The sequence below is a fragment of the Salmo trutta genome, chromosome 9 (genome assembly GCF_901001165.1).
Source record: "Salmo trutta chromosome 9, fSalTru1.1, whole genome shotgun sequence".
Taxonomy (NCBI): Eukaryota; Metazoa; Chordata; class Actinopteri; order Salmoniformes; family Salmonidae; genus Salmo; species Salmo trutta.
In genome coordinates, this window is record NC_042965.1 from 17,364,575 (window position 1) to 17,508,753 (window position 144,179).

Genomic DNA, 144,179 nt, shown 5'->3' on the forward strand with positions numbered 1-144,179 from the left:
AGGTGAAGGTTGAAAGCTTCCTCCGAAACACAACCCTGCCAAGATGCACATGTTCTTGACACACTGTTCGCTTAACCTAGAAGCCAGCCACACCAATGTGTCGGAGGAAACACCGTACTGGCTCGGCACAGGGACTTGCTAGAGCTTGATGGGACACCCTCACCTAACCTGGACGACACTGGGCCAATTGTGCTTGTGCGCCACCTCATGGGTCTCCCGGTCGCAGCTGGCTGCGACACAGTCTGGGATCGAACCTGGGTCTGTAGTGACGCCTCTAGCACTGTGATGCAATGCCTTAGACCGCTACGCCACTCGGGAGGCCCCTTAAGTTAACAAATAAAACAAGTTTAAACACTTCACTTCGAAGAATCAACACTTTCATATCATGTCAAAGTAAGCTAACTCATATATAAAGGTTACACATCTTAGCAACAAGTATGCTATTATTACTAAAGTATAATTTCAGGTGAACCAAAAAAAAGTAATTACCAGAGGTGGCCAACCTCACTCCACTGATCCCTAAACTACTGGTTGAGCAGACTTCTGTTCCAGCCCAGCAATAGGACACTTGATTATTAACTAATTAGGTTTGATATATTCAATCAGGTGTGTTAGTTATGGGCTGAAACAGAAGCCTGTACATCCAGCAAGGTAGGCCTGCTCTAGTTGTAATAGGCTTATACATTGTTGACTTTGAACATTGTTGACATTGTTTACAAAATTTGCTAACAATATAATCACATATAACCCATGGTATACTAGGATTTAGCCTTATTCTCTTGGAACATTCATTGGGACCTGTTCATCTGCAGACAGGGTTTCTCTTCATCTGCAGACAGGGTTTCTCTTCATCTGCAGACAGGGTTTCTCTTCATCTGCAGACAGGGTTTCTCTTCATCTGCAGACAGGGTTTCTCTTCATCTGCAGACAGGGTTTCTCTTCATCTACAGACAGGGTTTCTCTTCAGCTGCAGACAGGGTTTCTCTTCATCTGCAGACAGGGTTTCTCTTCAGCTGCAGACAGGGTTTCTCTTCATCTGCAGACAGGGTTTCACGGCTCTCTGTATCTGATGACAGAAAACATTAAAAAGAAACAGGCTGCATTATGCTCCAATTAGACAGCACTTAATATTATGTTGCTATATCTCTCTGTCCTCATAGTTTCTCGCTAGGGATTGGAATTGGAGAATATTTTCATAATGTCCTACCACAAAGCTCCCTGCCCTATCCAGAGTAGTCTACTATCCTTTCTGACAGCTGGAACTGCTAGCTTTCACCCTCTGTTAGTTAGCTAGCTACCTAGCTACAAATACGTTTTGAGTTACAAAAATAAATACATCAAGATAGGTAGCTAATTAGCTAATATTAAGTTAGCAAGTTGGTGATATTTAATTAACTTGGCTACTGTAGCTATACAGTATGTAAATTTAGCTAGCTAGCAAACACATTACATTAGCAGATCATTTGAGTTAGCTTGCACACAAAGTTCCTGTAGCTATCATTTTCAGAATATATTTATTTACTTGAATAGGTTCTGCCAATGCCTCCGTTTTCTGGGTCCTTAGAAAAACACAAGTATGGGCAATCTCCCAAAGTTTCCGGTGATAGCAAAACACAGCCAGCCATTTGGACGATTGGAGGACTTCCAACAGACTGACTGGTCTTCCAACATGACTCCTGGTGTGGTTGCTAGGTGGTTTGTGACGCAACTGCAAGCCCTCTATTGTGTGCAATTACAAACTGGGTAGTTCAAGCCCTGAATCCTGATTGGCTGACAGCCGTGATATGTCAGACCGTATACCACGGGTATGACAAAACGTTTATTTTAACTGCTGTAATTATGTTGGCAACCAGTTTATAATAGCAATAAGGCACTTCGGGGGTTTGTGGTATATGGCCAATATACCACGGCTAAGGGCTGTATCCAGGCACTCCTTGTGGCGTCGTGCATAAGAACAGCCCTTAGCTGTGGTATATTGGCCATATAACACCCCCCCCCCCCCGGGCCTTATTGCTTAAATATACTCCTCAGCTATGATGAATATCTCTCACCAGGAGTACAGTAGTATATAACAATATCTTGCAGAACATCCATAGTCTGTCTTTTCTGGGATTCTGAATAGTGCTTGTGACATGAGCTGTCTTCTGTGTTGGCAGTGAGGCTAAGCAGCTACCACATCACACCACAGCAGAAATAAAGTGTGGAACATGGTGGTGGGGTGAGGAAAACTGTCTGTAATATATTCATGTTTGTTAAGATCAGACTCAAGGTTAAAACAACAGCTATTTTTCTCCATGTCACTTCTCTTCGGCAGAGTGTGGAGTTGCAATGTGCCAAACTTGACGCCTATGCTCACTAATGGAGGAAAAATAAAAGATGAATGATAAATAAGTAAATATTTTCACAACCTTTCACTGTCCAACCCCCTCGCTCTTCTCTCTTCCAGACAGAAATGCAAATAGCCCCATTGGGTTTCATCCCCCTTATGCTCTAACATGCATTGACAGAGTCTTTATATTCCCACTTCCCCAGAAAGAAAAATATAGGCAACACTTTCGTTTAATATGAAAAGATATTAATGTTTCAGTATGTATAGGTAGGGATCAAATCTGTGCTTTAGGATGTCATAGACAGCGGTTGAGTGGAATGCTAAATGCCATACACCCTCAAGGTTATCTCTGCAGACAGGGGCCTTTTGCAATCCGTCTCTGCTTTATTTTCTCCAATGCATGCATCAAGTCAGCCGAGATTGTTGTACAGAGAAGATGAAGGTGACTTTTAAAAGAAGCCAAATCCTCCCTCTCGACACGTATTCTGTCAGTGATTTTAAATTAGGTTCACACCTTGCTGTGACCACAATGAATGGTAGTAATTTGGAGGGTCCAGTTGTGCTCTCCCAAAGCAGTGTGTGGGGTTGGTTTTGCTTGGGGGTGAGATTAGGCAGAGGTACAGTAACCCAGGGGCTATCACAAAGCACTGACACATGAAAGTGTCATTTCCCCCAACGAGTGCCAACCGAATATTAAAATTAGGTCATCAGTATAGCACACGCCAATTTTTGCCCTCATAGATCACTGCTGCCCTTCCATCCAGGATCTCATTATGCCATAATTGGTCAATAAGCAGTTAACATACAGTAGACAATGTGTAATTTTAACATGGATGAAGAAAATGTGCGTAGAATTTAGTTTGTGTTGGTTTGAAGGCAGTCAGGCCCCTATCAAACAGTAATTTTGTATTTGTATTTATTAAGGATCCCCATTAGCTGCCAAGGCAGCAGCTACTCTTCCTGGGTTCCAGCAACATTAAGGCAGTTATATACAATTAAAAATATTACAAGACATTACATTTCATAACACTTTACCCAATACATTTAGTGTGTTCCCTCAGGCCACTACTCCACTATCACATATTTACAATACAACATCCATGTGTACGTGTGTCACCGCTGTTACATAACGTGTATTTTTATCTGTTTTTTAAATCTGATTCTACTGATGGCATCAGTTACCTGATGTGGAATAGAGTTCCATGTAGTTATGGTTTTATTTTGTACTGTGAGACTCCCATAGTCTGTTCTTGACTTGGAAATTGTAAAGAGACCTTTGTTGGCATGTCTTGTGTGGCATGCATGGGTGTCCGACCTGTGTACTAGTACAGTAGTTTAAACAGACACCTTGGTGCATTCAGCATGTCAACACAACACAAGTAGTGATGAAGTCAATCTCTTCTCCATTTTGAGGCATGAGAGAGTTACATGCATATTATCAGTGGTGTAAAGTACTTAAGTAAAAATACTCTAAAGTACTACTTACAGTGCATTCAGAAAATATTCAGACCCCTTCAGTTTTCCATATTTTGTTACGTTACAGCCTTATTCCAAAATGTATTAAAAAAAATTTCCCTCATCAATCTACTACACACAGTACCCCATAATGACAAAGTGAAAACATGATGAACGGCGCAAAGGACAGAGAGATCCTTGGAGACAACCGGCTCCAAAGCGCTCAGGATCTCAGACTGGGGCGAAGGTTCACCTTCCAACAGGACAACGACCCTAAGTACACAGCCAAGACAATGCAGGAGTGGCTTCGTGACAAGTCTCTGAATGTCCTTGAGTGGGCCAGACAGAGCCTGGACTTGAACCGGATCGAACATCTCTGGAGAGACCTGAAAATATCTGCACAGCGACGCTCCCTATCCAACCTGAGAGAGCTTGAGAGGATCTGCAGAGAAGAATGGGAGAAACTCCCCAAATACAGGTGTGTCAAGCTTGTAGCGGCATACCAAATCAAATCAAATCAAATGCATTTATATAGCCCTTCTTACATCAGCTGATATCTCAAAGTGCTGTACAGAAACCCAGCCTAAAACCCCAAACAGCAAGCAATGCAGGTGTAGAAGCATGGTGGCTAGGAAAAACTCCCTAGAAAGGCCAAAACCTAGGAAGAAACCTAGAGAGGAACCAGGCTATGAGGGGTGGCCAGTCCTCTTCTGGCCGTGCCGGGTGGAGATTATAACAGCACATGGCCTAGATGTTCCCAAGAAGACTCGAGGCTGTAATCGCTGCCAAAGGTGCTTCAACAAAGTATTGAGTAAAGGGTCTGAATACTTAGGTAAATGTAATATTTCCGTTTCTTGAAACCTGATTTTGCTTTGTCATTATGGGGTATTGTGTGTAGATTGATGAGGGGGGGAAATAATTTAATCAATTTTAGAATAAGGCTGTAATGTAACAAAATGTGGAAAAGGTCAAGGGGTCTGAATACTGTAAGTCGTTTTTTGGGATATCTGTACTTTAATTTACTATTTATATTTTTGACAACTTTTACTTTTACTCCACTACATTCCTAAAGAAAATAATGTACTTTTTACTCCATACATTTTCCCTGACACCCAAAAGTACTCGTTACATTTTGAATGCTTAACGAGACAGGAAAATGGTCCAATTCACACACTTATCAGGAGAACATCCCTGGTCGTCCCTACTGCCTCAGATCTGGCAAACTCACAAAACATAAAATGCTTTATTTGTAAATTATGTCTGAATGTTGAACTGTGCCCTTTACTATCTGTAAAAAAGTATTGCCTAATAGAAGTAATTTGACATGATTTATACTTTTACTTTTGATACAACCTCTACGGGCCACGGGGGCAGTATTGAGAATTTTGAAAAAAATATGTGCCCATTTTTAACTGCCTCCTACACCAACTCAGAAGCTAGGATATGCATATTATTAACACATTCGGATAGAAAACACTCTGAATTTTCTAAAACAGTTTGAATGGTGTCTGTAAGTATAACAAAACTCATATTGCAGGCAAAAACCTGTGAAAAATAGATAAAAACAAATGAGAATTTTGTGACTGTACTATTTAGTGTCATTGTTTTAAAGATACCACAGTGAGAAAGGATTCAGTTCGCAACTCCTAAGGCTTCCACTAGATGTCAACGATCTTTAGAAAGTTGTTGGAAGCATCTGTGATGAATACAGACCGAATTAGAAAGCTTACAAGTTGACACGTCATCACTTCATTTTTTGCGCCTGCGCATGAATCTGAGAAGAGTGTCTTTGTCATAATCGTTTATTCTAGACACTTGATAGGTTGTGTGAAAATATTACTGATGTTTACTGATGTTTCACGTTAAAAATGGACCAAAAGATTAATGCTAAACAACGTTTGACATGTTTGAACAAACATAAATAGATTATTTACTAGGTTTTTTTTAGCTTTTCGGCGTGACTTTACACTGCCCACCTCATTTTGTGGGAGCCTACTGAACGCTAACTATTTGGACATAAATTATGAACTTTGTCAAAAGAAACCACATTTGTTCTGGACCTGGGATCGCTGGCAGCGCCTTCTGATGGAGATAATCAAAGGTAAGGGGATATTTAGAATGTTATTATCGATATTAGATGATGCTAATGCTAACGGTTTAGCTTAGCTTAGCTTATAGCTTAGCTTATGTTGTTAGCATAGTACCCAGTTTATAGCAAAATGTGATTTCCCAGTAAAGTTATTTTGAGATCTGGCCATTCGGTAGCAATTACGAGATGATAATATATTATTCTTTGAATGACAATATTATAATTTACCAATGTTTTCGAATAGTAATTCCGTGATTTGTAATGCTGGATTCACTGGGAGCATTCGAGCCGAAAAAAATTCTGAATTTCACCGTGACTGTAAATGCTGTTTTTGGATATAAATATGAACTTGATGGAACTAAAAATGCATGTATTGTCTAACATAATGTCCTATGAGTGTCATCTGATGCAGATTGTCAAAGGTAAGTGCATAATTCTAGCTAGTTTTCTGTCTGTTGATGCCCTTCTTTGAATTGGCTAAACATTACACGCAGCTATTGTCAATGTACTCTCCTCACATAACCTAACTTTATGCATTCTCCGTAAAGCCTCTGAAAATCGGACAGCGTGGTTAGATTTAGGAGATATATCTTTCAAATGGAGGAAAATAGTTGATTATTTGATTATTTGAAATGATTACTCTTGCAGTTTTGAATTCCCCGCCATGGTCACATGACAATGAATCCCAATACCGGGATAAGATCCTGCCCCCTGGCCTCAACAGGTTTTAAGTATATTTTTGCAATTACATTTACTTTTGATACTTAGTATATTAAAAACGAATACTTTTAGACTTTTACTCAAGTAGTATTTTACTGGGTGCCATTCACTTTTACTTGAGTAATTTTCTATTAATGTATCTTTACTTTTACTCAAGTTTGACAATTCTGTACTTTTTCCACCACTGCATATTATTAATGTTAGCTTTCCGTGTACATTTAAGGGCCAGCTAGCTGACCTGTTCTGAGCCAATTGTAATTTTCCGAGGTCCCTCTTTGTGGCACCTGACCACACCAGTAGTCCAAGTGCGACAAAACTAGATCCTGTAGGACTTGCCTGTTGATAGTGTTGTTAAAAAGGCAGATTATTACTTTATAATGGACAAACTTCTCCCCATCTTAGCTACTGTTGTATCAACATGTTTTGATCATGACAGTTTACAATCCAGGGTTATTCCAAGCAGTTTAGTCACCTCAACTTGGTACATTTCCACATTATTTATTACAAGATTTAGTTGAGGTTTAGGGTTTAGTGAATGATTTGTCCCAAAAACAATGCTTTAAGTTATTGAAATATTTAGGACTAACTTATTCCTTGCCACCCATTGTGAAACTAACTGCAGCTCTTTGTTAAGTGTTGCAGTGATTTCACTTGCAGTAGTAGCTGACGTGTATAGTGTTGAGTCATCCGCATACAGTACATAGACACACTGGCTTTACTCAAGGTCAGTGGTAATGTCATTAGTAACCTAGACAGCTGCCCTGGGGAATTCCTGATTCTACCTGGATTATGTTGGGGAGGCTTCCATTAAAGAACACACTCTGTGTTCTGTTAGATAGGTAACTCTTTATCCACAATATAGCAGGGGGTGTAAAGCCATAATACATGTTTTTCTAGCAGCAGACTATGCTCGATAATGTCAAAAGCCGCATAGGAAGTCTAACAAAACAGCTCCCACAATATGTGTATCATAAATTTCACTCAGCCTGTCACACCCTGACCATAGAGAGCCCTTGGTTCTCTATGGTGTAGTAGGTCAGGGCGTGACTAGGGGGTGATCTAGTACGTCTATTTCTATGTTGGTACTAATATGGTTCCCAATTAGAGGCAGCTGTTTATCATTGCCTCTGATTGGGGATCATATTTAGGTAGCTATTTCCCCACCTGTGTTTTGTGGGATATTGATTGTTAGTGTGTTTGGGCACTACGTCCTCACGGTCTTTGTAAGTTTTGTTATTTTGTTAGTTTCACTTAAATAAATATGTGGAACTATACTCACGCTGCGCCTTGGTCTGATCATTTTCAAGAACGTGACACAGCCAATCATAATTTTTGTAAGTGCGGTACTTGTTGAATGTCCCTCCCTATAAGCATGCTGATAGTCGGCTGTCAATTTGTTTAGAATAAAATAGCATTGTATCTGGTCAAATCTTTTTTTCCCAAAAAGTTTAAGGGTTGGTAAGTGGCTGATTGGTCGGCTATTTGAGCCAGTGAAGGGGGCTTTACTATTCTTGGGTAGCGGAATTACTTTTGCTTCCCTCCAGTCCTGAGGGCGCACACTTTCTAGTAGGCAAATACAGTAGAAGTGGCAATATCGTCCGCTCAGTAATTTTCCATCCAAGTTGTCAGACCCCGGTGGCTTGTCATTGTTGATAGGCAACAATAATATTTCCAGTTCTTCCACACTCACTTTACGGAATTCAATATAGCAACGCTTGTCTTTCATAATTTGATCAGTTATACTTGAATGTGTAGTGTTTGTTGCTGGCATGTATACATTTGGTAATCTTGCCAATGAAAGAATAATTAAAGTAATTTGGCTACATCAGTGGGTTTTGTGTTGAATGAGCCATCTGATTCAATCAATGAGTTCAGTTTGCCTTTTTGCACAAAATTTCATTTTAGGTGCTCCAAAGCTGTTTACTATCATTCTATGTCTTTGTTTCATACTATAGTTTCTTCTTCTTTTAATGAAGTTTAGTCACATGATTTCTCAATTTGCAGTACGTTTGCCAGTTGGTTGTGCAGCCAGACTTACAGTTGAAGTCGGAAGTTTACATACACTTAGGTTGGAGTCATTAAAACTTGTTTTTCAACCACTCCACAAATTTCTTGTTAACAAACTATAGTTTTGGCAAGTCGGTTAGGACATCTACTGTATGCATGACACAAGTAATTTTTTCAACAATTGTTAACAGACAGATTATTTCACTTATAATTCACTGTATCACAATTCCAGTGGGTCATAAGTTTACATATACTAAGTTGACTGTGCCTTTAAACAGTTTGCAAAATTCCAGAAAATGATGTCATGGTTTTAAAAGCTTCTGATAGGCTAATTGACATCATTTGAGTCAATTGCCATTCCTTTTGCTCATTCCTCTCAACCATACAATTGTACAATTCCTCATCAATCCACAGGCTTTAACTTTTTTACAATCATTTTCTTAACAGGTGCATGCTTATTAGTAACTGGAATAAGCAATTTCATAAATGTGTCAAGTTCAGTGTCTGGTTGCTCCTCATTACACACCACAGACCAACAAATATTATTTACATCAACAACATAGGAATCACAACAAAACTTATTGTATGACCTCTTATACACTACTTTAAGCCCAGCCTTTGGAACTTTGGTTTTTCTAGATATGGCTACTACATTGTGATCACTACATCTGATCGATTTGGATACTGCTTTACAGTAAATTTCTGCAGCATTAGTAAAGATGTGATCAATACATGTTGATGATTTCATTCCTGTGCTGTTTGTAACTACCCTGGTAGGTTGACTGATAACCTGAACCAGGTTGTAGGCACTAGTTACAGTTTGAAGCTTTTTCTTGAGTGGGCAGCTTGATTTAAGCAAGTCAATATTTAAATCACCCCAAAAATATACCTCTCTGTTAATATCACATACATTATCAAGCATTTCACACATGTTATCCAGATACTGACTGTTATCACTTGGTGGTCTATAGCAGCTTCCCACTAGAATGGGTTTTAGGTGAGGTAGATTAATCTGTTACCATATTACTTCAACAGTATTTAACATGAGATCCTCTAAGCTTCACAGGAATGTGGTTCTGAATATAAACAGCAACACCTCCACCTTTGGCATTTCTGTGTTTTCTGTAGATGTTATAGTCATGTATTGCTACCACTCTATCATCAAAGGTATTATCTTAGTGAGTTTCAGAGATTGTCAGAATATGAATGTCATCTGTTACTAGCAAATTATTGATTTCATGACCCTTGTTTCTTAAGCTACATATGTTAACATGGGCTATTTTTTAGCACTTTTCTGGGAGGCTTGATTGTTTTCATTGCTTTACTGGGAATCTTAGCAGAAGTAGACACACTGGACTTCCAACTAGGGCACATCGCCTCACAGCTAACAGTAAAACTATGGTTCATAGGCATATGATTACTGCATACAATAGCTGTATGATCAGCAGAGGCATTCAGGTCTGTTAGAGATACATCAATTAGGTTACTTATTTTGTGTCTTCCAATGCCCCTGGAATAATGTACATTTGCTGAAGCATTATGACAACTCAGCGACACAATGGTAGGGATTAACTGTGCTGGGCTTGCGTCATTGATAAGTCATTGTCTCAACGCAGCCTTATATTGTGTCACGTCCTGACCATAGTAAGATGTCATTTTCTATGGTAGAGTAAGTCAGGGGGTGTTTTGTGTTTTTCTATATCTATGTTTAGTTCTAGTTTTCTATTTCTGTTTTTTTTGGGATGATCTTCAATTAGAGGCAGCTGGTCCTTGTCTCTAATTGGAGATCATACTTAAGTAGGGTTTTTTTCCACCTGTGTTTGTGGGTAGTTGTATTTCTGTTTAGTCTATGTACCTGACAGAACTGTGCACTGTCATTTTTCTCTTTGTTATTTTGTCTTTAGTGTTTTTGAGTTATAATAAATTTCATCATGAGCACTCAACACACTGCACTTTGGTCCCCTCTCTACGACAGCCGTTACATATTGCTATGAAAGGATCCATGAACCCAAATTATTTGGGTGGATCCAATCCTCCTTATAAAATGTGCTTTGTTTCCAGAAGGTATCAAAATTGTCAATAAATGTTACACCCACAGAGCTGCAAGTTATGGAGGGCTAAAAGTCTGCTGAAACGTTCAATGCCACGATTTAGGGAGGGCACAGGGCCAGATATTATGGGGCATTTGTTGGTGTCACAGACGAATCAGTTCTTTCAAATTTATCTTCAGCTGTTCTGAGCTGCCCTTCATAATTTCATTGAATCCCACATGAACTATGACTCAATTTCCTGATGCAGGTTAAAAATGTTTGGGAAAAGCTTATTGATGTCCTGTACTTGTGCTCTTATATAGCACAACGTTTTGCTCCAGGGAATGAAATATTTCTCACCATTGAACTGCCCAATACAACGGCCAGAGAAGGGGATGGAGAAATCTGCCCATTTCTACCCCTCACATAATTCGTTGAACCTTTCACGAGCCCACTAGAAGCAGGATAGCATATGCCCGCTGCTCCCGGTAATAGGTCCAGACCTCCCACAGCAGGCAGTGCCCCGTCAGATTTCAGAGAGCGGGAAAGGAGCCGAACTAGACAAAGCCGCTGCTGGAGTCAGCATAGTTGAGTCAGCACAGCCGTTGCAGACACAGGAAATCCCAGCGATGAAGGTGCAGGTAGAATCAGGCACCAGTGCGGCGAAGCTATTCCTTATGTCAATCTGCTCCAAACCTCTCGCAGACACTCCAGTCCTCTTAGCAGCATGCCGCTGCCTTCGGTTTCCACGACTTGTGACATGGGACCAGCAGTGATTGGAACAATCCTCTTGCTGTTCTCCGTCTACTCCACTACAAGATGGAGGAGAAACAGATGGAGACGACTTCCTTGGCAGGCAGGTTCGAGGTAGCACAGGCCATTCGGATAGGGACAGACGATGAGGCGGGGAAACATCCATCAGACCCTAGTGGCATCCAGCCACAGGAGCTGAGAACAAGAAAGTTCAAATTTGTATTTTCCACATAAATTTGCACATAATTGAAATTTGCTTCCTCCTTCCTGTCATCCTCCGCAAGTAAACAATTTCCGCTTTGGAACTCCGGATTGTCAATATTGTCCCGGACAAGATCGTAATAAACAGCTTCTACAGCGCTGGAAACATCTGTTAGCTATTCCAGGCAAAGCGGGCTCAATTGCAACCTAGCTAGCTAGCTAGCTGGCTAGTCGGTAGCAGGTGTTGACACAAACACTTTTGAACTAAATTTTTTTTTAAATCGAACAAAATTAAACTTCCAAAAACAGGCCGAAACAACAGTTCGAGGCTCAGGAGGGATCCGAGTTCGTGACAGGAGTCATGCAGAGCAGAGGAAGCAAAAAATGACCTGAAAACAGACTTCAATGACAAAGCAGCTTGAAAATCCATTGAGTATCTTTGGAATTCATATCGGAAATCTATTCAGGCATAACGAGTAAATGTTTCACATACTGGCCTGAAATAAACCTTGGGTTCTGGGCATCTTTTGGACTACTATAGTCCCTTAATATGTGCTGCAGAACTTTGTTTCTAGAGGAAATTTTTTTGCATCAGTTTTGTTGTATGATTCTCATTTGACGGAAGCTGTGCTGCATAAACAAACAGTGCCCTAGGCACTGGCTGGTTAAACAAACACAGGCAATTTTCTTTTTCCCTGCCGTATTACATAGTACATTCTGTGATGAACAACAGACTCATAAGAATGTTTATTTTTTTAGCAGATGCTCTGATGTTTATTTGTTTATTTATTTAGCAGATGCTCTCATCCAGAGCGACTTACAAGAGCAGTTAGGGTTAAGGGCCTTGCTCAATGGGAACATTGATAGATTCTTCACCTAGTTAGCTCAGGGAGTCAAACTGGGGATTTCGGTTACAGGTCCAACCGCTAGGCTACCTGCTGCCCTGTCAGTACAGATGTTATGTAGCGATGTGTCGTTTTATATTCCCACAGTAAAACTGGTGCTTGATATAAGTAGTGATATACAGTGCCTTCAAACTATTCACACCCCTGGACTTTTTCCTTATTTTGTCTGTGTTACAACCTGGATTTAAAATGGATTAAACTGAGATTTTTTGTCACTGGCCTACACACAATATGTCGTAATGTCAAAGCAGAATTATGTTTAAAAAAAAATATATATATATATATATATATATGTATTAGAAATTCATTACAAATGAAAAGCTGAAATTTAGTGAATAAGTATTCAACCCGTTTGTTATGGAAAGCCTAAATAAGTTCAGTAGTAAAAAGTTTAAGCCCTAAGCCCCTTTGGGGGAGGGGGTTCTACTAAGCTAACAGAATTGTTTTAAGATTGACGGCCGTTACAGATATGACAAAGGGAGTAGACCAAGGCGCAGCGGGTTGAGTGCTCATTTTAACGTTTTATTTAAATAAACTTGAACACTTAACAAAACAAGAAAACGAATGACAGCTAAACAGTTTTGCATGGTAACCCTAGCAGTGCAAAAACAACTTCCCACAAAAGACAGGTGAAAACAGGGCTACCAAAGTATGACTCCCAATCAGCAACAACAATGTACAGCTGTTCCTGATTGAGAGCCATACCAGGCCAACACAAAAAAATAAACAAACTTGGATAGAGCATAGAAATACAAAACATTGAACATAAGCAAAAACCCCGGAATACTCTAAACAAACACCCCTCTACATAAACACATACCAACAAACCCCGAACCACATAAAACAAACACCCCCCTGCCACGTCCTGACCAAACTACAATAACAAATAACCCCTTTACTGGTCAGGACGTGACAGTACCCCCCCCCCCCCCAAAAAAGGTGCAGACCCCGGATGCACCTCACACAAAAAATAAACACAAAAATAAACCCCCCCAAACTGAAGGGAGGGTGGCTACCGTCACCGATGGTTTCCTTGCTACACCCCCCCCCCCTCCCCAATCCTCCTACTGTGGAGGTGGCTCAGGCTCTGGCCTTAGTCCCCCACCTAACCTGTCCACCCCCGCTGAATACCTCGGGCTGAAGCGCGTCGCTGTAGACCTCGGGCTGAAGGGCGACTCTGGGAGCTCCGGACTGTAAGGCGACTCTGGGAGCTCCGGACTGTAGGGCGACTCTCTCGGTCCCGGACTGTAGGCCGTCTCTCTCGGTTCCGGACTGTGGGCCGTCTCTCTCGGTTCCGGACTGTGGGCCGTCTCTCTCGGTTCCGGACTGTGGGCACTGTCGCCGGACACTCTGGACGGGGCACTGTCGCCGGACACTCTGGACGGGGCACTGTCGCCGGAAGCTCTGGATGAGGCACTGTCGCCGGAAGCTCTGGATGGGGTACTGTTGTCGGAAGCTCTGGACGGGGACTGCGCACTGAAAGCCTGATGCGTGGGGCTGGTAGTGGAGGTACCAGACTGGAGACACGCACCCCAAGGCTAGTGCGAGGAGCAGGAACAGGATGAGTTGGACTGGGCTGACGCACTGGAAGCCTGATGCGTGGGGCTGGTAGTGGAGGTACCAGACTGGAGACACGCACCCCAAGGCTAGTGCGAGGAGCAGGAACAGAACGAGTTGGACCAGACTGGAGACACGCACCCCAACCAAGGCCAGTGTGAGGAGCGGGAACAGGATACACTGGGCCGTGAAGGCGCACTGGCGGTCTCGAGCGCAGTACTGGCACCACCCTTACTGGCTGGATGCCTGCTTCCCCCTGGCAAATGCGGGACGCTGGCACCGCGCACACCGGCGTGTGAATGCTCGGCCTTGACGCCGTGCTCATCACCCCATAGCACGGGGCCTGACCAGTAACATGCTGCCTCCGGTAAGCACGGGGAGTTGGCTTGGGGCTTAACCCTGGCCCAGCCAAACTACCCGTGTGGCCCCCCAAAAAAGATTATTGGGGCTGCCTCTCAGGCTTCCATGCCAGCCGTGTTCCGATATAACAGTCCTGGTGCATTCCAGCCTTGCTCCATGGTCCAGCCCCAGCTAAAATCTCCTCCCAGGTCCACGACTCCCGATAGCTTTTCTCCAGCTCCTTACCCCGCTGCTTGGTCCATTGTTGGTGGGAAGTTCTGTAACGGCCGTCAAAGGGAGTAGACCAAGGCGCAGCGGGTTGAGTGCTCATTTTAACATTTTATTTAAATAAACTTGAACACTTAACAAAACAAGAAAATGAATGACAGCTAAACAGTTTTGCAGGCTAACCCTAGCAGTGCAAAAAACAACTTCCCACAAAGGACAGGTGAAAACAGGGCTACCTAAGTATGACTCCCAATCAGCAACAACGATGTACAGCTGTTCCTGATTGAGAGCCATACCAGGCCAACACAAAGAAATACACAACATAGATAGAGCATAGAAATACAAAACATAGAACATAACCAAAAACCTCGGAATACTCTAAACAAACACCCCTCTACATAAACACATATACCAACAAACCCCGAACCACATAAAACAAACACCCCCCTGCCACGTCCTGACCAAACTACAACAACAAATAACCCCTTTACTGGTCAGGACGTGACAATATCAAGGCTTATTTAGCTATTTGATTTGGAATTTTAGGACCCATTTAGGTATCCACATAATTTTCTTTTCAAATACTTTGATAAAATATTGAATTTGGCCTTTACTACAATAGCCCATAGAAACACATTAAATAACACATTCATAAATGGCAAAAAAAGACAGTACAAAAAATACATGATAAGGAATAAAGTTTTGAAGTGTCTGTCCTATATCTAGCAGATATAAGAAAGCTCAGTAAATATATATTTTTACACATATTTAATCACTTACTTTTGCTGGCTTAAAACTACCTCCATACTTCCATTCATTTGAGTTACCTTCAGACGAGTCCCATGATACTTGTGGGGTCATATAGCTTTTTTTTTTTAAACGGTTTGGATGCTACAGACAGAAGTTGGCACATCAGCATTACTGACTTCAGACTTGTCCTGTGGGGCTTGTGGGGGTCGCAGAGAAAAACGGAGAACACCAATCCATAGAGTGGTCATATTAGTCCAAACCGTTTGGACACAACAGATGTTTTCGTGAGAAGACCGATGTTCGGGATGTCTCATGGTCTGACAAACATCGCTGTCGCTCGGCAACCTTCCAGTCCATCCAAAGATATTATATATCTAGCTTAGACTGACAGATTTTGATGTTTTTTTAAATTATGTTACTTAGATTGACATGCTTCAATAGACTCTGAAGGATTAATAGCTCTGAACATAGTTACCTGCATTTGATTGGTTCTCTTTGATTTTAAAACGTCACAGTTGCCTTCAGATGAGCAGGAGGTATCAACATTCTCTATAACAAACCAAAGCAGGGCTCTGAGCCCTCAGCTGTAATAAATGGGGGAAACCGTTGTCACAGCCCATGTTTCTCTCTTCTTTAACGTAGTTACATGACTGTACTAGGACATTTATGGACTTCTTGATCCAGTGGTGGTGGATTAAAACAAAATCAAGCCAAACTGGTTTGAACACCTTTTGTGAAGGAGTCTCACAGCATTCTGTGCAACAAAAAACATATTATGAACACTGAAGCATTGTTTTATTTTATTTTCCTTTTTTGATTCAATCTATTTTCCTCCATTTTTTTGTTGAGTACCTTCTTCCTGCTTGTGAAAATGGGGTTTGTATTGATGAGCTGGGCCCAATATTGATTTCCCATCATTCCAAGTGTGGACATTTTCTGGTCTATTATACTACAGTCGCAGCATATTCCCCTAGCAGCTGTAAAGTGGATATATGGACAACCTGACCTTGGCAATACGGAGATAATGAAATATCCTTAATGACCCTCCCTGAAAGATTTTACAGGCCCGACTATAGACTGCCAACCCATGTACAATAATAGTTAGTGGAGGGGGATTTTAAAGGCCTACCTAAATCTATAGCTTCCAGTACATATTGGTGAAACGGTTAACTCTTCTGTTCCATAAAAGTACTGCAACCATTAAGGGTACATAGGTACATAATAGGCTCAAAAACATGAAACACAACCGGTGAGTGAAGTTTATTTTGAAGGGTACTGTTAGATATGGAATATGTGGGGAGAGTATTGTATAAGAGTATAAGAGTTATCTCTTTGGCTTGCACTGGTTAGCAGTGGTAACCACTGTAACTTTTGTTTGGAGGCGCTTTCCTGTCACTTTCATTCAATGGATAACTAATAATAACTTTTTTTTACTAAGAGGGGAAATATGAATACTGATGGTAATGACCTAATCCACCAATCTTAAAAAAAAAATATATATATATATATATTATACTAGTTTCGGCTTAGACCTCAGCTGAGCGTATGCAGGTGAATACTGTAGATCATTATTCGCTCTACTATCTGACAGGCATTTCAGCGATAGGTACAGTAGCGAAAGACGATAATAACAGATTTTGAACATGAAAAGAGCGTCTGTGTTGTATGATTGCCATCCAGAGGCAATCGTACAAATACTGTACATCACTTCTAATAGGATAATATAAGCCTAACTATCATTATAGTGGAGAGCCATCACACTTAATAGGAGTTTGTGAAAGGGCTATTGTAAATATTCCTAATGTGACGCAAGTTGTTTTACAGATTTGTAAAATAACAGTTACACTTGTACTTATTGTGTGGGAAGTCCTTTGAGTGTAGGTTTCTGATTTAAATAAGGTCCTGGCCATCAGTCTGTGTGGCTTTTCTGGGCCTAAATTGAGGAGGGCTGGTTGCAGAGGCAGCTGGCTGAGCATGTCTGGTTCAGACACGGCTGGTACATAATGACTATAATCACAGCAGATAAGCAACTGGTGCATTGGAAAGGGGGAGGGACTGAGGGGGTGAGGGAGATAGAAAGAGTAATTTAATCTTTTGGACCCACATTTGTATGAAAGCTGTGGGATTTGTGGGAGATGCCTTTCAGTGAATGACATTTAGATTACAGAGGCACCCCTGCTGACACCACGGTCAATACCACCCTCTCCACAACGGAGGTCCTAAGACTCAGCAACACCATTCTCAGAATAAAGCAAACATATTTTACAAGCAATCATTTTTTAAGCCTGTAATCATTTAAATATGGACATGCTCAGGACTTAGAATGAATCAGACGAACATTCATTTCAGTGGAATCTATGATTGCTTTGTTATCTATATCCAATCTAGTGCACTCACTTTCATTGTAGTTTAGCAAAACATGTTGTATTTGATCATTTAAATATTAATTGGTCATGTACTGTACAATTTTGTATTGCATCAGCTTTAGGGTGAGTTTATGGGATATTTGAACCACACTTGCGTTAGGTAGAGAATGCCATCTTCTTCATCATCATCATCCTCATTATCATCTTATTTGTTGTTATCACTGTCATCATATTGCATCTCATGAGTAGTCGTAAATCCACATATTTGGTGACCTCCTATACATTGTTAAGTTTGGCCCCTGATCTACGTATGTGGACACTATAACAACAAAATAACTACCCTCATCAGTGTAAGACACAGTAACGTAGTCCTTTGCTCCTTCCCTGTTTCCTAATATTAAAGATCACATATTTCCCTGTTGACATACTTCAAATGTATCTCAGATTAATGATATATCACGGCAAGGGATCTACAAAAACCGTTAGAAAGCCTGACACCTTGATGTCAATTTTTTTTAAATCTGCAAGTAATCTTTTTGATTTATGAAAGTGTCCAGGTTCATCGAGAGTGATTTCAGATTTATCACATCCTGGTTAGAATTATTAATGATTTTCAATTTGTAAATCTGATGCTGCCATGTTCTGAAGTGCTCCGCAGAATCACCAAAGGCTGATATCGGGGTCTAAAGCTTGTTCCTGGAAACATGATTACTTTATCAAAATATCGCTACCTATGAGTTACATTTCACTTATTTTCCTCTCTTGCAGAGTCTCTCCACTCCCCTTCATTTATTTCTCCTCACGTACAAGTGCTAAACACATTTTTCAGAAATGTCTCAAAACAACACAGCCACAACTTACTGTATTTCATTGCCCGGCTAATCTTTTCAGGTAAATAAAGAAGGATTTTTATATTACTGTTGACTAAATAAAGTTATGTGACCTTCATTGCCTCAAAAAGTTTTCATACCACAAATTTTCAGTGGGGTAGAGAAAGCCACAAAGCTTGCATAAAAGTAAGAATGGCTGTTCAACTATTAGACAATTATGAGTTATGCCTTACATGTACTGTTATTACAATATACATTTAAGATAAACAAACAAGCCAAGTTAAGTTCCTGACACATGCACTTTTCCACACATACCAAACCTTGAAGTGCAACATGCAGACAGCTATATTGCGCAACCTTTGTGACACTGCTGATTAGCAGAAAAACTAGACCATCACTTTTGAGATGGTGGACAATGTCTTACTGTTGAGGTTTACTAGATTTTGATGGCTATGACATGTCAACACATTCACAGATCCCCTTCACTCTCCCACTATCATGACAGCAACTCAGAGCTGTACTCACTCGTTATGAAGGCTATGTGGGCATTCTGATTGCAATATACCCATGACAGACATGAATAAGGATGGCAATTTGCAAGTTGGCAGTATTACCCAACAAATATGCATTGTTTGGACACCTCTGCTGAAATGTGCAGTTTCAAAAGAGTAATTTGTAACTAACAAAGGCCAAGTTTGCTCTTACCTGTCGAAATGTACATATAAAATGTATTTTGGTTTGCTTTATTCCAAAGTAATAATTGCTGCATGTTATTTATATACTGGCATACCTATCAGGCTACAATCAGATACTATAACCTTGAAGTAAATAGTGAATCTTATGTGAGAATAACCCCCTACATAAATGGTGCCCCATGTGAGGAGAATCCACTACTTCACTGTCCAATCTGTTACAGCAACAATTGTACTCTCTGTTTAATTGGTTGACTTTTTCATGTTCCTCTCTTGCAGTAATTTGCCAGTTGGTAAGTCAGTGTGATACAGTGTTTATTGCTTTTTGGTAAAGAGCCCAGGGGAGTTGGTGTGTCCTAGTGGGGGTAATTAAGAGACATGAAGGAGTGGCAGGAAACAACTGTGGGAGTTCACACTAAATGATGGCCTATCTCCCTCTCTAAGTGATAACCCCATCCAAGATGCAACATTTATTTCTGTATAAGATACTATTGCTGGAAACACTCACAGAGATGCCCTTGCCTTTAGCATAAAGTGTCAACTGATCAGAGGACCAATTTGTGCTTAAAAGTTTAACAGTTCAGCCTTATGAAAACGTACTAATAGTCAAATCAAATCGAATTTGTCACATGCGCCGCATACAACAGGTGTAGACCTTACCGTGAAATGCTTACTTACGAGCCCTTAACCAACAATGCAGTTCAAGAAATAGAGTTAAGAAAATATTTACTAAATAAACAAAAGTAAAAAATAAAATGAAAAGTAACACAATAAAATAACAATAATGAGGCTATATACAAGGGGTAATGGTACCAAGTCAGTGTGCAGGGGTACATTAAACAATGCAGGATATTACCTTCACTCCAATACCCTGTAGAAATAGTGTGCATCTTTCAGCTGCAATGCATTAAATGTGACATTCTTTTTGAAAGAGCCCACCATATTTAAATTGTGAATGTTTTCTCAGGTTGGATGAATAGCTCTAGTGTCGCTTTATCCTTGTACCAACTCCCTCTGTGGTGAGGATGGAGAACGGCTCATATTCCCCACCCTCTCATCCCATTTCCATTCATTGTGCTTGCCTGGGGACATAAGGCCATTAACCCTCCAGAGCAGTTGCCTCTTTTCCATTAATGAGGGTCTGGTGCTACGACAAATGCTGTCATCCATATTGCTCAGCTTCTATATGTTCGATTTGAAGAGATATTATGGGGTCTTTGATCATTACCTTTATTGCGACAGGTATTTTCAGCTAATCCACTGAAAATCCGCAAACATTCCTTTGTGTGTGTTTTTTTACAGTCCGTTGCACACTAAATACAGCAAACCTGAACAATGCCATTCTGAAACATCATCCTGACTCACTTTCATTCAGACATGCAGGTTATTTTCTCATAAGGAATCGATAGGAGGATGGAGAGTGAACAGGGATGCGTAGATGTGTAAAGCAGATGCTCTGAGAGGACACAGAGACAGTCTGATTTCTCTAGGGGGAGCGAGAGGAAAAAGGGAAAATGTGTTCCATACCTCTAGCTAGACACAATTGGAAATGGAGTTTGAATGCAAAACCCTCCATTGCCCCAACTCCTCTCTGAGCTGGGAATTCTCATTGGACGAAAACCTGTTTGTGCTAATTTGGTTTGATGTGCCTCAGTCTGTATGCCTATCTCTCAATGTGGTCAGGTGTCCCAGAGGGACTGCAAAGGTGAAGGGTGACAGTACTTCTAGTAGGATTGTACATTTAATTCATAGCTGTAGGGGCTAATGAGAGAACTGTAATGGAGGCATTTGGGGTTGAAAAAGTCAAGCAAAGGATCACTTCCAACCAGCCCCTACTGCCATGACATACTGTGACAAACGGAGCTGTAAACAAACAGGCTGCCACCCTCTACAGACTTCACTACAGTAGTCTGACAACCAAACAAATTAAGGATGGCTTATGATGAAGTATTGTGGTCTAAGAGGGTAGACTGCAAGTGCCAGGACTTCATTTGTGTCAGACTAGCAATGATGGTAAGTCATTCCTGTGGTGGGCTGGACACTGTGCCAGGTTTTGATATCCATGCCATGAAGACACGAGACACAGATTCTGGACAGGCCATGACGTCATTTCTAGTTGCATCACTTCCTGCATGTATTCTCCTCATATCCATACATGTGGATGAGACCAATTTTTGCACAAAACAAGCAATATCTTTTGAACCACGGCTTAAAACCTCAAAGTGCAAATTCATGTGATTCTCCATGTAGTAACAGAGTCTCAGAGGTCTATAAAGCTTTGGGCCAGAGTATTTTATCCATCCTGTAAATAACCATTTTATTGAGAATGTCAATGAGGAGATCTGGTTACCTATGCTGGATCGGAGGAAGAGGGAGACTTAATTGCTCCCAGTGAGTGCAGTCTGAGGACTTGATTAGACCTCCAACCACTTCTCATGTTCTTCATTTGTATGGCGACAACCTTCCTCCTGACTGAAATCAGGCTGAGGTCGTTCCATGTCTACCGGTCTCCTGAGAGTCATACCCCAATGACTCTCCAACCTACTGACTACATTCCCTCCATTTTTCTTCACATTGTTACCCAGTGAAAAAATATATACCGTATAACTTGAATTAATAGCCTGGTCATTTATTTGCTTTAATCACTCTAGGCAACCGGTGCTTATTAGAGATGGGCTTCTACTAGAACCAAGCGTCCATTTCCTTAATGCACGCAGCTTTTTCTCAGTAAAATGTTGCTAACACTACACTGTTTATTGTGACCAGTATGACCAGTATAAACATTACAATGGGTAGCAGATAGCCTAGCGGTTAAGAGCATTGTGCCAATAACTGAAAGGTTGCTGGTTTGAATCCCTGAGCCGACTAGGTGAACAATCTGTAGATGTGCCTTTCAACAAGGCACTCAATGAAAGAGTCTGCTACATGTAATAATAACAAATCCATCTCGATCAGACGTGCAAAGGCTGCCTGTAATACACACCTGATTTCGTGCTTCAGCGCCATGAATTTGATGTTGTGTTTTCTTTTTGGTGGTGCCATGGCTAGCAACGGTGACAGAACATTTATTAAATAATTTTTATGCACTTGACCATGGGAATATCAGAGCTGTGTACATGGTAACATTGTAAACCATTCATTTAGACCTGCCATTTATTTGAAACAGGTGTTAATTTGTTGATTTGTTATTCAAATCAAGACAATTAGTCAAATAAATATGTGTTGTTTTTTGAAAGTACAAATCATATTAATATAAAAAAAATATTAGATGCCTTTTACTTGAGTAATTGTCTTATTCTGTGACTGAATAATAGTATCTTCCCTCCTGTATTTCAATTATTTATTTTGTACTTTTGTACAAAATTAATTCCAATAAACTGTGTTGAGGGAACTGAGGACAGACAGAGCTGTTATCTCTTAAGTGTACTTTTGCTAATTGTATTATCTCAAGGAAAAAAGAGGAACTGCAGCCAGCACCATAAAATGAAAAGAGAAAATCACAATAATAGCGCTCAACTGAGCCGCCTGCCATTAGCAAGATGAATTAGTTGGGTCCATGCTAGTGACAACAGCTACAGAGGGAAACTGATCCTGGTGCCTTGAAGACCTGAGCTCCCAGACACCACCAGGAAGCAGACACAAGGCCGGGCAGACCTCCAACACCCAGTGGACACACACACACACACACACAAACACACACACATACACACACACAGAGAGAAACATAGTTGGCACAGAAAAGCATACCTGCATTCAATGAATAATCTGAGATCTAAGATACACATTTTTGCAATTATACTTGAGGGAAATTCCTGTATTACTTTTCATACAACATATAAAAAGCACTGACTCTAGTACTTCGGTACTTTGACAAGTGAAACAACGGACACAAAAATAAAAGCATACTAATTGCGAAAATTACTTTGCCCCTTTGCTTTATTTGACTTTTAGCTTATGTATTTAAAATAATCCTTTATTTTGCATGGTCATTGCCTGGAGCCTGGCTCCCCAGTGGACTCTACTCACCATTCTATCCAGAGACCTACATAATAAAGTAAGGACCCTTGGTCAGAGGCAGGTTACATGGCAAGCACTGCTACACATAGGTGACATTGACTACAAATTAGGTTTAATATTGGATTCCAGGCTGGCGGCCCTTGCCCGGACTCCATTACACCAGGGAGCCAGCAGCCGCATGCAGAAATTTGTATCAGATCACATACAGGAGTATTTCAAAAATACGTAGCTAGGGGGAGTGAAAGTCACCTGAATACCATGTTTATGTGGCTAAGGAGGTTCGCTGATGCAAGACCTGAAGACTTGTGTTAGCCGGAACTGATACCTAGTCTTTACGCTTTAGTTATACATTAATGTTTTGGCTTTGGTGAATGCCCCAATATCATTACATTTATACACAGCTAACACTTAAACAACATAAACCAATCAATGTTGTGTTGTGTGCCCAAATATTGTGGATAGAGGAGGCAATGTATTTTTGTGTTAAAAACAACTATAACTGACCATTGAGTCAACTTAAAGCTGCTGTTATCAGTTCCATTGAATTTCACATGAACACGTTTGTTTGTCATGATAGTATTCTTGAATGATCAGTATCTATATACTCGTCATTTTTAGTGGCCATAGGTGCTGGGATGATTGATGACATGTGAAGTATGACATCATGCCAGTGGGTGGCTTGTAAGAGCGCTGTACCAGTGAGGTCACTGGTCTCCTAATGACCTCCTCAGGGTTCACAGCAGCCGCCTTCTCTTTGGCCCTACTGTAGGTCTCCCCCTCTCCAACCCACCCTGGCCAGCTCAACGCTTGGCTAGCCTCTGAGCTCATTGTCTTTAATCAAGAGTTTGGGGTATTGAGTAGTAATTCATTTGGAATCTCCTTGCCCTTAATTGATCGCACTTTTTTCTGTACACATACAGTGGTGTTGCTATGTATCTATTGATGTTGATACTGTGGATTTTCATTCGTGATAGCATAACATCTTTCCTGCTACCTCATACTAGTGGGTATAATGTACAGTATATATTCATGAGCTTTAAATGGTCAGGTCACGAAAAACTAAAAGTATGCTTGCATTAAGTATGCTTACAAGTCCTGTAACATGGTTACTATTCCTAGAGAGAGCTACTGTACAGCCTTTATGGTGGTCGCTAAAGGTTTTGTTGCCACACAAACATCGCCTCAGCAGACTAGCCACAGCCTCACATCAGTATTTGTTCTGCTCTGAATCATAGGTGGCCCAAAGCTGTCTTGATAAATAGCTACTCCAGGCAAGCATGGAGTATGCTCTCTGACACTATAGGTCACATAACCTTGTTGTCGGGACTAAGACTAATGCAATGTGAAGTGTCAAGTTATTATACTGAAACTAGACTGTGGAGCAGAACCTGAACTAGTCTGGTGATAGGAAATAGGTGAAACAAGGCAAGGTGAATGTAGAAAGGTCACAGAACAAAGAGATAGTGAGGAGCAAATGAGAGGGTACGGCCGGGGAAGTATTACACATTAACGGTAGCCTGTTGGAGCTGGAAAGGGGCATTGGGGGTGCTTGCTAGTTGATGTGAATGATAATAGGCTGCACAGAACAATTGAACACGTGATATGTAATAGCAACTCAATGGAGACTTGGTAGCACATGATGCTTGTAAGGAACTTGTTTGTTTATTTCAAGACTAAATAATGCAATAATAATTCAACTCTGTGTCTCCTGAGCAAATGCCTCAGCACCTGTCAGAGATTGTGGTACGGTGCCTATTGAGAGAGATGCTAGAAGAAAACATGCTATTATAACAAAGCCAAGTAAACTCAAAGTAATTGTCTGCAGATGGTGAAAACAAGCCACAGCTGTTAATATAGAGTGAAACATGAGCTATAAAATATAAATGTAGCAGCAAGGGATTGAGAACACACAGCACCAGACCAAAAGCAAATGACTTCCCATTACAGAATATAACCTACTGATCTGACTGTGCTCTAGGTACATAGAGCATTTAAAGAGAACAATCTATGACTTGCTCATAAGGGTGGGGGGAAAAGAGAGAGAAGGAGAGAGAAAAGGAGAGAGAAGGAGAGAGAAAAGGAGAGAGAGAAGGAGAGAAAAGGAGAGAGAAAAAGAGAGAGAGAAGGAGAGAGAGAAGGAGAGAGAAAAGGAGAGAGAGAAGGAGAGAGAGAAGGTGAGAGAGAAGGAGAGAGAGAAGGAGTGAGAGAAGGAGAGAGAGAAGGAGAGAGAAAAGGTGAGAGAGAAGGAGAGAGAGAGATGTCTGATTTCACTGATATCCCTTTTTCTCTTTTCTCTTTTTTTGGGGGGGACTTGATGTCAGTGTACTTTACCAGCACAAAGGAATCCCGTGCTTGCTGACATGCCTCTGCTGAGAGGTAAAGAGAACATCTGTCTCCTGTCACAAGCCTTCACAGGCCTGCCATTACCCAACAAGGGTAAGATAAGCCACCATCAGTTTGTGGAGGAGGCTACTTGAAGCCTTGTTGCTATCCTCATATAAGAATGTACATTGTACTAGCTATGGGGAGGGAAAGATGGTGGAATGGTTTCAGTGTGCTTTGAAATGAAATTGAGAATGAACTCCTGAGATGCAAGGATAGGTGGGATCAAATGTTAATTAACTGTACTGTTTATAGCTCAAAGGCCAGTTAGGACTCATGTCTTTATAGAAATCAGCACTCCAGATTAACTCAGTATAGTGAGTCCATGCCCCATAATGCTCATACTCAATAAATCAAACTAGTCTACAGCTTGAGTCGTGTGCTATATGCACGTGATGAAGCAAGTTCTGATGAAGTAAAAGGAGTGCATTATAAAATAACCATATCCACTGAAGGCAAACTGAAGTTTTTGTGTAATGAGTGTTGACTACATCCAGACAGCCTATGCTGAATTCCCTACAACTATCACATTATCAAAATGCATGTCCATGCTTTCCAAATAATATTATGCTGCTTCTTTCAGAAGTCTTTACCCGCTATTAAGGTTGTGCTGGTAGCCTAACGTTAGTGTAGTTTATTTGGTGACAGATGGCAATTTTAAACAGCAGAATAAGCCAACATAATGCTAACATACTCAGTCATTTACATAGATATAGAATCAAACCAAAAACAGCAATCATCTTCCATCTCCATTGCTATTTTCCTGCAGTGGAGATGTCTGTGCACATTGTTAATCAAATGTGTTGTGGAAAAGCAATGCATTTGTCTATACATCACCCACCAAGCAGGGAGAGCCAGGCAGGCCCTGTGCTGTAATGGGTGTGTGGCGCTTCAATGAAATATTAAAGGATCCTAATGAAAAATAGGAAGATTGCCTTTCGCTGCAGAATTACAAATGTGTCTATTAATTTATATTTTAAATCATACCAATTTCATCTGGTGTGAGTAGAGCCAGGCAATAAGAGCAGTTTAAATTTTAATGTATAAACATTGTTTCCCTATTGAAATGTAACATGGGTCTTTGAACAATGTACTAGCAGCAATAAATCAACAAGAGTAGAAAATTGCATGTCAAATTTGTATTTAACAGAATATGAACTCTACCTTAATAAAATCAATTACATCTTTCTTTAATTTAATTGGCGTCAGCTCAGATCTTGCAGAATGCTAATATAATTCACGATTTCCATATTTAATGATGCATGATTTTCATGGTAAATTTTACTTGGAAAATGTTGTCTTTAATGAACCTTAGAGAAAGCTCTAGTAGGATTCTTATTTGATAAATGTAACTTCTTTATTTCTAAAGGTCTTTTGGTCATTTTTCTTATTTGATTATAAAAAGCCTAATGGATCATATTTGAACAATAAAGAAATACTTAAATGTTTTGTTTTAACTTAAATGGGTCTTATTTATGTATTAACGTTACACACCGCAGTGGGTTCCTACTGTATGATAGTGATGGAAAGTTTGACTATTTTTACTGACTGATCTTTCCGACTCGTTCATTCAAAAAAACGAATCTTTCGACTGATTTCGTTCATTTGAGTCTGTAATGCCCAGAGCACGCAGGACCCCCCTACCGGCGAACGATGAACTGAGGACTCGAAAGTGTTACGATTCTACAAGCCTCTCGTTCAAATGTCGTTCACTTTAGGGGGCTTATTGGAGCTTTCATTTCTGACTGAGACTTGTAAAAGTGTGCTTTAAACAATCAAAATGTATTGAGTGCTAGTTATACAAATATGATTACTCCTTGGTACATGTATTTTTCTTCTCTATGCTTCCTGCAGCATAATCTATTTTCCTGCGCGCATTTATGACAGACAGTTCATGGTCGGAACACGTTTCTGGACTAGAGCTCCTGAGCGGGAGGAGCGTATATCAATCCTGCTGTAGGACTCATTGCGGCCAGCAGGTCAAACGAATTACTAAAATGAACAAGTCATTAAAACGAATCATGCCTCTCAGTCAGTAAAAAGAGTTGTTCAAAAATAATGACTCGTTTGCTAACTGCACATCACTACTGTATGTGCAGTGCTCATTCAGAGGTTTGTAACAGTATTGTTGAGCTATACAATATCAATACAACAGTAACAAATGATCTATTCACACTCTAGGTTCATACTGCCTGATGTAGGTATAGCTACAGTAGCCAGCTTGCCAGGTGCTAGCCTAAATTAAATAATGCCACATGATTACAATGCTGGTCTATTTTACATTTGTGGTATTTAATCCATCATTTAGAGTTGAAACTGAGCTTTCATAGCGAATATATTTGTTGGTGTATACCATGCTCTTAGCTAGTGTTAGCTAGGGTAGATGTCCGCGCCCACATAATAAAAACATTGCCATCAAAATCCCTCTGTTTAAACTAGAAACTATCAGAGACTCTCACGAACGTGTTCTAGGTTTTATTCTACAACACCCACAAGCTTCACCGGCTTCGTGTCAAGTCGCTGACGCCGGCGTTCCAACTCCGAACAGGTCTTCTCACAAAAACGTCTGTCAAATCCGAACAGTTTGAGCTATAGACTATGACCCAACCATCGAAAAATGGGACTGTCACGATCATGAACATCTTCTCCGTTTTGCTACGACGCCTACAAGCTTCACATCTGAAGACAACCCGGTACAGACCGGTAGAACATGAATGAAAATTAATAGGATTTTTTTTAACCAGTGTTACTCATGTAACCTTTTTTTAAAATTATTATTGTAATGCTTTCCTATATCTCTCAGATGCATCTCAGACACCTCAAACCATACTGCCTTTAGATTTATTTTTGGATGAATCTGTTATTCAATGCGTTTCTACGAGCTAAGGCCAAATTCGATGTTTCATCAAATATACAATGCAGTCAGAAAGTATTCAGACCCCTTGACTTTTTCCACATTTTGTTACATCACAACCTTATTCTAAAATGGATTTTTTTTAAAAATCTCTCCTCAATCTACTCACAATACCCCACAATGACGAAGCAAAAAACGTTTTTTAGACATGTTGGTAAATGTATTAAAAAAAAACTTGAAATATCACATTTGCATAAGTATTCTGAACCTTTACTCAGTATTTTGTTGAAGCACCTTTGGCGGTGATTACAGCCTCTAGTCTTCTTGGGTATGACGCCACAAGCTTGGAACACCTGTATTGGGGGAGTTTTTCCCATTCTCTGCAGATCCTTCCAAGCTCTATCAGGTTGGATGGGGTGTGTCGCTGCACAGCTATTTTCAGGTCTCTCCAAAGATGTTAGATTGGGTTCTGGCTGGGCCACTTAAGGACATTCAGATACTTGTCCCAAAGCCACCCCTGTGTTGCCTTGACTGTGTGCGTAGGGTCATTGTCCTGTTGGAAGGTGAACCTTCGCCCCAGTTTCTGAAGCAGCTTTTCATCAAGGATCTCTCTGTACTTTGCTCCGTTCATCTTTCCCTCGATCATGACTTGTCTGCCAGTTCCTGGCACCACCATGCTTCACAGGGATGGTATTGGCCTGGTAATGAGTGGTACCTGATTTCCTCCAGGCGTGACGCTTGGCATTCAGTTCAATCTTCGTTTTTTATGGCCTGAGAATCTTTAGGTGCCTTTTGGCAAACTCCAAGCGGGCTGTTATTTGCCTTTTACTGAGAAATGGCTTCCGTCTGGCCACTCTACCGTAAAGGTCTGATTGGTGGAGTGCTGCAGAGATGATTGTCCTTCTTTCCAGAGGAACTCTGGAGCTCTGTCAGAGTGACCATCGGGTTCTTGGTCACCTTCCTAACCAAGGCCCTTCTCCCATGATTGCTAGGAAGAGTCTTCGTGGTTCCAAACTTCTTCCATTTAAGAATGATGGAGGCCACTGTGTTCTTGGGGACCTTCAATGCTGCAGAAATGTTTTGGAACCCTTCCCCAGATCTGTGCCTCGACACAATGCTGTCTCGGAGCTCTACGGACAATTCCTTCGATCTCATGGCTTGGGTTTTGCTCTGACATGCACTGTCAACTGTGGGACCTTATATAGACAGGTGTGTGCCTTTCCAAATCATGTCCAATCAATTGAATTTACCACAGGAGGACTCAAATCAAGATGTAGAAACATCTCAAGGATGATGAATGGAAACAGGATATACCTGAACTAAATTTGAGTGTCATAGCAAAGAGTCTAATACTTATGTAAACAAGGTATTTCTGTCCATTATTTTGCCCTTACATAGCTGCATGCTTCCCTTTTCAGTCGCAGTAAATGCACAGTTCCTTTCCAAGGAGTCTGCTACGAAAATGGGAATAAATGGATGTCAATTTCCATTTTAAATTGGTAACCAATGACCCATTGAGACAGCCTTTCTACCACAGACAGACAGAATAACTGGAATTAGAACAGCCTGACATTTCAGTTAATTGCACCAAGCATGCCACCTTCGCAATAACCTCCAAACCAGGTTCAATTAAGTCTTCACCTTCCAGCCACAGTTTCAAATGAGAGCAAAGACCACTTAAACAGTGCTATGAAACAGGAGAGGCATGGTAGTTTGTAGCAGTCTTTCGAGACAACTTCCTGTTGGAAAGTCACATTGCGTAATTATATTTTGTACACTGAGTTCTGTCTCTGATCAATTTCTTTTTTTCAATTAGACATATTTCCTCATCTTCACTCTAATCTTCATAATTGGCAGGCTCTTCGCATCTAAATGCATTTCCATGCAGACATCCATGAGAAGCTTACTTCACTGTCCAATGGTTTTTACATGTTGTTTGTTTAGGATAATCCAGGATTTGGATTAATCACAAATCTATTAACTATTAATATGATCTTGTCAGATGTCAGCCAAGCACATTTCATTTTTGTAGGCAAGTCAGTTAAGACCAAATTCTTATTTACAATAAGAATTGTGAATTGCAAACCCTAACGACGCTGGGACAATTGTGTGCCGCCCTATTGAACCCCCAATCACGGCCAGATGTGATACAGCCTGGAATTGAACCAGGGTCTGTAGTGACACCTCTAGCACTGAGATGAGGTGCCTTAGACCGCTGCATCACTTGGGAGCCCATGTAATGGCATCTTGCAAGCTATTCCTCTTATTTATATCAAAGCAAATGCCTGAAATGGGCCCTGAAGTCTTAGAGCCTTGTCTGGCCCTGTGGATAAACCATGCTTTCTTTAAGGGTTGATAGTTTGATATTTAGCATGCCACAACAGAATGAATTACCTAGATTGGTCATACTTTATGCAATGACTGTAGGGGTCTTATGAGCCATATATAGATACGCAATTACTTTTGACTTTACTAGTTTCTGTAATGCATTCTGATCATGACTGAATGTCAAAGTCAAATAAATTGAAATTATATTATGCATATATATATGGGGAAAGATTCTTAGTAGTAATGTACAAAAAAATAATAAGAACAGAAATTTCAATTTTTAAAGCAAAACGTTTATTCATGTTTGAAATTACACATAACTACCACAAGGAAGACTTTTCAGTCCAGGGTGTAGTCGGGTTAGAAAGAAACACTAAACATTTTTAATACGTTAGAATCACTGCCACAAATCATTTTCCATGACTTTATCAGTTTCAGAATCACATACAATACAAAAAAGAGAAAGAAAGTTTGAACCCTGTCAAACAGAGCTTGAAATGTACAGTTCTGAAAACTGAAACCTCTATGTATTACAGTTTTTATAATGATTTTTTGTGTGAATTAGTAACAAGATGAGCAACATTCAAAATGTTCTTCAGTATTTACAACAGTTTTACTGTTTGGTGTTAATTTATGACCAACATTCTCCTAGCCCCTCCCTCAAAATCCACCAATTAACAATTATGCACCTCTCCCTCTTATTTTTAAAAATGACTTTTTTCTCATTATTCTTAGTATTAATATTAATGTTAACATCATACATTTTCTTGTTTTTGTCTTTTTGAAGTTGCAATAAAGCAACATTATTTTCTTAAGATTAAAATATACATTAGATTACATGAACAAAAACAAAGAGTTTATTACAAGATGTAATCAAAACCACTAAATAAAAATGTTAAATAAAAAGACAAGAACTATGGTGGTGATATTGTTTAGAGGTAGTAAGTGAGCACTCTAAGCTATAGAAATGTTGAAAATCTATTGGTTTCTATGAGTTTGAATGAGGTAATAAAGCTGTGTATTGATTGGTGGGATGTATAAATACTCTTAAGCTATATTATATACAACATATTTTGTGTGACTGGTATCTTGTCACATGCCAAAAGGAAGTGCTACAACTGGTTGGATTTACTGTTAGACCCATGACTATTTCAACCAATAGCCCAAAATAACATATTTGAATATCACATGACTTTCACCTCACACAGAATGTTAACCTATATAAAGTTGTCATTTTCTATGCTTGAAGATTTTGTCCCAAAATACAGTGTTATCCCATTAGTCTTGTCAATGAAAGGACTGCATGTCAACCTGGTGGTTGTAAGGCAAAACTAATATTGAAAGCAACTCTTTCAAGCTGCCAGCGTGTTTACAACACTAGCATTTCTTATTTGCTGCACTCCTTGCGTTCAGTGATGGAACTGCTACTTTGTTAGTCAATATACAGTAGGTAAGATACCAAGGGAATTAGCTGATCTAAAACAAAACACAAATGATATGAAAAAGATATATATTGCATTTCAAAACCAAAACATTTTAGAATGCATATGACAACAACAAATGCCATCCACTTAGGAATAAATTCAGCTTGGGGAACATCACTTCTTAAATCAATTGTCAATTGAAATGAATGTTGCGCAATAAACATCTGGGCCTTGTTTGATTGGTACATGTATGTGCTTACCCCTTCAAATGACAGACATAAACTAGAGAAATGGTGAAATATAATCATGAGACTGATGGAGTTTGAGCGAAGACTTCACTGAACTACCAAGAAAACATCAGGTGTCCATATTGTAGAACATCATTGTGAGGGGGGTTGAGGACTCTGGTAGATGTAGCAGACAATTAGTTCTGAAAAAAAGTTTTGTTTATCCTCTCTGGTTGGTCAGTCAGTGAAAGTTCACGCTCTACAGCTTGGGGATCAGATGCATCGATAACAGATCAATTTGAGGTATCAGAGTGCACACTTCCAGGTCCTTCTGTCGGGGAGATTACAGAAGATGGAGTCATTGCATCGTGCCATCCCCCATTAGCCTAGGAAGGAAGCAGAAGAGAAGGGATCAAAATGAAATACTACAAATGAAAGAAGTCCATATTAACAACATAATGCTTTCGTAAGGAACCTATATTTGTCAAGACCAGTTATTCCCCCCAAAATGTTTTCATGTGAGGGAGAATAAGATGACTCTACAATAAAATATATTTAGTAATACAGATAACCAAAATACAGGTAAAAGAGTCATTCTTATTGTGTAGAGTATGTTTGTGTACATATGCTCATTTACTAATTAATAAATAAAAAGAGGTATCTCCTTTGATATACTGTAGTATGTAGTACAACTGGAAAGCCAATGGCCATTCTCTGCATTATACTAGCATCAGCCATGAGACTCCTAGAAACAAATGTGCCTTATGCCTCAGCCAATGGGAGCGATCCCTGAAATCAATGTCTAATCAGATTTCAGCAGTGGCAGACAGCTTGTCGCTACATATTCTTATGTCAGTCAGGAAGAAGGAAGGCTGGGGGTGGGTGAGGTGGGGAATGCTGAGTGGAAGTGACGGGGCAGGGCCTTTCCCAGAGAGCCAGTCTGAGCCAGCCTGACTCCGCTTGGCTCGCGGCAGGGACTAGCCTTTGCTGGATCCCCTTCGTCACCATCAACAAAACAAAAGGTTAACGTATGCTAATTAATCTATGATGCACTTCATTATCAAAACAATCCGTCTGCATTACTGTACATTGGGGGCTCTAGCACTTGTGGTTCATTGGTGGAATTAGTATTTTGATGATTTAGATCGCCTGGAATAGGTCAATAAATAGCTTTATCTGGTCTGCTTTGTCACAATGTCGGTACTGCATTGAAATAAGAGTATTGCTGTATGAGAAGGCCTCTCCATCTCTTTAAATGAATTATCCAAAGCATGTTTTTGTTGTTGCCTGGATGTTTCTCCTCTTTTTACGTGCTATTATTGGATGTGTGGACTTGTCAGTAATGTTGTATTTCAGAGAGTATGTTTGTGTGGTGATTAATTGAGCTCTGGCCTAAACAGTGAAGGAAAGTGAGAGAGTGAGAAACACTTCAGTTGATCCTGCTAGAGGTTGACACTTCTTCAAAAGGCCCGCGGGCTAAAAGGTGTTCAACAAAACCAAAATGACACCAAACGCTGTCCGAGAACACTAACGACGGCCTGTGTTATCGTGTGTGTGCTTGCTTACATGGTAACCCCCCCACCCAAACTATTATTTTTTAAAGATAACAGTGTGATATTTTAATATACTTCCAAATATGTATCCCACTTTGTGAATGTCAAGTGATTGTCAGGTATGGAAAATAAAACATCTAAACGGTTGATTGACAAAGGTTGGCAATGTCGAAAGTATTAGGTTCACCTCTTTGCAATACTGAAAATGTATAACTTTTATATGACTCTATCAGAATTTACATATTAGCTCATGATATTAAAATGCCTCTCAATAACAATAGCTGTCATGTTGGGAAGCTGAAAATAACCAAGCCTTCACATCACTACTGTCCCAACCATGGCAACATGAAGACAACAAATGGTAATAGTTTCTCTCTGATATTGCAAAGGGAAATATGTCACTAACCATTTCTCTCTCTCCCTCTGCCTCTATCCTTTCTCATCAAACAAATTGATCTTTACTCTGATGGCTTCAGATTATGCACTGTGTTACAAAAAAGTACCATATCAGCCCTCATCAACGAAGATGGAATTCACGTCTGGAAAAGGCTGCAGGCGATCTCACTTTCATATTTTATCATGGTGATAAGGATATGGCAAAGTCTCTGAAGCATTTCAAAACAGCTAAACTAAACATAGGATACAACTAATAGCCTACTTATGTCATTTTGCTTTCAGTCACATAAGGTTTTACTTGATGTTTATAAAATCAAAAACGGGGGGATTTTAAGTCAAATGTATTTTTATTCCACCTGCACTATGATCTAGGTGTGTTTACTAAACTCTGCTTTTATCCTCCTGCAATGAAAATGTGCCAACTTTTCTACAATCTCTAATCTCCTGTGTCATGTTTGCTCTATCCTTTAAGAAGCTCAATCACTTGCTGCGGCAGTGCTGAATGGAGTTTCTCACTTCCTTGGCTCCCAGCTGCTACTATCTAGATTTCCATTAAACCTTTTAACTAACATTCAAAACGTTTTTCTAAGAAAAGTTAATGTATAACGGGTCAAGAAATAAAATCAATTAGTGCAATTCATTTGCCTAAGATGTCACTTTTATCAGACAGTTGGCAGCAATGCGGGGTGTTCTCTGTCTGAGCTAAGACTACTACCATTATGTGTCAAATGTTTACAGTAGAATGGATCCAGTTTGGACAAGGTCTGCTCAAGGTAATGAAAAATAACCACTGTCTCCAGGATGGTACCTACAGGAAGAGGAAACCAAGATTACTTACATTCAAGCCATTTGGGCTGTACATAGTGTTCCCCCCCAGAGCTTCACTGTATCCTGCCGTCTGACTGATAACATGGCGCAGGGTATCCACCTGTGGGGAGAGAGAGGGTGGGCATGGCTGTCAACTCACTGTGGCATGGGGGTTGACATGAACACACATGCTCAATGCCACATTTCAAAACATACAGGACTTACTCCATGTGGAAAGGGACTATGAGACACAGACAACACATTATGGTGGGTGTTTGCATTATTCAATGTATGTAGAGTATATCCACTGTCGTCTAAATGTCTACTCTACCTATGGCTATGTGGAAAGTTATTGTGTAAAATGTCTAAATTCTAACATTGAGACATACCATTGGGAAAAGCACGGCCACACTATACACATCAAATATTCAAACATACAACAATGTGTTTTGTAAACAAAACCATATGCACAAACAAATAGGGGGGAGGAATACATCCGACTGGACATAATGACGAGGACATGTTTTCTGTAACATATGGACAATACAGTTGTATTGTACGGACATGATTCATATGTTCTTTAAAGTGTTAAAGCCATACGTCTCTAGTTCTAATGGGTTCATCTGACATGCGTATGATTATGTTCCTCTATGTGTCTCTGAACCTGAAGAAATAACATCATGGATGACAACAACAATATGCAACACAACCAAAATGAGACAAAGACAGGAAAGGATACAAGAGAGGAATGTAGGGGACCATAAAACCCAACACCAACCCAAGAGCTCAAGTCAAAGCCAAATGCATTCACAAAATGGAAACTTCAATCGAGTCTGTTACAGAGATTAAATAAATCCATTTTCTGGAGGCTTTTATAAATAATTGTTGATAGCAATGGGGTGGGATATTTTTAGGTAGGCCAGAATATTCCATCCAAAGCGAATTAGAGTCAGTAAAAAAGAAAATGGAGCTCACAGTGTGGCTCACTTTTGCAGTGGAGACCTGACTGTGGGAATTTGAGCTGGCCCAATGTGGGCAGCATATCTTAGTTACTGTACTTCAGACTGCACCGTGGATGGCTCAGCACACAGGCAAAACTGGGACGGCTCTGTGCATTTGCACACAGGACCTGTCCCTGTTTTTGGCTCCTACCTGTGACTGCACATTGACTCCGACTTGTGCCCCTTGGTAAGAATCCCCATTCAGAGACTGCATGCTCAAGAACATGTCCCCAGAGTTTGGGAGGTTAAAAGAACCTGAAGAACCTGGAAAGGGAAGATGTAAGTAGCTGAATAACTATATAGAGGGCTACGAGGGAAGAATACACACTAACTTAACACACATAAGCGCACAGAGAGACACAAACGCAGACACAATCTACTGTACATAGGAACACAACGCCCACTACTACACTCAGTTACTAGATTCCCAGAAAGTAAGCAACTACAAAAGGAAAGGACGGAAAGCAAGGAAATACAAGATAGAGGAGAGGATTATGGTCATGTCAGAACTCTGAGAGGCTATACAGATTTTCCCCAAAAAAGAGGCAAAACAAACTGAATGAAAATCACATGACACAAACAGAGATTCAATATGTGGCTGGTGGCTTTAAGCTCCCAATTTGTTCCACATCCCTTAATCCTTATCTACTGTTAGTGGGGAAATATCATATACCAATGACAAGGACAATAAGAAGCTTATGAAAAGAGCAGTACCAGTAAACATGTTGGTTAAAAGAGTGTTTTTGCTCTCTGCAGAGTCCAGCTGAAATTCTTCATCTTTCATCTGGAATCCTGGGTGCAAGAAAAAGGGGACCACTTCAAATAGCTATCGCTTACCAGATCACAACCCTTTGTGAGGTCAGCCAAGTCCAAAATCACAGTCATTCTCCTGGACTATACATTGTGTTGGATGTCTTTGTTCTGTCATTTGTGAGTCCTATTCATTAATAATTGTGTGCATTGTTGTTGTTATTTCACATTGGTAACCTATACAGTCTACTCTAACTGCTCCCAGCTATTATTTTCAATCTCTCTTAGAATAAAATGCACTACCATACAGTGGAGCTACAGTTTGACAAATTAGAGGGGGGTTTGAGGAAAAGTCAAGGGAAAACAAAACCTCAGTGACATCTTTTTGCCAGAAATACATCTGTTCTCGGTTCACAAACCAAGAACGCACTCTTTATGCATGAGTTTGCTTGTCTTATTTGGCATCGACTGTCTCAAAGACAGGAGACTCTGTGATCCCCAGGCTGGGAGCAGTGCCTGTCACTCCTGCCTGTGTGAATGGTGCGTGAGTGGGGGTGAGGCATGGGGGGGCTGGGGGCTGAGGGCTGGGGGTGGATGGCAGAGTTAGGGCCTGCACAGGGGTGCCTACCGGAGTTGGGTGTGGTAGGGGAGTTGGTCTGGCTGTTCTGCACTGCGGCGGCCACTGCATGCGCTGCTGTTACTGCAGTCTTAGCAGCGTACAGGTTAGCTTCTTCCTGGAACTTGCCTATGTTCTTCTTGTACCGGATTCTCTTGTTGCCGAACCAGTTGGATACCTGGGGGAGAGAGCAGAGGGAGAGCCGAGGTGTCAGACGTCAAGCAGCCAAGGCACTGTGCACTGAGCAGTGTGATTGTTTCAAGACGTTTGGGTCCATCAAGTACCCAATTCCCAGCCCCTGCAGTAATGTCCACTGGGTATGCAGGCTAATTAAGCAATAATCAGGAATCACTTGTGCGTTTTCATAAAAGTGAGCATGACATGCTCTCTGTTTGTCTCTTGACAAAACCAACACACCAGGGGTTGCTCGTCTCCAACAACACAAACTGAAAAGTTCTCCTGACTTTATTACATTGCCAGGCCTATTGCTAAGGAAACAAGTTCTGCCATTACACTCAAAGACATGTATAGACTTGTTTGCTTCTACATTGGTGGTAGAACTTGCTTGTGTTTTTAACAGATACACAGTTTAATATTACTGAAGGATATTGCGTACTACACCAGTGCAGGGCATCAAACCCATGGCTGGCCACTGCACATTCTGTCAGCCGGGCTGCATAACACAGGACACAGGCATTGTGGAGCTATGGTGAGGTCAAAGAGTAACAGTGAGACCTAAAGTGCCTTCACAAACTATTCACACCCCTTCACTTTTCCCACATTTTGTTGTGTTACAGCCTGAATTTTAAATGGCTTAAATTGAGATTGTGTCACTGGCCTACACACAATCCCGCATAATGTCAAAGTGGTATTATGTTTTTAGAAATGTTTGCAAATTAAGAAAAAATGAAAAGATGAAATAGGTTGAATACTTATTGACTCAAGACATTTGTTATGGCAAGCCTCAAGTTCAGGTGTAAAAATGTGCTTAACAAGTCACATAATAAGTAGCAATAATAGTGGTTAACATGATTTTTGAATGACTACCTCATCTCTGTACAACACACATACCATTATCTGTAAGGTCCCTCAGTCGAGCAGTGAATTTTAAACACAGATTTAACCACAAAGACCAGGGAGGTTTTCCAATACCTCGCAAAAATCTAACTTTGAATATCCCTTTGAGCATGGTGAAGTTATTAATTACACTTCGGATGGTGCGTCATTACTTTCCTAACTCATTTGCCGGAGAGGAAGGAAACCACTCAGGGATTTCACCATGAGGCCAATGGTGACTTTAAAACAGTTACAGAGTTTAATGGCTGTGATAGGAAAAAACTGAGGATGGATCAACAACAATTGTAGTTACTCCACAACACTAACCTAAATGACAGAGTGAAAAGAAGGAAGCCTTTACCGAATAAAAACTATTCTAAAACATGCATCCTGTTTGCAATAAGGCACTAAAGTAAAACTGCAAAAAATGTGGCAAAGAAATTCTATTTATGTCCTGAATGCAAAGCATTATGTTTAGAGCAAATCCAACACAACACATCACTGAGTACCACTCCATATTTTCAAGCATGGTGGTGGCTGCATCATGTTATGGATATGTTTGTCATCAGGCAAAGACTAGGGAGTTTCTTAGGATAAAAATAAACGGAATGGAGCTAAGCACAGGCAAAGTCTTAGAGGAAAACATGGTTCAGTCTGCTTTCCAACTGACACTGGGAGACAAATTCACCTTTCAGCAGGCCAATAACCTAAAACACAAGGCCAATATACACTGGAGTTGCTTACCAAGAAGACATTGAATGTTTCTGAGTGGCCTAGTTACAGTTTTGATTTAAATCGGCTTGAAAATCTATGGCAAGACCTGAAAATGGCTGTCTAGTAATTATCAACAACCAACTTGACAGAGCTTGAAGAAATAATAATGTGCAAATATTGTACAATCCAGGTGTGCAAAGCTCTTAGATTTACCCAGAAAGACTCACAGCTGTAATCACTGCCAAAGGTGATTCTAACATGTATTGACTCAGGGATGTTAATACTTATGTAAATGAGATACAGTATGTCTGTATTTCATTTTCAGTAAATGAGCAAACATTTATAAAAACATGTTTTCATTTTGTCATTATTGGGTATTATGCTGTAGATGGGTGAGACATTGTTATGAATTCAGGCTGTAACACAACAAAACGTGGAATAAGTCAAGGGGTTTATGGGGAACTGTTGCATCCATATGAAATACAATCTCAGGACAATGTCTGCTGTGTCTCTTCAAATTGAAACCTGAAAGCTGACTTTAACAATACTAGTAAAGGCTAACATTAAAAACGGTATAGGGTCCAGCTTCTATATTTCTAAAGTGCAGTTTCTATATTTACATTTCTACATTTCAATATTTATATTATATCACTATGACTACTACTTCAGTATTACCGCACGGTGATATAAATAAACTGTCTCTCATAGTAGAAAGAAAGATTGACATTTTCTTTGCATGGGGTAAAACCAGTGTGTGAATGCTGGCTCTGCAATAATAGTGGAATAATAATGAGATTAGGTTTGTGTTTTAATAGTCCTATAAATTAGAGTGGCCTGTCGCCGTGCTATGGCTCCCCTCTTAGCTCCTACAGCCTGCTGCCGGACCAGCCAAAGAGCATCTGCCCCTAATGAAGCTTTATTTAATTTCCACCCCTGCGCTTACATTTTAATATCTCCAGCAGCCCGCCAATACTGCAGCAAGCGCAAACTGACTGGATTTGCATGACATCAGATCATTTCTATCCTGCATGTCTCTGTGCTTCTAAATCTTTAATATCTAGGCAATTAAAATGAATGACCATTCAGGCGAAGCCACTGTTGGCATGGTTTCCTTGACATCAATTGTTTGATGGGTTTACCTAGAGGTTAAACTAACAAGCAAGGTTTAATTGGATGCAATGAAAGCCCTAGCCATCATCCTTTTTACTTAACCTGCTTACAGTGGTTTTTAAGGGCAGACAGGATGCAGGCAGTCTCACCCTTTGAGCCAGATCACCAACAGCATTGCAGACCATAGAAAACCTCTCTCTGAGTGGTATCATTACTGGGATATTACTGTATATATTTAACAGGAAACAAAAACACATTACCCTGCTTTGAGAAATCACTTTAAGGCAAATGCAATGACATTGTTATATTTTAGTAAATGCAGAACTAAATTAAGTATACAATTATCATTATTACAGTTAATTAAAATAAATGCATATAATAACAGTGATGATTCTGCGGTATAGTACATGGGCTAACATTTATGAGAGAAAAAACAAAGCATAGGTAAAAACAAGCATCCAGCCAGCTCTCTAAAGCCTGTTTCATTTCATAGTAAAGGCCAAACTGAGCTGCCTGTCTGTGTGTGCTTATGGGTAATGGCTGGAGCTGCCTTTAATCCATCCTTTATGAAAACACATGGTGGACCAAGGCTGATGCCGTATACCCGTCTGCTTCAATGGCATCTATGGGCCTCACAGCGCATCATAAAAAAGTCACTTACCAGCAGCGTTGTGTTAACACAAGGGCCACAACATAATGAAAACTACCTAGCCCACCACAGCCAGACACTTTATGCAGCCCATCTACATGGCATTATAGTGCATAATAAAGACAATGATTTTGACACTGAGCTTGGATTAGCAATATATGAGAGGCCTTTGAACATTTTTATACCGGTAATGATCATCATTGTGACTATCACTGGTTTTGGTTATGCTATAGAAACAGTAGTTCTATCAGAGATATTTGCTTCTGATTCTTGATAATAATTCACTATCCGGTATTCAACAGTGTTACATGAATGCTTGAAACAGAAAAGTATTGCAATCAATTCTTCAAAAACAGAATTGCTTTGACAGGATGTATAATGTTGAAATGGTATTTAATATATCAGTATATGAGTTTGTGATGACCTGGTCAGTATTATTCTATTATTCAGGACAAGCTGTTATGACTGTATTTAACCACTGTTTGGTGTTGTTAGATTGCACAGCCTCAGCAGTGTTAGCATCACCTCGCCTGGGTACTAAGGGGCTACTTCCTCTGGTCTACACACATTTTTCTCCTGCCCACTGAACTCTGGCTTTGGTGATTCACAGGTTGCGCTAAACATTGTGTAAATGCAGGCACCGTAAGGTAAGGACCAAAACCCAATCCACAGAACTAATTCCCTTTTATCTTGCGGCAGACCGTGCATTCAATTGACTTCCCTGTGTTAGTGGGAGCCAGGTTGAAAGACTGAATTACCTGACCTCAGCAGCTGCATCAAAGGGAGCGATTGTATAATGGCCATGCAGGCTCCTTGCAAGAACACGACACCGGGTTTGTTCTCAGCGACCCACTAGAGAGGGCATGTAACAGTAGTTAATAACCCACTAACATTTCTGTCCCATTCCGGGTCAATACACGGCTCTTGTCATCGAAAGAGAATAGATGATCTTTCCCAGATCTCAATACAACTGGATTTATAAGGACTTCTTAGAGAACTCTTTAATGAAGCCTCACACTTGGGTCTTAATTATACAGACAAAGGTGGTTTCAGTGGCCGTGCTGCTACTAATATCATCAATAATAGAACAGAGAACATTAATACTTAACACATTAACCCAAGGCATCCCTCGCGCCCTCGCCTAAATATATAATGACCTGAAATATTGATAAGTGTCGCTCAATTGAAGAGTGTGGGCTCTGAACTGGGCAACCACAGATTGCGGTGCTGAGTCAGCCATGTGTTCTGAGCTCTCTCGTTTGTCCGTCTGGAGGGCTGCCTGTCCCTGTTCGTGCCCTGGGAGCAGAGTGACCCCTCACAGCAGCACTGTCTGGAGAAGATATCAATTATGGCCCCAGACACATCCATAAACCAAGACACAAACCACTGCCGTCCAATCACACACTTTCATTTAGGAGCCCAGTGTCACACATGCAAACTGACAGAGTGAAATAATACGACTGCATCCTGCATTTAGAGGGCCATTGCCTCATGAAGTGAGGTCAACTTTTAAACAACACCATTAGCTCCTTTCGCATCACTGATGGTCGCTACAAACAAGCACATTTGGCCTCGGATGGTATAATCCGAGGATATGCTGTTTACTTCACCAGTAAATAAGTCATCCATGCCTTTTATTGGATGAGAAGTCCAATTCATGCTTGTAAGTGTTGGTGCACATGTTTTACAGATCTAAGTTTGGTTACTTTTTTTCAAAATGATGTTCATGCAATGAAACTCACACTCCGTTCCTTCTAGTCAGAGAAGAATATAGGCATTGTATAATGTCCACCCAAACCTACTTAATCAATTCATAAATCAAAGCAGTACATTCCACCTAGACATCTGTGATAACCTTCAGGCTGATATTTAATGCTTATTGAATTACATAGTTCTACTACAGTCATTGAAGTTCACCATTAAATTTGAGGTTATTTGGAAATACCCAAACACTCATTCTCTGGAGTAACTTTCCTGACTTCACCAGGCTCTCCTCCTATGCTTGAGTATTTTAGGATGACAAACTCAAAGAGGACTTGGCGTAGTCTAACTCAAAAGTAGTCAGCAAGAGTGTCTGCAGTGGCCTAGGCTTGTCAAGGAGAACCCTGCTAATGGGGCTTGAGATGAGTTCAAGTGAATTTCTAAAAGACCTCTTATTTCTGCATTGACTGATTTGTCCTCCTGGGAACTCCTACAGTGTCCTGTTTAGTGAAGCACTCAGAACAAAGAATTTTTCCACTTGTGAGGGTCAATGTCCACTCCTTCAACTAACATGAAGCACACAGGTAGAAAGCAGAACATTAGACACACGCTGCATGTTTTAAAACCAAGAAGGACATAACTAACAAATGATCTACAACTAACAAAAAAACGCATACAGTATAGAAAACAAATTATTTGTGTTATAGAAATAACAAAAAAGTGAAATGACATGAGACATCAAAACAAACACAGTGTGGTGGCATGGGTGTTATCTTGAAATGGTATTTAACAATCATAAAAAATGATTAAAAGTGAGCTGAAAATACAAATGGAAATGTTGAATGATCCCTAGTCTTTGCATATGATTTGCTCACACACTGATGTGTGATTCAACAGAAAAATAACACATTCTATGTATCACAGTGGAACTTGCTTGGTGCCAAACCTACAGTAAAACTGTATGCCTACATTAAAATAGCATCGGATACATTTTCTATGCCAGGATCAGTCCATTTGTGTGAGGGAGGGGAGCTGTGTGCAGTGGTAGACTGTGAAGGTGCACATACAGAAACAAAGAAAATATACAAAGAATGAAAACAACAACAGTGGATCAGGAGAAGTCATGACATACCTGTGATACTGTGATGGTGCTTCCCACCCCCTGAAGGCAAAAAAGAATGGGCTTTTACAGTATCTGACTGCATGACTACACTCAATATACCCTTCCACACCCCCTCCCCGCAGAAAAGAGAGAACATTGCAAATCAGTGTTTCTTGTATAGGTTATTCTCAGATTGGAACAACCATGGATTAACATCTGAACTAGAATACAAAATCTAAATGGTTCAAGTTGTAACAACAGTAGCAGAACAGAGTGCAGGAAGATAACAATACTAAATTGGTTTGGGTGTGGGGGTTGGGTGTGAGAGATTATATTGCCTTCAGGTTAACCCAACTATTAGGCTAAAGGTCAAGTGGGAAAGTCACATAAGTTGTCTGTAAAAACAAAATGTTTAGTGGGTGAAGCAGTGTCGTCTCCATGTACAAGCCACTGTGACCACACACGTACACCTTAAAAATCATATTTATTTACTGGATAACCTATACTGGTAGACATCCAGTCACCTGGACTGATCAGGCAGACAGAGAACCCGCATGGCAGATGGGAATGAGAAAGAAAATGGCAGGAGACCCAGAGTGGACAGCTATTGAAAAGCTAACATACTATAGGCCCAGAGTGGACAGCTATTGAAAAGCTAACATACTATAGGCCCAGATTGGACAGCTATTGAAAAGCTAACATACTATAGGCCCAGAGTGGACAGCTATTGAAAGGCTAACATACTGTAGGCCCAGAGTGGACAGCTATTGAAAGGCTAACATACTATAGGCCCAGAGTGGACAGCTATTGAAAGGCTAACATACTGTAGGCCCAGAGTGGACAGCTATTGAAAGGCTAACATACTGTAGGCCCAGCGTGGACAGCTATTTAAAGGCTAACATACTGTAGGCCCAGAGTGGACAGCTATTTAAAGGCTAACATACTGTAGGCCCAGAGTGGACAGCTATTTAAAGGCTAACATACTGTAGGCCCAGAGTGGACAGCTATTTAAAGGCTAACATACTGTAGGCCCAGAGTTGACATATAGGGGGGGCGGCAGGTAGCCTAGTGGTTAGAGCGTTGGACTAATAACCGCAAGGTTGCTTGATCGAATCCCCAAGGTAAAAATCTGTTTTTCTGCCCCTGAACAAGGCAGTTAACCCACTCTTCCTAGGCTGCCATTGTAAATAAGAATTTGTTCTTAACTGACTTGCCTAGTTAAATAAAGGTTCAATTAAGAAAATATATATGGAGTATTAACAGGCCTAGAGTGGATAGCTATGGAGGGCTAACCCACTGTAGGCCTCCTATTGAGGCCACTATTGAGGACACTGACCTCCCCTCCCCATGGCTACTGCTGTGATAGGCTGAACACGCCCTAACTGAGGTGCCATTAGGCTCAATGTCAAGGTAAGATAAAGACATTGGGCTCTGATCGTGCGGCATAGCCGTCCTTCAAGGCTGGTCTGGAGTTGCAGCCAGGGGCCTTATTTACTGCCTTTTCCCCCCTGATTACCCAACAGCCACTGCGTCTGAGACAAGGAATCTGCACCCACCTGGGATACTGTGATGCTGCACTTCTTGGCCAACTCCTCTTTGGCTTCTTCACTGGGATATGGGTTGCTGAGGTGCGAGTAGAAATACTCGTTTAAGATTTCCGTCGCCTGCTTGCTGAAGTTTCTCCTTTTCCGCCTGAAAAGTGAACAAAATGAGAGAAAGGCCAAGCTCATTAGCGAGACCAGTATTAACTCATCCATTTGGAACAGACAAATTGCACAATCAATCTCACACATAAATGGTGAAAATAATGAGGAATGTGGGTCTGAGAGAGGCGTCAGGAGCGGAATATTGTGTCCTGCTTTCAGCACCATCCTCATCAACACACACCAAGCCATCCGGCGCCCACTAGACCCACAAACACACACAACACAAACACGTACAGTACATTGCTTAATTTGGTCTGTTGGTCTCTGATCTCCAGTCCAAGCGTGTAATGTGTAGTGTTTAGTGCAGTGGATGGGTAGGCGTGGTGATGGAGATCTAGGCCCAATTGCCCAGTCGAAGTGCATCTCGGTACATTATAGAAATCACAACATGCCCAGCTGAGCATTCTTCCTGAAGTGCCACAGCCCCAGGGAACTTCAGTGGGAACAAAGCAACTCTAACTAGATCCGGGTCCCCTTCGTCCCCCCAGGGCACTACTTACCATGTTATTGAGCATTAACTTATTTTGCCTTGTTTACTGCACTTCACGCGAGCAATGGGAAGCAAATGTGCTTCTGCTTGGTTTGCTTCAGCCCTAAACTTCCTCCCGCTCTCCGCAGAGCGCCACTCCACAAACTGTTTGTTATTACAGTAATCCAGAACACCTGCTCATGACCTCCACTCCACCAATTACATATGACTTTGTTCCTGCTTCATTTAATCTCAACTGCTTTCAGGTGCTAGCAGAAGATTGTTTTGAGAAGATGGCTATAATACATAATGAATGCACTTTATGGCAAGATCATCTGTGAATATTTGCAGTGTGCTGTTTGACACTGTGTGTTGTAGATTCGTTTTTTTCTCGGATAGGAAGTGCATTTCTCTAATGTTTTTATTACGATCGTATGTCTACATACAGTTCTGTCTCTGGGTACCTTCCGATGCTCCAGGCTAGAAACATTGGTTTGTAAGTCACAGTGAAACACACAGGAACACACACGCAAATATATACACACTGACCTGGCATCAAGGAATCTGGAGCGCAGGATCATGACGGCCTCACAGGTGCTCTGTTTGAGCTGCATCTGGATGGAGCTGAACTTGCGGTGGATGATGCCCACCATGCGCTCGATCTCCTTGGGAGAGATGGGTCGCGTGCGGGACTGCTCCCTCAGCAGGTTCATCACATGGGTGGTGAACTCGTTACACGCCTGCAGAGAAATCACAGAGCACAACCCAGCCCTGTTAGGTTCCTCCTGGAAGTATCTTTTGGCTAGGTACAACTCTCTCAGTAGCTGACCTGCCTCCCTTGGTTAAAAGCATCTTCACTGAACGAGCCATTGAAAAACACAGCCCTGTATTTATACGACTGCTGAGTGATTCAATGACTTAATAGGTGAAGTCATCTATGAATGCAAATGCCAATTTGCAATTTGGCTTTGGCCCAGCACAGAGAGAATTTAACCAGCTTTTTGTTAAACCAGTAGTTCATACATGATTCATTAGAATAACTAATTTACGTTGTGCACACTTTAGCTCATTACTCTGAGTAAAATTCGTTAAGTATTTACATTTAGATAATTAAACAAGGAAACACCCCTAAGAAAGATGCCTTCACTCCAGGCAATGCTATGTGCCCTCTCCTCCTCTCTCAGAATGAGAGAGTACATTTGTGTAATTTACCTCGCCGCCTTGCTGAGGCAGTGTTCCAACCTTTCATTTTCTTGTATAATACTCCTCTGTTTTATTGCTGAAGCTCAACATGGCAGCCTAATGAGTTGATCATATTCTCATTTTACTGAGACGACGGCACCACTCCTCAGAATTTGTTAACGAACCACAAAATATATACATGTTTACAATATTACAAGGGGAATATTTTGTTCCCGGTTTTGTACTCATGGTGGTTAATATTACTGGCAATATTCCTAGATATTCAGGGCAATGTGAGAATGAAAAACATCATGCAAGCCTATGAAGCTTAAAGGTGTGATGTAAAGGAGGTTAAAGGTGTGACTCACACCCACCTGTTCGTATTTCTCCAGCTCTGTGTGGTAGATCTGTCTGATCTGGGTGAGTTTGGATCTGTAGTCTGAGTGTTCGATGGAGTTGTCTGAGGCCCCGCCCGAGGCTGCAGCTGCAGCGGCAGCAGCGGCTGACCCGCCCCCTTTCTCTGGTCCTGACACGCCCTCCGCCAGCAGCATGTTGTCCAGGCGCATGAGCTGGGGGTCGGGAGGGTCCTCCTCCTGGGAACCACGGATGCTGAGGCCTGAGAGACAACAGACAGAGAGAGAGACAGAGAGAGGGTTAGACATAATGACATCCAGACCTCCAGACATGACACATACACAAAGGCTTTTTGATAAGTGGGCTGTTTGATAGGGCAGAACCTCGATGGTAACTGAAAAGAATTATCACTCCATTATTTGTTTAGTGTTCCTTTGAAACCAGAGGGTGACTTTGATGGGCTCACCAAGAACCACACCTAGACACATATTCTCAAACAACTCCATGGCTGACTGGGTGATTTCCATTAGGGTGAAAAACACACAACAGCTCAAATTATGCTGCTAAAGTACCAGCCTCACAAGTATTGTCTTGTACAGAATCCTGAGCAGTGAGCCACTAAAGCTCAAATTCACTGGATGTCTGAATTCTGGTACGTGCAAACATTGCAGGGGTAATTAACGCCATTACCTCAGCAGAATCGTAAAGCCGTAGTGTGGGACAGGTAGTCCCCTGTGGACATGGATTGGGTACTTCCTGTGTATGGTCTGTATTCCTGTTGCACAAGCCTTCTTTTATCTGCACACTGTGCTGCTCACTGTGTGTACAGGGTGCCTTACATGACAGCAACATCCATAAACTGACAAAAGCGCAACTGCAAGGTAGCGCTTCTATTCTCCGAAAGGATGAATATACCTCAAGCATGTGTCTGCCTTTTCGGCATAGCGCAGAGCCTTAAATCACAATTTTCACTTTGTTTTCTGAGATTAAACACATATTTTGCATTATTCCACTTCATTTACAACAATCTGCGAGAACTACTGTACTTCTACACTATTTAACTTTTTTTCCCTGCTAATTGTGCACTTATTTACTGTGCAACTAAGAAATCTCAGGGCACACGCCCGTGCACGCACACACCCACAAATCGTTGAGTGCTGACTTTTGCTGCTGTTTCTTTTTCTTTTTTCTTATCTTTCAACAAATCCTGATTAGCCATCAGTCAGCATCGGAGCACACCTGCACGCATAGAGAATGTTGCCATGACGGCTGCAAAGAAAAAAGACTGCAGCAGGTCAGAATTACCAGCCAAATAGCCCTGTATTATTCAGTCCAATAAATGGATTAAAAAAACTGCACCCAATCTGCAGTAAACACTGAGTGCCCACTCAGACGTTATGATTACCAGAGTTGTCTCAATTCAATAATCTGCCTGCGATTCAGGGATTTCCAGCAGCTCATTAAGGCTTCATTAAGATATGGTGAGCCTCTGAATTCCAAATAAGAAGATTAGTGGTTCTATTGTGTGAGGCAGTAGCCTAGCAATCAGAGAGGCCCTCTACCAGGCACTGACTGACAGACTGACCCAGCACACCTAGTGAGTAGGCACTGGAGTGTGTTAAGCCTCTCTCTCTCTCGCTCAGACACATAAACACAAAATTGAGCTGAAAATAGTGACACTATATGGTCCTTTTAAATGAACATGATGTCATTTCTCCTATCACATTCCCCATTGGCATTGGTGCGTTTGGTGTGTGTAGCTCAGATGTGGAGATGCTAATGCAAGACAAATGTGTGTCTATTCATGGGTTGTCTGGATGTTTGTCTTGTAGGTGTAATGGTGTGAAAGTAGAGGATGAATGTGGCCATTTGTGCTGGAGACACTGATGCTGGAAGAGTTGTAGCATCAGGTCTGCCAAGCCACATCACCCATGTGGACAACATGCCATTAACTCCACTAACTCTAACCACATCCCCGTCATACCTGCAAAGATGCTAAGCTATTCGAATCGTATCTCTGGTGGTGGCAATAGCTGGAGGTTGATCTACCAAACAGGTTTGCTCAGAGCAGTACTTTTGTCTACCTTTTGCTGCAGACACTTGTTTTAAGTCTGCACTTTCCTTTGTGCTGGAGGTGCTATTAAGTAGGTAGGCACGTTTTTCATGTCAGGTATATTAACTAGAACTCTGAGAGCAGCCGTTCACATTTCCACACCAAGCCCATGTTGTCACTTTCACTCCACTCTTTATCCAGGGGAAATACAGCTGGGGGAATTTACAGGGCTTTTCAGTTAAATGGACATAAATCACTGGTTTCATTCCAACCAAATAATCACAGGCCATAAAGAGCTCCTTGTCTCTTACCATATATTACCGCAAAGTTCCTATGAGCAATAATGTGGCCATTCAGAGCTTGGGAAAACAGACCGAGATATTAGGAAGTGACATGTAATCCTGTTATGAAGCTGACGTGTGGAGTGGCCATGACATTTTTATCATAAGTGTCCATTTCTATTTGGGAAATCAGCGGGATAAAAATGATTACTCTACTGGTCTGAGATTGTGCCGCCCCTCCAGCAGCCCACTAGGGTGTGTTTGTGCCAGAACAGCTATCGAGCCCCATCCATAACAAACACGTTTGGAAACACTGCCACCCTCCACCTGGCTCAACATACAGTAGGGAGCAGCTCTCATTCAAAAGACCAAGTGCTGCGATTTTCCTCACAAAGTCTATCTACTACTGTCCCACTGGGTAAAAACTGGTTGAATCAACGTTGTTTCCACGTCATTTCAACCCAAAACAATATAGTATATGTGATGCCGTTAAATCATCGTGGAAAACTGATTGGATTTGCAAAAAGTAATCAACATACTGTAAGGGAATTGTCTTTTTTTCACCCAACTTTTAAGCTAAATCCAATATCATGGTGATTAAGTTTGGGGGGATTTCTTGTTGAATTCACGTTAGTTGACAACTCAACCAAATGTAAATCAAAACTAGACGTTGAACTGACGTCTGTGCCCAGCGGAGTGTTTCTCTCACTCTCCTTGTATTTTTGTTTTCTCTCATCATTGAAATCTTTGTTCATGTTACTTAATACCTAATTTCTCCTCTAGGGTTTTTGAAAGGAATAGAAGTCGACAATGTGATTAATACATTCATATCAGCGAGGTCTGGTCTGACTTTTTATTTGTTCATGTTTCAATGTCGTATCTGATCCGAGACAATAACACATACGACAGATAAAGACAAAGCAGGCCTCTCTCACAGACTCTCTCCCCTCCTCTGTTTATGATCATTTCCGGTTTCAGGCCGTTGTCTCGTTCATCACCCATGCTTGAATTTCTGACAGTAATCTGAGCAGTGCCTCCAGCCTCTCCTTCCTACCACCTCTTTCCCCCTGTGCCCTCTTTTATTCCGTTGGCTTAGCTGACCTTTGGCCAGTGCTTGTTTACTCTCATCACTGAAGTGTGAGCTGGAGAGCCATAAAGGTAGAGCCCTGCTGGGTTAATGCGAGCTTCTGAGGAGAGGAGCAAAATCAGGGGCTGGTGCAGGGTTATCCACCAGTTCATACTACAGTACTACACTGTCATAGAGAACAGAGAATCATTTTTTCTAATGAGATGATTTTTTATTTTTTTTGCATTTCCTTTCTTTTAATATTTCTTCCACAGATTTAATCAGAAGCCTAATTATTTGTCTCTCTATAGCATGTGATTGGATAGAGGGCTAAGAATATGGAATAATATAAATTGTAGAATAGTGTCGTAAATTGTTAGCAAACTGTGTGCCTTGCTGTATTTGAAAGAACACATTGTATCCCTGTTACTTCCACTGCTTTCAAAATATCCTGTTCGATACATCTAACCGTGACCCCCTGCAGTTAATGCTTCCAACGAATGGGCCCAGCGCATATCTACACACTCTGCATCTAATTGCATCGATCCACAAAGGTCTCCCAAAGCTAACTAATCGAAACGGAATTTATTTTCTGTCAATAATTGCAAAGGTCATCTCTCTTAAACCAGGAGACAATCTCAGGCAGTACAGAGTAGGGCAGGCTGTGGGTCTCCTCTCTCCTCTCAGCCCTCTCTGTTGTGTGTATTAGTGAAGATCCCTGATTTCCACCATGTGATTAGACCACACTGCCAAAGCAACACACCAGAGACCACAGAGGACTTAAGAGGAACACTATCACAAAGAGCACCGTGTCACTACAGCCTTGTTCCCATGTCTCTTTTGACTTAATATCATCTCAATTTTCAAAGCCTCCGGATCAGTGGCTGTCCTCTTTGGAAGCAGGGAAGTGCATCAAATTACCATTGGAAATCTTTTGTTCTGGCAAATCAAAAATAAAGATTCTCTTTCATTGATGTCCTTAAAGTCTTTTATAAGCTTGGCCTACATCCACATGGTACAAAGAATCTGGGAGAATGCCTGCGGGCTCTCTCAAGCATGTACATAATTAACATGCCATTAACACATTAATACACATTAGCTATTCCCAATGTTAATGGCAATCACACTGAGGGAAAGCTAGCACGCATTAGCCACATTTTGTTCCAATTTCTTTCTTACCATGAAAGAGCTGAAAAGGATCCTGTCTAATTCGGGGGCTAAATCATTATATTTCCCCATAGACAGAAACAGTGGCTTTGACAGTTCTCTGCACATGTCTGTCAATGCGTGCTCACACTCTCTCTTTCAAACTGCATCAATAGGAAAAGATACACACATTACATTACTATTCCATCTCAATAAAAAGAGACTTCAAAGCATGCAAGTTCTCATTGTATTCAATGTAAACCGCAAAGGGTTTGACTTTAAAGGGAGAGAAACTGTGGGGATGAACAAGTGAGCATGCCGATTAAATGCGGAGTAATAGAGGGTAAGAAAGGGACCCTAAACTGGGGAATCCCTGTCCAGCATGATGCTGTATTTCCTCCCAGTATGGTGAGTGATAAGCTAATCAGGCCCGTTGACAGTGAAGTGGTACAGCCCCCCAGTGCTGGGTCAAGACTTCTCCCATCATACACCACCAGCACATTCTAAACGGACAGCACGGGAGGGTGGAGGGACAAGATGTGACAAAAAGTGGCTCCGGTCAGAGAAGAAGATCCCTGTCAGCTCAGGTAGCCTTTGTCCTTCGATGATGATGCTCTCCTCTCCCAAAGGAGGCTTTGACAAGGAAATGGGGCGGGGGGGGGGGGCTCCAAATCAGAGAGATGGGAGGGTGGATGGGTTAGGGGGTGGGAAAAGATAACCCGAACAAACATCTTGTAGACATTTTGCCGAGTACACCAAAATGAATCACTGTCCCATTGTGGCGCGGACATTTGTGGAATGTGACACAAGGCATGACAGGCCAGGGAGAGAGGATGGGAGAAAACTGAGGGTAAACAAGGCCTAGTGTCACTTGCTGTGTCTGTGGGTATGTACGTGTGTGTGTGTGTATGTGTGTGTCCACTCTGAATGCTGCCCTCTCAGACTGTGGTGGGCAGGCGGCCAAATGGCGCGGTGATGGCTGACCAGGCCTCGCTGTGGCGGCCGCACGCGGCGGTCGGGGAGACTGGCCAAATGAGTGGACAGGACCTCCGTTACAGATCAGCACACTGACTGACCCTACAGAACACATACAGGGATCAGCAGCAATCACCAACTCAATTCTGCCTGTTTACCTAATGAAGCATCAATATTAACAGAAACCTAGTAGAAAAATATTACATATTTATGTACCTCGTAAAAAAATTGCATCTTGCTCTATTTTAGTAACAAATAAATTAGTTTTACAATAAAGTATTCATGTACAATTTCAATATGACTAAGATCATTTGCTGCTTTTTCCCTCTTCATTTCATATCTTATGTACTTTTGGTTTTTAGCTGCTAGCCTCAATTTACTGCAAAGGTACCCAGATTTTTTATTCAGACCCCAAGCACATAATGCAAATGTGGCACTGAAAGCCACTTATGAAATACCCAAAGGCAACTAATCTCTCCTCCTCTCGTTCCAGCCTTCTCTGCAGCTCCCTAATTAGAAGATTGTATGAAACCAGGTCACACAGCAGGTCCTGTACACACAGACAACCAGGCATATATACAGATACCATTTCATCTAAACATCATGTGCATGAAGGCATGCATACTGTATTCTACAGGCTAAGGGTGCTATTAATCCCTTGTTTGTACTGGATTCCTCTAAAGAAATGGTTTAGGGTTGAGGAATTGTCTGTGTCTGTGTCTGTGTCTGTGTGTGTGTGTGTGTGTGTGTGTGTGTGTGTGTGTGTGTGTGTGTGTGTGTGTGTGTGTGTGTGTGTGTGCGTGTGTGTGTTACTCATGCACACATAAACCATAAAGCAGTATTGGGAACATACAGCAGACCATGATCCAGTGCCAAACAAATTATTCTTTGCAGTGGCATTTCTACACGAGAGTTGACAGTCTATCATTTAGATTTTGTTGCAGTGTATCCACGGTAGAGACTGCACTGCCTGAAGGAGAAGGAGCTGTTTCCCTCTGAAGAATGTATTTTAGAGAGAAGAATATGACTCCAAATTATAGATTAACATTCCCTTCACAGCCGAGCTAACGTATATAGTCCCAATTACACTTGGAGGCCGAGGCTGTACCGGTGGAAAATGGGTGTCTTTGACACACAAAATAATATCATGCTGCTGAGCGGTGAGAAATGCTGAGAAGCGCACCATACATTTGTTTTTTTACAGTGTTTATGACCTAAGGTAAATAGTGAATGTGATTTGGAGAGACAGAATGCTCAGGTCAGCCAAAGTCACATGTACCTGAACAGGAGCGTCATAGCTGCTGGCGTATTGTTGTGCCTGATGCTGCAGGTTGCTGTGGTCTGCAGTGTGACTTTGAGGAGGAGCTGGACAAATCAATGTCCAGTCCCAACAACAGCATGTGACAGAAGCAGGCCAGAGAGGATGGGTAGAGGAACAGAGACTACCAGGAAGGCTGCCAATCTACTCTTAATCAGCTCTCCTTTTGCTCAACGCATCACATCATATCCATCGCAAGAACAACTGTGACAGTACTACAGTGGTATTGGGGTTTAATATAAACTATTATAATAGGGATTCACAATCAAATGAACATTTCTATAATAATTCCAACAACAAATTGCCAAAGGGAAAAACTCTTTGTGTTTTGTTTTTCATTTGATCTTAGGAGTAACAGTTCTGTATTGATGGTGCTACTGCTTGTTGTCTGGTATCCAGTGAACAAGGTAAAAAAAGGTTATTTGTTTCTAATTATTCTCAAAGTATATTTTACACACCATTTAATGAGTTTGTCTGGAGGAGTGGCCATGGGGCTGTGACTTCCTCCCCCCGTTATCCAAGATGAACCGTCCTGTCTCCCCCACGTCACCCCCATCATGTGAATCAAGTCCCTCTCCCTACTCAATTCTCTACAACGGCTTCACCGAAGCAAGACAACAGCTCCCGTGCCATCTCGTCTCGGCGTACCGGGAGAGAGGGGGGGTTGGGGGGGACAGAGCGAGGGGCTTGCTCCATAATTACAGTAATTAACAGTTGCAGATTTAATTGGAAGGGAAGGCATTAACGGGAGGAACATTGTGGCGGCGTGTGCGGAGAGAACCTTTGCGGCATAGGGCTTTTGTGTAGTACACACCTAATGGAGCAGTGGCTTGCTAGCTGGCTGGCTGGGCTGCGGTAGCGCTGCAGCCCACTGCTGACACAACAAGCACTGGGTTCAGACGCCGGGGCTTGTCACGACTCAAACTGGAAGCAGATAATTAGGTGCCAGGTTAATGAGAGCATGGGCTCTTGATGGCATTTGGTTACTGTATGTGGCCAATTAATGATTTAGCTTTTGTGTGGAAAACATAGTCCATTACTCAGCTTGGCCTCTGAGTTGGAGTGATGGAGTGGCAAAGGGCTGTAACTATAAACCTTTTTTAAATGGCTAACGTTGAATACCTGCAGACCACTTGCAGTTCTATAACAGACGTATGGAAACATACATTTAATCTCAATTTCCTTGTAGCCACTAGATGACCTTTTCAGACTGTATTGCCGTATGTCACTGCTTTCGATGTAAAAAAATATCCCCATAGACCTCAAGCAGACCATGAGGTTCCAGGTCAGATACAGTACATTGCATGCCCATACACACACAAGAAGAAAGAAAACGGGTACTCATGCCATAAGTGTTAATTCACGGTATCACCGTTCATAATGTGTTTGTGAAATCCCATACACTTTTGAAAAGCACTGCATTTTCATTCCATAGGATTTACTGGCAATGAATCCACAGAGAGAACTTAAGACATCCTCTTTCTTAGCCCTCCAGCCCAACGGCTCCACATCTCTTATTTCGGAGTGTGTTGTTCTCTTGTCTGTGGTGGCCAATTAGAGTGGTATAAGATAAATGGGCACACACAACTTTGATGTCCATCTTTTTAATAAGCTTTGGTTAAGATGACATCTGTGTGAAAGGGTTCAATATCCTCACAGTGGGAAAGAAAATAGGTTTATTCAGAAGGAAAAAAAATCATGTAAATACTGTTTGAAGGTTTGGGCTGGGTTGGGGATCATCGCTTCTGCTGGGACTCTGCTGTTGATATTCATGATCATTTATAGCCCAACATATTGGACATCTTAGTTCTGCAAATTAGCCAAGGAGAGATGATGTTTAGAGCTTTTCCAAAACATTTATTTTATTAACAGAGGCATGTGCAAAAAATATATATTCAACTACAATGTATAACGCCCCCCAAAAAAATATTTCATATTTTATGCATGGACAAAATATTTAATTGAAAATCAGTTAAAAAAAATAACTCTATACTAGTATAGAATATGTATCTGTGTAGCCTTTATGCATGGGTAATGTGTAGCCGCCTGTGACATACTATACAGTGCATGGAGATATGATCACGTTTTTTTTCTGAGCATATTTGTTGGGCGTCCGCGTGTGTGTGTGTGAAGTGCGCATACCCGCTCTGGCCTGGGGACGTGCCCTTTTATATGTGTGTGTAACTCAGCCAGGAATAATGTAAATGTCTGAAGAGTCTTAAGACTGAGCAGGCCTGTATAAAAGCGCCCTGTTTGAGGCTAGTAAAACAAGTCAATAAATACAGACGAGAAGCCAGAGCTGTCTGCTGCGGGCTCTCCTGAATGAAAAGAGAGGTGAACTGCTTATTTTCAACAAGATGACAACAGCATTATGAGCCCTCATACATTCTGACTATCACTCGCCACTAGCTACGTATATCTGTCAACATAAAACTCGCCTACATCCTAGATGTAAAATAACAACCACCTCCACAGAGAGAACTGTGATGGTCATGGAATTTTGGAGGGTGGTAATTGGCCAGCCAAATGACCGCGGTCACCTTAATAACCGTTCGAGTAGCAAAAAAAAAATCAACTTAAAAAAATAAAAATTTATTTTCTTCCTCTGCTCCTGACTGCATGAACTGCCCTAGAAATAGAATGAACCCCCATTCAAGACAATGACGGCATAGTGGGTAGACTGGTGGCCATAGTGAGTGTACACATAGGAGCAAAGTAGGAAGTAAAATACTGTATGCGCTAAAATATGTGTTGTGATTTGTTGATTCAACTCAACTGACATTTGCACATATTTTACTTCCTGCTTTGATCCTATGGGTACAGTCGCTATGGCCACCAGTCCTCCCTTGAATGGGGATGCCCATTCTATTCATTCCATTTCTATGGCAGCACATGTTTGTTCCACAAACACATATTTAGGGGCGTTATGATGGTTATTTTATTTTCATGACAGTCTACATACATAACCGTCGGTTGCACGGTTATACAGTAATTGTGCCAGGCCTAACTGTCAGTCCACAGCTGGTTGTGTTGGGCAGTGACACAGTGTATTAAATGCTGCCTAGTTACTGATCCAAGCTGTGAACTCTCTCTCTCTCTCTCTCTCTCTCTCTCTCTCTCTCTCTCTCTCTCTCTCTCTCTCTCTCTCTCTCTCTCTCTCTCTCTCTCTCTCTCTCTCTCTCTCTCTCTCTCTCTCTCCCTTTAAATGTTTTATCTCAAAAAGAACAGCAGCAGGAGATGGTACCACTCTCTGACTCCCACCACAGACAGCACCCAGAAGGTAGAGTTCCCTTCCTGTTTGCTCTCCAAATGGGAGGGTGATGACACAGACTTACCTAAATGGAAACACCATTACGAAGACAAACACTACACTATAAAAACTGTTACCTGATTACAGGTGAGAGCAAAGCCATGGCTTTCTACCTTTTACATTATGTCAACACTTCAGAAAAGCCAATAGGTCAGTAACTGACTGACTGGCCAGTCTTTGGTCTAGTCCATTTTGTGTTCTTTCCCTTTTCTCCATATCTGTTATCCAACAGGATGTGTTTACCAATGGGAAAAGTTCCTCTGCAAATAGGCTACAGTACTGTACTGTATGTATCATATCTGTGGCTTTATGTATGAATACTCAAGAGGTCATATATCACCACAGGTCGTATACCACATTGAGGCCATTTTCAGTCTTTTAAATAACACACCTAATATTCAATCGCTGTATGTAGATATCCATTTTCCATTTCTTTTGCATGTTTTTAGGGAGGATTATGTATGAGTCATTCCACCTCAAAAAGCACAACATAGAGGAATTTGACACCCACCATCTCATATTGTTCTGAAATCGTTTCTCTAGTTATCGTTGCTGAAAACGTATTTTGTTGAATATAATTAGATGTCAGCAAAATTGATTGCACCCAAATTTTAATTGACAGGATTCACATAGTATTAAAAAAAAATAGTACCCAACATCCCATTTGGAACATAATTTTTCTTAACAATGAGTAGGACAAGAGGAATCCAATAAAATGATCAAAAACCACGGAGCTGGTGCTTGGAGTATTGCTTCTTCATCCTTTGTAGTTTATTCCCTGTAAATATGGTGAAGTTTTTTTCATGTTCAGAGAAGCTATTCGTTTTCTTCACAAAGTTGCAAAGAAAATGTTGTGATCCATTTAATAAACACAAGAGATCAGAAAAATGGATAAAAGGGTGTGGTGGAAGTACTCAATGGTAGGAAGAAGTTTGGTCCAAACCAGATGTTGCTTACTATTTTTGTGGAATATTATGTGAATCCCATAAATGAAAAGGGTCAATTTGGGTGCAATCAATTAGCTTAATTTCTCAGAGATCAAATACAATTTCACCAAAATAATGTTTCAGGAATGCTAATCTTATCTGTTTCCTAACCACAGAAATGATTTCAGAACAATCTGAGATGGTGGGTGTCATCACTTGCTGAAATGACATGGAATTACCCATATGAAGTATCATGGAGGCATGTACTGCACACATCTGCACAACAATGTGTGGAGTGGGAGGTGTCATGAGACAAATCTACAGGAACAAATATTAGTCCGTTTCTTTCCCCTCAGACAATACCACCACTGGTGATTATACACCAAATGTTGCAAGCCTAAAATCCTGTGATAAGCGATACAAATCCCCTGGACAAAATGAAATGTATTAAACATATGGATTTAATAAATCTAGTCTCTCTCACACTGGGTCAGAGGTAGAGTCACTATAGAGCCCAGCATGCAGTTTCCCTGAGCTCTGTTACTCAAAGTCACAAGTGCTCTGTCTGCTATTAAATTGAACACCAGCAAAAGCAGCAAGAAGCCAATAAAAAATGTCTCTCGGTCCAGGAGTTGTTGAGTTTCTGAGGGAACTTTGACTTACTAGCATGTTACACGGTAACTATTGTAAGCTATTCCAATGGTTGTGACTCTAGTACAGTATAACCTGTGAATCTGACACTTGGAACAGTAGTAATGATGTTTTATCATTACTACTTTCTGGCATCCATATTGATGGTGGATGAAAAATCTGGATCAAAACCATCTAATTGAGACAACTGATCATCTTCATTCACTCAAAGACAAAGAGAAATAGGAGGGAGATATTCCTCAAGGTCCAGTGCTCTGCAGCATTGCTATTCCTGTTCAAGATACAGTAGCTCATGTTAGTGTTAGCCCGGGTCCAAGCCGTACGCATTGTTAAACACCCAACTGGGATCCTTTTAACCTTGAGCAGCATACCAAAGGTAGAGGCAGCCTGAGGCTATCGGGGGACTGGGTTCCACAACTCCCAGTGCCATGCTGCTTCACAGTGGGGGCCCAACATGGCCAGATTGGTAGAGAGGCCTTGTGGTATAAGGGCTGAACAAGGAGGAGGTAGGGGCTAGATGAGGGCCGGGGCACTAAACCCATTCATCTGGACCAGTGGTACTACATTCATTTGAGTTGTTTCATTATTTATTTGCTTTGATGTCCAAATGAGGCTTGTCTGGCCATCTCACTAAGCAGGGATACAAGGGGAAATTGCAAGAACATTCACCTTGGTAGAGACAGTGGTGGTATATGAGCATCTGCTCCCAGTCTGTTCACGAGACATTCAGGGTAATTATTTCTCTAGCTTGATGGATAATCTGTGATCACTAAAGATCAGAAAGAGCTAAGAAAAGACAGCCAGTAATTATCATTGCTCTGTGACTCTCCCTGATAGGTGAAGGACATTTGAGCATCTCGTAAGTCAACTGCGCAACTTGTTTTAAGCAAACGAACACAGAAATCTTCACATCCAGTCTGGCAACAAGGTCACACTAACAAAGGCAAAGTCTTCCCGCCTAAAATACGTTGTTGGAGACGCAGCATCTGTCATGTTGACTACAACTCAGAATGTACTGCTGTAGTAATCTTACAGGCCTCTTTAGAACAGATGCGGTCTATATTTATCGAATTTTTTTTAAGATACATGTTATAATGTTGGGGTCCATTGTTGTACAGGGTCAATAGGAACTTTTGGAATGTTGTTTTATAACAAAAGGGGGCACTGTAGAAAATACTACAAATGTCATAACAGTGATTATGTACTTGACTGTCATGTGCTTCCATTAGTAGCTAGCATTTTTTTATGCCATTTTAAAAGTGATAGCAAACAGGCTTTTGTGTCAAAGTGGGGAATAGAATAGAAAGGAAACAGTAAGGAATGTGTGGAAATAGGTTAGGACAGACGTGCAGTGGCCGAATAGATGTCCAGTAGTCCTATGAAAACCATTACTTTGATTTCCTGTGTCCCTCCCTACCAGTCTGTCCTCAGAGCACACAGAGTCCGAGCACAGCCAGAGTGGATGACGGTAATACACTAGCAGACTAGGTTTAGCCTTCCCTGTAGCTACAGCCTTCCCTGTAGCTCAGTTGGTAGAGCATGGTGTTTGCAACGCCAGGGTTGTGGGTTCGATCCCCACAGGGGGCCAGCACAGAAAAAAAATGTATGAAATTGTATGAAATGTATGCATTCACTACTGTAAGTTCCTCTGGATAAGAGCGTCTGCTAAATGACTAAAATGTAAAATGTTTAGCAGTGTACTGTATGTGTGGGCAGAGTGAATATGATGAATACATTACTATTTGAACAAAGTAGAACCTTTTTTCTCTCAAGCTCATATTATTAGTTGTGCAAAAACAAATATACAGCCCCCACCCTTTGAATCATTTAAATTCTGATTTCCAAGTATAATTTAAGATTTTTTTGTTGCGACAGTTGGCGGTTATTTCAAAACAGCGTAATGACAGATTAAAAAGTTGTCAAATTGGATATTTAAGAGGACTGCAGGCAGTTGTGTATTTTTAAAGGAATAACACAGATTGGAGATGAAATGAGGAACCTATATGCATATGTTATGCCATAGGGAATGAATACATACATTTTCCTTCAGGCCACCTACTTTCTAATAAGGAACCGGGAGTGTATAGATGTGGTAATGTCACAGAGTAGAGTTAATATGGGCGAGAAATTGCTTTTACACAATGATGTCAAAAGGAATATGTCACTGTATGATCATGTGGAATAAAGATACTCTTTTTTTTCCTCCATGAGTTAGTATTTCATTAATGGTTTCATTATTCCCCTTAAGAATAAAGAAACCAGTCTTTTATATGAACCTTGAATCCGCTTCTATTGAAAGTGGTTAACAGCATTTTATTTTTCAATAGCAGCACAGATCTGTTGAAAATACCCATGTGGAACATAGGCTGTAATGTAACAGCTTTCTTATAAATTGAACAAAAGAGAAAGTGACAAGTGACAGTAATGGTATGACAGTTTTTGCGAGATGAGTTTTTGTAAACGTACAAAGCCAATGTGCTGGATGCAAGAGGTTTAAGTCTTAAAGACAGCAGGGTGTTGCTATTTTACACAGCCAACGTAATTGATTGTAGGAACAATGTCTGATCAATACACACATACAAGCCTCTTCCTAACAAAGACCTGCATGTAGAATTCATATACAATATCATATCTCAAAAACAGATAGTTCCAGACAAGCATGCTGAAATAGCACTTACTGTACTCACTGTTGCTTTTCTGGGTGTTATTATTCAACACTAACAATATAGTTTTTTCTGACCTTTGGTCATTTTGTTGTTGTTTGTTTGTTTTGTCTTTCACAAGCGTTTCCTTTCAGTAACTGTTACTCAGAAACACCCTCATGTCCATACACACTTCCTCATGTCCATACACACTTACTCATGCAATAAGCATCATTGTCACAGTTCCTTCCCTTCCAAATGGCTCTGCCTCCACCATCTGCAGGCATTCCCAGACACCCCGCTTTGAGTCTGCCATAATGATGCATGACTAAGTACAGTTAAAGTGTTGCAGTCTGTTGGCAAAAAGCAGTCAAGCACTTTGCTATAGTGTCACTACGGATAAGCGAGACAGTTGAAGGTTGACGTTGGATAAAAGGCAGTGACAGGTGCTCTGTGTGTGTGTGTGTGTGTGTGTGTGTGTGTGTGTGTGTGTGTGTGTGTGTGTGTGTGTGTGTGGAGACCATGGCACAACAGCTTTGAGTGTGTATTTCAGTGGCACGTGAGATGAGGATGGACACACAGAAGAGAAGTGCTGCACTGGGGTATATTAAATCTGGGACATGGTTTAAAATAAGCTCCTCTGCCAGGGAGTGTGGCCACAGTGCTGCCAGTGCAGCTTGGTCACGCCACTGCCACTGGCTCAGTACAGCCACAGCAGCTGGGCATCTCCCTCCACACAGGTGGCAGGACCCGGGCAACACTGGCACCGTCTCTTAGAAAGCCAAAACAGCCTGATGATGCTGGACTAAAAATACTGCTCAAACGGTGAAGGAAGTGTATGGTGTAAACACATGGTAATATAATTGAAACGATCACATTTATAATAAGAAATCCCTTGGAGAAGGCAACGTTACTCTTCTGAGAATGCCTTCACAGAGTGCCCCAGCACTTGCAGTAAGCCTGTGAACAAAGTACAGCCTTTCCAGTGCACTCCTCATTAATGCAGTTTATTTGGCTTCTTATGCTGGGCTGTGAGAGCCGGTCTCTTTGGTGAGTCTATGGAGCAGCTGATGCCTGCTCTGTTTGACAAAGCAATCAGAGGGCTGGAGGTTCACTCAGAGCAGGGATTCTCTCTCTCTCTCTCTCTCGCTCTCCCTCGCTCTCTCTCTCTCTCTCTCTCTCCATTGTCCTGCTTCTGCCACTAGATATTCAACTTACAGTCAATGAAAAGCAGACAAAGAAATACCCGCTCCACTTTCTTTTGCCTGGGGTTTAATGTCTACAGTAAATGCTGCATAGACTCACTGGCTCCTTTACCAAATGTAATGCAGCTATTGCTTTCATGTACATTTTTTAAAGAACGCTTTTTTTTTGTAGAAATGCTCATTTTGCCTCATCATTCTGTCACAAACCCTTCTCCTCTCCCTCTCTCTCCCTTCCGCTCCCTCTCTCTCCCTCTCCGCCGCCACAGACTACATAATTGATGCAAAAGCTGTCACTTGCGTCAGGAGTGGAGGCTCTTCTGGTTAACTTCTCTGCAACACTTTATCGAGGAACATTAACTAGAGAAAGCAGCCTCGCGCCAGGGGTGGGAAATATGCTTGTCATGGGTCTCATTCAAGCTGCCATTCAAGGGACTACTTCAGGACTGTTTCATCAAGGTGATTGAGAACAAAAAAGTACTGAAGCAAATTCCAGCTTATGTTTAGGGGCCTCGGCACATACATTATTTATACTGGCCCGGCCCAGCCTCTCCACCCTTCAGAATACATCATTGCCTGATTCTCAAATATTTCTCCAGGTTTCATTCCATTTAAGCTATATCATTTTCGCATCAGGCTCGACAAACCATTAGGCACAGAGAGCCTGCTTTTTGTGTGACACAGACCTGAAATTATGGATTGCTGCTTTCATGTGGGAGCAGTTGGGGCTTGATGGGAAGTCTCTCACGATTGGTGAGTGACAGGGATGCATTCAGAGACACAAACCGAGTTCCATCTAACAGAACAATGCTGGAGGAATATTCAATTTAAGCCTGTTTCTAAAAGGGTATAGATTGTTTTCATTTATGCAATTACAAGTATTGAAATTTGGGATATTCTTATGTGTAGGTCCAACATTTAGTGTTCTAAAACTGGTTAGGAAAGATAGTTGAAAGACAGACATTTGCAGTTCTCTAGTATGCACATCAGCTACTCCCTCCGACTTCCAGCGGAGTGCTGCGCTTGTCTGCTCCTGCCTCCCCCTTTCTCCCCCTCTCTCTCTTTCTCTCTCTCTCTCTCTCCCTTGTCCTCTGTTTCTGGCCCAGGCCTGTGCTACAGATTAAGTGACTTGATCCTGCAAACATCTGAGGAATTCAGTTCCACATAGGGGTCAGAGCGAGGCCAGGGGATAGCCTTACAGGTCCTGGTCCATTAGCAGATCAGCAGAGGTGTTTTCAGCACGGCTCTACCGGCAGGACAGGAAGAAGGTATCTTACAGGCTGCCATTCAACAACACTCGTTACCATTACAACCATAACCTCAGCCTGCTCACACACACGATCACAGAGATTAAAGAGGAAATGAATTAGTACCACACAATAGTTGTTTCTTCCGTAGCACGTGTCTTGCTTTATGTGTTGTATTAAAGAAGCATACCTTTGGAGATAAGACTTTAGTTAGTAATTGCGATGACATAGTTTTGAAAAGTGCACAATGATGTGTTGAGCAGTACTTTTTTGTTGTTGTTGACTTTTTCACTTATTTGTGAACTGCACAACTCAATCTCACTAGCCTGCTGACTGGTTCTAAGTAGGTACTTCACAAAAAATACAACATATTTCTGGCCAATAACGTTCACAAAGAATATCTGGCTTCCTGGAAAAACATTTCAACCATAATTAGCTTTCTCCATGAGAGGCTCAAATGTTTCAGATGGATTTTTTGATGCTCTCACTGTGCTGACTGTTCAGCCCTCTGTGCCATTCAGAGGGTGAATAGGCAAGACAAAATATTTAAATGTCTTTGAACAGGGTATGGTAGTAGGTGTCAGGTGCACAGGTTTGAGTGTGGCCAGAACTGCAACGCTGCTGGGTTTTTCACGCTCAACAGTTTCTCGTGTGTATCAAGAATGGTCCTCCACCCAAAGGACATCTTGACACAACTGTGGGAAGCATTGGAGTCAACGTGGGCCAGCATCCCTGTGGAACGCTTTCAAAACCATGTAGAGTCCATGCCCCAACGAATTGAGGCTGTTCTGAGGGAAAAAGGGGGTACAACTCAATATTAGGAAGGTGTTCCTAATGTCTTGTACACTTAGTGTACACAATTCACAAATTATCTCAAGGCTTAAAAATCCTTCTTTAACATGTCTCCTCCCCTTCATATACACTGACTGAAATAGATTTAACAGGTGACATCAATAATGGATCATAGCTTTCACCTGGACCTGGTTCGTCTGTCACAGAAAGAGAGTGTATATTGTGGTAAGCAATTTAGGTACGCTATTTAGCTTGCTTATTTTATGGTATTTACATTGATTGTGATTGGCTCTATGTGGTAAAGAATATGCGGTGAAAACATGCCAGCATGTAGAAATGCCGTTAAGACAGTGGTGTCCATCTCTCACTCACAAAGCCTTTCTCAGGAGCCAGGACCCCTGCATAGTCTGACCTGCTCAGAAGGAGCTCCTGTAGCTTACTGGCAACGCAATGTGAGTTTACGGCTAACACAGACTCATTTATTTGACTTATAGAGAGGCCCTTCATGGGAAGGTTCTGTAGAACATGCTGACCTTGTCATTCTGGGGGTTAGGCTGGCTATCCCCCTGGGCTGCAGGAGCAAAGTACTGTTACCCATCCACCCTCTGGCCCATTACAACACAACAGAAAGGAGATTTTTATGTGTGACATCAGAACAGGTGTCTGCTGTAGGGTTAGGTATAACTAACCTTGTTGTAAAGTAAGATACAGTAACATGTTGGTCTTATTACTGTGCCCAGCCTGTGGGATTTTATTAAATGTAGTACATTATATCAGATGAATAGGACATAAATGGGGTATATCTGGTTTTGCAAGAAGATACATATTTCCTTATACCAGGGCTCTCCAACCCTGTTCCTGGAGAGCTACCGTCCATTAGGTTTTAACTCCAACCCTGTTCCTGGAGAGCTACCGTCCTGTAGGTTTTAACTCCAACCCTGTTCCTGGAGAGCTACCATCATGTAGGTTTTAACTCCAACCCTGTTCCTGTAGAGTTACCCTCCTGTAGGTTTTAACTCCAACCCTGTTCCTGGAGAGCTACCGTCATGTAGGTTTTAACTCCAACCCTGTTCCTGGAGAGCTACCGTCATGTAGGTTTTAACTCCAACCCTGTTCCTGGAGAGCTACTGTCCATTAGGTTTTAACTCCAACCCTGTTCCTGGAGAGCTACCGTCCATTAGGTTTTAACTCCAACCCTGTTCCTGGAGAGCTACCATCATGTAGGTTTTAACTCCAACCCTGTTCCTGGAGAGCTACCATCATGTAGGTTTTAACTCCAACCCTGTTCCTGGAGAGCTACCGTCATGTAGGTTTTAACTCCAACCCTGTTCCTGGAGAGCTACCGTTCTGTAGGTTTTAACTCCAACCCTGTTCCTGTAGAGCTACCGTCCTGTAGGTTTTCGCTACAACCTTAATCTAGCACACCTGATTCTAATAATTAGCTGGGTAATAAACTGAATCAGGTTAGTTACAACTGGGGTTGGAGAGAAAGGAGGGTAGCTCTCCAGGACCAGGGTTGGAGAGCCCTGCCTTATACATATGCTGAGTATAAGAGAACCTAAGCATTCATTGCAATAGTCTTAAAGATGGTTTAAAATTACACCAATGAGCCTTAAAGTAACTGCCCAGTGTTTCCTATCTTCTATGAAATATGACCTATAAATATTGCATAATTACAATATGAGTAAAATAGTTTTCCTTCTAAAAAAATGCTCTGTTAAAAACAGCTTTCAGTATTGGAATGGTGTGGGCATACGCCAACAACAGATGGTGTGTATACAGGTCATTAAAAATGTTCATGCAAGTAGACCGCTGATTGGGCAGCTCATCGTCCTCTAGACCACTAATTGGCCAGCTCATCCTCCTCACAGAGATTATATCATGTTCTAGGAGGAGGAAGCAAGCATTTTTTAAACAGTCTGAGATACAAGTTTGAGGTGGGGTTGTGTCTCCAATTTGTGCTTTGGCCACAAATATGAGTATAGGGTGAGTCAACAACATTATTTGGATATGAACATTTAAAAGTGAAATTTTCACTGGGCAGTTACTTTAAGGATAAAGCGGGAGGAGAGGCTGTAAATCAGGAGCAAGGAGAGCATCTTTTAGCTCCCTATAAATCCTTATTATTTCAAATAGCATTTTTGAAGGCTAGAGAGTAGAGCAGAGCATGTTCTCTTTATTCTGCAGTCAGTGGCAGACACGGTCAAGCACTATGGGTTAATGTAATATCACAGTTGGATGCATCCCCAAGCCACTTAAACTCCCTATTAGTAAAACAGTCCTTCTATGCACAAAAAATGAATTTCTGCAGTAACTTAAAGAGCAAAGAGCATTGTCTAACCTACTTCAGGGAGTAGATATGTAGGGAGTAGATAATGAAGAAAAAAATTCAAGCTGTTTCCATTGCAATATGAACAGCATATGAACATAATTTCAACATGATACTAAGGTTGGTAAAACAGCTACAGTTGGTGAAAATAATGATAATTACTAAGCTTTATTCAGAGTTTCTTAACTAACTGAGATATTCATATACCCAGTTTGGTCATAGGAGGAAGTTAGACTAAGTAGCCTATGGAAAAAAGGAGTGTAAAAAACCCATGGTTCATCTAGTGGGACTGGCATAACAATTAGGATTCTGAATAAGAGTGTAATTGGAAGCAACAGGAGCAGAAAGAAGCGGAAATTCATCAAGGCAACCATGGAAAAGCACAAATGGGTTCTGAACGAAAAGTAGAGAGCTGATCCGCCACTCCCCTTCCCAGTCTTTGCCAGGAATAAAATCACCTACTATCGCCAATGCTTACCAAACAATTAAATCAGCAACCAAACAACCGGTCTTGATTAGTCGTTTCCTTCCCTGGACAGTCCTGGGAAAATTAATGGTTTTGCTGCAAATATTAGTGAATTATTCCAGAACCCTTGGTCCTTCAAGCCACATCAGTTGAGATTTTAAACTGGGTCTTAAGAGCAAAACTTGGCATTAAAGTTTTATAGCTCATGTGCTCCACCAAGTTGTAAATTCTGTTTTATTAAAAATAAGATGAAAGGGAGGAAATGAATCTAATGACTGTCTGATGCTCTCAGCATCCCTCCCGACCAAAAGAGGACAACGTCATTTTGTGAAAACTGAAATAGCTACGTGGTGTTTGGGTCATGGGCCATTTTCCAGGGTGTTTTATAGGTAGGTGGGTTTTATGGGGTGACTGTGGTGAACACACATACAAATAGAGCCAATGAGCACTGTCCTTGTGTTTTCAGAGTAGGACTGGCTGCCTGGTGACAGAGGCCCACTGCCCAGGAGCATCTGTCTCTCCACACGCCCTGCCTCTGCTGCCAAACAGGCACACTGGCGCAAGCTTGCCACACACTCATTGTGCCACAGCTCCACTGTCACTAAATGGCACGTTCTCTCAGCCCCAGTCCTCCCTTTTCATAGGCACAGGCTTCTCCAGCTGCAGCTTAATTTCCTGTGACTTGCCTAATTACTGTAATTAAGGATTAATTGCCATTAATTATTCACACATAAGCTCATCGCAAATCATGGGGTAAATGTCTTATGAAAGCTGCCATACAAGTCATGTATAAACACACTAGGATGCTCCAGGCTGCTGAATCGATCACTCAGCCCTCCAGCAAATCTCCACGCCACACTTAGGAAAACAGCGATAACTCTCCCCAAAATCAACAGTCTAGCCAGGTAATGGAGGAATCAATCCAAATGTTTTTTTTGTCTGTTTCAATTCATCTATTTCCAATGGTGCATCCGAACATCTAAAACATCAAATGGATATATGTGCCTGAAAGTGTTACTCAATCACAACCGTAAACGTTGCCGTAACAATGTTTTGGTTTACCCGTGAGTCATGTGGTCAGAGATGATGTATGTTGGTACTAAACACAGGACATCACAGACTAAAGAAACCAAGAGGTTGGAAATCAAGTTAATGTGGGAACATAAACATGAGCATATGAAAGGGCTAATTTAGCTTTAAACTCTGCTTCTAATTCTCTCCCTCCAGGTCAACTGCATGAGAGGGTAGTTTATTGAAACTGCTATCACAGCAGAAAAGATGCCTGAAAACAGGCAGGAATTATCTTTGTGTGGCACATGGGGTGAATTAAATCAGTTAAAACATTTTCAGGAGCTTTCAGGGGGGAGGGAGAGAGGGATAAAGACAGGGTTTCACGGGGGAGGCAGTGAGAGATAGAGACAGGGTTTCAGGGGGAAGGGAGGGAGACAAGGTTTCAGGGGGGAGGGAGTGAGAGATAGAGACAGGGTTTCAGGGGGAAGGGAGGGAGACAAGGTTTCAGGGGGGAGGGAGTGAGGGATAGAGACAGGGTTTCAGGGGGAAGGGAGGGAGACAAGGTTTCAGGGGGGAGGGAGTGAGGGATAGAGACAGGGTTTCAGGGGGGAGGGAGTGAGGGATAGAGACAGGGTTTCGGGGGGGAGGGAGTGAGGGATAGAGACAGAGTTTCAGGGGGAAGGGAGGGAGACAAGGTTTCAGGGGGGAGGGAGTGAGGGATAGAGACAGGGTTTCAGGGGGGAGGGAGTGAGGGATAGAGACAGGGTTTCAGGGGGAAGGGAGGGAGACAAGGTTTCAGGGGGGAGGGAGTGAGGGATAGAGACAGGGTTTCAGGGGGGAGGGAGTGAGGGATAGAGACAGGGTTTCGGGGGGAAGGGAGTGAGGGATAGAGACAGGGTTTCAGGGGGGAGGGAGTGAGGGATAGAGACAGGGTTTCAGGGGGGAGGGAGTGAGGGATAGAGACAGGGTTTCGGGGGGGAGGGAGTGAGGGATAGAGACAGGGTTTCAGGGGGGAGGGAGTGAGGGATAGAGACAGGGTTTCGGGGGGGAGGGAGTGAGGGATAGAGACAGGGTTTCAGGGGGGAGGGAGTGAGGGAGTGAGGGATAGAGACAGGGTTTCAGGGGGGAGGGAGTGAGGGATAGAGACAGGGTTTCGGGGGGGAGGGAGTGAGGGATAGAGACAGGGTTTCAGGGGGGAGGGAGTGAGGGATAGAGACAGGGTTTCGGGGGGGAGGGAGTGAGGGATAGAGACAGGGTTTCAGGGGGGAGGGAGTGAGGGATAGAGACGGGGTTTCGGGGGGGAGGGAGTGAGGGATAGAGACGGGGTTTCGGGGGGGAGGGAGTGAGGGATAGAGACAGGGTTTCGGGGGGAGGGAGTGAGGGATAGAGACAGGGTTTCAGGGGGGAGGGAGTGAGGGATAGAGACGGGGTCATGCAGCAACAACCTCTCTCGCTCTTCTCTTAGAGCTACACAGACATAGACACACATTTACATGTGCCTGTGAAAAGCCTGAGAAATCCCCATGCACTTTTGAGGCAATAGTTTAAAAAGCTCATGGTTCATAAAACCATAATAATGGCCATGTAAATCTGCTGAATATGAAATGTCTTCCAGGGGGTAGCATGCAAACAGTATTTAAAATCAGACACTTTTACTAGCCCTTCAATCAGACGTTCCAGTTTGGCCCATTTATGTGTTGGGAGACAGAAAACAAGATAAACTATGTAGTCCTTTACAGAGGCTCTGCACGACCTCACAGCAACCCGACAAATTCAGTTCTAATATACAAGTCTGACAATTATTTTCAGATTCCTGGAGTGGTGTCTGGCAAAGATGCTGCTTCAGCAGTGACATGGAACTCCAAATCTGCTGTCCCAGGTAGTTTCTAAATAAACACTACTGGTACTACTGATTGAACTTAGGGTGCGGTGGGGTTGGGTGGGGTGCGGGTGGGAGTGGTGGCAGAGGGGGCACTAATTGTTAGGCTGGGGCCGTCTGTGCCAGATTAATGCAGGGAACATTTTCATTTGGGTACATAAGTTTGTTTGTCTGATTTAAACATTTATGTTAATGGGCCTTCTGGCAGCTCTTTAATGCTTTATACACTCTTGTAAACAACTTCTTAGCAGATCCATCATTTAGCCATCCTCTCCTTGCTATCCTGCTCAACCCAAGTACTGTAGAAAAAAAGAGAGCAGATAGAAGATCATTTGAGATTGAGAAATGTGGATTACAAGACCTCCTAACAGAGCTGGAGCCATCACTTGCAGAATTTCATAAGATCAGCATTATTGCAGCCAGTGTTTAATTTATAGAGCCAACCCAGGGCTGGTTTATGCGTTTACTAGATTCATGTGCAGAGCCATACTTTTTTACTGCTGTGGTCTTTGATCGAGTTAAATTTATTGGGATTAACGTGCGGTTAAAGCGTGGTCTGCGATCTATTTCAAATCATTATAAGAAGCCACAATTTTTCCCTCTCTACGATTGAGTCTGCAAAGCTCAGTTATTATATACAAACATAAACTGGCCGGTTGTCTGTCAAGCCACTATGCAAACCTCCCCATAATGCTATTACTGTACATTTTGAACAACTCCTTACAGAAAAAAATACAAAACCAGTCCAAGTGTCATAAAAAGTTCAACTTTGTAGGTTGAATGTGTTACTCTATGTGACTAGGCGCTAATCATTACACATGTAGACACCATCACCTAAAACAACACCTTATATCCATAAAAAAACAGTGTCTGGGGTAACGTGCTGTTAAAGCAGCAACGTGAGATGCAGTCAGTGTGTCATCACCCTTACACAGTGAGTCAATGTGTGAGCTGGAGGACCCCACAGCTTCTGTCTGTAGCTAGCTGTCTGTAGACCCCTCCGCCCCCACACAGCACACTCCTGACTCTCACCTCCACCCCCTGCATGACACCTCCCAGCATATGCATCACCGCCACTGCCTCTGCCTAATTGATACTTCCCTATTTATCATCACCTTCCCTCTGTCAGTTGGCTAGGTTCGCTGTGTCGCTTTGCATTTATGGACTCCCAACTGCCTTGATCTGGGTAATTAGAGTTTATGTGTTAATTGGTGTAAATACAAAGATGGGAGTTGCAGGCGAACATTTCACACTGCCAGCTATAAATTGTGGCTCTGATAAGTGTGGGCTGCCATGTTGGAGGGACAGTAGAAGTGTTTACAAGGGAACAGAGAGATTTCTGAAACTGGTTTTATGGCCTCTCCTTTCAAGTGCGGCAACAAACTTTATGATGTGATCGCAGCAAAGTGCTTCTAACAATCCGTATGTATGAGCACATGGTGAGTCGTGTTTAATATCTACTATACCTTATTAATAAAATCACCATATATTCTCAATGTAATTTACTGTTTTGAGTATTTGTGTACAAGAAAATGGCCAATAATTAGCAGAGACACAAAACAATAATAGTAACAAATGTTATCAATTAAATAAATAAAAATGTAAAAGCACATTATCAGACAAAATATGCAGACCAATTACACAACTTTGAGCTGATTACAAATGTGCCCCAAGCCTGTGCTTTTCACATGCAAACACACAGATGGATGTTTCTATTCCCCCCCTTTTCATTTTCAATGTGGTTCTTTTTCAACTCTGTGGTGTCAGCAGATGTCCTTCTAACGGAGACAAAGAAAATGAGAAGGGGCTGGATATCATCAGCATAGAAATGAGGCTCCTCTTACTGCCCCCTCTAAGGCACAGCCACAGCACCGCTCCAGCCACTGCACTACCTTTTCAACTTGCAAATGACAGTGTCACCAAATGCTATCCTTCCATCAATCAAGTCGGGGGGGTCATGAATATACAAAAGGCGAAGCGGAGACTGGCTGCCTCCCGCCGCTCTACTTGGCCCAATTATACAGGCTCAGCTTTCTCCTCTGCGCTCCCACTTTTTGTTTCAGTCTAAAGGGTACTGTCCTAGGCAGCCCCAGGCTTAATCAAGGTAGGTCACGCATACTGGCCCTCTCAAGTGGACTGCAAATGCAAGTTAAATGTGGACACCAAATGTCATCTTTCTTTTGCATCATTACTGCTAGAGGGCAAAGACAGCAGGGGACATTTCTGCACCCCTTACCCAGGCATATCCCATGTGCTGCATTCCTCCTCTTCCACCAGAACCACACCAAACTCCAACACCCCCCCCTTCCCCCCACCCAACATTTCTGCCCCTTTCTCTGTCAGATCATAGTAGTGAATTAGCGTTCTAACGGATGCATTCCAATCCAGGGATGAATTAGCGCACTGGGCTAACTAATGACCTTCCTACCGAAAGTAGAACTGATAGTCGACGGCACTGCTGATCAATACCCAAGCCTCAGCTCATCCCTTTCCTGTAACATAACACACTATAGATACATCTTCAATACAAACAAAAGACTCTTTGTTACCATGGGAGCCATAAGGGTGAAACAAGGTGGAGAGAGAAAGAGAAGATTTCTGATCAGGGTTGTATGATCAAGAAAACTATAGACACTATTCAGGCCAATCTATTTTCTTTGTCAAAGGATAATTGTCATAGAAGTTGGATGTAAAATGCGAATAAAATACTGTGCCTAAAAATGCACAAGACATCAATCACCGAATACAGAAACAACTGATGTACCTGTACCGCATTGACAAATTTGTAGTGAAAGATGACTCATTTATCATCTTACTAAAAGTGATGACTCTAATTGCTTTGATTAGTGCAGCTCTGAAACAAAGGTTAAGTTAAGGCCCTTTCTTTGGGCTTAGCCCAGAGTGGACGATGTGCTACACTATGTCTGAATTCGACACATAAATCTGTGCTGTACTGATGGAGGGGGAGTAGACGTTCCTCTGCGTCTGACCTGGTAGACTACACTTTGTTTTGACATGACCATGACCACTCCCTGAACTTAGTCAGTTTGGCATTTCCTTGAGAAGTCTATACTCCCTTTCTCAGATCTCTCAGACAGACAGTATCATGAAATACACAAACGCATGTTCATGCTGTTAAAGGAGGAGGATTACCATAGTATTTCTCCATCTTCACAACAGTCCGTCTGAAAAAGTCTAGATAGTTAGTGAGCGTCTAAAAGATATTCGACAGGGTCTGTTTTGAATTAGCTTTGATCAGCTTTTTGAGGTGTTAATGTGGCAGCATTACCCTGGTAATCAGCACACGCACGGAGTCCCACAGGAGAGTGAGAAAGTAAAGGGTTAACCTTGGCCCACGGCTGAGAAAATAAATTACTTTAAATATGTAAGTGGACGTCAGAATGGGCCATGCAAGAGCAGTGTGGGTTTGGGTAAACCAACAGTCTGTCTCCAGTAATTTATAGACAGCTATGATAAATGCTATTTGTCCATGACAGTCACATGAAATAATAAACCTTGGCTTGCTATAAACATTACCAAATCCTGACACTATTGATTTATAATGTCTAGCAGTGACATCAAACCAAACAACTGACAGAAACAATGCCGGGGCTTTAGGAGCAGTTTGTCAACTATTAATTCTGTCAAAGGGGGTTTCGGCTCTAAGCCGGGAGAGCTTGTCTTGCAGTTGTCAATCCCTGTACTGAGAATGAGTGCAGTGTGTTCATGGGTAAGGGCCCAAGGTACTGCTCCGTTAGCCCTAATTACCCCCAGCCCTGCCTTGGCAACCACAGGGCCAGCCTCTGTTTAAAATGCATGTTAATTATGCAAATTATTAATTGGGCTGGTGCTAGAGGATTTGTGTTTATGCCCGGATTATAGTTAATAACTGTATCAAGCCGCATTTTAAGCCTCACCTATGACAAGTAATGCTGAGGTGCTGAAAGGGACATTTTCCAATACATTAGCTTCTCTTCTCTTCCAAGTCCATTCCCCATTACTACGAGCTGAATAAATGACATGTGCATTTTCCAACATAGTGGAAGGAAACAGGGTATGAATACCCTCCTGAAATTGTACACTAAGTGCATTAAATCTTAAGAATAAGTAGCTATTCTTATGAAATTCATCTCGTGTAATACTATCTATTATTTGTATACAGTATATAAAAAAGCCAGCTGTTTATTTCACACGCATACACACACACACACACACACACACACACACACACACACAAACAAACACACACACACACACACACACACACACACACAAACAAACACAGGCATTTTGGAAGGGGTCCTATTTCATGGCTGTCCAGGATTAGCTGTCAGGCTAATTGCACACACCTGTGAGGGAGACCACACATGCCCTGTCACCACCTGCAATATGGAGCTGGCTTATTGCACGCTGTAATCCCCATACTACCAAAGTCCTGCCACCCAGCCTCAGCCCCAACTCTCAACATCTATAATGGAGTCCCAAGTAGACTTAGGTCCCTCTTACTCCACACCCAACCTACAGGCCCTCTCCAAAATTCTCAACATCAGTCCTGTGTCCCCTGGCCCTAACTTACCCAAATGCAGCTCCAGCCGTCCTGTGCGAGTATGTGAGTATGCAAACTAGCCTTGGAAGTTGAGCAAGAATACAACTCTGGGGCAAAGTTATGTCAAATGCCATAGTGAGCATGGTTGTGACTAGCATACCTTAACCCTGGCAATGACTCACTCACATAGATCCTGATGGAGCTTGCAGGCCCTTTGGGAGCTCTGAGTGTTTCCTGGATGGGGTTAAAGCTTGATTTGGTGTGCAGACAGTCATGCATGAGTGAGAAAGTGCTACATAATACCCAAGAGCTATGAAAAGAATATCCTCGGCCAAAACCTTGACATTAAGGGATTAGATAAATACAGTGAGCTCCCAAAAGAATTGGGACAGCGACACATGTTTTGTTGTTTTTGGCTCTGTACTCCAGAACTTTGGATTTGAAATGATACAATGACGTATGAGGTTAAAGTGCAGACTGTCAGCTTTAATTTGAGGGTATTTTCATCCATGTCGGGGGAACCGTTTAGAAATTACAGCACTTTTTGTACATAGTCACCCCATTTTAGGGGACCAAAAGTATTGTGACAAATTCACTTATATGCTTATTAAAGTAGTAAAACGTTTAGTATTTGGTCCCATATTCATAGTATGGAATGACTACATCAAGCTTGTGACATTACAAATTTGTTGGATGCATTTGCTGTGTTTCTGATTATTTTGTGCCGAAAAGAAATGAATGGTAAATAATGAATTGTGTCATTTTGGAGTCACTTTTATTGTAAATAACAATAGAACCGAAAAGGGTTCTTCGGCTGTCCCCATAGGAAAACCCTTTGAAGAACCCTTGTTGATTCCATGTAGAACCCTTTTCATTCCAGGTCGAGATGTTTTGGGTCCATGTGCAACCCTTTACATAGAGGGTTCTACATGGAACACAAAATGGTTCTAGGTGGAAACAAAAAGGGTTTTACCTGGAACAAAAAAGGGTTATCTTAAGCGAGCAGCCGAAGAACCCTTTTGGAACCCTTTTTTCTAAGTGTGTAAAAAAAGTATTGTGTCATTTTGGAGTCACTTTTAAATAAGAATAGAATATGTAGCTAAAGACTTCTACATTAAGAGTAGAAGTCTTTAGCTACCATGAATCATGCTACCATGAATCCTGAATGAATCGTGAATAATGATGAGCGAGGAAGTTATAAATATAATACCCCCCAAAAAATGCTAACCTCCCCTGTTATTGTAATGGTGAGAGCTTAGCACGTCTTGGGGGTATGATATAAAATGCTAATCTCCCCTGTTATTGTAATGGTGAGAGGTTAGCATGTCTTGGGGGTATGATATAAAATGCTAATCTCCCCTGTTATTGTAGGTGAGAGCTTAGCATGTCTTGGGGGTATGATATAAAATGCTAACCTCCCCTGTTATTGTAATGGTGAGAGCTTAGCATGTCTTGGGGGTATGATATTTGTGCATCTGTAACGTTCACTCATCATTATTCACAAGTCATTCAGGATTATTCGTAATCATGGTAGGATCAAATTAAAGCTGACAGTCTGCACTTTAACCTCATAGTCATTGTATCATTTCATATCCAAAGTGCTGGAGTACAGAGCCAAAACAACAACAAAATTGTCATAGTCCCAATACTTTTGGTGTTCCCTGTATTTCTCAATCTTAATGGTTCACTACGCAGAAATTGCTCCACCATTTCCTGGTTGGTAAAATCAAATATTTCGCCCAACTTCAGTTTACAAAACAAGAAAGTATAGTGTAGAGAATCATTGTACCATCTAAACAATGATTTACCATCTATTTTACCATCTATTTTCAGCTGTTTGAAGCTGGTGTACAAAACCGAAAGTAAAAGACACAAAAACGAAACTTAAGAACGGGAAGCATACAAATTGCGCATATTGAACAGATCTACCACTTCTTAGATTTGCTTTCAATGAGAATGACAGCTATATAAGAATGACAGCTTTACCCCCCTTTTTTCTCCATATCCAATTACAATCTTCGCTGCAACTCCCCAACAGGCTCAGGAGAGGTGAAGGTCGAGTCATGCGTCCTCCGAAACATGACCCGTCAAACCACGCTCCTTAACACCCGCCTGCCCGCTTAACTCAGACTCCAGCTGGACCAATGTGTCGGAGGAAACACCATTCAACTGACGACCAAAATCAGCCTCCAGGCATCCAGCCCACCACAAAGAGTCACTAGAGCGCAATGAGCCAAGTAAAGCCACCCCCCGGCCAAACCCTCCCCTAACCTGGACAACACTGGGCCAATTGTGCACCGCCCTGGGATCGAACCCAGGTCTGTAGTGATGCCTCTAACATTGAGATGCAGTGCCTTAGACCGCTGCGCCACTCGGGAGGCCCAATAGCACACACTTCTATGTGAATTTGGTTGGGTTGCCCAAATATGTACAGATTGCGGAGTTAAGGCATTTTTTCCTTCAGTGAGCCAGGACACCATAGTAAGACATTTAACCCTATGACTCAAAAAGACATACGTATAAACAGTCAGAAGCCATTCTCGTAAATAAGAAAGTATTGTCAAATGTACTGATACTTAATGACATTACTTCACAGCAAGAGGGGTTTCACGCATTCCTGATAATCCCCTCTATTACTAACCCGAGCTAGCTAGCTAACTCAGAGGCCTGTGCAAGGGAGGGAGCAGTACGAGTAGCCCAAAGGAGAGTTGTAATGCTGTTGAGATTGCACACTGTACATCACATTGAACAGTAAACACACTGAGAGTCACAGTGTGTGTACTATTCCTCGGCTCAAGTGCCAGCTAACCAGCAGTAAGCAGCATTTCCTCCAGTTGCTGCCTGCATTGAAATGGTTAAGAGAGCATTAAGCCATTTTGCTCAATAGCCTTTGATCAATACCAAGAAGTGCTTGGATTGCATGTTCTGATTTATGCCCTGTGAACACATGCCTATGCACACATACAAACACCAACAAACACACTTTGCTCCAAAAGCGTTGCTATACCACACTAATGAGTTAAAATATCATGAGAAGGAAAAGCCAGTAACCTTTGGCAAGGGACTGAAATACTAAAAACAACCTTCCTAGGCACTTGTCTTACATCACCTTTGAATTTGAATTTTAACCATTTGCTCAATTGATTTAAATGCTAGTTTGAAGAGAGCCTAGTAGAAGGCTACTGTAAATCCTGCTCTCCTTTAATGTTTGCTGCAATTCCTCTGAAATGGGGAATATTGATCAGTGTGATTTCCCTGGGTAGCCAGAGCTAGGCAGAAAGAGTGACAGACATTCTTTAAGAGACACGGAGCCAAAAAGTAGAGGGGATGTTTTTTGCAGATGTTTTCTACATCCCAATAAGCTGACAGATGACAAGCATAATTTCCCCATGCTGCATGTGTTGTACGTGTTGTGCTGACAATGGTGGATTTGCTTTAAGGTGGGACTGTTGGCTCCACTGGCTCTAGCTCATCTAATGGGTATTCTAATGGGCATTCTAATGGGTATGGTAGGAAAAGCTCTTTTCTTCTTACTTCAAAACTGTGGAGAGGAATCTGCCATTATTTGCACTAGATCAAAGCATGTAATCATGTTTTAGAAATCAATAATTGCTATTTTGTCTGAGTTCCCTGTTTTTCTTGGCTGGAATGTTAGAGCCCCTGAAACAGATGAGTTAGCTAAGTGGGTTAGCTAAATGGAGGGGCTTTAGCCGGTCAGGTAAAGAGTATGCATCAATGCCTGGGAACCAGTGAGTAGTGATCTGATGTTGATTTTACATGATCAATTTGAGACACACAAGGTCATTGGAGCCTGATAGTCCTGGGAACTGGTTGTTATCTTAACAAAGTCGTCAACCTGCATCTGCATTGACTGATATGGCACTGATTGATAACACTGGGGAGAGTAGAGGTTCTGGATATTCTTTGGTGATCTCTGAAATGTAAATGCCAGACATTTTGCTTTAAAAACCAAAACACAAAAGTGATTTTTGGAATACTGAAAACAAATGTTTATGCAGTCTGTTTGGTGGCAAACTGCCAGAACTAAACATATCCTTATTCCCTTAAATCTAGCTCAAACGCAAATGTTAAGGGAATATCGTCAAAACATATGGTCAGTTGGAAGAGATAGCACACCTATTGTGTGAATTGTTTTATTCTAACCAGAAAATAAACATTTGAAAAACCTGTGATTTTTTTTACAAAAGGGTGGAATCCTGAGCAGCTGGCATGAAATGAACTCTTCTGTAGAGGGAATGGCAGTTTCAGAGCGCCTTGAGCATCGATTTGGAGCCAAGGCAGTAAACAGCTTTTATCAGCAATAATGATGGCATAATCCCAGTTAAACAGGAAAGTAGCATATGGCATCAGGCTTACAACTGCAATCCAAACAAAGTAGGGGGGATTTTTAACACTATGTCCACTTGAAGGATATTGGATAGCCAATACTGTTCTTTTTTTTTCATTCACAGGTTATCATCGACACTGTTAGAGATTAACCTGACTCATGGGATTTATATATTTATTCATTTGAATCACGCCAATACACATCATAAGAGTGTACTACTGCACCATAAGCACCATAAGCAGCATGGCACCATATGGTTAATAGCTTACAACTGGCAAGTGGGGAAGTATCCATGTTAGCCATGCTACCATGTTAAACAACTTGTCACAAGGTATCAGTCAAAAAATCCTGGATAGATAGAAAATTATATAGAAAAGTATAATACCTCAATATTGCAGTGATGGCTGCTGTATTGCGAGCACCTGCACTGATTAGCTACAGTAGTGTACAGCGTGTTTATGCAGAGCAAAAGCAGACTCTCTACTTCCCCTAAGCAGCAAATTCAAATGTATTATCAATCAGGCCTATTGCATGGCTGGGGCTTGCTCTGAAGTAGAAATTCACTGTGCCGCAATATCTATATTTCTGTTGTCAGTTCTATCGTATCTCCCTTCATTAAACCTATCAAGTTTTCCCTTTGATCATGCAACCAAGGCCAGAAGGCAGATTTGTTCCTGGAACAGTGTGCGCCTGCCAAGTTGCTCTCGAGACCGGCTTCAACCTCCTCCATTGATTTTCCTCCAAGCTGCGACCATTCATTGTTTGTGACATTCTCCTGTCGCCTCTTTAACACCCTTCAACCAAATCAATTTCATATTTTTGTCAATGCCTTGCAAGAGGATGAGCCTGATGGAAAGGGACTATACATGATTTAGGATGTCGATTTTCTACAACAGTTTTATCTGCAGTTTTTACAAGACTTTTAAATTTAAGGACATAGAGAGGAAGAAAAATGTGCTGTCAATCACTGCAAGCTAACAGTCCTCTTAGCCACCTCTCTAAACAAATGTTTAAAGTAAAAAGGTGATAAAACACTGCAATTCTGTGAGACAAGAGATACACCATGTATGTCTGTGGAGCACAAAAAAACTCATACTTGATTTAGCAAACAATGACAACAATTTCAAATGCAACCTTCCTAGACTTGTACCTAAAAGCTCATTCACAAACTAGCAAAAGGTAAGACATATTTATATTATGACCAAACAGCATGCACTTATATTTGATGCTTTACATTATAGGAATTCTAATCTTGTTTATTTTCCTTTTTATGTTTAATTTGTTCTGTTACTTTCTCTCTCATCTCAGCAAGCGTATGCCATTCTGCTTCGCCCTCTATTATAGTCTTGATACCAGAGTCACAATGACAACAATAACAAAACTGACCTTGACTTTCGGCATGAATTCTAAGAGTACTATTTGATAACAATATTAACTGTAGCCATAATGAGATGAATATTCCCTATTTAGCGTGGAAAGCTTTAGGACAAATTCCGAGGGGAGAGCTGCCTGCTCGAGCTACATGCTGGTCACTCTTGATGATTTATTGCCTCCTAGCTGTTCAATTTCACATTTTGTCCTCGTCATATCCCCGACTCATGATCATTCTGCGCTGACCCTTGTAGGGCAGGCAGGGAATATTGATAAAACAATTATCTGCTTGCCGTTCATTTGATTTTCCATTTCAATTACGGATTGGAGAAGGCAAAAAGAAAAAGATTGCAGCATTGATTTTTCCCCCTACCTTACAACAGGAAGGAGGCTGGGTTTGATGGGATGCTTTGGTGACATGAAATGGAGGCAGGTGAAGCGAGGCGTTCGGTAGCTTTAGACTTTCTACATCTTCTTTTCTGTTGCCGTTGTAAAGGCTTTGCTTTAGGGCCTGTTCTCAAATTAGGTACAAAGATGTAATAGGGACCAAAGACGGTATTTTAAAATGCAACAAGATGGCAATTTGAAAAAAAATACAAAAAGGGTATACATGTTTACCATTGTAAATCTCCAACAAAATCTTAACCCAATTTCCCTACCACTCTATAGGCAAAAGGGTTTGACGCCTGTCCTCTCCACCAGTGGAGTCTGAACTGCGATGGGATGAGCTGCTCTCCATGGGGGAGCACCATATTCACACCACTGCTGACCTGAGGTAAATCTGTGCCGGGTCCTCTGGAGGCCAGGGGCCCAAGAGGTCAGAGCACTTTGTCAGTGACACCATTCCATTCCCCCATTCTGATGTTCTGCCAGTGTGTATTTGTCACTCTGAAATGACAACATACTGTAGCTGCATCATACTATTATTCCCCATGGCACGGACAAAATCCTTACTCCACATGGGCCTGTGCTATGGTTGAGAGGATACAGTTTGACCAGACCAGACAACAGAGCACTATGTACAGTATTCCAATAACAATTAAACTATACACAAATAAAGGCTGCAGGCATTTGAGTGCAAATTCTGTCATACTGAAAAATCATGTAAATATGTACAGTGCCAGTCAAAAGTTTGGACACACCTACTCATTCAAGGGTTTTTCTTTATTTTTACTATTTTCTACATTGTTGAAACAACACATATGGAATCATGTCGTAACCAAAAAAGTGTTAAACAAACCAAAATATATTTTATATTTGAGATTCTTTGCCTTGATGACAGCTTTGCACACTCTTGGCATTCTCTCAACTAGCTTCATGAGGTAGTCACCTGGAATGCATTTCAATTAACAGGTGTGCCTTGTTAAATGTTAATTTGTGGAATTTCTTTCCTTCTTAATGCATTTGAGTCAATCAGTTGTGTTGTGACAAGGTATGGGTGGAATACAGAAGATAGCCCTATTCGGTAAAAAAACAAGTCCATATTATGGCAAGAACAGCTAAAATAAGCAAGGAGAAAAGACAGTCCATCATTACTTTAAGGAATGAAGGTCAGTCAATCAGGAAAACTTCAAGAATTTTGAAAGTTTCTTCAAGTGCAGTCGCAAAAACCATCAAGCGCTATGATGAAACTGGCTCTCATGAGGACAGGAAAGGAAGACCCAGAGTTACCTCTGCTGCTGTGGAGAACTTCATTAGAGTTACCAGCCTTAGAAATTGCAGCCCAAATAAATGCTTCACAAGGTTCAAGTAACAGACACATCTCAACATCAACTGTTCAGAAGAACCATTACTAAAGAACACTAAAAACAAGAAGAGACTTGCTAGGGCCAAGAAACCCGAGCAATGGACATTAGACAGGTGGAAATCTGTCCTTTGGTCTGATGAGTCCAAATTTGAGATTTTTGGTTCCAACCACTGTGTCTTTGTGAGATGCAGAGTAGGTGAACAGATTATCTCCCCATGTGTGGTTCCCACCGTGAAGCACGGGGGACGAGGTGTGATGGTGTAGGGGTGCTTTGCAGGTGACACTGTCTGTGATTTATTTTGAATTGAAGGGACACTTAACCAGCATGTCTACTACAGCATTCTGCAGCGATACACCATCCCATCTGGTTTGCGCTTAGTGGGACTATCCTTTGTTTTTCAATCGGACAATGACCCAATACACCTCCAGGCTGTGTAAGGGCAATTTGACCAAGAAGGAAAGTGATGGAGTGCTGCATCAGATGACCTGGCTTCCACAATCACCCGACCTCAACCTAATTGAGATGGTTTGGGATGAGTTGGACTGCAGAGTGAAGGAAAAGCAGCCAACAAGTGCTCAGCATAGAGTCTGCAAATCTGTCATCAAGGCGAAAGGTGGCTACTTTGAAGAATCTAAAATATATTTAGATTTTTTTTCATTACTACATGATTCCATGTGTTATTTCATAGTTTTGATGTCTTCACTAATATTCTACAATGTAGAAAATAGTAAAAATTAAGAAAAACCCTTAAATGAGTAGGTGTGTCCAAACTTTGATTGGTACTGTATTTCAAATGTCACAAAACTGAAAATCATGAAGTCTATACAGAAGAAAAGAGTAAGACATGGATGTGAAATTCTGATGTCCATGAGCATTGAGCAAGCCATGTGAAATAAATGTATTAGCATATAAAGTAAATAATTCTGTAAATGATTTGGAACATTGGTAATGGGTTAAGAGCTAATGGGAATCCTAGTAAAATAGCCGTCTGGGAGCCTGGGAAAATGTGCCTCAGTGAAGTGGCCGGCTCCTGGCCAAAACTATGTGTAGAGGGGAAGGGGAAGGGAGGGGAGGCGCTGACTTCACAGAGATGGCAGGACAGTGTGTGAGAGAGAAAGGGCGAATGGAGAGCGAGAGCAAGAGCGAAAGGGGAAGGCAGAGAGAGAGGGAGAGAGAGACTGCTCTAGGAATCTTCACCCATGGATGATGTTAAGTTCCAGTGTTGAGCATAATCGTGTAAAAACGCTGAAGACTTGAAAGGGCTGATGATAATGCTATTGCTGGCCAGTGATCCAGCACGGTCCCAGGCAGCAGCAGCAAGGCACCCAGTGCTCTACAACCTCCTATACTGCAGTCCGCTTGAGCGCACACAGTGGCTCCAGGGGAATTCACATGGCTGACCTTAAGGAAGTTTGGCTTTGATCAAAGTTTAGCGTTAGCAGGATTGGGCTGCCTGCTGCAGATCAGGCTAGGGGATCAGGGGCTAAAGCCTGGGCTAGGGGCCCTGGCAAAGATCTGTTCCCAAAACTCCAGTGCACCCTTCCAAACCAGGATTCTGTTTGGCAATTAACGTAATGAACTGGACAACGTAAAAACGCATAATTACCTTCTTTATCCCCATCCATTGAGGTGCCTCTCCTACATTTTCTAACATGTTTACCACTCTATCATAACTGATAGGAGGGCTTGACCTGTCTCTAACTGAGGACTTCCCTATCCTACATCACCCAGAATTCATCAAACTGATATGTTATGATCATCCTAACTGTTAGTATTCTCACTTATGACTAGGGTTGCTAAGCTACCGTAGTTGACCAAAGTTTCCGTAATCTTCAGTAATTTTGATAATTAACAGAAAATCTATGGCAATCTATTGTAACTTGGGTAATTTATACTTGAATATAAATATTGGTCTCCATATTTTCCCTGAGTTTCTAGTAGAAATGATTCAAGAGAAAATAGCCTCATTAATGAAAAAAGCATCTAATCAACAATGGCAATATTTTCAATGAACTCCGCAACTCTTCTAACTGGCACCAGTTCGACGCCAAAACATTGACAACAAATACATACTGACATAGTAAAATAAATACAAATGTGTACAAAAAAATATAAAGGATATTTCATGCTGAAACCGTCACATTAAACACCAGTGCTATTCACTAGGTTGATGTTTAGGATAATGTTTTACAGATTTTTCATTACATTTTTTATTTGAAAATCATCTTATTTTATTATTTCATATATTTTACATGTGATAAAGCCACACAGAGGGTCAGAGATTATAAAACACCTGTGATAATCTGAAGTACCCAAAATGACCACTAGATGTCTTGTGATAGATTACATAAAATCCTTGAAAGATACCAAAATTCTGGTAGATTACTGGTAAACTCCAAAAGGTTCCAGTAATATACCGTCCCTTCACAACCCTGCTTATGACACATGAAATAATATCACAAGTGCTGACACGTAAGCGTCTGTAAAATAACACTTCCTTGTAGACTTCCTTGTCATCAGCAGGGGTGAAACACTGCGCCCTTGTTCAGAGAGCAGCCAACAAGGAGAGGCCATGGAAAGAACAGAGGGGCAGACAGAAGAGACAGAGAGGAGAAAGAGAAGACCTCCAGTGGGGAGAGAGGTAGTGCTTCCAGGGCATATGGTGTGTGTGTGCATGAGTGTGAAAGATAGAGCAATGTGTCCATATGTGTTGCTGGGAGTGCCCATGCTCTCGTTCCCCCATCCAACCTCCCAACTCGTCGATGCACAACATGTCTGCTCGCTCCCTTTTCATTTGAACACATTTACTAGCCCCAAATTTCACTTCAATCTCACCTCATCTCTCCATACTACATTAACCCCTGGCAATTGCCTTCCAAATGACCCCATTAAGCCGTAATTGCCTCAGCAGGCCCGCTCCCTCGCTTGTAATTCTGTGCAGCTCGCCCACCAGACGTTCCCCCGGCATTGTTTCATGTTCTGGCTCCCATCAGCGAGTTCAGATGCTGACCCCCCGCCATCGTGGCCGGAGCCACCGCTCCACTCACTGACCGCTAGCTAACAGTGGCACTGTCAGATGACTACTACCCCCCATCGCCACAGTGAGCTCACACACACTGGAGGCGCCATGGATTCACTTCCTCCTCAATGACCAGACTCACAACCAATTTGATTGACAACCTTGCAGATGATACAGGAGCCATTAATTGACGACCAATGACTCTGAACTTCAACCTAGATTACCTCAGACTCAGACTATTTCAGTGTTATACTCCATTTACGATAACCGCCAATGGAAATATGCTATGGAAGTGTGATGTAATATATTTTTCTTAATGTGTGCCTATATCAGCTATCAAGAACCAAAGCCAAGATTTTCATGTGATGTGTTCAATATTTAACGTAGGAAGTGATTGGTGTGATATCTGAGCATTTACAGCCAATGAGCTAACAATCCATTTTTGCCTTCAGTATTAATCAGGTTCGTGTTGGGAGAGAGTGCAGCCAGCAGTGACACCCGCCATGGCACCTCCCAACATTGCCTCACCTTCCGTGTTCCCACCAGGGAGCTTGTGTCAGGACTGCTCAACTTTTTTGATGAGGGCCTCCATGGGTAACTAACGTGCAAATGCAGATGGGTGGGGAAAGCAATCCTGACAGTGATGTATTGCAACTGGTTGCATGTGTCAGAGAAGAGAGAGGCTTGGCCAGCCATTGGTGTGCGTATGTGTTTGGGGGGGGAGTAGGACTGATACCCCATCTCCTCTCAGCCACCATGTCCACACTGCCTCCCACAACTGGTTCATTACCCCATCAAAGCCCTCATCTTCTCCTCTCACAAACCCCTCTCTCCTCTGCTCTCTCTCTGTCTCTCTGCTTCTTAACAGCACTACTCAGCTAACAGCCTGGTTCATCTCAACATCCATAATGTATGTGACTTTTGAATACAGTACTGTTGACATACATTCAATAGAAAACTGATAATAACAAATCAATACTTTATACTAGACTATACACTACAAAATATTGTGGTACAGTTCTACATAAATATTGTATATTTAACGAATCCACCCAATACACTACACAGGACACACATTCATACAATGTAAACACACAAACATACGCATTGTTTATAGCCATTTCATTGTTTATTTTTTTCCAGTTTTTAAATAGCTCATTCATTTAAATTCATTATTTTCCAAAGCAAAATGTTCCCTCGGAATATCAAGGTGTTTTTGTTGCAAAGCTCTAACTGATCCAGAGGGATTTGGTTCCAACAGCCTGTCTCTCCCTGGCCTTTCAACACAAAACTCTGTGCTCCAATCAAAATCAACCACCAGGGACCCCCACACACCCTCCCCCCCGAGCTATGCCTTCTCTGAATGCTGTGATACCAGCATCTCTGCCATTGATCGCAGAGTTTTGCAAAGAGCACGCAGGCTAGTATTAGCAGAGAACAAAGGCATGTGCTGCCTTGATAAACTACTGCACACGATTAGTGCACCTAATGTCTCAAATATTTGTTTTATTTTCTCCAAAGAATAGATCACTATTATACAGGTTAACTAGGGTCTCACACTAGACACAACTAATATTTCTTTGAGAAATTGTATGATACTTCAAAAAATGTATTGATATCTTTGTGGTTTATAATTGACTTGTCATATATGATAAGTATATACATATACAGTATGTAATAAATATACAATGTTTTGTGTGATGCAGTTCTATGCACTTTAATTGCTTTCATTATGTCCAATCTAATTTCAGGCACTAATTACATTCAATGAAATACAGCTTTATTGATCCATAAACTTCAGCTGACACAAATCAAGGAAATCTAATACATTATAATTGGGATAAATCACAATTAACCCATGGCAAACTCAGTTATTGGTCGACCACTGACATAGTGCTAATTATTTTTGAAAAACTGTGTAATTCTTCCTGGCAAAGTTTAAAAATAACTCTTCTATAAATACAGTATGTGCTCGTTTATTTAATCAAAGGCTAATTTACTTCTGACAGAGAGTAAATTCCACTATTTTCTGTGAGGCTCTATAAAATTGCCATCATTTTTAATTAATTCTTAATTAAAATATATTACACCACAGCTTCTACCCATCTCTCTTGATATTCTAACATAATCAATTCAGAACCATTTACATATCATTAATTAAAAGCTTTCCTCTCTCATCCTTAAACTCATAATGAGGGCCTTTTCCTCATTAACAACCTATAAGGTAGAATATAACAATGCAGTGGAGAATGGATGGCAGATTTTACAATGTGTCCTCTGGTTTTCTGCAGAGCTATTTCTAAAGTTGACTAAAATGTTGCAGTGTAAATTTTAAAGCACTGGAGGCCTATGGGTGAAGCATCATCATGTTTAGAAATCACAATCAGAATTGTGCAAAAAGTAAACCTATTGTTCCCAATTTTGCAATTCAAAGAAAAATATCTTCTTTCAGAAAGGGGAGTTGAAATGTATTTATAATGCAAAGAGAATTGACAGTTCAATATCAGCAGTCCTGCATTTTACTGTATAATGAATTGTGCAGTAAAATAAAAAATAAAAAAGCAGGTGTATTCATTACCCATGCTTTAAAAACGCTGCCACGTTTCAAATATCTCTCCATCTTGAGCTCTCTCTTAAGGAAGAGTAATAATATCTAGTAATGGTAGGTATTGTTATGCCGAGGATCAGGCTTTTCCTGATTTTTATCGTCAGTCTCTCACAGGTGCTCCAGCGTTACTTGTCACGACTGCATGTCTGGGTCTTCCACACGTCAGATGGAAATCTCTGCACTTGGTGTTTCAGCAGGCTGACAGCAATTTATTTGAATGTTTCGTCACAACGGTGGTGCATATTGTGTTGGCTGCCCGCACACCAGAATGGCAAGAATAGCTCATACCATTTTGACACACACATAGTGCTGTCACAAGTCCTGCCATATTAGCCAAATGGCCAGTGAGGAGGTGACACGTTTTTAATTCCTTATCCACAACCCAAATCCCGGTATGTCTTATATTCAACCATCGAAACCACCAAAATGACAGATTTGTGCAAAATGAACTGAGTCAAAGACACACTGACACGTTCCACCAATGTAAAGCAATCAGACAATAATCAATAACAATGTTTGTGTGTTATAGCCTCCGTCGTTGTTGAATAGTCAGCATTATTAAGGAGTTCTAGCAGGTGGAGATCAGCAGTCTCTCTGCACCTCCGGGTTGTACAAACAGCCTTTACCCTGATAAGTTTAGGCCCATGCCCAATTACACGCTTGCAAAGTCATGCCCAAGTAGAGAATTAGAATTATGAACAGATCCTACTGCAGCCTCATCATCTCACACAGTGTTAATACCACCGGCCCAAAGGAAGCTAACAGGAACACACATGCACACTCACAGACATATACAGACAGATACAACATTGCTGTACTTCAATCTGCAACCACAAACACTAGTTTCTAAGAGCAATAAACAGAGTGGGTTGACTATGCTTGGCTGCACGGTGGATAACAATCATTTTCATGAATGAAAGAAATACATCAAGTTGTTGTGGCCAGGAAATAACAAGAAAGAGAGCATGTCATAAAACTGTTATGTACTGGATTCACACCTATACTAAATATTAAACTTACATTACATTACAGTACAGAAACAACTTGAAAGCCAAAATAGTTTAACACCAAGCTGTCAGCAAATGTCAAGAATGTTATTGACTTGGGAACTGACATGAATATGTTGTCTCTATTTTAGGATAGGTACTTATATTTCACTAGCCAGAATAGCCCAAGGCTGGCTGTGTCAGTACATACCTACTACATACCTACTACATAATGTAAATACAATTCCTCGTATTATTCTAGAAGAACAAATTTAGCACACACAGGATAATCAGTAAGTTAATGAAATCCTCTCAAAGATAGGAACTCTATTTTTACACTGTGATAATTAAAGTACTGCACTGTTATAATTTACAGCCCTCGCTTAATTGCATAGGAAAAGTAAAATGGGAAAGGTCTATGAGGAGATTAAAATGCGGTGTGTGTGTGTGTGTGTGTGTGTGTGTGTGTGTGTGTGTGTGTGTGTGTGTGTGTGTGTGTGTGTGTGTGTGTGTGTGTGTGCGTGCACGCGCGCGCGGGTGTGTGTTTGTGTTTCTGCTCTCGATGCTGGGTTGCAGCCTCAACAAGAGATTTCCATGCATCTAAACAAAAGCATTATATCTTTTAGCATCATGGAATCAATCAAAGATTAGGTAATGAAATATGTACTGTCCTATTTTCTTCTGCTACCAGGCCCTTTGACAAATCGAGCGCAATCCAAAATCTCCATAAATCACTATTAAAGAGAAGTATATCATCTCCAGCGCATATATCTTCCCCAGCCTGACCCGTAGACTAATGAGAAGAGGCCTAGACTATCTTGTCTGATTAATTAATTCAAAATGTCGCCTGTTATTCAAATGTGAGGCTGGTGTTATTTGAATAAGACTTGACAGAAATGCCTGAAGAAATAATTTCTGGTTTGTGAGGTTGCTGTTGCATTACTTATGATGGCTTATGGAAATGTTAGAAGCAGGGAGTATTTTCTCCCTCTACGCCACCTCTCTCCCCCTCTCTCCCCCTCTCTCTCACCTCTCTCCCCCTCTCTCTCACCTCTCTCCCCCTCTCTCTCACTTCTCTCCCCCTCTCTCCCCCTCTCTCTCACCTCTCTCCCCCTCTCTCTCACCTCTCTGGTCATGATAGCTCAGAGAAGTATGTCATTACTTCCACCCGTTCACAATTAGGGTTTTAGAACTTATTTCCACTGTCCTCTGTGTTTTTTTGCATTCCGTCCCACAACTGGCCCAGATCTGCAGGGCAGTGCCTTGGCTCCACAAGAGGCATGCTGGCAGAGAGCGAGGTCATGGTTTTTACAACAGCAGCTCCCCACTGCTGACAGCCACTGCTGCCAAAGTGACACACACTGTTTGGCTTTCCCACGTTCATACATCTCCACAGCCCTTCATCTTTATCACGCCCCACGCCACACACAACTAATCACAATTACAATGTAACGTTACTCCTCACTCGGATTTCCCAGGATCGCTCCCTTTAGCTCACCATACTAAATCATATACAAGGTAGGCTACACAATTATCAAAAGCGTTCAGATAATAATTGTAAAATATCTCACTCTATAGCATGATTTTTCCTTAACCCTAGTTTCTGATATTTCCTGGAGAAAGCGGAGGAGACGGATAGAGTGGGGGTGGGGAGGAGAAAGGCTGGAGGAACCGGAGTCCGTGGGTCTATGTGCGTGAGGCTGGTGCACACCACTCTATCCCTTCTCTCATCAAGCGTGGATTCTAATCAGGGCTCGGGAGATAAAAGACACTCAGTCATTAAATAAATTAACTCTTCCACTCCATGCTCTCCATCAGCACCCGGGAGAGGCCAGGCCGTGCTTGGCATACTTACAGACAGAGGTACCAGGCACCCTCGCACCCAGCCTTCACTCCAGGACCTGGCGGGTCGGCCGACCCACACAAAAACACACACACACACACACTACGTTAGGGGATATTTTTCATTATTTAGAGAATGTGGGGAACCACGCCTTCTGTTCTAACCCAGCTATGTGCACATTTGCATGGGAGGCCTACCACTTTGCATAATTGTATTAAAAGACTGAAAGCAAATTGAGGGCATTACATATACAGTACAGACTGACACAGTCCAGCAACTTACTATATGTAGTACAACTGTAGACGTTTAAATAGTAAACAAACCCTTGCAACTATGCTGATTCAGTGACTTTGTGAGATTTTGTTGACGGGAGCTTTGAGCCTTCATACACAGGAAACAATTGAAATGACGAATGGTGAGATAGTAACTATTCAAATCCCTGACAAGCCAAATCAAAGCTGACATTGTCTTCCTACGCACCCATCTGAGAGCAGAGAGAGACCCTTATGAGGCTTACTGATTCACTGTTTAAAACTTTGACTTCTCTGCTACTCGCATACACTCCTACCTTCCACAGTGCTACGAGAAAGAAAGTGCTACCTAAATATGTATCAATCATTCTGACAGAGCTAGTGCTTATTTGAGAAGCAGAAGTGAGGGAAATACACCGTGTCAGCAGAATGTCCATTGGCAAAACTTGCTTTTAGAATGTTCACTGCAATGTGCAGAGAGAAATGACCTTAGAAATCCCTTACAAGGTGCCTGGTACCATCCTAATGCATGCTTTAATTCTCCATTACGTAGAAATGAAATACCTGGTAAGGTGGAAAAGACATTAGTGAAAGTAAGGCCTGAACAGAATGCTCTGGGGATGTCTGTGGCACACAGGATTAAATATTAATGTGTCTGCTGCTAGGACACAACAGACACTCATATCATGGCTACTGCACATCAGCTCAGTGTGTTCACACATGGGCTCCCGAATCTTTCACTTTCAGGAAATCCTCAATGTTTAACATGTTCAATTAAATGACTGGTGTTAATATCCCAAAACACACATACTACGAAAAAGCACATTGTCCTCATCCTTTCTTTATAACATCGAATATATCTTATTTTTGTTTGCTGTTCCTTTTCCAAGTGTGCAGACATGATCGATCATATTGATACATGGATCTAGGTTGCCAACATGTCATTAACTGTGTTATAATATCTATAGACATGTAGTGAAGATATTAGGGACATGAGTCAATACCTGTTATGTTGTAATATAAGTAATTCCATATATCAGTAGGTGCTTTTCCTTTCCCATGTACTTCCTAAAAGCCATAACTCCAGGAAAGACTGAGTACTCCCAACAGCATGCTAGTGGACAGGATACCAGCTCACAAATCTGGGGAGCGGACCCATCCTAAATTCATTAGGAGGAACCATCCAATCTCCCACCGGAAAAAAGGGAGAGAAAAATAGCAGTAATGTACTCTGGGTGACCTCCACTTTCTAAAGGGAAGAGAAGCCAGCCTTTTTCGCTTTTCAATGCCCGTCAATATGGAGTAAAAGGAGGGACAGCGTTCCCCTGCTCGCCGTCATTAATCATGGCTTTCTGGGAGCAAGAGCGTATTAATTTCTGTCATCCCAAACATCATTGCGTATTGTTATGGCACGGCTCAGTCCTCATTCACCACCAGGCATTACCCGCTCGTCCTGGCTGAGGGAATACAGGCCCGGTGTGGCTATGTTTCAGAGCAAGAGGCCTTTATCCCTGGGGCTCTGACACCAATTAAGCCATTTCACCAAGAGACGAAAACAGGACCCGCCGTTTCACTGTAACATGAGCCAGAACCTAGTCGTTGGCCACTTGCCATCTTTCCATTGCTTCAGCCCACAAAAATGAACTTCAAGGGCTTAGGTGAAGAAAAAGAAAGATACATTTAGAGTAGGCTTATACATTCACCAACCTTTGCTTGAGTAAATATGACGCAAGAAGAGGAAGGGGATTTCAGTCCCTTGTGTATTGTTCTCGGAGTAGTAGATAGTACATCTGGATCACTCAATAATAGTAGGATTCTCTGTGTGTTCAACACCAGGAACCAATATGTTGCCTTTAAAACAAATACAGCCCCATCATGGAATTAATTTCATCTGACCTTCAATATATATTTCACTTTTTCTATCATTATCTTAATGTTGAGTAAAAATAGACAATCTCTGTCCCATTTGAATAGTATAATGTAAGGCAGTACAGTATTTATTGATGACTTCAAAGCTGGTCATACAGTTGTCGCTAGACATTTACATCTGCTTTTACATTTTTATGGTTGCCTTTTGGCAGGCAGCAGAGTGGGGCTTGTCAGGGCAGCAGCAGAATAATGCAAGGTTTGTTATGAATTAAATATTAGAAATCTTAACACAGCAGCCAATAAGAATTATTTGCCTTATTAAAGCAGCAGCAGAAGACGCTGATTAAATTTTCATTGCATTGCAGTCTTTTTCCCATTTCGGCCTTCAATATATCATTCTAATGTGTGAAACATGTGGAACAATGGCTTGTGGAACAATGGGAAAGAGTCTTCATTTCAGCTGAACAAATAAGGATAGAACTTTAGAAAACACCTTTTGTGAAGATACATATGGTACAGCAAGGGAGAAAACGGACTACAATCACGCGTTGTTATTCGACGTGTGTGTGTGTGTGTGTGATAACATTGATAATGATTTGAACACAGTAGCAGCCTTGCAATGTTGTACTGTTATAAATGCTCAAATAACATCTGTAAATCTAATAGCCTACATCTGAAAAGGCCAACACTTCTCTGAGAGAAAAACTGATCACCTGCAAGAGTTACATTCACTATACATGTTACTGTATTAGGTGGATAATATTATATTAATCATATAACCTAAAAAATACAAACGACCAATCATAAAAGAGATAAACCCCAAAACAAATAAGATCATCAAAATATATTTCCTGTGAACACCTCTGTACTAAAAACCATTATGGCATGTTGGTTGTCCACATGTAATGTGTATGGAGAGTAAATGAACATCAGGCATCTATTGCCCCATGAGAAAATCTCTTCCCTGAAACACTGGAGCTAATGAAATGGGGACCTATAAATAGCAGTATCATTACTGACAGCAGACCAGTCTCTCCATCTGACCCTCTTTACACTAATAACTGCTATATGGCAATATAGCTCCACCATCTAACGATGCTGCGTTAAAACATTAACACCAAGATTGGGCTCAGATAAAGAAACTCTATAGGAAACATCCGGTAACCAAACCTTTAGTTGTATCATTGCTATAACTGTGTAACAGTCTTCCCCATGGTCCAGTGTCTCAGTTACCTGGCCTGATCTGGGATCAGCTCTTACTGAATCAATATCACTTATCGCACCATAAGACACTTTCAGACTAGTCCTCAATAGGCTTGAACTGAATATTACCGACACAAATCTAGCAATGTATAATTGAGAAAATGTCATTAAGTAAACATGAAACGAATTGATTTAACAGACATACTCGCTGTCAAATCTATATCTGAAAGGAACCATCCAGCGAGGTCGGCATGGGTAAATGGTCATTTTACATTTTGCTGTAGACATAAACACCGTGGTGGGTGGATGGCTTTTTAAGCTTTTACGCTTGCTGACAAAATTATTGATGACAACACATCACAAATTGTACTTATTTCATATACACATGTCAGGGGAAAAGTATAAAATATTGAAAACAGCGGTGGCTGGTGGAACATTCACTTTAAATGAAAATGTAATGTTTCAATACTGAGCACAATTTGGTTAACCTGCAAAGAATAGCTGCCGAGTCAAAGGTGATATCGAATTCATCAGCCGGTCTATTTCTGGTCTGTAGAGCGCGCAGCCGCGGCAATATATTAGAGGAGATGCCATGCTAACAGATGCCGGGGCCCTGATAGAGAACAAGCTACCTCCTCCATGTTGCTGTGCCCCTAAAACATCTACAACATCTCAGTTCCTCCATCAACATAAGGGCACCATGTAGCCCACAGGGGGAAACATTATGACCTCTGGCCCCTGGAGAGGAGGGCTTAGCTATGCAACGATCACAAGGGAAATAGTGTAGAAAAAGAAAATGATATATTCTGCAGGGATTGAACATCTCGAGTAACTCAAACGTATTACAAACGTATTACCACTGATTTAAAAAAATTTTGAAGCCAACTGAATTGATCAACTCCAATGAAATTACAATACCAGAATTCTGGCTATGAGTTAATATTCTATATGTTCATATTATCTGTGTTTTCTTGAATAACAAAGATTGGAGCAAACCGAGGGATCTGAGGTAGAAGGTACTTATTAAATGAAACATGAGCTCATCTAAAGAGTTGGGGGTGGGGGAGCAGAGACCACATTTATTAAATGAGATTAGCAAATATAAGACAATGTCATTGATACCCAGACTGGGTCAATGTGGGAGGAGCCTTTCTGCCTGATGGAGGACGAACAATGCTGAGGAGGATCTGAGAGATTTATTCTAATTTTCTTTTCTATTATTCATCACGCTTCAGCAGCATGTTGGTTCAGGTGGGATACTCTGTTTGGTTAGCAGAGAGAGGCACCAGAACATTGAGGATAATGGAGAGTGCACAGAAAGCAAGCAAGGGCCATGCTGCTCCAAGCTTTACCGATGTCAAGCGTGTGAAATAAACGTGTGGCAGACACGAAGAAGTATTCCTTGACAGCCACATTCCTACAGCTGTAACCCCTCAATTTCAATCAATCCTTCCCTTTTGCATCCCAAGCAGCCTCTCCTGGCTGCCACCGCCTGAAGATAGCTATTTCACCACCTCTGTCATGCCTAATTAACAACGCAGATGTACAATTTAGAAATTTCGCAATTAACCTACTAAAATATTGTTGGAGGATGCTAATTCTTATGCCAGTTGCCATAAAGACTCATTTGCATAACGTATGTGGAAAAAACAATTATGGGCTGTTGTTCGCATAGGAGCCCACAGAAAACGCTTCCAGCTATAGAAATGGGAGCGAGAGAGGCAAGTGCAAGGTTCTGCGTGAGTACAGATGGAGGGACATCAGCACCAGCGGATTATCGTTCAAATGCACCTCATTCAGATCAGAATCAGATTCCGGTGCTGCTATATACTGTAGGAGTCAGGATAACAAAATACAACAAATACTCAGAGCATGTGAAAGCATGAGATTACAGATTTTCCCTCCCTATTGATACTGATATGCACCCTACTTTTTCTCTATTCTCTCTTTGTCATATGCTCGCTCTTTTTTCTCTGTTGTTAGGAGAAAGGAGGGAATTTGGGAGCTGCTTAGATAACAGCCTCATCTTCCCAATCCCCTGCCCGCTGCAGAGGAAGCACAAGTGGCCCTGCCATTGAGACGGCCAGGAACCCAGCTGTGAGAGAACCATTCTGCCGAGCGCTATCTAGTCACTGCAGCCACATCACTGAGGCACTCTCAAACAAAAAGCAGCCAAAGTCAATTGTCTGTCTGCTGAATAGCTTTCTGTTCCCCGGCATACATTGACTCTGGTATTGTGCGCAAATCAACACTATATAAAAAAAAAAATGGTAAAGAACAAGGCAGTCTTCACAAATATTGACTTTTGATCTTGGGCCATGGTAAGGATACTGATATCATTAACTTAGATAGTATTATTATTACATTGAGAAAACAAACACAAATACTAGTAATACTAATAAAAATACTATTACTACTACTACTACTAATAATAATAATAATAATAATGGGATGTCAAATTAACAACAAACTAGATTAAGGTGGCTCATTAACTCTGTCAGAGAGCCTTGAAATTAATGTTCCCTATAGGTTTGAGAAATGCTTACCCCTAAAACCTAACAATATTTACGCAAGGTAATGCTTTTACTCAGCCTTGCATGTGGTTAATTACAACCTCACTCTGAAATTAATTCAGCCAGTCCAGTGTTCATAACCACAGCGGGCACATAGATGAACAAACAGACACATTTTGTAGCATGTTCAGCAGTGTGTTCAGTAGTGTGAGGAGGCTAACATAATGCTGTCCAACACAATGCTGACATTCCCCTAGTATGTTAGTGTAGCTAGTCTCTCTAATCCTCTGCTCTACACACTGGATCTGGGCATTTATCAGCCTGAGCCTCCTGCACTCTCTTACCTCTCCAGACCTCCCGTTTCTGACCTTGATGAGTCAAAGGTCAGGAAAACAACAGGTCAATAAGCAGCCAGGAGGAGTGCAGTGCAGCTGAGAGAGCTGTGAAGAGGACTAAGCCTCTCAGTGGCGCACTGTGATTTAGATTGTAATAGTTTTCTGTAATCTCTTTCTATTGATTAAACCTCACATCAAAGAGGAGTCCTGCTGCAGAACCTCTCTTTTCCTGGTCAGAAATACCATATGGAGGTAATCTTTCACCGTTGTTATTCTTGCTGCTCCCGCTGCTGCTGAAAGCCTCTCTTCCAGGGCGAGAGAGGGGAAAGGAGAGCAAGAGAAAACAAACCCAGCACATCTGATTAGCACTGAGATCTCCCTCCACAATGCACTGTAGTTCTTCCTCAAGCTAAGGCAGAAAGAAATGACAGCATACTTATCTTTTTAGAGTTTCCTTTTCTTTATCTGCCCCTGACATGCTGGGCACAATTCAGAAGAGGTGTGGAAAAAAGGAATGTCGAAGAACAAACCTGTGTGATCTTTTGCAGATTGCTAGTGTCAAACATGATGAGAGAGAAAAAACAAAATGGGCAAAAGGGCACAGAATTCTAGCAGTTTTAGCAATATCTCACATTCAGCTCATTGAAATGCAAAACCAAGAGAAAGTGAAAAAACAAACCCCTCCTGCTAAAAACACTCAATTTACTGACAAGCAAATGACTTCATGCTGCCACTTAATCTCATTTCTTCCATAATGCCCTCTAATTACCATATCAAAGTGAATTAATACTTCTAGGGTTTTAGCAATGAGGAAATCTGCTCTAGGTCTACAATAAGAGTGCCAAAAATCCTCCGAACACTAGAAATAGCCTTGCATTGCAAAACCCATCTGTCTGTTTACCAGTCAAGTGCATCCTTCTGTCTTTCCCAACCACACAACACGGGCTACTGACCCAAACGGAAAAATAGATTTAAGTTAACCCCCCGCCCTTGACGCCATGCACCGAGGTCCCTGGTGAGTTTCTGAGATTCTAAGTGGGAGGCATACATACATTAATTCTCCACACAGGTTGAAATGGCCGTCGTATTTCTAACATACATATTAATGTAAAGATTCTAGATACATATCAGGTACTGTTTCACATTTTTCCACAGGAGCCTTGATACAACTACTCTATTTTTCTCCCAAAAATACATTTTCTGCGCAGTTTTGAAGCACATACTTTAAACATAAAATAATTAAAGCCGTGTTTGTTTGTTGCACTGCTGTCAAATTCATGGTTGGAAATGATTTTCACCGGATGGGATCATTGCATGGTTAAATGACATTGGGATTGTGTGTCACTTGAACAGACATGAAAGGGGCAAAGATTCACAGGGGCATGTGAATGGCCCACAGTGGGAAAGAAAAACAACCCGGTCAAGAAGGCCACCAGACCAGCTGAGCTCTGTCAATGGCTAAGAGGGGGGGGGCTGTGACTTCAAACCACATGTTAACCACACGCACACTCACACAGATACACACTCACACAGACACACACACACACACACACACACTCACACAGATACACACTCACACAGACACACACACACACAGATACACACACACTCACAAAGATACACACTCACACAGATACACACTCACACAGCTACACACTCACACAGACACACACACACACAGACACACAGATACACACTCACACACTCAAGACAGATACACACATCATCCATTCACTCTTTAAACAAATGTAAATACGTATGTTTGCTGTCATTGTTTACATGGCTACAATACAAACACTTCTGGTTTGATTTAGCCTGTTTTTATTTATGCTTGATACAGTGTGATCCAAGAATAATAATGAGCATTTCATATTTCTGAAGATTGCTCTCGCCTTTGATTTACGACTAAATATCTTATCAAACTAATTGCATTGAATTGCATTTTGTATCTATTGATAAAGTATAATCAAATGAAGGCACTGGAGTATCTGGTTACAATGAGATCAATAATGTCCACCTGTCAAATGTTTTCATACATATAAGATGTAGACAAAACTGCAAACAAGCAAAACACACACACACACACACCTCTGAATTTTGAGGCACATCTCAATTCAAAATAGAAAGTGGATTTAAATTCATAAAAGTAAAAACAATAACTTTACAGCTACTTCCAAATGCCAAAAGGCACACAAAACACACACTGATCAGAGGGCCTGGGATAGAGAAAATGTACAACCAGAAGAAGCATTACTACACAGCCCTTTCTAAATTGAGTGCTCAAACAACGTAGTACAGAATAATATTGTTTAGTGGAAAAATACATTGAAACAAAGGCCATCAAAGGGATTAAAGAAGATTACAACAACTGAGCTGGTAAACAAGCTCATTTAAATAATTTGCATACTTGGAGACTCTATTCCTCATGCATATTTAATTAGATCTTTAATGTAATATGAAATATAAATATGTAAAAAGTAATCCAATATGTGCCCATGGAGATTTGAGTTCTACAGGTGGGGTTTAGATCTGAAAGCGTATAGGGAAACATACATATCGTGTGTGTGTTTATATTGATGCATGGATTCATCTATAATGCACACACAGAAGCATACAGTATACTGTATGCACAGTCGCTCACACACTATTACATCGAGCTAAACCATCCAGTGATCACGTTGTCCCTTTTTCTTACACGATCGCTCTCTCGCTTTGCCTCTTCCTTTTCGACAGGCATAAAGAATGCATCAAGTAGGCTAGGCAGCCAAGCGGGCCCTTCTCTTGCCCCTGTGGACACCTCCTGTGGCCAAGAAGTTCATTAAGTTTTATGGTCTTCCCCAAGTCACTTCTGCTTATTATTAGCCCCACAAAGGCCACAAATCTGGCAAGCCATCACTATTTTGAAGCAGTAGCAAATGAATGTCATTTAAGTTTTTTTTGTATGATAGGCCACTTTCCTATGTTTTAAAATGGGTTTAAGAGTTTACCGGTATTTGACAGCTGTCATCACTCTCTCTCTCTCTACAGACACCAATATATAAAACTTAGACCTGACCGGCATGTAGGGGAAAATGCCAAATGCTTACATCACTCTTGTAATCCAATGTATTATTTCTTGTAGTCATTAACTAATGCAACTCTGCCATTGGTATCAAATATACCAAATATATCAAATATTCACTAGCAAGAGTAAGTATAATGCTCCTGGCAACAGATTGAAAGAAACCTTTCCACAACTTCAAATCTTTAAAATGAAAAGGACATTTTATATTAAATGTATTTAATAAAGTTCAATATTTTGGCCAAGAATAAGAGCCTGTGCCTATTAGACTGTATAGGGTATTGGCCAAAAAAATAAGCCACACACACTTTAACAATAATAATGAATTGCAATATTTTTTATTTGTTTCATATACACCTACAATACTGAAAACTTGTATTTGTACTTTATATTGCAGTGCAAACACATTTTTTTAATAGGTTTATATGTGAGAAGTTGACTAGCAGTAACCTCCTTTTGGCTCATAAAAATTGTGAGAGGAATCCTATCCATGAAAAAGACCTTCTCCAATAATATGGGCATAAAATCCTTTGTATTTTTTGTCATATCCAAATGTTATATTATTTCAATTAGGTCCATATGATATCCGTCTGGCCTTGGAATGACTGGCTACCTGTCCTAACAAAAGCATCACATCATTGGCTGTGGTGTCTGTGGCTCCTTATGAGCATTCTCCTTTCACCAAAACCTACAGGCCCACTCGACCTTGGGTAAACAACAGAAATTAAAAGGCGCATTATGATAAAATACTGTGCTATCAGGGTATCATATTTGATTTGCTGCATTTGCTGTGACGACAGGATTGCATGGCATCGCAACGCACAAGAAAGGTGCACAAGACAGGTTAACCCACTATTAGCAACCTATTCGTTTGTGGATTTATTCATTTTAGAATTTGAAAAAGGTGATCCTAAAGTCGCATGGTGCCACAATTGTCACTCCCTCGCTTGCACATGCAGAAACTCACTCACACAGTGGACAGACACAATGTTGTTGTTTGGGGGGAGCTTGGTGTTTTACGCATCATCTTACAGAAGGCTACTAAGATGACCAAACAAATGTAATATAAAAAAATATATACTTAACACGAATTATACATAATAATTAAAATCTTAAATCATGTCCTACTTTCTAACAATGTGTTAACCCCTAATACAATTACTAATTTGTATGCTACCCATTTGTATTAGGAAAGTCAAATGATGTGCAGAGACTGGTTCTAAAGACTGTCCACGAATGCCTGGCAAATATTTTTATGTTGTTTTCTATTAGGCTACACAATGCTGTTATATATACTTTACACCGTTTCATTGCACTTAGCTTGTCACGTTAGAAACGTCTGACTTTATTGATCCAATGAATGCTGAATGTGCGTTACAGATGGCAATAATGGTTAGATAGACTAGCGCTAATAATGTCAATAGTGATCCTGTGGTCAGAAAACCTCATTATGCAGGAGATTACAATGTAACTGACACATTTTGGGATTCATTTAAATCGTGAAAACAGGGATAATCACTGTAGGCTATACTTTCAATGTTAATGAAACACAACGATGCAGCATAGTTGAGATGCAGCTCACATAATGGGCGTTGTGTGGTGTACCCTAAAAACACCAAAGCCGGTGAATGTCCTTTATTTGTGCGAAACGGGAGAATGTGACGCACAGCGTAAACATGTGCAGGTTGCCAGCTCGTCCATGCCACGGCAATGGAACCATCGAATAACAACCCTCTATCATTTTGTACGTGGAGCACATAATACCTTTTTGCGGGGTATGGATGCTTCTCAACGGGTGAAACCATAGCCTACATTTTCCTGTTACAAATTTGCTCCATTGCGTAGGAGATTCTGTCTCCCGCTTGATAACATCGGATAAGGCTGCCTAGGGGAAAATAAAGATGGCGGTGTGCAAATGCGTTGAGGCTCCGCAATGTTTCCTATTATTACAGTCCTCGTGTTGTTTAATCCTACACTTTAATGCATGTGAAATCTTACCAGTTTTCTCTTTGATCTCGCAGAGGACGCTGAAGAGTGCAGGTTTCATTCTGTGGCAGTTCAGTCCATGTTTCCTGTTTCAGTTTGAGACAAGAACCAACATTGAAATATAGTCACTATAACACCACAGTTGTTAAAACTTTTAAGAAATGACTGAATAATGTCCTTGCTCTTTACAATAACTCCGAGGTCTTGCTCACTTTGCACATGGAGGATCTGTAGGTAATGTTGACATGCATCTCAAAGTTGTAACATAAAGAGTGCTTTGTCAACACGAATGACAATGGATGGATTGTTTGTTGAAATACTAACTATTCTGTATGACTTCAAAGTTAGTTTAAAAAAAGTTTATTTGTTGAAAATTCACAATTGAAACTACTCAAGAGTGTACATTCAAAATTGTTACTAATGGAAAATAACTTGCTATGGAATTAAATTAGGACATTACCCAACGTTATTTTAAAATATCATGAGTTACTGTGAAACACATTATTCTACAAATACGCATCAATCAATGTTTACTGTAGCCCAGCCTACCAATACGCAACATTATATGTAAATGTATTATATAGCCTGCACTTTCCCCTAAAAGTTTTCGTAGACTCCACACTAGGCAAAGATGCAAGTGTCAAAACTGTTAGAATCACTGGATGACAGGTGTTTTTAATATACATTGGTCTCTGCAACTAATTGTCCGTGGGTTTCAGGTATGGAGCAGCATTTTATAGCCTAGCTACCTGTTATTACATGGACATTAATTAGCTATAGTGCGTAATGGTGCGTAAAGTGTTTTGTAGTGAAAACATATAAATGAACCAACTTTGCTTGCGCCTCGTCCAGACTTTGGTCAGTAATGGTCATTATTTGATGCAGAATGTCACCGATATCTTGTTTTCGCCCATCATCTGTCCCATCGTGTCCATGTGGAGGCTGCAGTCCCATGCCTCCTTGTACCGAGTGGCCAGCCAAGCTGACACCGCCGAGAGCCTGCATGATCCGGGCTTGTTCGTCCATAGTCAGCCGCAACAGAATCAATGCACTAAGCCACACAAACGGAAATTTAGCTTGAAAAACTCACATACAAAAACTACTAGTACATGTGTTGCGTTAAGGAGCTGAATATTGGTGATATTGCGCTTACGCGTATAAGAAAAAATAAATAAGTGAGTACCAGTGATGGTATCAATATCGCGTGTCCATGTAATCACTTTCTTACTATCTTGTTTATTTACGGTCCGAAGTGTGTGTAGTTATGAATGTTAATGTCCGAAAATGCATAAGCTATAATTCTTCAAAACTTCTTTGTCAAAATGACAGCCGCTGTCCCTCGTATCCTGCACGAGTCCTCTTGTCAATTCGTCTTTCTCTTTAGATTTGACGTGTTGGGTATTGCTGATCCTTGCTGATCTCTCATTTATTAGCGGTCTTCTTTTGATTATGTTTCCTCTTGCAATTCCGCTTGTAAATGTTCAAATCCCCATTATTGTGAGCGCGAAAAATATCCAAAGTGAAATTAAACAATGAGCAAGTGAATGAAAAAACAACAACAATTAAAAACAAAATACAACACTTAGGTAGTAAATGAGTACCTTCTACCTGTAAATGTATAGCAATTATTTCCAAGATAACTGCAAATTAAATAAATCATGAGCGGCATTGGTAGCCAAATGCAATAATAAAAAATATGAAATGTAGAAAAAAGTTAATAGCGTTAGTGGAAAAATTATAGAAAAAATAACAGCGAGAAATTAATTAGGCTACACGCTTTAAAGCGATGCGCAAAAATATCTGCCTGCTGAAATTTATGAGCCCGAGCCTCTGCCTGTGTGCTTTATGTTGTTTGATGGCAGCGGTAGTGAGCGATTGACAGTGTGCCAATGCCACTCACTCAGTGCAGACGTGTCAGAGCAAAAAAAATACTAAATCGGAATAAAAATGCACGCTCCGCCCTTCAGAGGAGGGGTCTATATTCTTGTCACTTCTCTCTGGAACCCCGAAAATAAAATGCTAGAGCAGTGCTTGAGATTGTTATTATAATGATGAAATAACGGTGGAGTCCCACTTGTCGTATGCCTTACCCGTGCACGTGCACCAAAATGCCGTCATTCTCCACACATAATAAAAAATTTGAGTGTAACACACAAAATAAAATGCTTAGCAGAGTTTTATATAGTTTGATACAGAACTGATAATGAATTGCACTGACTCTTCGCTTCTCAGGGCTATGCTATGTATGGTCGTACCTACCAAGCCTTGCCTCATAGGGTGGGCAAGCAGTAGACATGTTTATAATATTGGAAGTAAACCTCATCGACCAATCAACGCGGTGTGTGAATGCGACTGACGACCAGGGTGCCCTATTGCTGGCCGATGCATGGTCCTGAAAGCCCACCCACCACATCCCTTCATGTACTTCTACAAAGGACATAGAGGAAGAGGCGAAGCGAGAGGTTTCACTCTCCCCAAAATCTGTCCAAAATAAGCCTTATGCGTTTCTATGGGTTTATTTTGGACCTAAGCTTGTCGCCTTTGGGACAATTACTCAAATTGTTAGGGTAGAGACATGAGCATCTCTTCATTATATACAGATCTCTGAAAGTATATAAACTTCTGATTGGTCGTTGCTATGGGTGACATCCATTGCACAAGCAGGCAGCACTGCTCAGCGCTCCCCTGCAGTTGCTATGGCAGCAGACAAGTTGTTGAGCTGGATGCAAGGCTGCAACCATAGAGATCCTATTAAATAGTATTCTAGTAGTCTAATTCCTAATTCTTGGGCAACAACATTTAATCATCATCTACATACCCACCATTCATATAAGACAGGTTTTAATGAAATGTCACCATCATGCAAGTACCCCAGAATAGCAAGTGTGTGAAGAGTATCTCTGTGCAAACTTGTCGAAGAGCTCCACATGTTGGTGAGGGTGTAGGTCACACAAACTGTGGTGGTGCAATATGAACCACGACATAACATTTAGTTATTATCTTAATTCATTGTAAGTATAACATTGACAAAAATTAAAGAGGCTATACAGAATCTTTGCCTCTGGGGGTGCTTTTGAGCCAAAGGGGGTCCCCTAAATGGACAGATATTCTCCAGAAATTAACTCATTAGACAAAAAGGGGCTCATCCATGCCCATGAGAAAAAGCCCTGTTAGCCTAAAAGAAAAGATTATGTGGTTTCATTAGTTACAAAATAAAATGAGGTACTGTACAGCCTCTAATGAAAACTGAAGGGAACCCCTTTTGGATCAACAGCATTCCCAGAGCATAACGTTCCATATAGCCTCTCTAATTCTGTCAAAACTCTTCAGATAAATTGCAAAAAAATTGAAAACTGTTATTGGATTATACAGTCATCATAAAATATAAAAACAAAAGTGGTTTAGTGTTGTTTATCAGAAAGGAACACCAAGAGGTTTTGCGTCACAAAATAAAATCAAGATTACAATCTAGCCTAGTCATACCACTGAGAGAACTACACTATACTATACACCACCCTGTGTACTGTGTACCTTCACAAAATGAATGAAATACATTCAAGAGAGATTTGGTTCTGGATTGAATCAAGAACCTCAAAGGTCTGAGGGTTGAGATCCCGGCAAGCGGCTTCTAACAAGTGAACTGTGTGGTTCCGCACCTTTCTTATTCACTTGACCTTGAAGTATCAGCTCAACACACTCTTGAGTTTAGTGAATGGGAGTCCCAGGACTACTGCATTTATCATTGAAATACCGGAGCTGTCAAGTCACACTGCATACCTGTCAAGGAGGGCTCAAAGGTACAGCTCGAGCTCCTCTCCTCTGTTGCAGTGCATGATTCTTCATTGCATTGCATACCATACCTTTTCACCATTGTTTTCAGTCATGTGTCAACATAATTCATTTCCGTCCTATGACAGCCCCCTGCAAAAAGACACAGTGCCATTACAAATTCACCACACTATGTTTACATAACCAGTCGTGCACTATTGTCATAAAACAATGTTTTCAATTCTGAAACCATATTATTCATCTAAAATATATTATTTATTCTGCTTTTATTAATTTCCCTAATCATTGTCAGTAGAAAACCATTGCAAAAATAAATACATAATAAAAGCCTCTTCTATTGCATTTATAATGCGACTGTAGTTGATCTAAAAAGGAGTAAGACATGACCGAAAGTCAATTTTACTGTATACCTGGTATTTATTTTTAGTTGATTTGGGTTAATTGAAACAAACACCACTTCGATGAAGAAAAGTTGAACATTTGAAATTAATTATTGCTGTTATGGCAACACATACTTGAATCAAGGGGAAAAAACATAAGCATCACATTACATTGCATATGAGATAATCTGATCATTTAGGATTTACCTTCTGTGGACTTTGTCAAGAATGGACATGGTACTGGAGGAAAGGATGCGTGGTATAACATTATATGTTTAATGCATGAGGACTTCTTACTGAGCCTCATCAACTCATCATTACTAATGAAATGAGGACTTTTAAAGCAGAGCACGCTCGTCTGTTTGAGCTACACACGAGTGTGCAGAGACAACACTTTGTCATCTGTTCAAATGTATATTATGCTTTTCAATGTGACATCTGAAAAGACCCACAGGTGCCATAGAAAGCAGTGACTGTGTTGTCATATTTCATTTAGGCATCCTTCTGCAAAGCTGTAATTGCCTAATTAGCTTGTTAATTAGGAGATTAGCATTTACTGATAGAGTGGCTTGCTCTGTTGTGATGGGAGGGATACAGTTTAAGTGAGGAAGTTATGGGTGTGTGATTTTAGAAGGCTGTTGTCTGCAAGGGGTTAACGGAATACTAAAGAGTATTAAAAAAAGAAACACGAAATTCTGTAAACCACCCAGTGCTGTTGAACACAAAACAAATGAATCAACAACATTTCCAAATTAACTGAAAATCCAAATGTTTGTGCATTAAAGCTGAGATCCGTGAATCAGCACCACTGGCCGACCCACCGCCATTGTTATTGTTTTTGTTGCCGAGCTGAGGAGCATCGTCCAGCATGGAGAAGAAAAAAAATTGCAGTACATATTGTGCTCTTCTATCGCACGTGCAGTGATGTCAGAGGGAAAAAATAGGTGTTTGTTGTTTGCTGTAACTTCTTTGTTGTTGTAACATCGCAAACGGACGTGGCCGTTTCACCATTAAGGATTGCAGCTTTAATATATCAAAATGAAATGAATTAACAATGTATATCTTATTGTTATGACTCATATTTTGTATGTTCAATAGAACTAGGGCTGCTGCTAATGGGTCTACCTCTGACCAATGGTACAAAGGAGCGGTGAGATGGATCCTGGTCTGAGTGTCGCCTCTATGATCCCCTTGTTGAGGGAGATTCGAGGAAATGACCAAGCAGACGGTGCCAGAGACATTACTAACCAAATTATGAACAGTCTTTCATTTGGTTTGTGTACTTTGTTTATTTATTTCCCGGCATTTGTTCCATGCTTGCACTTTGTCTTCATTATTGCTGCACGTGAAAGATGAGAGGTACTGTGACTGTTTGTTGCATCTGTTTATGGCTGTAGAGGGGTGAAGAAACACACATGCTGCCTGCTTTTGGCTTGACTTTTAGGATCTTTGCTCATGTTTGCGATATTTTTGCATGATACTGTTTCAGAAATATCAAGCTATGGACATTTTTATTGACAATGTGAGGTAAATATATTATTTGCTTCAGGCTCTCAATCCATGCTAAATTTGTATGAAATACAACATGCAATAGATGTTTTGTGATTGTGTATTGCCTGAATCGACTGTTCCAAAATGAATCTATGAAATAGTCTTATTCATGGAAAGGGATAACTGGTCCAAATAAATCTTCAATGCTGCCTACTTTAAAGCTGGAATCTGCATTAGGGGAAACAGCGCCACTGTTCGCCCCCAGCATATTTGTTCATTTTTTTCTGTTTATGAAATGGCGTAGAGGAGCATTGAGTATGGTGGTAAAAATGCAATACATACTCTGTGGTTCTATTGCGTGTGCTATGATGTATGTACTATGATGTGCTCTGATATGAAATGATGTGTATGATGTGCAATGATGTGTATGATGTGCTATGATGTGCTATGATGTGCAATGATGTAAAATTATGTGCTATGATGTGCTATGATGTGCTATGTGCTATGATGTGCAATGATGTGCTATGATGTGCAATGATGTGCTATGATGTAAAATGATGTGCTATGATGTGCAATTCTGTGCTATGATGTGCTATGATGTGCTATGATGTAAAATGATGTGCAATGATGTGCTATGATGTAAAATTATGTGCAATGATGTGCTATGATGTGCAATGATGTGCTATGATATGCAATGTTGTGCTATGATGTGCTATGATGTGCAATGATGTGCTATGATGTGCAATGATGTGCTATGATGTGCAATGATGTGCTATGATGTAAAATGATGTGCAATGATGTGCTATGATGTGCTATGTGCTATGATATGCAATGATGTGCTATGATGTGCAATGATGTGCTATTATGTGCTATGATGTGCAATGATGTGCTATGATGTGCTATGTGCTATGATATGCAATGATGTGCTATGATGTGCTATGATGTAAAATGATGTGCTATGATGTGCTATGATGTGCTATGATGGAAAATGATGTGCTATGATGGAAAATGATGTGCTATGATGTGCAATGATGTGCTATGATGTGCTATGATGTAAAATGATGTGCTATGATGTAAAAGGATGTGCAATGATGTGCTATGATGTGCTATGATGTAAAATGATGTGCTATAATGTAAAAGGATGTGCAATGATGTGCTATGATGTGCTATGATGTAAAATGATGTGCTATGATGTGCAATGATGTGCTATGATGTGCTATGATGTACAATTATGTGCTATGATGTAAAAGGATGTGCTATGATGTGCTATGATGTGCAATGATGTGCAATGATGTGCTATGATGTGCTATGATGTAAAATGATGTGCTATGATGTGCAATTCTGTGCTATGATGTAAAATGATGTGCTATGATGTAAAATGATGTGCAATGATGTGCAATGATGTGCTATGATGTGCTGTGATGTGCTATGATGTAGAATTATGTAAAATTATGTGCTATGATGTGCTACGATGTAAAATGATGTGCAATGATGTGCAATGATGTGCTATGATGTGCTATGATGTAAAATGATGTGCTATGATGTAAAATGATGTGCAATGATGTGCTATGATGTAAAATTATGTGCTATGATGTAAAAGGATGTGCAATGATGTGCTATGATGTGCTATGATGTAAAATGATGTGCTATGATGTGCAATGATGTGCTATGATGTGCTATGATGTAAAATTATGTGCTATGATGTAAAAGGATGTGCTATGATGTGCAATGATGTGCAATGATGTGCTATGATGTGCAAGATGTAAAATTATGTGCTATGATGTGCAATGATGTGCTATGATGTGCTATGATGTAAAATTATGTGCTATGATGTGCAATTCTGTGCTATGATGTAAAATGATGTGCTATGATGTAAAATGATGTGCAATGATGTGCAATGACGTGCTGTGATGTGATGTGCTATGATGTAAAATTATGTAAAATTATGTGCTATGATGTGCTATGATGTAAAATGATGTGCAATGATGTGCTATGATGTGCAATGATGTGCTATGATATGCTATGTGCAATGATGTGCTATGATGTGCTATGTGCTATGATGTGCAATTCTGTGCTATGATGTAAAATGATGTGCTATGATGTAAAATGATGTGCAATGATGTGCAATGACGTGCTATGATGTGATGTGATGTGCTATGATGTAAAATTATGTAAAATTATGTGCTATGATGTGCTATGATGTAAAATGATGTGCAATGATGTGCTATGATGTGCAATGATGTGCTATGATATGCTATGTGCAATGATGTGCTATGATGTGCTATGTGCTATGATATGCAATGATGTGCTGTGATGTAAAATGATGTAAAATGATGTGCTATGATGTGCAATGATGTGCTATGATGTAAAATGATGTGCTATGATGTGCAATGATGTGCTATGATGTAAAATGATGTGCTATGATGTAAAATGATGTGCTATGATGTGTTATGATGTGCAATGATTTGCAATGATGTGTTATGTTGTCAGATGGAAAAAAACATTGTTCGTTGTTTGAAGTAATTTCTTTATTGTTGTAATATTGCAAACGGACGTGGCAGTTTCACTATTACTAATTCCAGTTTTAATGTTGATTCTTTAGAAGTCCATGTGTGTGCTCTTTGCAAAGGTAAATACATATGTTTAAAATACTGCATCTGCCATTGCATGTTGTTAACTCCCACTGTAGTCATTAACTAATTTCAAGTGCAATCTTAGTGTAGGAGGGAAATTAACAAACCATTAAGAATGTTTTAAATGCACAATTAGCATGCTGACATTTCTATGACATATTCATGAGCAGTAATTTTTATAGGGAATTTGCAGACCCTTTTTAACACAATATAGTCTAAAGTCTGTCTGAAAAAGAGGTCTCAAGATGTGCGCTGATTTAATGGGTCATTAGAAATGAGTAACCACCACTATATCTGGGTTAGAGCATGTGCCTCTCACCCCACACTTCTTTATCTTTGGCCGTTCCTGCTTTGTAGACCATGGCTGTTTACATTGCTCCACCGTAGATGAATAAACTCTAAAGTCCATGATACTGTACATTGGCAGCTCACCACTGTAATTTTAAAAGAATAAGATGAGGGCGCCAGTGTGTTTGTCATGTGATATGGGGTTTATGAGGTTGAATAAATGAAGCCAGAAAGATAAATGTACTCAGTCTAAATTAATCTTGAGAATATGACCCTCATTGTCAGGGTCAATCACAATCGGCACAGTGAACCTTTTTCACAATTGTTTCAACACAGCCTGATCTCACAATTTCACATTTTACATTTTTGGGGTAAACGTTTGCCAACCCGTTACCATAACACTAACCCTGACCCTAACCCTGACCTTACTCCTTACCCTTGCCTTAACCTTAACCTACTGTCACCCTACAACTAACCCTCATCAATACAATATGTACAATTAAAAATACTGGAAATCCCAACACTATGGTTTGAAAGTCTTGTCCCTAACCCCAAAGTTCCTCCAAAGTACCAGTCAAAAGAGAGTCAGGAATTTAACTGTGAGAGGTATTCTGGGGGACTGTTTCTTTGGGAAGTCAAGACAGATGTGAGAGATCAGGAGCAGGCAGTAAGCACAAGGGGAAGGTGAGAGCTACACAGCAATACTGCTCCCCATGATCAATCATACTCTACTTGTCCTTCCTAGACTCCAGCTGTTACACTGTCTCCACTGAATGCACTGTTCTCTTTGCTTAAAATTATTACACAGGCTATAAACCCTGAAAGTGAGGAGACCTGTTAATGTGGGTCCATGTAGTGGTCGCAATAACCTTTAAGATTGGCCAGTGGTGGGTTGGACACGGGCCATATATCCCGTCCAATACAGGATTGAGGTTTGACTTGAGGAAGCATTTAAGGCCTTTCCCTTTAATTGCCACTCACTGACTGTTTGCTGCAGTTCCATTGATTATTTTATGACTACGTTGGACTCAGGCCTTCATTTCAAGGCTGCACTGAAGAGCAAACCAAAAAGAATCTGGCATTGTAAAACAGATCATGAAACACTGGAGGAAATTGAATTGTGTTGTTGATTAAGTAATTATGCATTGAATTAGCCCAACATGATAGTATTTGCCACATCAAACAATGCATTATAAATCAATGAGTCATCAATATGCCAGATATGTTACACAAGCAAAGCAAAGTACTGTGAGATCATTGTTATCCATTTATCATAGAAGAAGCTGTTTCTACTGAGGATGCTAACTAGCAATAACGCTAATCATGAGTTCTAGTTATTCAGTTGTTTACATTTTTGGGAAAGTATGTTCGGATTAAATGTGTTAGATTTGGATTAGGCCTAGAGTATGTTCTCATCAAGGACAAAAGTTGTTTGTGTAATCATTGATGTGCTGTAGCCTATAATGATGTGAAACATCCTGATAACAGTGTATCGTTCAACATACCGCTCTGACATTGCTTGTCCATATATTTATTCTTAATTCCATTCCTTTACTCAGATTTATGTGTATTGGGTATATGTTGTGAAATTGTTAGATATTACTGCACTGTCAGAGCTAGAAGCACAAGCATTTCGCTACACCCGCAATAACATCTGCTAAACATGTGTTTGTGACCAATAAAATTCGATTTGATTTGATTTGATTATACCCTGTAAACAACTTGAAACGTAGACTTTGAATAGACAGTATACTGTCTTATTCAAATGCTCCCAGACAGATATCGTAAAGATTAGAAAATTGGGATGACTATGATAAATAAAGCAATTGTGTTACCTGAATGACACACCCACAATTCACATCAGTTTCTTGGTATCCTTCCGTCTGATTTTTAAATGGTACAGCACTTTTCCCTGCTACATGAATTAAACATTGTGCAAAGGTCATAGCAAAGTGTGTCTAAATCACTATAGCCAGGCTGCCCTCAACTCAACTTGGGTGTTGACATCATGCCAGATATGACACCATAACTCAGCCTACTGCGATGGTCATTTGATAAATAGTGCCATAAATTGTTGACAAAACAATTTGTGATGTATTATGTTACCGACTGCTTATCAAATCAAGTAATCTGGCAGGGTGCTCCATTCATCAGTATAATGTCAGCTCTCGTTTGGGTGGGATAGAGACAACGTTCCTGTCCAGCGGACATATCGACCTGCTTGGAGAGATCAGCAAAATGTTCCGAGAATATTTGTGTAATCTTTCTCTCTCTTTTACTACTTCTGCGTATCACAAGATATTTTATTACTTATTTTTCCCTTTTGTTGTTTTTATTCTGCTATGTTGAGAATCATGACTTCAGGACTCTTCAGGACTTGTACTTTACAGTAGGACCTGGACTTGGCTGTTATTGTAAGACCGCTTCTCTCTCTGAACTCGCACTGTTAAGCAGTAGACAGATACACTTTATTTGATCCGTATCCGCAGTCATCTTTCATGACAAATGCCAGAGATACAAAAGGACACTTTATATTTCCCAACTGAGAAAAATAGTTGATTAATATTGGACAGCACTGTGTGATCATTTCCATCATCTCTATTCCTCCTTTTATGTGTCCTCGTCTTAAGCTCAAAGACATAAAAAGCAAAAGCAGCAGGCACCAGAATGCTACAATGGAGAAAGTAACAGTGACTGAAAAAGAAAAACCTTGTCCAAATGACGTGTCTGTGCATTCAGGTACACTTACAGTATCATACATGTTAAAAGCAATCCCTGTATTTTGTGTTCCTAACAGAATCATACAATTGAAAATGCTATCCATTGTTACCATACTTCAAACTCCTTTTGTTGAGCATGTCTGTCAGTGTCATCATTGTGACTCTCTTCTTTGTTGGCTACTCATTAAGTGAAACGTGAGCAATATCTGTGCTACTGTAAAGCCATTCAGCCCACGCAATAGTCAGTTTTAAACAATGAAATATTTGATCTTAAAATAATGCCATTGCTCAATAGCAGTTGCATCTTCTTGATCAAGAAACAATGTCTTCATAACATCTCTTCATCATGTCTTTGCTGGAAGTCGGCTGTCCACCCTCTCATTTCTAATGTTCAGTATCTGCTCGACTGACAGTGGCTGACCTGTGGGCTTCAAAGAGACATTGAAGTTCTGCAAATAACCTGTCTATCATGGAGTCTGTCAATGATCACGATTTATCCACAGCATCTCAATGATGCCTTTAATGAATACTCAAAGTTTGTTGCCAAATTGTTTTGCATCATGACTACATTTTAGACTGGCCTCTCCCTATTCCTCCTGCATGTTCTACCATATAACTTGTTTTATTCTTTGCCATTGTCTTAATGCAATCTTGTTTGAAAAAGTGATCAGATGACATCCTGACCTGTACTAATTAGTATCCAGCAAAAAAGCCCAGGGGATTTATGAAAGGGTTCACACTGACACTCATAAGTCTTACTTAGGCCTCGAGTTAAAGTCACACAACCTTGAGAGCGAGGGAAACAGATTGCCCGAAAAACGTTCATGCGGTGCATTCAGCCTAGATTAATTAAAAAGGCAATTACAATACATTTTTTAAGTAGACAAATAAAAATGGAAGTTTAGAATGATGTGTTCTTTCACTATATCTTCAACATTAAGAACATCTTCACTTTAGCTATGAGGAATATGTGTAATTTGTTAGGTGGTGATATCATCACCGCTATTATTATTTTTCTTACTGTATAATGCGAATGAGTGAATCGTGCTGATTTGAAAGCTTTGTGGTCTGCCAGTGAGAGCATCTTTAAATGCTGCAATTAAGCCCAGCTGTCAGTCTCTGGGGGAGGCGGAGGCAGAGTGGTGGAGGGAGTGAGGTGGGGCTAGGGATGGGATTAGAGAGGGTGTGGTTGGAAGCTGGGACATCAATGTTCTTCCTTCCCAATGAGGAGCCAGGTAGGCAACTACTTGTGGTGACTTATCTTGATCGATAAAATATCCTTTACAAGTAATTTAGAAAGGTCTCACTTGTACTGAGAAAACAAGTCTTTTAAACCATAAACAGGGGTGTAATCATTAGTCCAAACAGTTGCAAAGCGTTTTGTTTTGCAATGAAAATAAGAGTTCCTATTGAACAATTTCAGGTAGGTCCCTCCACGTTTCGTTCCGTTTGCTTCTGTTTGGTTACTAGAGAATGCACCCCAGTTTCCTAGTTACTAAACATTTCTGACAACAACATGGCAGTCAAAATTAGGGGATTTGACTAAGTGGCCTGGGTTGAACTGGGCTATGGCCTCTCACGCGACCGGGCAAAGCTGGTGAGGGAGGCACGCCCTGCTCAAATTGAGAAGTAATCTGTTCCCCTCGGTCATGTTCTCAACAAGGCAGTATGATGCATGGTTCAGAAACAAACATAATCTTTTCCATAAAATAAAGTGAACTCCCAAAGTATTGGGACAGTGACAATTTTGTTGTTGATTTGGCTCTGTACTCCAGCACTTTGGATATGAAATGATACAATGACTATGAGGTTAAAGTGCAGACTGTCAGATTTATTTGAGGGTATTTTCATCCACATCGGGTGAGCTGTTTATAAATTACAGCACTTTTTGTACATAGTCCCCCCATTTTAGGGGACCAAAAGCATTGGGACAAACTCACTTATATGTATTAAAGAAGTCAAAAGTTTAGAATTTGGGCCCACATTCCTAGCACGCAATGATTGCGTCAAGTTTGTGACTGTTGGATGCATTTGTTGTTTGTTTTGGTTGTGTTTCAGATTAGTTTGTGCCCAATATAAATAAATGGTAAATAATGTAATGTGGCATTTTAGAGCCACCTTCATTGTAAATAAGAATAGAATATGTTTCTAAACACTTCTACATTAATGTGGATGCTACCATGATTACGAATAGTCCTAATTTAATTGTGAATAATGATGAGTGATAAAGTTACAGAGGCATAAATAGAAAAAATAAATGTGCCCGCCCTGCAGACGGCTATATCGGTCAGCTAATACAGGACTAATATAGATTTAGATTTTTCAGGGTGTACTGCAGCACCTCTACTTCCTGTGGTTATGAAAATACCCTCAAATGAAAGCTATCAGTCTGCACTTTAACCCCATGGTCATTGAGTACCTTTACATGCACAATAATAATTGGATATTAAACTGTAGGTAGATTAGGCAATAGTCATGTAAACACCTTACTCTGCTTATCTTAATCGGCGTTGAGTTAAAATCTGTCACGTTCTGACCAGTAAAGGGGTTATTTGTTATTGTAGTTTGGTCAGGACGTGGCAGGGGGGTATTTGTTTTATGTGGTTCGGGGTTTGTTAGTTTATGTGTTTATGTAGAGGGGTGTTTGGTTAGAGTATTCCGGGGTTTTTGGGTTATGTTCTTTATTTCGTATTTCTATGCTCTGTCTATGTTGTGTATTTCTTTGTTGGCCTGGTATGGCTCTCAATCAGGAACAGCTGTACATCGTTGTTGCTGATTGAGAGTCATACTTTGGTAGCCTGTTTTCACCTGTCCCTTTGTGGGAAGTTGTTTTTGCACTGCTAGGGTTAGCCTGCAAAACTGTTTAGCTGTCGTTCTTTTTGTTAAGTGTTCAAGTTTATTAAAAATAAAATGTTAAAATGAGCACTCAACCCGCTGCGCCTTGGTCTACTTCATACGACGGCCGTTACAAAATCGAAGAAAGCATACGGCGATTAAAAACACCTGGTTTTCTGAGCAATCTTTCACATTTTTACGACATGTAAACACCTTAATCAGCGTTTCAGGTTTGTATTTGATATGCGCATGTGCTCACACTAGCCGAGCGAGCCTCTCTGTTCAGCGCGAGGGACTTGAGTTCGGAATAACTGAATGTATCTGTCTTAGAAGTCGTTATCACATACAAACGTTATATGTCAGAACTCAGAATCAAATATGCTTACCACGGTAGAATGTTTATTTTGATTGCCGATTTTCTACCAATCAGTCAGCCTGATTTCAGATGTGTCAATAGAAACAGGATTTATTAGGCAAATCGTTCTTCATGCAAAGCATGTAAACAATAATGTCAAAGTGGAATTTTGTTTGGCGAAGGTTTTTGAATAAAAGTATTCAACCCCTTTGTTATGGCATGGCTAAATATGTTCAGCAGTAAAAATATGCTTAATAAATTCCCATAATAAGTTGCATGGACTCATTCCGTGTTCAATAATAGTGGTTAACATAATTTTTTAATAACTACCCCATTCTTTGTACGCCACACATACAAGTACCTTTAAGATCCCTCAGTCGAGTAGTGAATATCAAACACAGATTCAACCACAAAGACCACGGTTTAGTAGATTCAATTTTAAAAAGCTGAATATCCCTTTGAACATAGTGAAGTTATTAATTAGGCTTGGATGGTGTATCAATACACCCTGTCACTACAAAGATACAAGTGTTCTTCCTAACTCAGCTGCCGGGTAGGAAGGAAACTGCTCAGGGATTTCACCATGACGCCAATGGTGATTTTAAAATAGCTACAGAGCTTAATGGTTGTGATATGAGAAAACTGAGGTTGGATCACCAACATTGTAGTTACTCCACAATACTAACTTAAATGACTGAGTGAAAAGAAGGAAGACTGTACATAATAAAAATATTCCAAAACACGCATCCTGTTTGCAACAAGGCATTTAAGTAATACAGATTTTTTTGGGGGTAAAGCAATTCACTTTTTGTCCTGAATACAAAGCGTTATGTTTGGGGCAATCCAACACATCACATCACTGAGTACCGCTCTTGATATTTTCAAGCATTTATTTTTATTTATTTCACCTTTATTTAACCAGGTAAGCCAGTTGAGAACAAGTTCTCATTTACAACTGCGACCTGGCAGGTGGTGGCTGGATCATGTTATGGGTTTCTTTGTCATCGACAAGGACTAGGGAGTTTCTTAGGATAAAAAGAAACGGAATACAGCTATACGCACAGGCAAAATCCTAGAGGAAAACATGGTTCAATCGGCTTTCCAACAGACACTGGGAGACAAATTCACCTTTCAGCAGGACAATAACCAAAAACACATAGCCAAATCTACACTGGAGTTGCTTACCAAGACAACATTGAATGATCCTGAGTGGCCTAGTTAGAGTTTTGACTTAAATTGACTTGAAAACGGCTGTCTAGCAATGATCAACAGTCAACTTGGATAAAAAAAAAGAATAATGGGCAAATATTGTGTAATCCAGTTGTGCAAATCTATTTTGAATTCAGGCTGTAACACAACAAAATGTGGAAAAAGTCAAGGGGTATGAATACTTACTGAAGGCACTGTATGTTAAAATTTTCAAACTATGTTTCATTGAGAATTCAAATAAAGCATTTTTTTCAAAAGCAAACACTTTTGCATGTAAAAACACAAAATCCCACTCATTACTTGCCGTGATTAACCTGAATCACTTTTTCTTTTATCGACTTTGCCTTCAACCAGAAAACAACACCAGGCTTACGCCCGGGAGGCAGTCCTGTTCCATAACGAATTCAATCACTTTTAACCCGGTGCAAAGTCCACCCGCCCAGGTGCCCGGGCCAGCTTAATCGAAGTCCCCAAATGGCTTCTCCCCTTTCTGTCACACTCACTCTTTCTGTGAATCCCAAACCACCCCCTCACCCCTAACAACTCACTCGGAGGGCCCTCCGTTGTCACGTGCTGCTGAAGAAACTCAGAGGGTGACTATCAGAGAGTGGTGATGAGATCAATAAACCCACCAACTTCAGGACACACTCTTGACTTGAATGATGCAATTCATGTTCCACTTTTAAATAATAAAACTAGCATGAAATCCAAATGAACAAATCCCTTTATGGCATATAATTATCTATTCTTTGGTATAAAATTGCATAAACATTGCAGTGCCTGTCAGGATAGCACTTCGGCTCGGTCGAATTAGCCCTTACACCCTAGATAATTTTCACTCCCTCAGCTTTGTGACACTCGTGCAAATGGTGAAGGAGCGCTTGAATGCTCAAATGGATGACCAAGGGGCGAGGGAAGGGGGTGATTTGGGTTTCAACCCCATTTCACTCAAACCAGGAAGTGACTCTTGGTCACCTCCTAGTTTCACTATCCATTCTAGTGGGTGTTTGTGGCCTCTCTGTCCCTAAAGTCAGAGTAATCCATAACACATTCTATAAGAAAATGTAGTGTTCTGCAGCTTGGTGTTAAAAATCACAAAAACACCCACAAATATTTTGTCAAGAAAGCCTTGAATATTAATGTGATGTAGGAGCCCTTGCACTAGCCTTTTCTGCAGCAATTCTTGAAATTAGGCTTTTTTTTAACAATTTAAATTGTAGTGCTGAGATTAAAGGGACAGCTTTAAACATAAGCTCTTAAAGTCTGTGAGAAGCAGATACCATAGAGTTCAACAGAAATATAATACAGTAGTATGATGATTACAGTAATGGTCATTGGGGAGTTGAATCAAGAAGGCTGATAACAATTGGATGGGTCCCCCCTGTAATTTGACTGCTCCACATACACTACATGAGCAAAGGTATGTGGACACCTGTTCGTCGAACATCTTATTCCAAAATCATGGGCATTAATATGGAGTTGGTCGCCCCTTTGCTGCTATAACAGCCTCCACTCTGGTGGAAGGCTTTCCACTAGATTTTGGAACATTGCTGCTGGGACTTGCTTCCATTCAGCCACAAGCGCCTTAGTGAGGTCAGGCACTGATGTTGGGCCTTTAGGCCTGGCTCGCAGTCAGTGTTCCAATTCATCCCAAAGCTGTTCGATGAGGTTGAGGTAAGGGCTATGTGGAGGCCAGTCAAGTTCTTCCACATCGATCTCGACAAACCATTTCTGTATGGATCTCACTTTGTGCACAGGGACACTGTCATGCTGAAACAGAAAAGGCCTTCCCCAAACTGTTGCCACAAAGTTGTAAGCACAAAATCATCTAGAATGTCATTGTATACTGTAGCATTAAGATTTCCTTTCACTGGAACTAAGGGGCCTAGCCCGAACCATGAAAAACAGCCACAGACCATTATTCCTCCTCCTCCAAACTTTACAGTTGGCACCATGCATTGTGGCAGGTAGTGTTCTCCTGGCATCCGTCAAACACAGATTAGTCCGTCAGACTGCCAAATGGTGAAGCGTGATTCATCACTCCAGAGTCCAATGGCGGCGAGCTCTACCCCACTCCAGCCAACGCTTGGCATTGCGCATAGTGATCTAAGGCTTGTGCGGCTGCTCGGCCATGGAAACCCATTTCATGAAGCTCCCGACGAACAGTTATTGTGCTGACATTGCTTCCAGAGGCAGTTTGGAACTCGGTAGTGAGTGTTGCAACCGAGGACAGTCGTTTTTTTACCCACTACTCGCTTCAGCACTCACCATTCTCGTTCTGTGAGCTTGTGTGGCCTACCACTTCGCGGCTGAGCCGTTGTTGCTCCGAGACGTTTCCACTTCACAATATCAGCATTTACAGTTGACCGGGGCAGCTCTAGCAGAGCAGAAATTTGACGAACTGACTTGTTGGAAAGGTGGCATCCTATGATGGTGCCACTTTAAAGTCCTTGAGCTCTTCAGTAAGGCTATCCTACTGCCAATGTTTGTCTATGACAATTGCATGGCTTTGTGCACAATTTTATACACCAGGACAGCAACGGGTGTGGCTGAAATAGCCAAATCCACTCATTTGAAGGGGTGCCCACATACCTTTGTATGTATAGTGTACTAAATCATGTGCTGCATATGTGGATAGGTGAACTGGGGCACAGGTCATAACTGTACTTTAGGAATTATTGTAGCTCTGTAGGAGAAGGGTTGTGGAAGACTTACTGTAACATCTACCATAACTTTAGGAAATCAATTTGACTATTTTCTATTTAAAGTTGCCCCCCAACTTTGTTGAACAGATTGATAGATAGAACGATGAATGCTATTGAATTCAAATTATGTCTAGGTACTTGACATTGAGGTTTTCAAAAAGAAGTTGAATAGGAAGCGAGAACATTTGTGAAATGATTTAAATGTTTTCTCTTACTCATTTAATGGGGAGTGTCATCCATAGGCTGTGACTGATTCATTCATCCATAGGCTGTGACTGATTCAGACAGAACATCTGAGACTCAATTCATCCATAGGCTGTGACTGATTCAGACAGAACATCTGAGACTCAATTCATCCATAGGCTGTGACTGATTCATTCATCCATAGGCTGTGACTGATTCAGACAGAACATCTGAGACTCAATTCATCCATAGGCTGTGACTGATTCAGACAGAACATCTGAGACTCAATTCATCCATAGGCTGTGACTGATTCAGACAGAACATCTGAGACTCAATTCATCCATAGGCTGTGACTGATTCAGACAGAACATCTGAGACTCAATTCATCCATAGGCTGTGACTGATTCAGACAGAACATCTGAGACTCAATTCATCCATAGGCTGTGACTGATTCAGACAGAACATCTGAGACTCAATTCATCCATAGGCTGTGACTGATTCAGACAGAACATCTGAGACTCAATTCATCCATAGGCTGTGACTGATTCAGACAGAACATCTGAGACTCAATTCATCCATAGGCTGTGACTGATTCATTCATCCATAGGCTGTGACTGATTCAGACAGAACATCTGAGACTCAATTCATCCATAGGCTGTGACTGATTCAGACAGAACATCTGAGACTCAATTCATCCATAGGCTGTGACTGATTCAGACAGAACATCTGAGACTCAATTCATCCATAGGCTGTGACTGATTCAGACAGAACATCTGAGACTCAATTCATCCATAGGCTGTGACTGATTCAGACAGAACATCTGAGACTCAATTCATCCATAGGCTGTGACTGATTCAGACAGAACATCTGAGACTCAATTCATCCATAGGCTGTGACTGATTCAGACAGAACATCTGAGACTCAATTCAATTGTTTAAAAATAACGTTCCTCGTATCCCATTTTTTTATATTGAGGAAGCGGGGGTTAATGAAAAGTCCTGAATTCCTTCAAGAGAGGTTTCTTTAGTGTTAGAGGAGGACATTATCATTGTGAAAAGAGATAGCATAAATTGGTCTGTTGACCATGAATAATTTTTGTAAATTTTGTTACTCTGGCATATCCTTCATTAGGCATTCAGCATTAAATTAAAGTAGAACCAGTTTCCAATAGTAATTAACTTGAGTATATCAGGAGGCCATTATTCACATCAAAGTAACCTTTTAATAGCTGAGCCTTTAACTCCACTGCAGGTAATGACTTTAAAAAATGCTTATTAAAAGACAAATGGTAATGAGCTTTAATAAAGCAGAACAACTTTGAAATGAACAGCAGTTTTCAATAGAAAAGGATGGAGGGATAGGACCCATGATTGCATTAAATAGACTAATGATTCTTTATCAGCCCTCTCATGCGTACATGAAGTTAACATTAACCGTGATTGAGGATGGATCTCCGTGAAAAGAGGGGATTTTTCAGGGCTCTTTAGAGAATCAGATAAAATAAAAAATAACCCTGGTAATTTCAATGGCCGAGGACTGCTAACACAATTCACATGACCTAGAACTAGTTGTTTAACAGAACTCTCTTTCAGCAGTTATATGGACTGTCACAATACAGTACTTCTGTAAATGGTATCATTATAAAATGAACCTTGTTCATTATTTTAAATAGGTTCTAGATAAAGGGAAGTGGATTAAGATAGTTGGTCAAAGGGTTTAACATTATGGTTTAAAGGAAGGTGAATTGGATATTGGCTATCATACATATGCCATTTGCTGCTATGATTTCTTCTACACAAAATCTATACAGACAATGTGCATGGTTAATTCTATAAACCATTTATTAAAATGTGGATTGAACAATGAAAACAATTGCACAACATTATTGTAATACTGCCTACTTAGCGAATGTAAAGTGTGTAACGGTATAGGCATACCCACTTTAAACACATTATGATAAAGAAAATATATGCACTATGGACTGACATGCTGACTGTTTGTTTAAGATGTACATTACGTTTCTCTATACCTGTGCTATAACACTGTAATTACTACAGTTCTACAACATGCACAATATTCCGTAGCTATGCAAACATTGCAGTGCTTTTGATATAGGTGTTTTGAAGACAAACAATAGACCGAAAGAAAGACCAAAAGAAAATAGACAAAGAATTACCAACAGAAAGAAGGGAAATAATTATTGTGTGAGCAGCTGGAGTTGGATTCCAGCTGACAACAGCACCTGGGTGTGCAGATCAGGCTGCCTGGGGCTGGCCTCCCTCACACTCCACAGCCCCCCTACAGCTCCCCTATGCCTGCTGGAGCTCTGGCTGGCACCCCCCGCCTACCAGCCTTAGACATAGGTAGCATTGCCACAGTGACGTTCACAGACTTATTAAAGGGATGATTTGTGAAACGCCATCTTTTTATTTAATTAATCACCAACACAAAGCCATAAAACCCATCATTTAAAAATGTACTTGTTAGTTTGCCATGTGCCTAATAGATCATGGTACATTAAAGAAATGACATGATGATGTATTTTAAAATGTGGGCACCTGAAAAGACTGGCAAACTTCCCGATATTAGAAGGCCCGGTCAAAACGTTTGGTGTGTCAGCATTTAGCGACATAATACAAATGCTTTGCTCTACCTACTGGTGACGACAGCATGCTCTGCTTTACATCACTTTTTATTTCTCTATAAGTTACAGAAAAATGTATGAATTTGCAATTTACAAACAATGCTTTCCTCCTTCAATGTTCTTCTTCCACTCAACATATTCATTAGTCATAAAAAATTAGTTCATTTGGAAGATAAATAACAGGAGCTCTGCATGTTTGTTTTTTAGATGGCAAAGCTAAAGATATGTACATCTCAGCATGGAGTCTTTCAGGAAAATGATTGAGAAAATGATTTGCATATACCTCATGAAGTTTCAGTTACGCTTTATTTTACAGTCTGTTATTTACCTAGTATTTAGAAATGTAATAATTTAGCAATGACCTAAAAAATCCATTGTTTCTCTAAGGTTAATTCAAACAACCACCATTACCTACCATTTGGTACCAGGTAAGTTACCCATCGTTACCACACACTTCCTTAGTAAATACCAGGAAAATATCAGCTGACACAGGACTGTAAAACATTTCTTAATACGGTTTACTGATTGGTTTCCTCATAGTGAACTACCGTCTGCCATCTGACAATTAAGAATTGAAATAAAACATGCACATACTGTATTTGAATATGGAGACGACACATGGGGGGGGGTGTCTACAATCAGGGAGTATGTAGAGAGAAAGATAATTACTGTTATTGATGTTATCATTACTGTGATGTGTCTACCGAGCTACCAGTCAATGGAATGAGGAGCTTGAACTCATTGTGTACAATGCACAGCGTTGGTCTCTGCTGTGTCTGTGTGAAATGTAAAAACTATTAGCGGCTTTCAACTGTCATTTCATTTTTATGTAACATGTCTTATCACATATCTATAATTACACTAGGTACCAGAAATTAACAATAAACATTTGTTCAGTACTTTTGGGGAACAATGTGTGTGAACTAAAGTAATTTGGTCTCTAGCCTTTCAAGATTACTTAAGTCAGGAACATGATGAATGCAATGGCAGGCAATGCTCCGATGCATCATTGTCATTCTAGCCCCTTCCATACGATTTTTCATGGGAGTTGAGCATTTTATGATTAAGTGCAGTATTAGTCATTGTTTTGGAAGAAGACTTGTGCACTAATTTACAGAGGAGCGACAATCTATGGGGGAGTTTCCATTAGCCATGACAATGAACTAATGCCAGAAAGTAAGAGTGAGAAAATGTGATTTTCACCCCTCTCTAAAACAGGAACTCATTTCACTTGTGGTTGGGAAAGTCATTCCACACTTGCAGGTATACCTGTGACATTACAGTTCTTTTGTTAACATCACTCTCTGTCTTTAGCAGGAGTGTTGTCATGCTGCACTGAAAGCTACATTAGAGGATTTATTGAAGTTGACTAAATAGGTACGTTTGGGGTGCATGGCATGAGCTAACAGAAATATAACCCATCTGAACAACAATATCAAAAGTGAGCTATTTGTTTTTGAATTTAGAAACGCATTAAGTCTTGCTTCCTTCAAGCAGTGTAATGTGCCATATATTACCTGCCTGGCGATGATAGAGGAAAATTGTTTTCAAACAAATGATAAAACATGCCTGCAGCGAACATGGAAAGTAGGGTAACAGCATGCTAGCAAGATGAGAGTTACTGATTAAAATCTGTATCTTTATCTCCCTAAAATCTCTTCCACCGTGACGCCAATAAATCGATCAATTGAATACTAAGAAGCAAATGTTAGTTTTATTTGTGATTGCAGGGTTGACCTCTCATTCAGAAAATGTCACCGTTTTTTCTTCTTTCCTAGGTGGCATTTCTATAGAGATGAATGTATCACGGTTGTCTCTACCTTCTTGCCCTTTGTGCTGTTGTCTGTGCCCAATAATGTTTGTGCCATGTTTTGTGCTGTTACCATGTTGTGCTGCCGCCATGTTGTGTTGCTACCGTGTTGTTGTCATGTGTTGCTACCATGCTGTGTTGTCATGTGTTACTGCCATGCTGTGTTGTTGTCTTCGGTCTCTCTTTATGTAGTGTTGTGGTGTCTCTCATGTTGTGATGTGTGTTTTGTCCTTCGTTTTGATTTTATTTTTAATCCCAGCCCAAGTCCCCACAGGAGTCCTTTTGCCTTTTGGCAGTCCGTCATTGTAAATAAGAATTTGTTCTTAACTGACTTGCCTAGTTAAATAAAGTTTTAAAAAATACGGTGTTTAACTGCTGTCAGTACAGATACTCACTTCCCTTGGAAAATATGATGTTGAAATACTCCCCAAGCAGATAAGCGTTTACACATGAGTTCCAGATTTGATTGGCTTCTGTAGAGAAAAGTGTGTTTGGATTAGACCTCAATGCATGCCACACCACTCACTGTATCTATATAGTATATACCTCTAACAGACTCTCCGTCTGAATGGGGATGGTTCTTTCATGCTTGGCTGTTTCGGAGGAGGAAATAGAACGCACACTGGATTGGTTCCGGTTGTTTGCCTTGCACAGAGGTATTCTCTCTTGCCTGTTCATCGTAACAGAACTTGTGACCTTTACAAAACGATAGATAGTTTTCTTATTTGTATGCAAAGTGTTTATCCATGTATTCATTGTGCACTCTTAATGGCAGTGTTCTTTGAACTTAATATACAGTATATGGGGTAGCCACTGTAATATCAGATAGTGTAGCTAGTTGCCAAACTTATATTTATTTCATCACATTCCCAGTGGGTCAGAAGTTTACATACACTCAATTAGTATTTGGTAGCATTGCCTTTAAATTGTTTAACTTGGGTCAGACGTTTTGGGTTGCCTTCCACAAGCTTCCCACAATAAGTTGGGTGAATTTTGGCCCATTCCACCTGACAGAGCTGGTGTAACTGAGTCAGGTTTGTAGGCCTCCTTGCTCGCACACGCTTTTTCAGTTCCGCCCACACATTTTCTATAGGATTGAGGTCAGAGGATTGTGATGGCCACTCCAATACCTTGACTTTGTTGTCCTTAAGCCATTTTGCTACAATTTTGGAAGTATGCTTGGGGTCATTGTCCATTTGGAAGACCCATTTGTGACCAAGCTTTAACTTCCTGACTGATGTCTTGAGATGTTGCTTCAATATATCCACATAATTTCCATCCTCATGATGCCATCTTCTTTGTGAAGTGCACAAGTCCTTCCTGCAGCAAAGCACCCCCACAACATGATTCTGCCACCCCCGTGCTTCATGGTTGGGATGGTGTTCATCGGCTTGCAAGCCTCCCGCTATTTCCTCCAAACATAACGATGGTCATTATGGCCAAAAAGTTCAATTTTTGTTTCATCAGACCAGAGGACATTTCTCCAAAAAGTACAATCTTTGTCTCGATGTGCAGTTGCAAACCGTAGTCTGGCTTTTTTATGGGGTTTTTGGAGCAGTGGCTTCTTCCTTGCTGAGCGGCCTTTCAGGTTATGTCGATATAGGGCTAGGTTTACTGTGGATATAGATACTTTTGTACCTGTTTCCTCCAGCATCTTCACAAGGTCATTTGCTGTTGTTCTAGGATTGATTTGCATTCAGTACATTCATCTCTAGGAGACAGAGCGCATCTCCTTCTTGAGCGGTATGACGGCTGCGTGGTCCCATGGTGTTTATACTTGCGTACTATTGTTTGTACAGATGAACGTGGTACCTTCAGGCGTTTGGAAATTGCTCCCAAGGATGAACCAGACTTGTGGAGGTCTAGAATTTATATTCTGAGGACTTGGCTGATTTCTTTAGATTTTCCCATGATGTCAAGCAAAGAGGCACTGAGTTTGAAGGTAGGCCTTGAAATACATCCACAGGTACACCTCCAATTGACTCAAATTATGTCAATTAGCCTATCAGAAGGTTCTAAAGCCATGACATCATTTTCTGGAATTTTCCAAGCTATTTAAGGCACAGTCAACTTAGTGTATGTAAACTTCTGACCCACTGGAATTGTGACACAGTGAATTAGAAGTGAAATAATTTGTCTGTAAACAATTGTTGAAAAAATTACTTGTGTCATGCACAAAGTAGATGCCAAAACTATAGTTAGTTAACAATACATTTTTGAAAGGTAGAAAAACTATTTTTAATGACTCCAACCTGTGTATGTTAACTTCTGACTTCAACTGTGCGTGTATAAATGTATTATATGCATGCAATACACACTGAGTATACAAAGCATTATGAACACTGTCCTAATATTGAGTTGCAACTCCTTTTGCCCTCAGAACAGCCTTAATTCGTCAGGGCATGGGCTCTACAAGGTGTTGAAAACATTCCATAGGGATGTTGGCCCATGTTGACTCCAATGTTTCCCACAGTTGTGTCAAGTTGGCTAGATGTCCTTTGGGTGGTGGACCATTCTTGATACACACAGGAAACTGTTAAGTGAAAAACCCAGCAGCTTTGTAGTTCTTCACACACTCAAACCGGCACCCTACTACCATACCCAATTCAATGACACTTAAATATTTAGTCTTGCCCATTCACCCTCTGAATGGCACACATACACAATCCATGTCTCAATTGTCGTTAAAAATCCTTCTTTAACCTGTCTCCTCCGATTCATCTACACTGATTGAAGTGGATTTAACAAGTGACATCAATAAGGGATCATAGCTTTCACCTGGATTCACCTGGTCAGTCTATGTCATGGAAAGACAGGTTTTCCTAATGTTTTGTACACTCAGTGTACAAACACGTGTGGTAGGTGAGTGTTATGTTTTCATGTGGATTCAGCAGCAGACTTGATTGTAGCCTCTCCACACAACAGTAAAGTAATACATTTTGGTCTATGGGGGTCTGGCATTGTGATGCCCTCAGTATAATTAAGCGGTATATTAGAAAGAGGGCTGGAATAAAACATGAGTATGTAAATGCAGCCTGGAGCTGATGTTGTAGTGATTATTACAATGCAGATAAAGCATTTCTCATAACTGCCTGTGTCTACTGAAGCCTCCAAAAACATCTGGACCTTTTAATTGAAAAATGGCATGGTTTTCTGCCGTGCTGGTACTTCTACTAATTGAAGTCAACAATTAAGACCTAAATGTAATTGAGAAAATTGCATTACTTCGTTATGTGGTGTGTCAGTCACATGAGACAATTGGTTTATCATTGTTTATGGGTCACTGGAAAAGGGGCAACAATTTTGTTCCCAGTCACTAAAGGATAAAACAGTGCTTATAGATAATGCTCAAAACTCCAACAATAGTTGTAATGCAAGAAAGGTAGTGGAACTTACAGTATGTAGTTTGGTTCAGCAATTTCAATACAGATTACATTCTGTATAGGATTTGTATTTCACTTTGAGGTATGCAAATTACTACAAGTCATTTACCTCTACATTGAGGTCAATGTTCTACACCTACAGTTTGCATGCATGATCTGGGGGCGGCAGGTGGCCTAATGGTTAGAGCGTTGGGCCAGGTTGCTGGATCGAATCCCGGAGCTGACAAGGTAAAAATCTGTCGTTCTGCCCCTGAACAAGGCAGTTAACCCACTGTTCCCTGGTAGGCCGTCATTGTAAATAAGAATTTGTTCTTAACTGACTTGCCTAGATAAATAAAGGTTAAATTGTAAAATGTTAATAAAAAATGATCTGACTGTACAGTAGCAGCATTATTGTCTTACACTTCCTGGTCATAAAACAAGCAATTAGGTGCTAGTGAATGGTTTCTCCATAGATTTACCTCCCCACTTCATATTTAATTAAACCTGATCTCTGAGAAGATATAAATCCACATGTCCTTTGGCTGAGTGTGGGGAGCAGCACACCCCAATCATGTCAAATAAGACCTGCATTCTGTGCATCTGATCTGGTCTAGGCAGGCAGGCAGCATCACTCCATTGTCATTGTGATTCCACGTGAACATTCCTTCATACTCTCAGTCTGGAGGCTCCAGATTTGTGGTCCAGGGGCAGGGGCTGTTCATCTGCCAATATGGCACCACTTTGAGTGATGGGCATGTGGCGATGTCACTAATGATCAGGCCATAATGATTCTCTGACAGGAGAGGAGAGCAATAGATTGTCACGCGGGGAAGCTAAAGAGGTGTCCTAATGATCTATCCACAGACACAGCCAGAGGCCCTCCAATTTCACCCTCGCTCCACCCAACGCTACTAATCGGGCTCCTCTGCAGTGGAGGGGGGCACCATGTTGTCTTAATGCTGGCTCACTCCGTAAACATCTGGCTTCTCTCTATCTATATTTTATGCCATTACCTTTTAAGCCTAGGGTATAGCGTATTAGCCTCGGGAAGTTGATTTCCACAAGCATGAGTCTTCAACTTAGGAAGAATCAAGTAGAAATCATTGGGTTGTATGGCAGTGTTTTACCAGCATGTGTCCTATATAGAATCATCCCAAGTGGGACCATTTCTGTAGCACTCAGCAAAATGAAGAATACCTTACCATGACCTCTATTTTTATCAGATGCTATGTTCCCTCCTGTCTCCCTTTTCTTTTTTGAGTTCTTAACACCTCTGTAAAAATATACACACAAGGCCGCAAATAGACTATTTGTATAAATTCAGTGTGCATTACTACATCCTAATATCTCGATTAGCATGCATGCTAACTAGGAAAGGGCCCCATGCCATTTTCTATCTTCCCAGACAAAGTGTCTGTTCTATATCTAGGAGATATAAGAAATAAGAAAGCTCAGGAAATATTTATTTTTTTGGACACATATTTAGCCCCTTATTTTTGTTGGCACAAAACCTCCATACTTCTATTCGTTTGTATGCGGTAACTTTAGACGAGCCCCGGGATATTTGGGGGGTTGTGTAACAACTGCCGTGAGAGAGAGTGGACCAAAACGCAGCGGAGTTAGTGTTCATCATATTTAATTATTAAACGGAACACTATACAACTACAAAATAAGAAACTGACAGCCAAACAGTCCTGTCAGGTGAAACACAATGACAGAAACAATTACCCACAAAACCCCAACAACAATTACCCACAAAACATGCACTTATGTGTGACTCCCAATCAACAACAACAAACTTCAGCTGTGCCTGATTGGGAGCCACACACGGCCCAAAACAAAGAAATACAAAAACATAGAAAAAGAACATAGAACGCCCACCCAATGTAACACCCTGGCCTAACCAAAATAAAGAACAAAAACCCCTCTCTATGGCCAGGGCGTTACAGGTTGGAGGGTAGAGCAAAACAGAGAACACCATTGTGTTCGTGAGAGTTTCCCCTTTCTATAGAGTGGTAGGTCAAAACATTCGCATGCTATAGACGTCTTCGTGAGAAGACCAATTTTCAGGATGTCTCTTGGTCTGACAAACAGAGCTGTAGTTCTGCCACTTTCCACCGCAGTTGCGGAAGGGCGACATCGGCGGATGTGGTGGATTGAGATGCAGCCCATGCAAAAAAACATATCTCTAGTTTAAACTGACGGATTTTGATGGGAATTTCTTAGATTCGGTGCATCAATAGACTCTTGTGGTTTTTAAACTCCAACCATTTTATACAGTTAGAATATCCTTGTTCTGATCAAATATTGAATAAGAATGAAAAAGGAAAAAAATGTTTTTAATGCTGTTCATAGCTAAACAATTCTAAAACAGATTCTCCTATAGTGTTGAGCTTTCCATGATTTTGACATGGCTTGATAGATAATAAGTGTTCTACCCAATTTTGATTCACGGCAACACTTCCGACCAGCTTTGTTAGAGAACACTTTCACCCCATCAGTGTATTTAATTATGCCTGGACTAGATTCAACACCCCGCCTCTCAATATTATTTTATCTTATTTAAGGAAAAAGAAAAAAAGAAAGAAAAAAAAAAGAAGCTAGAAGTACTTTTGTATTTTCAGAAAGTGTTAATGAGTGTCTGCTAAGCTTTCCCAGTTATCCATCATCCGGTAATGGAGGAGAGCATCCCTTTTCCAATCCGCTTCATTAAAAATGTTCTATTAAATCTAAATATGACACCATGTACTGCTGAAATTAATAGAGTTTCAGTATGTTTAATTCATCCTTATGGTGTTGAAATGTTCCTGGAATGTGTTAACCACATTGATTTTATTGTACGAATACGATTTAAGGAGAAAGTGCATCTGAACAATAAAATGCTCATTTGGCACTGATGTTGTATCATTACTATAGAATTTTTACCATTATAGATCACCTTGCAGAGTGAATTATTTATGAACTCAATGGGCTTTTGATGCCTGGACTTCATGGGTGAGTTAAAAACAAACTACAGTAAATTTGTCACTCCTTTTTAATTTGTCACTCTTTTTTTGTGCCAGGGGTCAAACGGCACAAAACTGGCACACAAAGGCCACTCAATCTCATTATATTAAGGAGATTACCCTATGGCACCAAAAGGACAGGTGATGTCTTCAAATGAAGTACACACTTTTGATTTCACTCTGAGAGCCTTATTGGTTGATTTATTTAGTTTGTTATTTCGGCTGTGTGCACCTGCTTCCTGCCAGGTCTGTCCTGACACAGGCGTGTGTCTGCCAGCCATCAATGCCACAACTCTGTGTGCTGCTCTTAATGAGCAACTCTCCTTCATTAGGGAAACAACATCTTACCTGTCAGAATTAGCACAGACAGCAACCGCTTACCCCGAGCTACACATTGTCTGCTTCAATTAAATACAGTTCAAGTTTTGTATGTCCATTTTCTTTCAATCTCCAGATGGGTCAGAACATTGTACAGATAAGAAAATCTCACTTAAAGCAATGACAGATCATGGACAACCTGGGATTATGGGTTATGAATAACTAATCATTTGTGGCTACTAGGGGCGGCAGGTGGCCTAGTGGTTAGAGCGTTGGGCCAGTAACCGAAAGGTTGCTGGATTGAATCCCCAAGCTGACAAGGTATAAATAAATCTGTTGTTCTGCCCCTGAAAAAGGCAGTTAACCCACTCTTCCTAGGCTGTCATTGTAAATAAGAATTTGTTCTTAACTGACTTGCCTAGTTAAATAAAGGTTCAATTAAAAAATGGAGAACAGTAAATTAGTTTTACCTAAAGATCACAATAAATAGGAGCGTTATGTCAATGAGCAAGGTCAGACAAGTTGCTAATATTGGACAACTATTGTAATTTAAAAAATACAGATTAGCCACAAATGAAAATGTTTTACTCTAAATACAACTGGCCTTGTTTGTTGGGCTTTGGGTCGTGTTTTCTTAAAGGGGGGGATAATCAACTCTCTGACAGCACCAACCTGATAATTACCACAGAAGTCATGTGTTTTTTATCTCTAAGACAATATTTTGAGCGTTATTTGATATTTTTTTTGCAGAAGAAACAATTCATCTGACAACACTTCTGACGCGTGGCAATTATGTGAAGTAGGAGGTTGTGCAATTCAGCTTCAAATAATTCAAAGAATATTATTTTGACACGATATGATGACCTTTAAACCAAGTCTTGCCAAGTTAATCACTTGTGGCGGCAAATGCATCTTTGTATTTAGAGTTTGATTCTTTAACTTTGAGTATGATACTACAAAGTCAGACTTATGTAAGTGCCTAGCATGTAGGGTTAACCCTTTAGACCCCTATAGCGTGTAGGGTTAACCCTTTAGACCCCTATAGTGTGTAGGGTTAACCCTTTAGACCCCTATGCATACCTTTCATTCTGTTATAAAGCTTCTACTAAAACACTGGTCGAAATACTTCAGTGAAAACACGAATGTCACCTCCATAGATGTGTTAACACCTGGCATAAACATGCTAATGAATGCATTGCAATCACATTACATTTCTTACACAGTAGTGGATAGAATAATATCACACTCACATATAGTAGAAACAACAATGAAATTCGTAACAAATCATATGAAATGGGTGATGGACATAATAAGCTTTTTGTGCTGTTTGGACAATTTCTGGGATATTTTATTTTAGCTCATGACACACGGGACCAACACTTTACATGTTGTGTTTATATTTTTGTTCAGTATAGATCAAATAATTGTTGAACCAGTTACCTACATGTAGTTGGTTGGGATGGGGGTGGGGGCTGATACAGGACATGAATACAGTCAAAATCGCATGTTGAAATTAGGTTGAAATGGAACCGTTGAAACAACGACCTCAAAAAGACGTCTTTTCAAATCCGAAATAGAACTGAAAATCTTTTTTTTTTTTACATTTGTTCACTGGGCAGTGTGGTTAAGGTTAGGGTTAGTTTTAAAAACTGATTTTAAGAAGAGAAATTATAGAATTATAGTGGTTAGTGGTTCGAGTTCCTGCCAACTAGATGTGCAGGCATTGCAATGCATCAACATCAGATTGCTATATCATATCATGTTGTGGTTAGCTGATATGTTTAATACCTATCCAGTGACAACCCCAACTTGTCTTCTTGAGACATGGAGAAAGGCACACTAAGGGCTTGCATGTAAGGCGCCCGTGTAATTTATACTGAACAAAAATATAAACACAACATGCAACAATTTCAGTGTCACTGACCTGGGGCATTTTTTAGACCAGAGGAAAGAGTGCCAGCTACTGGCCCTCCAACACTACTTCCAGCAGCATCTGGTCTCCCATCCAGGGACTGACCAGGACCAACCCTGCTTAGCTTCAGAAGCAAGCCAGCAGTGGGATGCAGGGTGGTATATTCCTGAATTACAGTTCATGTAAGGAAATCAGTCATTTGAAATAAATTCATCAGGCCCTAATCTACAGATTTCACATGACTGGGAATACAGACATGCATCTGTTGGTCACAATACCTTTAATAAAAGAGAAATGCTCACCAACAGGGATGTAAACAAATTTGTGCACATAATTGAGAGAAATAAACTTTTTGTGCATACGAAACATTTCTGGGATCTTATATTTCAGCTCATGAAACATGGGACCAACACTTTCCATTTATATTTTTGTTCAGTGTATTTTAGAATGCCTCATTTTGAATGACAATGACCCAACTGAAGCCGGGCAGGCTGGCAGTGAACGCTCAGTCCGCTTTGACACTCAGCTCAATTAGATTGCAGTCACACAAAATAATTAAAATGTCCTCACTCAGTTTTTTTTCCGAACTCATATAAATTGAAAGAGGTGGCAAAGGGGTGAGGCTTTACCATACATGCTAAATTAGACCAATGTATTACTTATGGAAACACAACAACACTGTCAGCAAAGATGATTGGCGATATGGATTATCCTGCTAGCGTACAATCAAAGCAAAAGCCACAACTGTCATTGGAGGTGTTGTTGCCGTTGTTGAAAGAGGGGGAGATTAAAATGTATTTTTTACTTCAAGGTAAGTTCTTATATTCAAACGTTGGATGGCTAGGCTATCTAGACCATTTCAATCCAAAATGATTGACTGGAATAAATCAATCAACAGAATAGTGATGACATACTGTGTCAGTAACGTTTTAAATACACATGTATAGGTCTACATGATACAACCCTGCATAAAGCAAGCTCAGCCCAGTTAGTTATATTGTCCAATCACAGTTGTTGTCTGATTGTTTTGTGTCTGCAAATTTCGAGTTAGTATGTCAACATTTTTAATTGCGTTTCTCAAATAATTGCATATCACTAAATGTGTATTTCTAGATAGTATCTCGAAATTTATATTTACGTATCTCGAAATTTCGAGATAGGATCGACATTTTAAACAAAATGATGGCGGGAACAGGCTTCCATAAAAATCTCTTGATATTTTAACAAGAGGGTCAATTAAGTTGTAGAAAAATAAAAAAAAATTCAAGGGTGCACAAAAGTGCATTTACAGTTGATGTCGGAAGTTTACATACACCGTAGCCAAATACATTTAAACTCAGTTGTTCACAATTCCTGACATTTAATCCAAGTAAAAATACCCTGTCTTAGGTCAGTAAGGATCACCACTTTATTTTAAGAATATGAAATGTCAGAATAATAGTAGAGAGAATGATTTATTTCAGCTTTTATTTCTTTCATCACATTCCCAGTGGGTCAGAAGTTTACATACACTCAATTAGTAGCTTTGCCTTTAAATTGTTTAACTTGGGTCAAACGTTTTGGGTAGCCTTCCACAAGCTTCCCACAATAAGTTGGGTGAATTTTGGCCCATTCCACCTGACAGAGCTGGTGTAACAAAGTCAGGTTTGTAGGCCTCCTTGCTCGCACACCCTTTTTCAGTTCTTCCCTCAAATGTTCTTTGGGATTGAGGTCAGGGCTTTGTGATGGCCACTCCAGTACCTTGACTTTGTTGTCCTTAAGCCATTTTGCCACAACTTTGGAAGTATGCTTGTCCATTTCAAAGACCCATTTGCGACCAAGCTTTAACTTCCTGACTGATGTCTTGAGATGTTGCTTAAATATATCCACATAATTTCCATCCTCATGATGCTATCTATTTTGTGAAGTGCACAAGTCCCTCCTGTAGCAAAGCACCCCCACAACATGATGCTGCCACCCACGTGCTTCACGGTTGGGATGGTGTTCTTCGGCTTGCAAGTCTCCCCTTTTTCCTCCAAACATAGCGATGGTCATTATGGCCAAACAGTTCTATTTTTGTTTCATCAGACCAGAGGACATTTCTCCAAAAAGTACGATCTTTGTCTCCATGTGCAGTTGCAAACCATAGTCTGGCTTTTTTATGGGGGTTTTGGAGAAGTAACTTCTTCCTTGCTGAGCGGCCTTTCAGGTTAGGTCGATATAGGACTCGTTTTACTGTAGATATAGATACTTTTGTACCTGTTTCCTCCAGCATCTTCACAGGGTCATTTGCTGTTGCTCTGGGATTGATTAGCACTTTTCACACCAAAGTACGTTCATCTCTAGGAGACAGAACGCGTCTCCTTCCTGAGCGGTATGACGGCTGCGTGGGTCCATGGCGTTTATACTTGCGTACTATTGTTTGAACAAATGAACGTGGTACCTTCAGGTATTTGGAAATTTCTCCCAAGGCACAGTCAACTTAGTGTATGTAAACTTCCAACCAACTGGAATTGTGATACAGTGAATTATAAATGAAATAATCTGTCTGTAAACAATTGTGGGAAAATGGACTTGTGTCATGCACAAAGTAGATGTCCTAACCGACTTGCCAAAACTATAGTTTGTTAGTAAGACATTTGTGGAGTGGTTGAAAAACAACTTTTAATGACTCCAACCTAAGTGGATGTAAACTTCCAACTTACTGCGTGTAAAGTTTCAAATGCATTCTGTCTTTACTAAATGTGTAGTGTATTTCAAAATTACATTTAAAAAATATATGTTTAATCATTCATCTTCCTCAAATATGGTCCAGAGAAAGAAGGGGATGATGACGCACTTTGCGAGAGGGAGGGAATTTGTCACGATTGTCGTAGGGTAAAGACCAAGACGCAGCGGGAAAATATGTACTCATCTTTTTATTTGGTGAAGAAGGAAAACACAATAAACGTATACAAAACACAAATGAACTGGACAGTCTTGTCAGGCACACAGCTAAACAAGCACAATCTCCCACAAAATCCCATGAAAACAAACTCCCAAATATAGGACCTTCAATCAGAGGCAACAATAACGAGCTGCCTCCAATTGAAGGTCCAACCCCAATTAACTAAACATAGAACTACAAAAGACTAGATAGAACATAGAAATATACTAACATAGAACAATGACTGACAAACCCCGGACTAATAAATCAAATACCCCCTCTACCTAAACACATACACAAAACACACCCTGAACCACATAAAACAAACACCCCCTGCCACGTCCTGACGAAACTATAATAACAAATAACCCCTATTACTGGTCAGGACGTGACAGAATCTAATATGATTGGTTCTCAACTCGCAGTTCATACAGGATAAAGTGGAATTCTGAAGGATTTGTTGCCATAGAAATGTACCTGGCTAAAAGGGAAGCACCTTTCCTGTCAATGGTTATCCCGGATTGCACTCAAAAGTTGACCAAAGTTAGCTCACTAAGTCCTCTATCTCGTGTCGTAGTACACCACTCTGGCTTGCTATTGATGGTATACCAATGTAAATACTAAATATAACTGACGGGATTAATTAATATGAAGTTGCAGAGACCTATAAAATATTGCTAGCTACTAAGCACACATCCAGCCAAGATAGAATCTGCAATGATGTCTGTTGGTGGCACCCCGCTCCCTCCCGTTCTCTCTGTCTGCTTCGCTCTGTTCGCTGCACCCGCCCACTTTCTGTCATTTTTGCATGAAGTGGAAGGAGGAGGGGTACTACCATGCATCCAAGCACCCTGATTGGCTAGGAATAGGGCAGAGGTGTGGAAGGTGATTCACGGGGGTGTAGGTGAGAACCAATTTCTGTTGAGATGGCTCAGGTTGGTCTTTTTTAACAGAGTTCAGAAGTTGTGGAGAAAATCACACTTGTGTTTTTGACAAGCCATTGAGGACAACACAAGTTAGTATCAGTGATGTATTTAAAACTAAAGTTTTAAATTGTTGTTAAGTCTCGGATAGCGAAGTAGCGAAGTAGCGAAGAATTTATGAAATAATTGTCAGTGACTGACATAACACTGACATAAACTGCTGATGCACAAACAAATTTCAAAATTGCACGTTATGTATTATACTATTCTAACTCTCAACAGTAAGTTGAGATCCCGACTGAGTTCCTAAAATAAAATGGTTGCCCCCCCAACCCTTCTTAGACGCTATGGAAAGGAGTGGGAGGCCATGGCAAATGGTGAAGTCAGAGAGTACCCCCTCGTCATCAATCATGCATGGCAGCACAGAATAAGCTACTTCTACAGATAACGCTACTGGCACTACCCATCGCCATTCATCAACTCACAGACACCACAAGAAGCCAAGCAAAAACAGCTAACAGCACCTCCACCTCTGTGACCCTTACCATCACTACCACCACACTGAGGTCATTTCTCTGCCAGCCTAGCATTCCATTCAATTTGTACCATATCAAGTCTTAGATTTATTTTAGAAACCCAGCTAGTTGTGTTCCGTTTCCGGTGGCATACATTGAAATACGTGGCTTTTTCATGGCTTTCTTTAGCAAAATAACTTAATTTCAAATAATTGTCAACATACAGTATAACATCACATTAAAACCTCTTATGGATGGTGGCAGTATTGAGTAGCTTAGATGACTGACGTGCCCAGAGTAAACTGCCTGCTACTCACGCCCAGAAACTAAGATATGCATATTATTAGTAGATTTGGATAGAAAACACTCTGCAGTTTCTAAAACTGTTTGAATGATGTCTGTGAGTATAACAGAACTCATATGGTAGGCAAAAACCTGAGAAAAAATCCAAACAGGAAGTGGTTTGTAGTTTTTCAAGTGATTGCCTATCCAAACTACAGTGTCTGTGGGGTCATTTTGCACTTCCTAAGGCTTCCAATAGATGTCAACAGTCTTTAGAACCTTGTTTGAGGCTTCTACTGTGAAGTGGGGATGAATAAGAGCTCCTGGAGTCAGAACACTGCCAGCAGGGCATGAGGCTCAGCCATGCGCGCTCACATGAGAGGTAGCTCAGTTCCATTGCATTTCTGAAGACAAAGGATTTCTCCGGTTTAAACTTTATTGCAGATTTACGCTAAAAACATCCTAAAGATTGATTCTATACATCGCTTGACATGTTTCTACGAACTGTAATGGGATTTTTAGAGTTTTCGTCTGACCTGCGCGTCGTGAATTTGTATTTGTGAACTGAAGGTGCGAACAAAAAGGATGTATTTGGACATAAAGGATGGACGCTCAGACACATGTTTTTGTGTCTGAGCGCCGTACTCAGATTATTGAATTGTGTGCTTTTTCGGTAAAGCTTTTTTGAAATCTGACACAGCGGTTGCATTAAGGAGAAGAGTATCTATAATCCTATGCATAACAATTGTATTTTCATCAACATTTATGATGAGTATTTCTGTAAATTGATGTGGCTCTCTGCAAAATCACCGGATTTTTTGAAAGCAAAACATTACTGAACGTAACGCGCCAATGTAAACTGAGATTTTTGGATATAAATATGAACTTTATCGAACAAAACATACATGTATTGTGTAACATGAAGTCATATGAGTGTCATCTGATGAAGATCATCAAAGGTTAGTGATTCATTTTATCTCTATTTCTGCTTTTTGTGACTCCTCTCTTTGGCTGGAAAATGGCTGTGTTTTTTTTGTGTATAGGCGCTGACCTAACATAATCATAGGGTTTGCTTTCGCCGTAAAGTCTTTTTGAAATCAGACACTGTGGCTGGATTAACAAGAAGTAAAGCTTTAAAATGATGTATAATACTTGTATGTTTGAGGAATTTTAATTATGAGATGTTTGTTGTTTTGAATTTGGCGCCCTGCACTTTCACTGGCTGTTGTCATATTGATCCCGCTAATGGGATTCAAGCCATAAGAAGTTTTAAGGTGTGTGGCGTCCACTGTATTACAAGGAACAATAGCAGGTCTATTTTGCTCCAGCAGCTGGCATATTCAATTGGTTCGCATTTCACCTGTGGGAACATGGCGTGTCTCAACACCCGACAACAGAAAGAGTTGGCCACTACTATCCAAGCGATTGTTCTTGAGGAATGTACCTCTGCCTTTGACTTGAAATGAAAACCAATAACTGAATCTCTTGCACTGCTCACTTCTAAAGTGAATACCTACTCAACTAAAGTGGAAAGTTTGGAGACAGCAGCTAATGTGACAGAGGGGCGACTCCGTGACTTGGAAACAGCGTTAACTAAACTAGAAGAGGAAATCAATCTCCTAAAAAAGAAAACAGAATCACTCTAAAATCATTCCTGTAAATTGAATGTGTGGATCACAGGACTTGAAACTGGTGTGGAAGCGGGTAACCCAAATTCCTTCATGGGCAATCTTTTCTATGAACTCTTTAAGCAGAAGAAGCTGGGTCCTATACCGGTGATAAACATTGTACACAGCACAGGTCCTCTTCGGAGTGGATCTCGGTGTACAGTTTTGAAGTCAAACAGCAAATTGTTCGCCTCGTAAAAAAGATGTTCAACATCTACCCAGATCTGAGTGATGGACTGTTGAAACAGAGGGTGTCCTACAATGAGATGAGATCCCAGCTACGCAAGCTAAACCTGAGATGCGGCTTCATGTACCTGGCAAAACTCATCTTGAGCTTCGAGAATACAACACACACATTTTCCACTCCCAAGGAGGCGCAAGACTTCTTGGAGAAGCACCTAAAGCCCAACAGAAAAGGGCAAGAGCCGACAGATCTAGGCTAACACCAATTTGACTAGCTCAATATTCAGGTATGCTATCCACGCACAATAACGCAGTCATGGCTGTGATGCTTCCCTCAGCATAAGTCAATGATGAGGACACCCCCTCAATTGGGTAAAAGGAACACTATTATTATTATTATTATTATTATTATTATTATTTCTGACCATTGGACTTCGTGAATATTATATTGCCTATGGTCCAGGACATTTAGACAACGACGTCAATGACAATGGACAATATATTGAAGTCTCATACAGACTGGGGTTGCTTCCTTGTGGGGGCTACAGCACATTGCACCCGTATTGGCTAAACTGTTGAGGATAGATGGCCAGTCCCATATGGGCTACCACACAATTCCTTTTAGTTTTTTCTTCCTGTTGATGACGGTCCCCCTCCATTTACGCTGCCGAATTTATATCCCAGAGAAGACTTGGCCTATAGGTCATGATTGATTATTGTGAAGATCTAGATTATAGACTGCATTTCTTGCACATACCCTCTTATTTTTTTTCATTTTTTGTGTACATAGTATAGAGCACATACATGCCTAATACAAATTGAGGGTACATTATGTTTAGGATCATTTATACCATTTTGCTAATGATAATGGACCAGGAGCTCTTGCTCCAACAGACATCATGTTTGACTGTTTAGGCTTGCATTTCTGTTGTTATATTTAGCAAACTTTTTTTTCTTCATTTCCTACCCTAATTCATCAAGTCTGCAAACGTACATTTAAAGGTCTGAAACCCTGTAAAGATAGTGCAGGGCGGGGGGGGGACGACCAGGGAGGGAGGGCTGGGGGCTAGGGAGGGGGCAGGGGTTAGAAATGGGGGTTGGTAGCTAGGAAGGGGGTAGCTAGGGAAGGAGGGTAACGGAAGGAGGAATGGGAAGAGGGAATGGTTCACGGGGGGGGGGGGACGACGACCAGGGAGGGAGGGCTGGGGGCTAGGGAGGGGGTAGCTAGGGAAGGAGGGTAACGGAAGGAGGAATGGGAAGAGGGAATGGTTCACGGGGGGGGGGGGGGGGGGGTTTCCCTGTGGTTCCTACTTTTTGTTTCACATCCATGGGCTTATTGACACAAAAGATAACAATTACATTGTTAATAATACATCATTTTTTAAAACAATGCTAGCTTTTCACTTCTGGAATTTGAAAGGCCTAACTGTCCTATTAAAAGTTCCAGCTGTCTTGATATCCTAGCAAGAAACCATATTGATATAGCAATGCTCCAAGAAACACACTTCCAAAAGAACTCACATAGAATATAAAACCATTTGTACAAACTGGCTGCTGTTTCATCAACCCCAAACAAAACTAAAGGTGTAATCATAATGATACATAAGAAACTCCAAATTACCATCTTGGGTAAAGACAAAGAAGGCAGAATCACTTCCCTTAACACTAGAACTGCTGCCCCCCCCCCCCCCTCCCCCCCAAGTTAATGAGCATTCATTATGACTGCAGCAATTCTTAACGGTGTAATTCATTAATTTCACATATGCTATTGCAAAAAAAATATTTTGGTTGTGTTTAATGAAGGTATTTTTTTTTATGACACAATAGCCTTTCCACTAGTTTATGTTACATGTAATCTAAATGTAAAAACAAAAAACACCAACATTCATGTGTTCAATCAATTTTATTCATGGAGTGCATTCTTTACAGCTTTGTAACAGAAAGCATATGTGTGTCAAATGATGAAAACATCAGTAGCCTAAACATCATTATAAGCGCCAAATGTGCTTGATAAATAATGAAAATCAGCACAAAAGCAATAAAGGCATTGTAGTGAATATAAGTGTCAATATGACAGCAGTCAGACATAGTCCATTATTGTCAGTGCTTGCTATTCTGTAAAAACTCTATCCAAATGTCAGATACCATGGCAAATGTGTCTGTTTCAGGTGTCACCTTCTAGTTTCTTTGTCATTAAAATGGAGGTAACACATGATCTCTCTGAAGAGATCCAGTGACATGGTTTCTCCAAAGAAAGGTATCCCATACATTTTGTCCTGATAATCGGCCCGTAGCATTGTCACCGGCTTGTTCTATCCAAATGGTGCTGTCTCTTCCTCGCTCCTGTTTCGCCATTTCATTTGGTGGTAGCCCAGTCGGCTTTTTTGTGCAATAGGCCTCAGAGTTGTTGGCTGAGGCTCGGAATCTGAAGAATAATCATCAATTTCTTCGCCACCATCTGAGTCGTTTTTATTCAGATTTTGTCAATTAAGCACGCTCTCACTGTGTACTCCAAGTAGGCCAGAGAAGACTGATAAGACTGCTTGGACTGCTGTTCTTCATTCACAACTGGTGATTACATAATTATGCATCATTCGCTTCCCTTTCCTCATCAACTCACCCATCATACTACTTCATTTATTTAATCTGTTGTTATATGTGTGAAGGTAGTTTTGTTATAGTTTAGGTTCAGTATTGAGGCAATTATCAGGGTGATTATCAACTGGGCACGGCTCTTTCAAATGTCGGGAGAAGGAGAGGTCAAGGGCAATGGGGGGAAACCAAAAAATGACATGCCCTCCTGAAACTGATTATAACTCCAGTTCTGTTTGTGATGTTAAGATTCTAACAACGACAGGGTGTAATATAGAATTTAGGAAAAGTCCAGGACAGAGGGAGGCATGATTTTAAAAAATGGTAGAGTAATAAAAATAAAATAATCATGGCTGCTTTAGCGGTTCTAGTGTTAAATGTATCCATAATGGAAAGAAAATTGCCTTTATTAATGTGGACGCTCCAAATTTACATGATCTGAAATGTTTTTAATCTCTGAACAGCATATTGTTAGAATTAACTGAATTCTATCTGGTTATTGGAACAGACATGAATGCCATTTTGGACATGCGGTACAAATCTAATAAGACTAATTACAATCCACATGCAACCAAGGCTCTCCAGCATACACTCTCTGACTACAACTTAATTTATGCCTGGTGAGCACTTAAGCCTAAAGCAAAATAGTATACTTTCTACTCAAACAAGCATAAATCATTATCACTAATCGATTTCATACTATTGTCTACACCTATATTTTCTTTCATTATGAAAATAGAAATTCTACATATGAGCTTATTACTGCCATCTCCTAAAAGAGGCACAATATGGTGTTTTAAAGTTTCATTACTACAAAATCCTACATTCATGAAGATCTAT

General features: G+C 40.8%; 1 protein-coding gene across 8 annotated transcripts; it reads right to left on the reverse strand.

Annotated features, from left to right (window-relative positions):
* Positions 1-31,103: 31,103 nt before the first annotated feature.
* Positions 31,104-104,879, reverse strand: LOC115200060 (pre-B-cell leukemia transcription factor 3). Of its 8 annotated transcripts, XM_029762747.1 has the most exons (12): positions 103,814-104,879; positions 103,463-103,681; positions 102,643-102,722; positions 47,670-47,911; positions 46,663-46,853; positions 45,495-45,630; positions 43,969-43,998; positions 37,619-37,784; positions 36,955-37,032; positions 36,392-36,504; positions 35,271-35,360; positions 31,104-32,869 (listed from the first exon to the last, which is right to left on the reverse strand). In XM_029762747.1, exons 2-12 carry the CDS (start codon positions 103,654-103,656, stop codon positions 32,777-32,779), a joined length of 1,413 nt encoding a protein of 470 aa, XP_029618607.1. In that variant the 5' UTR covers positions 103,657-103,681; positions 103,814-104,879; the 3' UTR covers positions 31,104-32,776. The 8 variants fall into 8 exon arrangements, with proteins under 8 accessions (XP_029618607.1, XP_029618608.1, XP_029618609.1 ...); XM_029762748.1 differs by having other exon boundaries at positions 102,643-102,716; positions 103,463-104,878; XM_029762749.1 differs by lacking the exon at positions 43,969-43,998 and having other exon boundaries at positions 103,463-104,879.
* Between the last annotated feature and the right edge of the window lie 39,300 nt (positions 104,880-144,179).

Coding starts and splice junctions, on each gene's coding strand:
- LOC115200060 (XM_029762747.1), bottom strand. CDS start 103,656: ATGGACGAACAAGCCCGGATCATGCAGGCTCTCGGCGGTGTCAGCTTG. Junction 37,033..37,618: donor CCCTACCACACCCAACTCCG/GTAGGCACCCCT, acceptor TCTTGCACCCAG/GATTCCAGATGAAAGATGAA. Junction 32,870..35,270: donor ACAGCCCAAATGGCTTGAAT/GTAAGTAATCTT, acceptor CTTCCTTCCTAG/GCTAATGGGGGATGGCACGA.